This window comes from Pecten maximus, chromosome 19 (genome assembly GCF_902652985.1).
Source record: "Pecten maximus chromosome 19, xPecMax1.1, whole genome shotgun sequence".
In the NCBI taxonomy this organism is placed as follows: domain Eukaryota; kingdom Metazoa; phylum Mollusca; class Bivalvia; order Pectinida; family Pectinidae; genus Pecten; species Pecten maximus.
The window spans coordinates 2,607,134-2,751,312 of NC_047033.1; the positions used below are offsets into that span (position 1 = coordinate 2,607,134).

The following is a 144,179-nucleotide window of genomic DNA, read 5'->3' on the forward strand; positions in this document are numbered from 1 at the left end:
TTTTTTTCTTGAGAAAATGCCTTCTGCTAACACATAAATAATGAAATTTAACACAGGGTTTTTGAAATATACTGCAGGATGCTGAACGTTATGAGAACCTTTAAAAGTCGACTCAAGATATATTTGTGAAGTATTATATTTCCTGTGCGATGTGTATTAACACAGGTTTGTATTGATATGATGAGTTATTACATTGCTTACAAAACATTTTTAATGGAGGGGTTATTAGAGTAAAACAATGGCGAGTTATGCTTAGGTACAAAATGGGAAAAAAAACGAAATGATTCTTTCGATCGGTAGCCACGCGATAAATAACAGATATTTCACATCGGTGTTATCTACAGAAATTCCGAAGATGTTTACATCTCGCTGTATAAATTTCAATTACGCATAAAGATGCAAGGATCGTGTTCACAAAAATGTTGCATCATTATCACTTTTGAGATTAGATATCAGGGGCATCTGCTATCTTTGTCACAATAGTCCGGATGGAAATTACATTTTTGTTCAAAATGGAGTAACAAGGTCCTCAATACATTTACATACCTCACATAACGAGATCTTTGATACAATTAGCGGTATTTCATTACAATATAGATCACAGATTTTTTTATATTATGCAAAACAAAAACAAAAACAAAACAATATATAACGTTCATAACACCACCTAAAACCTAATTATATTTGAACATTAAATGTTGGATGATACATTATCTTCATTGGTACACAACTTCTTTATAGGTTAATATCACAAAATTCAAACCGTCACTCACAGATGAACAGAAACATTTGAAAGTTCTATATAAATATTTGAACTATCACGGGGTGAACTAATTTTCTGGTCGTCAGCAATGACGAGACTTGATCTAGAGTCGGAAGACGGTTGTCGTTGGTTGCTTTCAATGACAACCGGAGGAGTAACCACAATTTCCCTTTGTCTTTTATCCGTGGACTTCCTTTCTTTGCTACAACACCATAACGACAAACAAGCACTTCGGAAGCTTTCACAGAAATAGAAATAGATAATAAAATTCAACATGCCGGTTGAACATATGAGAGTATTGATTATTACAGCAAAAGTGTAAACAAGATTTTCAGGTATAATAACTATTTCCGTCATGAGGGCGATAGAATCGAGTGTAATCACAGTGACAGACGGAAGCTCTGCAATGAAGAACGCGACAATTATCACAAGTGTTGTCATGGTAAGTCTTGACTCACGTTTCTTTGTAGTGTTCATATTTTGTGTAAGTTTCGTTCTTTTTCGGGAAACTTGTTTACATTTCCGTAGAGTAAGCATACAGAAGACGATGGCTGTAATAGATGACAATAGTTTGGTAACTGCACGTGCATATAATCTTACGGAGGTATATTTTTTCACACCAAATTCTGTAATCCATGAGGAAATCCCCACAAAGCACCCAATCATAGTTTCGTTTGCGTTTGACGGCGATGGAACAATGACAGGGACGTATGTAAATTCAAAGAATGAGAAAATCGCTGGCAGCGAAAATATCACCATGACAACGAAGATGCAGACGCACGTGGTTAGACGAGTACAGATGTATCTCATTTTGTACGGAAAAGCAACCACCATGTAACGTTGTATGACGAGAACAACGTTTAGACCGATGACGATTATATGAAAGGTAACAGGCATTGTCTCACCCACGTCATGCCATGTGCGACACCAGTCGAATGGTAAAAAGGTAATGATGACGTAATATCCCAAACATATAAAACCACAAAACGGATGGAATCACTATAGTCAGAATATCGAAGACAGCAATTGTTCCAATCAAAATATTTGTAGGGGACATCAAATTACTGCTGAAAAATACTTTCAACATTGTAACATTCAGGAAAAATATGAGAACTGCTATTATTGGAATAATGTAACCATACATTTCGAATTCAAATCCATGTTTATACCATTCCCGAGGATCAATAGGTCCAAGTAGAGCAGCACGGACTGAAATATTGACAGAGGCTGTAGAAGTCTTCATCTCAAATGGAATACCGGAAGTCGTCGAATACAGTGTGGTTTCATTCATTATTCCGTTATTATCCGACGATGAAATTCCCAAAATCATAAGAAAATAAACTATTTGCTAGTTTTGTAATATGCACTTGGTGAATTATCAAGCAAGATTTATATGATAATGGATATGTATTCTTGCTCGATTTTATGCCTATAATGAACTTGGTGTTACTCCCGATGTGACCTCACATAATTTAGATTTCAATTACTAAATTGTCCTTAGAATAATCATATTTGGATAAATGGTTATCAAGGGAAAGTGTAGCGCTGAAAATTATTCTGCCGCCGAAGGGTGGTAGATAACGGTAGGTGTCCTCACCCCGAATTCATTATGAATATTACAAACAAGAGAGAGAAAACAATGAAATTAAGTCGCATATATATATAAACTGCATTTTCTGTCTTACTGTTTTATTTCATTTTTTTTTTTTTTTTTGCATTCATATACATATATATACATAATACACAAACCAATAGGCACTTTAATTAACCAAAGCACTGTTACCAGTTTACGGTAGCTCCTGTCGTAAAGCGGTTCAGTGTTACTTTGAAACAAGGTGTCGAACTGAAGATCATGTGACATTAATGACTACAAAATCCTGTACATGTATTGACCTGATGGTTGGTTGTAGTGAACAGGAATTGCTTAAACAATACCTGAAAGCAATATTCAAGGGTTTAATGTTCTGCTATAGTAGTATAAATAGTTTGACGGTATGATGAAATTCCTCCTCAGATAATTGCATTAGGAACCGATTGTTTATGCTAAGCACTTATCTACATCCGGGTACACGTATGTTACGAATTTAGATTTTCGTTCGGGATGTTAGCCTTCTTGTCCCTTTTCGCATTTGCATTGGCTAGCTACTTAACTTTTCCCCACATTTTTATCTGCATATTAGATTCACTAAGGTACGAATTGCAAATGAATGACGCGAATTGCAAATGAATGACGCACTTATACTTTCTGAAGCAGAGTTGCTCGTTGTTACTTACTGGCTGTTGGTACTCATACACCATATGTCAACAGAAAGACGTCTCTTCATAGATGAACGACCACGCCTGAAGGATCTACATTTGAGCCACCATCAGAAGAACTAATTGTCGGATTTTCTGATATGGAATTGTTTGATCCGGTTAGAGATGATATATGCTGTTCGGTTCTTCTGATATCTGCTGCATGAGCATTTGGTGTTTGTGTTGATCTTCCGGTCTTGGACTTCTTTAGTCTGTTACAACACCATAATGCCAAACACGCACTTCGGAAGCTTTCACAGAAAGAGAAATAAATAAGAAAGTTCAACATCCCGGTGAAAAGAATAAATGTGTTGTTTACAACAACAAGAGTAAAGGCCAGATTTCCTGGAATAATTACTGTTTCGGTCATGAAGGCAACGGCATCGATTGTAATGATTATGATGGATGGTAATTCTGTTATCACGAACGCGGCAATAATAGCAATTGTTGTAATGTTGAGCCTTGCCTCGGATTTCTGTGAATTGTTGATATTTTGTGTAAGCTGTTTTCTTCGTCGTGAAATGTGTTTGCATTTCCTTAGAGTAAGAATGCAGAAACATGTGGCTATAATAGTAGATAAAAGCGTTGTTACGGCACGGACGTACAGTCTTACGGAGATATACCGGTTCAATCCAAAATGTGTAATCCATGGAGACATCCCAACAAAGCATCCAGTCATGGTTTCGTTTGCGTTTGACGGCGCTGGCAGAAGCACGGGAAAGTATGAATATTCAAATAATGCAAACACCCCTGGCAACGAAAATATCACAATTGCAACTGAGATACAGATACAGGTCGTTAGGCGAGTACAGATGTATCTCATTTTGTATGGAAATGCAACTAACGTGTAACGTTGTATAACAAGAATCACGTTCAGAACGATGACAATGCTGTGAAATACAGAGGGCAAGGTCTCTGCTACGTCATGCCAAACACGACACCATTCGAACGGTAAAAAGTAGCGATGGCGTAAAAATCCAAAAATATAGAACCAGACAATACACGGCATAGTTATTGTTAGAATATCGAAGATGGCGATTGTCCCAATCAAAATATTCGTAGGAGACATTAGATTGTTGCTGAAAAATACTTTCAACATTGTAACATTCAGGAAAAATATTACAATTGACATTATGGGATTGAAGTAGCCATACAATTCGAATTCAAATCCGTGTCTATACCATTCCCGAGGATCAATGGGTCCAAGTAGAGCAGCATGGACTGAAATATTGGCAGAGGTTTCAGATGTAGTGATCTCATGTGGCATGTTGAAAGTCACAGAATCCAAAGTGGTTGTATTCATCCTTACTGTTGTATTCAGGCAGATATATTTTTGCCACGATATTCCAGGCGAAAGCAGTTAAATGATAATGGTTTCTTTTGCAATATGACGATCACTTTTATCCTAAGCAAGTCTTCAATGATCATGCACATGGTTTAAAGCTCATTTATATACTGGAAATGTCATTAATGTAATTTCCACTGTGGTATCAAATAAACCAGATTTCAATTACGAAATTGTTATTAGAATGAACATATTGCAATGGACATCACTAGAAGCTATAGAGCGGATCATTATTCACCCAAAGGGTTATAGATAACAATAAACATCATCACTTTAGAGCTGCCACATACCATTTATCTACAGTGTATCATAAATTTGTTTGAAAATGACATGGAGTCAAGAATTCATTCTTGCATAAATTGTTATTTTATATAAACTGACCACTGTTGTTGATCTGTATCACAATATGAAAGTAACCATGGTCACATTGATCGTTTTAACTACGTGAGGGTGTCAGTGATGTTTTTTCTGTTGTTGTTGTTATTTTTTTATTATTTTTTTATTGTTATTATTATCATTTTTATTTATTCGTTTTTTTTTGTTTTTTTTTTTTACAAATTTTACATATTTCGTTTGTTCGGTGTCCTTCGTTCTAATACCTAACTATAGCCACATTTAGTATGAATCATAGCCACATTAATCCTTTAAAAGTATGTACTTGTGTGCACCATATGGCTATACGTAGTTCATTTATTTGGCGTTTATCGTTTGCTCACCTTTTATCGGCTCGTGTTTGTTTCCTGGTGATAGCGGGAATTGATACCGACTTTATATTGCTACCCCACTGAAGCACACTGCCGAAGACACCAAACAGGACACCCAACACGGTCACATTATACTAGGAGCCGGCGATCCAGTCATCCCACTCACAAGATACTGAGCGCTAAGCAGGAGTATCAACTACCATTTTTATAGACTGGTATGTCTCGGCCATGGGACAAAACCAAAAGCATTCCTTACTGGGACGAACGCTCACTAAAGGAACTAAAAGCAAAAAGGGAGACATGAGGAAAAGAAAGAAAAGAAAAGATCAGATTCCCAATTTAGTTTCATGCATATTTGTGTAAACTGAAATTAAATTTTAAAAATAAAATAGAACTGAAACTGAAGACGTAGAACAGAAAAACCTAACCTCAGAAGAAATGTTTATATTCATTCGAAAGTGTTTCCTTAAACATCAAGTTCAACGAAAGTGAATTATCTGTTGAAAATACCAAAGGTTATATAAGTGATATTTCATACTAATCTGGTTGATATGTAAAGAATGTAAATATATTTAACTGTAAATGGGTGATTATTAAATGTCAGTCCTCGTCTCTTTCCTTGTTTAATTCTGTACATAGTTTTGTAAAAGTATTGACAGTTTAACGAAAACTATCGTTAAAGGTAGCATTTATGTTGCTATGAAGTATCAAAACAATTTCAATGTCTGCATAAAGAAATGCTTAAAAATATTCTTTGGTTAGCAAGAAAATGAATATATGTATTATCTTTGCGTATGTACATGCACTTTCCAATTGCAACATCAACCTGATAACTCCTATTTCTGACTTCTGAAAGGATCAAGTGTTTTCCGTAAAACATTATAAACATCTATATCCATACATCTCTAAATGTCATACATCAGTCCACAAATAACTCGCTTTCACTGTTAATGCATCTATATAAATTTAATCATATCGTAATTATTTACATTAATTAAATAACCTCATGAGGAAATGTATAAAAATATTTTTTGCTTAAGTTATGGTCATTTTCGTTTCCTTTTCATTATTGAAAGATCGTTGAATAATGTGACCTTGAAAATAGGCCAATGTCATTCAGTTGAACAAACTAGACAGCCTTCATCCCAGCACGTTAATTAACCAATATGTATAGGCTTCTTGGTTATTGAAAAGAATTTGTTTAGATTTTAGCACATATATTTGGTAGTGCTTCCCCTCAATCCAGCTTGATTCAGACCAATCATCACGTCCCCGTGTCAGTTGGTTTTTAACATGAAGTCATTTATGGATTTAGGCATATTTGACCCATGTGACCTTGAGTGGTTTGGTTTGGTTTATTTAGTTTAACGTCCTATTAACAGCCAGGGTCATTTAAGGACATGCCAGGTTTTGGAGGTGGAGGAAAGCCGGAGTACCCGGAGAAAAACCACCGGCCCACGGTCAGTACCTGGCAACTGCCCCACGTAGGTTTCGAACTCGCAACCCAGAGGTGGAGGGCTAGTGATAAAGTGTCGGGACCTTGAGTGTATGTCATTGCAACTAATTTGAAACACAAATGTGTAGCTCTTTACCTCAGCATGCTGAAAGCCAAATATCGTTTTATGCCCCCGTCACTTAAAGAAATTCTTTAACTTTAGGAAAAAGAATATTGGATTTAAGGAACATTTTTCTTAAAATCTGTTAAACTGGGCCCTGATCTTAATTAGGGGTATCAATAGAAGAAAGTAATTTACAGAAAGAAGCGTGGATGTGAAAGAAAATATAAGGATTCAAAATGACGTAAACAGATCAGTTTTGTTCTTTAATGTCCTTGAATTAGAAAGCACATAAACAATCAACGATTCTACGCGAGAACTACTTTTTAGTCTCCTTCGCGTTATGTTGGAATATATGGAATTGGGCTGATTTAAACAATTAATATACGACACATTAATTATGAGAGGAAACCATTGATATAACCTACACGATATACGTATCGAGGTTTTGGTTTAGTTTTTTGTTATATCCTATTATTATAATTAGTGCATTTCAGAAATGTGTTTCATGATGGTGAGTTCCCCTTTGCAATACCATCACATTGAAATATAACACCTGGAAACGGAAGCGTGGCATCCCTGTCAGTTCCCATTTCAACGATAACAGGCCAACCCGTTCTTACTGCCTACTTTAAAACTGAACTTAAGACAGAGAACAGCAAGGGGTTAGCTGATGTCATAAACCTTTCAACGGCACATTCAGGACAGATATGACACCAGTTTAACACACACAGTTGACAGGGATACTTAAAAGCAGGTCTGCGTCAACTCGCTTACCTACTGAACGTAGCTCGGAAAGTTCAGCAAGGTCGGTGTACAATCATACAAAATGTGATTTATGAATGATAGTACCAGGGTCGCGCTTCTGACTTGTGTATCATATTATATTAGATGAACATCCCATGTGTACTTAAACATCAAGGTCAGAGCAGAACGAAATGTAAAAGAACGTATTGCGTTAATCCATTAAAATGAAGATATGTAAGTTAAGTATTTGTAGATAAGCCCAAACATTATTGTTTTATCATTGAAACATATTTAACTACATAACCACATCTAAATGATTAGGTAACGACTTTTAACGTTTAAAATGATTAATTTCAAATGCTGAATGATTTAAAAATAAAATTAGTTCATAAGCCTAAGTTAACAATAACCATGATAACACATTGCATGTATGCGAAAAGCCACCGTCGGTAACATGCGGTCCAAACGCTCACGGAGTGAGACCGTCGAAAGATTGGTACGCTCTTACAATGTTATATTTCCTTTTGAGGTATGACGTTTGCGAGTTCGAATCGGCATTTCCCATGATTTATTGCCAGGATATTAAAGATCTGACGTTAAATAAAACGTTAAATTGTAATAGTTATAGTCTTCGATTTGGGTCTCTAACATGCAAACGATTTTATTTGCTGATTTTTTTTACTTTACTTTATAAACTGACTATACAAATTAGTATTATATTATATCATATTATATTAAATTGTTATGTAAAAAATACATTTGACGATTTTGACAAATAATATAAAAGTATATGAAAATTATCATGTATACAAGACGTGAATTGGTAAGGTCAAACTATTATATTATATGTGAAACAAAGTGAACGCAGAGGTCTTATCAACGTCATGTGTTTGACGTGACGGAGGAGTTTATGGATTCATCCGACAGAACGCAATAACAATAAAACACTTTTCTTTATGATGTCCATGTCTTTAGCCTTGACCTCAATGGCCGAACCTTTTAACGTATAAGATACTTCGTTTTACTAATGACTGTGTTTGTTACAGTGTCATGCCACGTGGTTTATCAAAGTTGAATGGAAAAAACTGTGGACATCAGTTCTCGATGCTGACCGTAACCTTCTGTATCTGGTTGGTAATAATTCCCTAAGGTTGTCTGTAGCTTTGAAGCTGATGGATTATCAGTCCTCGTGAGGTTGTCGCAACCTTATAGCTGGTGGGCAATCAATCGCCAAGGTCAAGAGGTTGTCCTATAAGTGAATTGATTATCATACATGCCGTCCCCGAGATTGTCCTTGAAGCTTTGGACTAGAAGTCCCCGTAGTTTGTATTGACCTGAATAGTCTCCAATTTAATTGGCTGTACGATTTTACCTGTTGATCTATCGGTCCTTAATGCTGCTCATATCCTTATGCATGTAGCCGACGGTCTTCAAGTTCATGATAGTTTATTCGTTGTACCTGGTGGATGGAATACAAATGCAAGAGGTCTGAAACATTGTAAATGCTAAATATAATTAGTTAATGAGGTTTTCGGTACCGCTGGAACTTGCGGTTGGATAACAAATCCAAGGGATTTTGACATTGTAGCTTTTGGCTATTAGTACCCATATTGTCCGTATACTGCAACATAATTTTCACATTGGATTTTTTTGTGGCAGCATTTCTATATGATATGGTGTTAAACAAGTTTTTAGACATGAACAATTTGTTTGTTTTGTCCCTAAGTACAACTGAGGATACTCTAATGACCGATGTTACCTATAACTTTTTATTCCAAATGTCTCCCTTTTACACCGACTCACATTTGCCCTTTAGTTGAGTGATCGTCCATGTGAGAAATGCTGTATCTGGGTCTTTAAAACGGAAGTTGCTGCTCTTTATTAGCGCTGAGTAATTTTTGGATTGGTACAACTGAATACGACCAGGTGGGATGTCCTGCTGGGTGTCTTTGACAGTAGCAGCTGTGAGGCAGATGTCTCATTATAAAGTCGGCATCAGTTCCGCGCTATCACTAGGAGAGAAACACAAACATTCTAGTCTCCCAAAACACCACTTCACGTATGCAACACATACAAGGGACGCCATCCTTAAATGTGTATAGCTGTTGATAGAACGTGAAACAAACTAAAAAGACACAGGAAAATTACCATTTTGGATGAGTCATCTGTAGTGTTGTCCTACAATAAACATATACATTTAAGTGCTCGCTGCAAGATAAGTTACTTTGAAAGTAACACCAATGCCATAGTTTGACTTATTTGTTAATCAGAAATATATAATACGATTTAAAGTGTGAAAATTATCAACTTTATAAGACAATAATGCCACGAATACACAGTAGAAAACATAACGGTATTGATAAAAATGTAGTAGAGTATTAAAAGGGAGTATGATTGTATTTAAGAAGGTAACACTTGTAAAATTACCCATTAATAAGAGTCTAACTGTATTAAGATTATTTAAGGATTAACATCAATTATTTTTTCTGTTATACAGTCATAACAGAAAAAACTGGAGTGTACTCTAAATAAACCGCGAAGCGGTTTATGAAGAGAGTACACTCCAGTTTTTTATGTTATGACTGTATAACAGAAAAAAATAATTAATGTTAATTCTTATAATTTAATTTCGTCTTATACACACCAAGATATTTCACTTTCTTTGGCGAACTCTTTTCTGTGATAAATTATTACGCAACGTCATCAGCCAATCAAAAATGACGATACATTTTGCAACGTCAAAAATTTTGTTATGGAGGTATAACAAAAATATTTTAGCCAATGAAAATGCGTGTTTCATACAAAATTAAATTATAACGTTGAAAGAAAGAAATATTAGAAATAGTATTCGTTGGACTATGATTATAGTTATATTAGTAACCTTTTAGGGGAATCATACGACTAGAGTAAATTGTTAGGTTATTAAATCTGTCACGTTTTAAATATATAAGATTAGCGGCACGAATCGGGCGCACATGTGATGGACGTTCTATTGAGTTATGGAATCTAATATGCATTTCACCTTCTAATTAAAATTTTGGCATTTTTTTCAGCGATTTTGAGTTTCGTCCCTTCGACGATGTATTAACATTCTTATAAGGACAATATATCTGTAGTATATACATTGTAGTATACGCAATTGTTTTCTCTATCCAACTTTCAAGTATTGAAAGGTGCGAATATCTCGTGTGCATTTTGCACAGTCCGCAGAAAGAGAATGTCTAGTGTACCAACTATTAGAAACAATATGAATAAACAAAAATACTTCACGTTTTGATAAAAAAGATTCCTAGTTAGATTATCAACAGCAACACCTTGCAGTGTGACCACACACTATATCACCAGAAGACATGATCGGAAAGGATGTTTGTCGTCTGTCAAACAATGCAGATGAAACCGTAACAAAGAAAAGAATTTCTTACGATATTCTCTTCACCAATATACTTTAAGTGTTGTCAAAACAATTTATGCCACTGATTTCTAAATGTTAATAAATCCATCTTTCAAAATAATAAAGTGAAATCAATATACATGTATAAACGTGATGCAAACTCTTCTAGACGCATTAAGCCGCTTCTTAGGGAACAACCAACCAATTGAAAAAATATATTTTTGAAACAGCCCCTGTGTATAGAAAGTTGAGTCAAGGATAAAATGTCGGGCAGCCACTGATTGGCCAGTATGTTATGAAGCGAGAAAATAGATATGTAGCCTAATAGGTAACTATCAATAAGAAATGTTGATATAAATTTCGTAAGTCCGATTGATTTTTTTCCCAAAAGTTCAGGTAATTATAATAAACAGGTAAACATTTAAGATTTTTGAGAATTTTTACTGCGAAATTCACCTATTTTCAAAATGGCTACCCTGGAGAAAATTTGAGCTGAAGGACCCAACTTTTTTTTTTGATTAGGTGTTATATCAGACCCTAAACTTTTGTTATAAACCATAATTGTCATATTGAATTCAAGAATTTGAATGAAATACTCCAAAACGTTAACACTAAAGTCTATGGGAAAACAATTGGTTGGTTGGTCTCTATATTAGTACATATTTCTGATGTCTACCTCCTGTGTCAGTGCGAATGTCGTCGATGAAGCTAAGATTCTTACTTTTTCCAGGAACAAGTGCTTTTATTATCCTGTCCTTTTTAATGCTTTTCATGCAAATCTCTATATTCATATTTTGCTCCCGTTTTTCGACTTTTAGTTACAGGTTCCTTAATATATCGGTATTCTCTGTTTGTTGTTGTTGTTCGATGGTGATGGTGATATTTGGCTGAAGACTTTGTCCTCGTGAGAAGCTACTGCTATTATTGTATTGTTTTACATTGTACTTTAATCAACATATATTTCAGTGCATGAGTATATACATGTGCGATACCGTGTGACTCCAGAAGCCGTAAAAAATGTCCGTTCATTGACCATATGGGAAGTAGAGCATGTCCAGTGTGGCGTTAAAGATAATAAAGCAATTAGAGCGTGTCCAGAGTGACGTCAAAGGAGGTCTTTGTTATATGTATATTTGCCAAGTACGGCTCTGATAGTTTTATGCATTTGCTCACACAAGAAGTATATTTTTCGCATATTTTATCATAAAAAATGGACTCAAGTATGATAAACCACAATGTCGCCAAGAGAGGATAAAAAAATACTGAAAAAGAAATGGATCATGTCACAGAACTCCCGGGGCTGGTGTCAACGTGTTCCGTCTCCAGTCTGAAAAACTCATGAAACCGAAAAGTACTATTACACATCAACGTAAATAATGTTTATTCAAGTACAACAGTAACAAAATAGCTTTAAAAAGTAAAAGTGTAAATTAACAAATATTTCACTGTTTAAATCCAGTTCTATATAAATCATAATTAGCCTGCTATAGTGAATCAGATTTTTGCCGTAATGTTAGTGGTACAGTATTGGCGATTGTCGTGCTATTGCAGCTTTTTCTATGTCTTAATTACCAAAAAAATACATACAATGTATAGAATAGGGAAACGAATGAATTTCTTCGGGATGCAATTAATTATCTCTTCATTTTAAATTGAAAAGAGATGTGCAATATTTTAGAGCGTGACAATAGATTAATACCTGTGGGTATTGTATAGCTAGAAAATGTCTGTAAGAGTTAACTGCCCCCGCTGTCATGTGACTTTGCATTAAATTTGGCCAAAAGCTATGAAAGAATGGAACTCATTTTGTATAGACAGTTAGACTGGACACACAAGGGCCTATATGTTGGGGCATAATAGGCGAAATTTTGCAAATTCTTCAAAATTCTTCTACTGTTTCAATGGCAAAAAGCTTCTGTCCAAATTAGATCTTAACCATCCTTGGGTTAAGGGAAATTAGTGGGTTAAGGGAAATTAGTTCGTATAAACGGTAGGTCTGGGACCCCTGAGGGTTTCGGCTCATTAGGGGGGATTTTTCTAATTCTTTAAAATCTTTTTCAATGTCCACATATCGGAGATACGGATGTAATTACTGTTTGTCTATCCGTCCATCATTCTGTCATCTGTCCATCCAGAAATTTAGTTCCCTGGGTGTATTGACTGTTTTACATGAAATTCGAGAAAGATATCCAGTTTATAAAATAACATACTAGGTTCAATGTCATTAGGCTAAAACGATCAAATTAGTATCCTTTCACTGATTAATATTTCGTATGTCGGAATTAAACAATAAATCAAATTCCAAAAGGTCACTAGGACACAGGTCAAGGTCATTTGGTTCCTAAAGCAAGTGTTTTTCTGTAATCACTAAAATGTCGAGGTGATCAATACAGGCCTCTTGTTATTTTCAATCGATCATAATTACACTTGATGATGCAGGACATTTATTCTACAAAATAGGTAAAGTATGCATAAAAACATATTTACTTAAACTACATAATGACAAAACTAGTTAAAGGCTTCTTGTAGTCGTTCTGTCATTATATAGATAAAATGTGTCTTTATTTGTCAATAATTTATTTGTAAATTAGACATCCCGTATCAACTAAAATAATAACAGTGATTGTGCTCTTGCCGATAGGTACATGACATACATATAATAATAACAGAAAAATACACTATTTCATAAAAATCCGTCGGTTGCAAAAAAGGGATCTATATTTTCAACGATAACGTGAATGCCCTCTATGAATCACCAACACTGAGGTATCAATGGTGTCTTTGTTTTGGTGTCTGTCACTTTTATGAATATTCAGAAGCTAATTTAATTAAGTGGCAGTAATCTAATGTCACTAATTAATTACTGTCGCTAATGCCAATATTACTGGATGCAGAGAAGTCTGGGTAATTCGTACGAATACCCTCTCAAAACCAAACAGTGGAAAGGATTATTAACACATCACACTTATATCTTGCATTTGCGTGCTGGATTTTTCTGCCTCTTCCGGTCTATCTAAAACCTTTATGCAAAAGTTTTCGTAATGTGACGCCATAATTAAAATTACGTCAAATCCAATTGTTTCCCTGACTTTTATCCCCACAAGGAAGTTAATTCAGTAGATTTGCAAATTTGTAATTTTAATATATTTTGTACAAGACAAAGTGCATATCACCTTTTGTACCCCAGATCGATTCACATTTACATTGTATGTCAATGTCAAGCTTACATTTGTGAAATCTCGTCTCGGCTACACTTCGAAAGGGAGTTTGTTGAAGCATATGCGCCCTCGACTGAGATTAATTGACATAAGGTCACAGTTTCTATTTATTCTTGTAAATATATGAGAATGCACTTGTGAAGCGGGGGAGGGTGACTTGTCTTCGCCACTGAGGATTGATAAATGGCTAAGCCCAATAGCTTGACCTTGGATGACCTAATGTATACCATTTATCAATGAATGCATTGTTCAACAACAAGTGTGACTTTAAAAAAGGCAATTACTTTTTTTGCCATTACCCTCTCACGGGCAAGAGACAATGCACTATCCGTATTGTTGATTTATCGTATTGTGTGAGATACATGTAACCGCGTATTGCCATATCGTGTGTGGTACATTTGTAAATGTAATTCACATTGTCATATCGTGCAATTCAGCTCAATGTACTTTTGGCCTACGCTCCCTAATTTTGGTATAAACACAATAAATTTTTAAAATTCTGACGTGGATAATAATTAAAATAATTTTAATGATATCAATCTTTGACGAAAAATACACGCGCGCTTGGGCAGCCCCGTCAAATTACCTTAATTAAAGTAAATAGATATACTATTAAAACCGTGTTATAAAGATGTAAATGGTCAGTTTAACAATTAACAATTAAATGTCATCACTGACTCTTTACTATAGACATAAAGTATATAGTCATAGAAGATGTGAACAGATCACGACGCCAATTATGTACAAAAGGGGTCGTTATGTTCTTGATATCTTGAAGACCACCAACAACCAAATATTCCTCGTTAAGCTAAAGCTGCATACACCCAACGGTGGAATTTAGAATTGCACATTGTCTAACGAAGTTTTTGCCTCATTGGAATGCAAACACGTGAGATGTATTTAAATAGGTCACATAAACCGTGGGTGCAGCACTCCTAGTAACCAGGGATTATTTATTAAACATTTCAAACTTAATATTGAATTGTGGAACTAGTGCGGGAGATATTCCGTCTTAGCGTCTAAAATATCCATTAAATAAAACATCAATCCAAATCAATCAAATTAAGGATTTTAATTTTTAATTTTAATATCTAAGATTTGTTTATATGATATTGAACCAAATGAAAAACGAAATTGATATGAAATTGTCTTATTTTCTCATAGATATTGAATTATGTTATGTTTATGCTCGTATCAATGCAATTCTGTCACTAAACATCATGTCTTGTGACATGTTAAGTAATTGGTCTCCATATTATATCTGTTGAATATACAGCAAATCCGTCAAAATATGAGTTTAATAGAACGTCCCTAGCGAGGTGTAATATTGCAACTATTGTAATCCATACAAAAACAGTCTATATAGTTTATCTGATCTCAGACCAGTACGGGTGATACAAAACTCGTAACAGAGGGGTAGCCAAGACATGCATGTTTCGATTCGACACGTGTGGTGCATAGTCAGACGAAACAAGTTCTTTCGGTAAACACTTCTCCTAACCGCGCCTAATCAATGACCTTGATCAGCTTTAAAATGGCATGGAATTAGCAGACAACCAAGCCACAAAGGCTGTTGAACATGCGGGGATAAAGGTCCATTGTCCTCTAGTGTTTGGTTAATCACAAAACGGAAACGATTGAAGGAGCATACAAAGCTTAGATATCCACCAAACAAACAGCTATATGACTTAACTGCAAAATACTTTATCAAGAGTACATTTTGATCAATGTTTGCCCTTGTGACATTTCCCATCATAGTCCCCCTTGACGCATATTTAATGTCACGAGGTAATCATACAAACAATTGTATATGAGATGTTATCCAGTCGTGTTGACATCGACAGTACAATATGCCTTACTGTTACTTGTCATTTATAAGATTCAATTATGCTGACATGTGTTGGTGGTACTAGTAACGACACTAGTCACGTGATCTTCTCATCCATTGATCATGAAGCAAGTCGTCTCCGTGATATGGACATATGTCACTCTAGATATTGTAATTTGTGACATATGAACATATGATTGAAATTATCGCTTCTATAACGAACGTCAAGTGCAACAAGTTCATTTAGTTTTGAAACGGTTTCGTTTGGTTTATATTTGTTTAACGTCCTATCAACAGCTACGGTCATTCTAGGACGGCCTCCCGTGCATGCAAAATGCAAGCGTGTAGTGAGTGCGTATGTGTGTTTTGGGAGGGTGCGGTATGTTCGTGTTACGTCTCCTTGTGATAGTTTTGAACTTTTGCCGATTTATAGTGCTACCTCACTGAAGCATACTGCTGAAGACCAAGCAGCACACTCAACACGGTCACATTATACTGACAACGAGCGAGTCCTACTCATAAAATGCTGAACGCTAAGCAGGAGTAGCAGCTACCATTTTTAAAGGCATTCATCGGCCAGTGGAAAGAACCCAAAACGCTCTACTAAAGGCCAAAAGTGAGGCACTGTTAAGGGAGATACTATGAAAAAGAAAGTTTTCAAGAAAGAAGGGAAAAGATAAGATCCCAAATTAAGTCGTCTCTAACGATCATACAATGGGGACAGCAGGTACAAACGGGTTGTGGTTTATCTATTACTGCGTCAACAAGTTATGCTCATATTCCAGAGCATCAGTGTTGTTCGCAAAAGGGTTTTGTTGAATACAGATAAAATTACGTTTTAAAGAGACTGTAATTCTAACTCAAATTTTAAAAAACAAAATGAGGACAAACTAACAAACATAGTTTTGCAACGAAATTCGGGTTTTCTGCAAGTCTTCTGCTTCATCCCGTCCCACCTTCCCACGTGCAAATCTAGTTCAAAACCAGATCTCATTTTTAGAATGAGTAAAGTTGAATTAAATTATAATTGCTGTTCACGTACTGGTGAATTATCTAACTTGACCAAAACATCATTTCCTGATGATATCTCGAGAAAATATGTGAACTGACACAAGTTGAACGTCATATTCTAAAGAAAAATAAATAAATCTAGCCACCAGCAGGGCCACATTGGCAACCCTCTTTTATGTGGTGATAAGGTAAAACGAAATAAGATAAAACGAAACGATATTGTAATTAAGACTTTGCATTTTATTTATCCACTTTTATATTAAGCTCGTGGAATCTTATTTATAATCAACACATTCACGTATTTTTCCCGTGTGGCTTTATTTCTATATTGTTGTGCTTCCTTTTTTTCGATCAGTTCCACGCTATCACAAGAAAAACAAACACGAATTCATTACAGTCTCTAAAAGCACATAAACTACACACATGCATCTCACGCACAGCGGATTCTGCCCTTAAATAACCAAAGCCGTTACTTAGACATTAAACACGTACAAATCTAACAAACTTTTACATTCAAACATTTCAAAATCCTGGAGTTCTTTTCCGGCGACTATTTTGTCATTAATTGTCAACTGTCATGGGTGACAACGCCTATAGGTAACTCGGTGTAGAAAGAAAGATTATAAAGAAGCAGAGAGAGATAGGAATTCAGTGTGCCATATGTTATGTTAGACCTGCGTTTGAGAAATGGCAAAGAGGACCAGGGTCAAAAATGAATCATTTTATAACAGCGTCTATATATAATGATATATAGGAGTTTTCATTTCAAATCGGAAAGTTCTGGGTTTGGTTTATAATGAAAGCCTCCAGACAAGTTTCATGAGAAATGAAAGCAAATTTAAGATAGTTTTTATCACACAAGTCTGAAAACTTACGCATATCATTATTGTGACATTTACTGGATAACAGGACGTTTATGTAATACAAATACAATTAGGTCTTCACAAAAGGAACAAGAAAGATTAACAAATATACTGTGTGAACCATCCCTTGGTTCTATAACGGTGCATACGGTCGTTGTTTAAAAGTAGCAAAGTAGGAACAAGTGTATTGTATGAACCATTTCATTTTGTCAGACGTTTGCCCCTTGCATCACTGAATTGCATTCGAAGGACGACAAAGCTGTAAAATGCATTTTGATATTCATATTTTGTGATATACATCTATTACTTTACAGAATCCTCCTCGTATATAGTTGTATGTATAAAACGTTTACGATGTAAGAAAAAAATCGGTACTTGTCTTTAGTGAAATGGGGTTTGTCAATAATAATGTTAACAATCTTCAACTAATCTGGGACCAGTTGTTCTAAAGGTGATTAGGCTAATCACAGTTTAACAACAATTTTAACATCCTGATGAAATTTTTTTTTTGGTAAAACTAACTTATGAAACTATAACCCCCACCAGCCCTTCCAGTCTATTCTAAGGAATACCCACATTTGGGTTTTGATGTTAAGGAGACATTCGATTCTCATCAATCAAGTGAAGCTAGCACAAGTATCCGTAGTTTCCAATGAAAAATACATTATGAATATTTATATATACAAAGTTATACTAATACTCATGATTATAGTCGATATACAATAGTTACTACAATTAAATTCAAGTGGACTTTATGTTTTTGGATTTATATTGTTATTATAATCTTGTTTATCTCAGTAACAAGATAGAAACTAAGTCTCGTATCTCTTTCCATTAAATGTTGTTGTACTGCTTATGGTTTGTACTGACTTATCAATTAAACACACTTTAAAATAACTGAATAGAAATTCAGCGACGACATAAGCCCTATATCCTGAACAATGAATGTATAGAGGATAGCTAACAGTGTCTTCAGTAATACCAAATATATTTCACTCGTGGGGCTAATATTTTGATATTTTTCACGAGTGCTGCGCACTGCGCACTCGTGAAAAATATCAAAATATTAGCCCCACGAGTGAAATATATTTGGTATTACTGAAGACACTGTCAGATATTCTGTTTATTATATTTTTTATCAATGAAAAACCTACCCCGTATGCTAACTAGGCCTACAGCGATAATTTGTAAACAAAAAAAGTAGTTTCCCCTGTCCAGGTGCTGACATATATGTCGGGCTTTCTGATTGGTTAATTATTTTGGTATTTTCTAATCATTAATTTGATTGGTCAAATCAGCAAAAGTGATATTTTTCGCTAGTGAAAAATATCACTGTTATAGAATGAATACTTTTTGATATTTCACTGGTAAAAATGTAATAAAAAATTATATCATACATCTGTTTAGTTCTAAAGGTCTTTTCATTGACTATTTGGACCAAGAATATCAATATATTAATAATATATAAGATCTCGCATATCACTGTTACTCTCAATGTTTCCTTTTTTCTTTCTTTCTCCCTCGCATCTTCTTTTTTCTGCATTTATTTCACAAACATCACCTCCTATATTATTATATTTGCCAAATAGTTATGCTTCGTGTAATTCCTTCTTTCATTCCTTCTTTTTCACTTTCTCTTTCCTTTCTTGTTACGATTTTTCCTTTCTCCTGCCCTTTTCTTTGTTTTCTCTGTTGTCCTTCATGTCATTCTAATGCCCTAGTGTCCTTCAATACTGCCCTTCCCTCTTCTGTGACATAAAGTATAAATCGGACATTTGGCTTGGCCATACATTCTTCACGATATCAGGCAGGTCATACATTTTTATTACAAAATGTCGACAGCTAAAATAACTGTATAAAAAGAATGTCGGTTAGGGAAAGAAGGACACAGCGGGCATTGTACTAAAAGTGACCTGGTGACGCCAGAATCATTATTTTACAGTCTGTCAACCGTTCTCACTGCTGTGAAGTTAATTCATGGATACGGATATATAAGAAGAAACATCACCATCTAAAGCTGTAGTATGTTTTCCAAAATGTGGCGGGATTTCGCAGCCTACATCGTCAGCTAGTCATTCGAACAACAACTGGAATGGGTTTTTTTTCTGTTCTCTGCTTTAACGAAGTGACGTACAGTAACTAACCCTCATCGAATTTATAGGCATGCAGAAGTCAGATCCTCCTGAATATATTTTAATTATATTTTTTTGTTTTGGATCTTGACATAAGTGAATTAAACAAACACAACCCTATATTGCAATGTATTCGTTTTTAACTAGAAAGGAAAGCATATCAATTCACATAAATATATTACAAAAAATCACCAATACGAAATTGCGAAAACGTATTCATTTCGTCTTAATTTATTTTATTTATCTATTATCTATTTATTTATTTATTTTCTTACTTACTTAGTTTGTTTTAAATTTGTTTTGCATCCCATCGACAGTTGGATCGAAGTCATTAAGATCCGATCAGCACTGTAGAATTACTTTTACCAAACTTAAACCTCCAAACAATTACAACACGGTAGGCAGAAGGTATCATTCGTACGCCCTAATCGTAGTGGAGCATTTCCTTTCAAAATATAAGCAGTAGTTTTAAACTTTACATATCTTATGGAGATATGTTAGGATGACAATTGATATGGGTGTAGCCTTGCCCAAATGTTGTAGATCTTTATGTAAATTGAGAGCTACATTAGAAAGTAAGATATGTCCTCCTTCTAGGACTCGTCAGTGACTGTAAGGGCGTCAAGTGCTTATACCGCGAAGGTGGCTACTGGGGAGATTAAAATGGTGCCGGAACAAACACTAAAAGCTGGAGAGGGAGTACAATTCTTCAGTATTTTTCAATTTTCTTCTTCTTCAATATTTTGATTTCAAAACAGCGTCAAGCACATATGTATATACCTTAAGGTTCCAATATTCAAAAATAATTGATCCGTGGCATGCAGATTACAACAATCAACAAAATAGTTTATCAATTGTAACTAATTGTGCAAAGCTTATTTTGTCCATCGTAAACATTTTGTAACCGTTAGTAATATATCAACACTAAGCGTGGAAATCGGTCAGTGTGTTGTTGACAAATTACGGACACTCATTAACTTTTGTCGCCACAATAGTACGTGTCACTGTGCTCATTAACAGTGATGAAATGACATGGGTTAAGGTGTCGAAACGTCACTGTAGATCACTATCAGAAGAAAAACAAGTCACAGAGTGGAACTATTTAGTACGTAAGTGAGTAGGTTCATTTCCCCTCATATCTAAGGTATATATTTTGGATATTGATAGACTATGCTTTCTATGCTAATTTCTACGGTATCGATATTTTTCATATTGGTAGCAGCCGCAAACAATCAATTCTTGGCTAACCGGCTTGATGCGGTAAGTCGTTTATTCGAGACCCGGCCAGGGTACGCCCTTCGCCATATTCACGGGTCAAATATTGTCTTCCTTCTTCATTTGTTTTTCTGTGTTTTTGACAAATTTGACAGTTTGGCCGATTGCTATGATTTTAGATAATGTAGCGGCATCTCTGAAATAATCCAAAAGCACAAGATCATAGGAGAATACGTTAAGATATGATTCTAAGAGTCGAGACCATCGAGCGGTATTGATGATATTGTCATTATCTGTTTGTTAAGACATACATTTGTGAGTGTGTGTGTGTGTGTGTGTGTGTATGTGTCTGCGCGCGTGCGTAGGATGACTGCTATTATTACCGTTAACGTGAGCAAAACATAACTTCATTATCTGTGAAAGACATGCAGTGGAACTCTCATAAATTGGTATGTTATTGACTGATGACTTCCGAGGCGGGCCTCCATAAATTCTTCCATGATATGTCACCAGCTACTACAATAATTATCCGCCTTGAAAAAAACCTTAATAGAAATAACGCGTCATTTTCCCTCGGCTATGGTTGGAGACGCTTGTTCATATGGCATTTTGACAAAGAGAGTGACGTCCCTTTATTTATTGTCTTGGAGTGGCGCTGCTCACTTGTAACCAATGGTTTGTGTGTCATATCACATCTGTTGAAGACAATATAGACTGATAGTATTGTCTCTACAAAAACATCAGACGAATGTGCCTTAAAACAAAAACAAAGCAATGCTACATATAAGTAATATCTGCGAACAAACACTTTACCATGTTAAAATTTAAAGAGCAAGATTTCGCTTCTTTTTATCACAACTTTCCATCTAAATGTATTTTAACGACATAATTCCTATTTATAGCAAGCATTTTTAAAACATGATTCGTATTTGTAACAACGTGTACAGGGAACTTGGCGTTACAACATGACAATCATATTTTGTTTGCAAAAGGGATTGCCAAAATAGGTTTACTGTTAAGCTCAGCACGCGAACCATGTGTGTCAATCACCTACATATTTTTATTCGTTACGTACATTTTAGTGGTTATGAAAAGTGTTCTTATCCTTTAATCATAAAACCTTTTATCAATTTGGACTTTGCTTAAACTAATTTCAGGACATTTATCACCTAAAGGAAATGACTTACTTTGATCAATGACCTAACTCCGGTCTCTGACCTCCATCTGATCATTGAACTTGCTTCTGCGATCAATGACTTTCCGCCATTCTTGAAATTATTCAGGATTGATGTTCATAATGAAGTGATAGATTTTATTGCATCAATGCTGACGATGACGACTGGTTTAGAGGGGCCGCGGTGGCCGAGTGGTTAAGGTGTCCTGGTAAGTTACCTGGTACTGACCGTAGGCCGATGTTTTACTCCGGATACTCCGGTTTTCCTCCACCTCCAAAACCTGGCACGTCCTTAAATGACCCCGGCTGTTAATAGGACGTTAACCCAAATAAATCCAACCAACTAAACCAAACTGGTTTATAGAATAAAAAAATATCCAATCACCTAGACATGTACGTAAGCTAATACATTGGTGGAAGAATGGAGAAAAGTGTGATCATTTATGTATTTTTCAGGTCGGGGTTAACCTCAAGATAGCATATCCAGTTGTAGTGACAGCAGGATGTTTTGTGTTTGACGTAGGGTGCTATAGCAATCGACACACTAACAAACACTATCTATCATCAGCAGCATATACCCATCTACGCACAGACTGAGGGGAGGATTATGAAAAACATTAAATTACTAAAATCTAACATTTTGGGAGAAGAACGACATGCCCTAGCATCGCTCAAGGATTACATGAACAACTTGAAATTTCCAGTAGATAAAGAATGGACGACTGTTATTATTCCTACGACAGTGATCCAAGAATAGATCGAGCGAATCGAGCCACTTGTTTAGTCACACGACACTTCGGTTTGGTTTGACTTTGCGTTGTTTAACGTCCTATTGACACCCGAGGTCTGTGAAGGACGGCCTTTCATGAATTCGAGATGAATTCGTGTGATGTTTATATGTTTTGGAGGCATACTGACTTTACATTTAGACATGACTTCAAGATAATCCACAGTTGTATTGACACCATTTAGACTGTCCCCTGTCAATCGGGCTAAAGAAGCCTGCCAGATTACAGAAATATACCAATGAGTAGAATTTCGGTTGAGCGTACCTGTTGAAAAATACCGCCAGTTTATAGTGTTAAGTATATCAGGGTAAATTCCGTAACCTGGAGTATCTCACTTGCCATGAGTAGAAAATGTGAGAAGACAGGATAGGTCAAATTAACAAAGTATTAAGAAAAACGGAGAGAACGCCGATATGTGAATTTTAAAAGTAATCTAGACTGAACCGATGGCAAAAGACCACGTTAGCAATTTCTGCTCCGTGGCCTGAAACCTTTCAAGTAAATATTATTCAAATCCAGGTTAAATAAGGCGGAGAAAGTGGTGACAACTCATCAATGAGGCGAATCAGAAAGACCAAAAACGTCAAAATTGAACATGGACAAGAAAATAGAGTACTTTCTATCATCTCCCTTATTTTGAAGTTTAGACATCTTTGTCATTATTTGAGTTAGATTTGCATGACTGGGACCGTCGATGTCGTTTACCCTCCATGCACACATTGTACGATGTCAAAATTCTCTTATGTTTGGGTGAAGTCCATCTTTTATCAGTATTTAGTCACTCTCAATGCTGATGTCTGTCATGTCGTCGCTCTAAATATGTCTGCGTTGCCACTAAATCTCCTTTTATGCAAATATCCATAACATATTCCAAACATGATTAACTGACCTGGCATATGACACTTTGTATATTTTTTCATTATTATTTTGGAGTAATTTGGAATGTATTCTTCCTCGAACTTTTTGCGTTAATTTTCTACATTTTGCTTCTGTGTACATGTATCAATGTCCTGGAATCTTACTCGTTTACAACCAGCCTTCTTACAAGTGCGAGTTCGAAACCTACGTGGGGCAGTTGCCAGGTACTGACCGTAGGCCGGTGGTTTTTCTCCGGGTACTCCGGCTTTCCTCCACCTCCAAAACCTGGCACGTCCTTAAATGACCCTGGCTGTTAATAGGACGTTAAACAAAAACAAACCAAACCAATCTTACAAGTGCGTGTTAGGTTTCAATTTTAGTAATAAGCTTGACCCCTATTTGACCCATAAAAAGACATCTGACGTTGCTGAGTGCCGTAACGAAGGATTTGACCTACATTACTATGTCCTCATAAATGTTTATTGTTTTAGATGATACCTTTAGTCTTTAGTACATTTTACACACAAAAAGTAACACTTAGGCCACTGTTATACCTGTAGGAAATCTTGTACTTTTTATGTCCAGCAAAAGGCATAGAAACGAAACGAAGATATTCACGCTTTTTGTGGTATAGATATCACAGATATGTATGCCTGCGTTTGGAGTAGAGGGCACGGTATGGTAGACATGTCCGTGGTAAAGAAGTCATGGTTTTACCGGCTGTACGTAAATACTCAATATAATTGTGGAGTGCATTTTCAATCAATTCCTTCAAAACATCTTCGTACTATGAGATAGGAAACGACAGGCAATTTAAATTCATGTTTCCATAATTCATCATTAAATGTCTTCTCATGTGATTACATGGACGGAGAAATACAACCGGAATTTAGAGTGAATTGTTGGTTGCACTGGCCAATGTAACTACACAAGATACTTTAATCCGTAATAAATAAAACATAGTCATATACCAACACCCCATATTGAGAACGTGACGTTTCAGACTTAAATACATTATCTGACTGGTATCATCGACTTATTCTTAATCTTCCGGAACACCTGGTCTGATCGTCGATATCCATTTTAATGATACATCTAGCATTTTTGCCCCAGTTTTTATCGATTTTGTACTAAAAACAGCAATTTAGCCTACGTGTCGATGATGTTTCTTGATTCCAATACTAATCGGGTGTGAATTCGGTCTAGTCATGCTACGAGTACATATATATTTGTAAAGTATGGTTTATCTAGTGAGATTATAATTTTTACTTATTACTGATGTGAAGCATATATAAATCAAAGAATGAATTTGATTAAGTCAACAAAATATAATCCTGAATAAAAGATAATGCATGTCGCGCAAGCTGTCTTATTGCTTTCCTTTCTAAATAATAATCACACTTAATAGTTACACGCAGGAGAACAAGGAGAGAAATGGTCACACTTACAAACAATAAAGTTAAATCATGCAAGATATTGTGCATTAATCTCGAAAAAATGGTACCGCCACTGGCAAAACAATATACCTCTGCCGTTTCCCATGTACTATTCATTGAAAACGAAGGTAACTGACCTGTCCTTCTAAAAGAAAATTCAAACGTAAACATAAAAATATCATCTGCACTATATTCTTAAGAGGAATTATATATTGGAATATATGAAGAAAAACTCACACTGACCGCTGTTAGATAACCTTACAACGCAGGGTCTCGAATGATGTAGGCTGGTGTGAGCTGTATGTAAGTGATTTATTCAATTTCCCTTCCTTAACGGCAATTAACAGTCGACGCATTAATTTCTGCCTGCCTTCAGTTTGTAATGAGTTTATAGTAGGGACTTAAGTATATTAATACCAAATCCATAGAATGAAATTTCAATGTGATGTAACATTTCAATGGCTGTTGAAAATAACCCTGTCAGTTTTCATGATTCTGCATGGAACGGGTTAAAATAATGCCAAAACATTAGGAAAGTTGGAAAGTTTTCCCTTTGCATGCACACAATGACACCTGATAGAGATATACATATCTACATAGATTTGCGCGAGACCCGATTTTAGTGAACAGCAACTCTCCCAACTAAGGCACAGATTGTGATTATAACATGCTGCTATAGCTAGAACACAATTCTCTCATTTTCTTTTATTAAACAAAATCTATTTTATGTTATGAGGGACACTTTCCACGTAATATTACTAACATAAAATCCAAGTACTGTATACCTGTACACTCTACCTTCCCCTCAGATATAAGAATCGCAAGTTCAATTTAGGTAGTACGGAAAGGACACTAAGAGTTACAAAGGTATATAATATAAGTGTAGAACAAGCTGTGTGGACGTGGACAAAGTAGTTATGGGTCAGTTAAAACGTCTCTGAACCCATCTGACTGGACAATAAAATTACTGCCATAGAAGGGCGTTTTATTATAACATCTCAAGTCATGCCTGACATGAATCGCGGACACTGACATGGACACGAACTTCAGTATCTGAGGGATATCTTAGAACAGCGACGAAAGAAAACTTTTCTACTCGAATAGAACATAAGGCTAATGCTAAGCGCCTCGACGTATATCCCCCAGCTATCGTTGTTCTGTCAGTGTGAAAATAACCCGATGTGGCAACCGTAAGATGTTTTTTCCCGTCACAATATCTCGCAACCCTGACGATGGCCCGTAGTAAATCCATAGAAGTATGTCAAGTCTCAAAAAAAAATAAGATAAAAAAATGTTTGTAAATGAGTTTCATCTGATACATATATAAGAATATACACGTTCTGAAAGTTCTTTTGAAATCTTTTATTGCAAATTTTCAAACTTTTGACGAGATTGTGTTGCCTCCATTGATAACAAATTTTGCCCTTGACTTACTGACGAGTCATAGAAGGACAAAGCAGCTTAATGAATTTAATCTATTTGGCTCTAATCTAACTAAATCTCACTTTGTGTTATAATTTTAATTGTGCGAACACCTCGTTTGTCTTTGGTTTTCCTTGTATGGTATCATTTCAGATGGTATGACTCAAGTTTAGTAAATACATGCGAAAATGTCAAAATATTAATGCTGTATGAGTAATGCTACAAAAAATCAAAATGTAAAACATCTTTTGTAGCTTTGTAATGTTTACATGTACGTACAAACAAGTGTTTCATTACCGTCGGTTGCATTTTTATACTTTAGCAAAAACAAAGATATTTATTCGTAAGTAGATGTACCAAAATGGTTGTAAACATGGCTTGATCGTCAATTACATTAAATGATCTTGTCAACGCTATTATAGGAAGTTAATTATAAAATGAAATAGATGTTGTGTTACAATACATATCTCATTCCAAACTGACATTTACCGTGATTTTTATTGTTGAAATGGTATGATTTATAAATATCAGTCTATCTTGCGGAAGTAAACAAAAAATAAATGACAAAATAACTGACAGGCTGACCTGTTTCACGTCAAATGTCCCTTTTATATAAACACTGAAATATTAATCTATTTACCCTACACCAATAATACTCACATTAGTTTCATACATAGATACTAATAACAGCCATAAACTACAAATCATTTTATTACCACTTAATAAGTTAAAGTATAATAATAAAAACATAACTTCTCCTGGATTAAAACTCTGTTTAGCATAGTCATCAAGTGGTTCAGTCTGTCCTCATTGCATAATAAGTAAGAGGCGCATAAATTTTGAATCTTATCCGCTTACCTCGATCTTTACTAGCAACGTTTCCAAAGGGGACAGCTTACAGCTTAACTGTACGAAACGCGTGATAATGACAATTCTCCCCTTTTCCCGTCGATAATTTCCCATTTCTGGATAGCAACATATCTGTATTACCTACCCAATGTGATTATATGTCCAAGGTGATTCGATTTTCAATGGCTTGTTCAAATTACCACAATAACCTTGACAGATGTCGACTACCGCCAGAAAAATTAACAATACAAGGTGTTGAGAGATGCAGGTTGATGACGACAGTATGAAAGTTTGATGTTAGACCTCGTGATCGTATTTGAAAATATTCAATTTCCTATTCAAGATGGCGATATACGTGTTTGTTGCTTGTTGATATCCCTAGTGTTCCATTGTCACCACCGTAACACTCATTTCACATTGTGATCTAGATTTGTAGTGTGTCTTCGATGAAGCAGAAGTCGCTTATCCTTCCGAAATGCCTGGTCTTGTGACCCTTGAACTTTTCAGGAGTCTCAATTCAAATTATATCTTTGTATATAGTTTACCATCGTTAAATTGATTTTGAGTTTGTATTATGGTTGAATTATGTCGGTATTCTTTGCTTATTCGCAGTTTTTGTTTTCCTTCGAAACAACCTTTTTCATCCTAAATTCTCCCCCGATACAGCGTCACTTTAGTTGACCATTCGCCCGTCACTAATATTGTTCAATTCAAATTGTGCAAATATTTGCTGAAATCTTTTTCCTGCAATGACCACATATATAGTGAAATTATATATGACCAGCTGTACAGTATACGGCCATCAGGTCAATACCACTGGTCATTTCTCGTGTATAATCGTAGGGTGGTCGGGGGACGCAGTGTTAACACTTTCACTTAGATCACATGGATCATCTCCGGTAACTCCGGTTCCACTCACAGTAAGACCCATCGTGCACCTCCATCAGTAATATCATTATAAGTTGATATAACTTGGTTCGGAGTTGATGCAAAATAATGTTTACGTTGAAACAAGTCTGATTGGACACCCGTGAAAGGAGCTCAGTTATATGAAGAACGAAACATAGCGAAGAATTTTAGTCATATATGTACAGGGTGAACAGATTAAATATCTTAAAAGTCTTGAAGTCTTAAACGACAATATTCCAACGCATGCGTTGGTCACTGTTAAAGATAGAAATATGTAAGAAATGACATGTATTTATTTATATGAGAATGGAATGTTACATTTCAATTGTTTTGCTAGAATTGTTTTATAGCCGTCTTAAAAATTGATTCATATTCAATTTGGAATTAATAATTACGACACTAAAAAGGAAAATAGCACGATTGACATTCATCATGAAACGTGATTATAATATATTATAGATATTGATAGGGTCATCACAGGTGAAATATTCAATTATTGTACCTGAACCCCGTTCACGTATTTCAATCTAAGAATGATTTATTGGGCCATCGGGATATTACTCGCGAGAGAGGAATTATACTATTTTAATGTGGGGATAATTGTATTAGGGCTAGTTAGGAAGACAGAGAACTTAATTCTAAAATATGCATTATCCATACGAAATGTATTATATCGTCACTGTTGGTTTCATGAAAATATTCAATTCATCTTGCAGTTTGATTCTTAAACTATCAATTAATGAATTTGTTACATATGTATGACATTTAAATAACAAAAAGCATTGATATTAATTGCATGATGAATTAATTAATAATACAACGTTGTTAGAGAATAAAACTCCTAATTCACGATATACAAATAACTACTATTATGAGAGTGGGGAAAGAATATGTCTGTTGTATACGTATCTCCCTGCATGTGCTAAGATTGAATAGCTGCATTGATGAAGGTGCATATAATATGTTCTACAGACACGGATCTGATACTGCACTGCAGACATTGTGTACTAGTATTTGGACCCATCCTTGTTTGTACAGCGCATCATTCGGCAAGTCTCGCACCCTACAATGATGAATTGAGTAGAGCAAATATTAGCCCACTCCTTAAATTATCCTGATATTTGCCCGGATGCGTGAATCTTAGATATAATAAAACAATAAAAACAAATAATGTGAATACATGTACTTATAACATTTCACACAAAAAACTTGTCGTGCATCAGGTTCGTATCGTGTGATCCCAGCACTTAACCCCGGCCTTATTAGAACTGAAGATCATGGACAGCTATCATAGCCCGTGCACCTATAGGAAAACCTGTCCAGTCTGATGTGTATAAGATGTTAAACAGAACCGCGGTAATAAATACCTGTATGTGACAACACGTCTGGTGTGTGCGCGGCGATAAACTTTTGTCACTTTACATACTGTATAGCTGTTAAATTTCACGGGACTAATATTTCGCGGTTGTCACAGTCGAACCTAGTTAGCGGTTATAAATTTCGCGCAAACGCGCTCTTCGTAACCACTCTTCAGGAAACACTCCAACATAATAATTTTTCAATTATTCGTTGGATATTTATTTTCGCCCTTTATCTAATTACCGCGAATTCCGCGAAATTAAATCCCATCCGATTATAACTACAATGTATATAGTTACGAATGCCAAGCCTATATTATTTGTACATCGGGCTTATTCCTGTGTTCTCGTTCACCCTTGGCTGCCAGACGGCAGACAGTGAACAACTATCATAAATCTCATGCAGGTGAAGGATAATCTGTTTGGTCTGATGTGAATAAGATGTTTAACAGAACCGCTATAATAATTTTACCTGTTTTTACCAACGCAACATGTTTAGTGTGTATGAGGTGACTAACGTGTAGTTGTATATAATTGGTTGTTTCCTTGTATGTTTGCTCGTAAAGGAAGGGGCCGCGGTGGCCGAGTGGTTAAGGTGTCCCGAAACGTTAACACTAGCCCTCCATCTCTGGGTTGCGAGTTCGAAACCTACGTGGGGCAGTTGCCAGGTACTGACCGTAGGCCGGTGGTTTTTCTCCGGATACTCCGGCTTTCCTCCACCTCCAAAACCTGGCACGTCCTTAAATGACCCTGGCTGTTAATAGGACGATAAACAAAAACAAACCAAATCAAATCGTAAAGGAAACGAAGTGATATATAGATTTGTATGGAAATAATTTTTAAAAATACAGGGAAAATAAGGCCACGTGTTTCCGAAAGGGTAAGCTTCTTGTGCTGAAAACTTGTCTTCAGTGTCGGACTCTAATAGGGTAAAGATAGAACTCCGGCGTAGCGGTCCCAAAACCGTGTTGAGAAAGGAGGAGGGCAACACCCACTGACACCAGCCAACAGTCATTCCGGACTCGTGTTCCAACCTAGAGTCGTGAGAAGAGGCTGTTGGCTGAATCGAGAATTTAAACCTGCATCATCAACATCAAGGTAAAGATAGTCTGATATTACATAACTGCAGAATTCTGATTTTCATCTGCGTTTTACATTGGGACCTAAAGTCAAATCGGTAATTATGGTAAGGTTAAAATCACTTCGTAAAAAAGCAAATCGCCATATGATTGTCAGGGGATACGACACGGTCAGGAAATAATGAACCGATTGTCATCGAAATTAACATCCATGATCATTGAGCTTAACTAAAACATGAATATTAAAAACAGAAAAACAACAACAAAACGATTATTTCAAAATATTTTCATTTCCGGTTTGTATTCGTTATATATCCTTTCTAACAAAAACTTCATTCACTTGTTTGTTTGTTTGTTTTGTTTAACGTCCTATTAACAGCCAGGGTCATTTAAGGACGTGCCAGGTTTGGAGGTGGAGGAAAGCCGGAGTAGCAGGAGAAAAACCACCGGCCTACGGTCAGTACCTGGCAACTGCTCCAGGTAGGTTTCGAACTCGCAACCCAGAGGTGAAGGGCTTCATTCACAAGAGTTTCAACATTAAATTTGACGCCCAGGAATACATCGTACACAGGCCGGTCCGGTGCACACATGTACAATTAATGTGAATGCGCATGTTTTTGACTTCTTTTTTCAATTAAATATAAATGGAATATCGTAGAATTAATTAAAATGTAATCATAAAAATAAGATGTTTGTAACATCTTACAGGAATCGAAAAAGCGATGTTACTGTGGAACTATATTTTGTTTATTGCTGTAGTTGACAACCTTTCCCGCCAAATTGGAATCAGATGTCTAGCGATTCCATCAATTGTCCCGCTGTCATGTCTTTTCGCCTACCGCCGAAAAAGGAATGCCGGTTCAATTTTTTAAAAACAATAAAAACAAAAAAAAAACTGAAAACAAAAAACAAAAACGACAAAACTTTAAATGTAAACATAAAAAGTAATTCTTGTTTTTTAATCGTTTACTGGTGTGTAAACTGCATTTCAAATAGCGTACGCTTGTGTGTCATGTGGAAATATCCGGTTTATGCAGTATACACAGCAATTAACGATAAAATGAGACTTATTCCTTAAATAAGGATGGAAAATGTCACAATGCTCTGTATATGTTTACTGGTGACAGGAAGAATCCTATTCAAGTTGAAAAAAAATGACCTACAAGTTAGATTTTTATTTTTGGGGCATTTTCGTTTCACCAAAATATGGGAATTTGAAGTTTTTTTTCTCCAATACAATACTTTATCAATATATCAATACTATTTTGTCATGAAAGAAATCATATGACCTTTCTTGCAGTGATAGATTATGAATATAAGATTAAGGAAGAACAAAAACTTGACTACGAAACTTAAATTAATTAATTATTATAGTTTTTGTTTTTATCACATGTTGGTCCGTCGTGTTTCTGATGTCTCAGCCAAAACATGCCTCTGACTACATTTGATATGTATGATATTAATCAGCGCCGTGTAGGGGGTTAGTGGTAACGCCAAGGTTAATAGTCATTAGATATTTTGGGAGCGGCAATACACGAAGTTTATGGATAGGCAACATCTCTAGTACTAAAGTTATTAACTTAGTTATAGGTGTAGAACAACATACTGACAACATATAACTAGTCAATAAAGTATTGGACTGACGATACACGAAGCACATCAACGTCAAACAATTAATGACGAGAGTCGGGTAAATATTGGAAAATAATATGATTAATGATTATAATTCCTCATCAACATAGTTTTAATTTCATAGGAGATTTCATGAAAGTAGACAAAAGTTTTATAATTTTCTGAGCTTTTGCAAGTTTTGAGAAAATCCAATATGAATAAAAGCGCCAAAAGTTATTTTGGTCACATAATTTTAAAAACTATCTCGATATTGGGAGTTTGGCGAAAAAGAAAGAAAAATGTCAAAATTTTCAATAAAATGTAGTGTAACACGGAAAATCTTGCAGCGATAGATTATGATCAATAAACCTACGACGAACATAAATGTGTGTTTTTTTTATCACATATATATTTTTCATCATATTGCTCTATTGTTTTCTTTGTCACATCCGAACATGGCTCCGAATACATCTAATATGTATCGGCTTTCACAAGGAAGGGCAGGGTAGATGCTACGAACTGTACTCAAACGTAGGTCTGACGTTCGATTGGAAATCTTTTTCTCTGGAGATTTAGCATTTTATGTGTATTACCTATCCCTTTAAAATAGACGTAACGTCAAAACTAACTCGATGGTAAATAGTAAATACATTTGGGAGTGGCGAAATGTATGTATGAATATATGAATAGCCAACGTCACCTGTAGGAGTGTAATATAGGTAGGCATAGAACATAATGCTGACAGCATGTAAATAGTCTATAAACCATTGGACTGTCAATAAACAGCATATTAACGTCAAGCCATCAATGACAATTGTCAGGTTAATATTGGAAAGGAAAATGACAACAATTAAACAATTCTGGGTTGGATTATCATTCTATGTCAACATATATGATCATAAACGAGTTTTTCATTTCATAGCAGATTTTATGAAACTAGACTTTGAAGTTATTATTCCGATGAAACAAAAGCGCCTCAGAGATACTTTTGATCACATAATTCAGAAAAAGAAAACAAAAACATTTTGACAGGGTTTAAACTTAAAATGTAGAGGAAAAATTCAAATTTAGATTGCCGATGTGTTGCGTCATATTGATGTCATCATTATTAACTATATGATACATCACAGCACAGCTAATGAAACGCTTCGTGGGATATTACATAGGTTATCACTGCATAACACCACCATTATGTAGTAAACACGAAAAGCCGTAAAAGAATGTAAAAACAAAACAAACAACGTGATGAAAACAATAACATAGATAATATATGGTGGGCGAGTCGTGGAGTTAATGAACCAGAACCCCAACAAGTAAACAGTCAATAAACACATCAATGTCGAACGACAACTGATGGGGTCAGGTAAGGATAGGAGAGGTATCAACAGTCAATGATGAGACTGTCAATACACGTAAACTTATAAACTGTTGACATTAGGCGAGGACATCAACAATCAATACACGTAAACTTATAAAATGTTGACATTAGGCGAGGAAATCAACAATCAATATACGTAAACTTATAAACTGTTGGCATCAATATTACTGACACCAGACCAGTTTAGGCGAGAAAATCAACAATCAATACACGTAAACTTATAAACTGTTGGCATCAATATTACTGACACCAGACCAGTTTAGGCGAGAAAATCAACAATCAATACACGTAAACTTATAAACAGTTGACGTCAATACTACTGACACCAGTCCAGTTTAGGAACGAAAATCAACAATCAATACACGTAAACATATAAACAGTTGACGTCAATACTACTGACACCAGCCCAGTTTAGGCGAGGAGGAAATCAACAACAACTAATTACACTAATGACGGGATAACATTTAAATAGTACTGTATACGCAAACAAATGGAGACTGCCTCCAGTAATGTTACGTTGTTTATGTACGTAAAACAATCGTGACATACATAACTATGGCTTTGCTCGTCGTGTTTTGGTCTTAGTGATGATTTGCTAATCAAATGACCATATCTTCTACGCCACGGTTGAATGGATGTCGTGTTGAGTAACAAACACCTCCCCCAACCGATGACCGATCGCTGCCCAAGGCAGTGTCCATTGTAACAGGTAAGGGGACATTAGTGATTGGCTTCATGTCACTTCCCCAGTAATTCAATTGTTTATTAATCTTGAGAGTATACATCTCATTAGTAAGCATTACTGCCAGGGGAGTGGAGCATATGACGTCATTGTTATATATTTCAATTTCTACTCATGTTGGACTCAATGAAACTACCAAACTTAATCTGTTTCATTTGCTCATGAATTTGACCAGATTAACACTGACCGGTGCGTATGAATACATGATTAAAATCCTTCCGCGGAACGATTTCACTTTTTCTACATTGTTGTTATAAACATGGAATACTTATCAAATTTATAATGTATTCTTGTATTTTATGAAAGACCAGATATGCTAAATACTTCTATTTTGACAAAATAATGCTGTTTTTAATCCTAAAATTGCGGACTATTTTACTCGACCGACTAGACATGCACAATCCGGAACTCCTCGGGATTTTCCGCATTTGGACTTGCACATGCTTCGAGTTATTAATATCTAGACCGACTTTTTTATTCGAAAAAAACCCAGTTGAAATATAAGGATTGAATCTTGATTTAGTCGATTTCATGGGGTCATGAATTGAGTTGCTCTTGAGACAAATTCAACATGAACTGCTTCGCAGTTCATTAAATTTGTCTCAAGAGCAACTCAAATTCATGACCCCATGAAATCGACCAAATCAAGATTCAATCCTTAAGTGGAAGCTTTATAAACACATTAACACAGGGTGCAGAATACCGGGCAGGACGCTGGGCATTTTGTAAAATAAGAGCAAGGCGCGGCGCCCTGCTAGCTCTGGAACACCCATTTTTGTTTCAATCCATGTGGAATATAAACAACAAACTACACTATTAATGACCCGCCACAAATAAACAGCCAACGCATAATGGGTTTGTTAATCAACACTGGAGGCACTAAACTACACGTGAGTCATGTTTAGTATAAAGCAGAAAAAAAGAAAAAAACAATGAATAATTGCATTGTCAATACACGTACAACCAAAGACAAAATAGAAGACGTCATACAACTGGTGACCCAGTTTAGTATTGAGTAATACTTCAAAAGAAAACAAACATAGATTGTATTGATGTGTAAGTCCTATTGACAGTTAAGGACGGAATCAGCCCACTTACATACTTCGGTTTTTGTCACAATGTCCAATACACATATTACCCGCGTGGTTACATTCTAATTACGTAACTCGGACATTTACACGTGCATTGTCAGACGTCTCGGCCTCCACACAGACACAGGCGTGGGTGTCGTCTTTGTGTATTTCTGAATTACATGGCGATCGTGATTACGCTGTGTTTTCCTCATGTTTGTGTATCACGACTCGTGATCGAGTCATCTATATCACTGCATGTTGACATATGTATAATTACAAGCCTTGCATCACGCCAACTTAGGTATACCTTTGATTGAGGTTAATATACTAACATTGTCTAATCAGAGACATCACTGGTTTAAGTTATAGTTTACTTCAATCCTGCTCATGTTCATTTTCATTGAACCTAATATACTTCAAAGGTTTACTTCGTTATTACATGTAAATTAACACAGTAGGCAGTTATATACATAGATGTATTAGGATTGGAATTAGAATATACTTCAAATCAATTAGTGTTACCATTGAACCTGAATTGCAGTCAGGTATTGAATACTTGATGGAAATGTTTTCTTTAATGGGAATAGTTTGTATCACGGATTGTGTTTTTTTTTCCAAATGAAATAATAAAAAAGCAGAAAGAGCATTGATGTGTTTTTTTACTATAAACAATTTAACGTATGTAGTAGTGAAGTATACGTCAGGAGTATTTGGCATCAATGAAGGTATATTTCTAAAGGATGGATTACACCGAACTAATTACAATATAAGTACATGTATTAAATTTGAAGCACATGTAAATAAGAATCAGGCATTAAAATGTTGGCATATTTGACATTCAAACCTCATTTGATACCCGGGGATGCATATTTATGAATTTATATAATAAATTATATATGCATATGCATTATGTCCATTACACATGATATAAGATAATTAGTTCTGAATTCTTAACGGCCATCAACACGATCAAGATCATTAGGACCAAAATATTATTATTGTGAGTGAAAATGGGGGAAAACCGAAACAAAATCAAACAAAAGAAACATTTATATATGTATATATTGGTACACTAAGGTATAGTATATAAAACAATGGCTATGGTTACTCAAATCTTGTGACACGGACCAACAGATTTTAGATAGTCCAAAATTCTGCATATGATATCAGTTTTGAAAAAGAAGTTTAAGACTTGCTGTGCTGCTGGAAAAACTTTCTTTTGTATGTTGTAGATCACTACATTCCAATTAAAAGTGATTCGGTGCGATATATGTTTGGGTTGCTGTACCAAGGAAGGGCTGAGTAGGAGTCGAACCCGTAACCGTAGCTAGTAGTCTTCAGTTCACGTTTGGACTGCGTTGACGATCCCTACGAATACATGATCTAATTGATAATCTTGAAATGATATTCGATAGCATCAACAAATGTACGTTTGTATCTCTAATTGTCTGCTCTTATCATATTCATAATAGTGGATTTTTATTTCCATTGTGTCTTTAAAAATAAGCTGTACTGATCAAATGCATAACTATGTTCAACGGAAAATTACCACTCCATAAATAGTTGAAATACGAAATTCAACGCTGATTTGTCTCAAAAAGTACGTAATTTATAATTCATTTTCAACATTTAGTATTCTAGTATTAAAAGGTAATTTACATAATATGAATACTGCTGTACAGACAAATACCAAATTAATTATCGCTCGTGATTAAGTTATAAACTATAATTATACAGTTTATCAGTTTCATTAAAAACTTTTTCGAGATTTTTTCATCTGAAACAACATGGTTAGACAGGCTTCAAGCACGTTGGTTTGATCGACGCTTCGAGACCGTAAATCATGTCAAATGACTTTTATGCGTAGTTCTAATGTGTTCATTTGCTATAATTAAAACTAATTAAATTATAAATTATTATCAACACGAATTTTACTAATGAATCACTTAAGATATGTTAAAAAAATATGGGAGATATCTCTACATAACACTACTGTAAGTGTTTTTATACCATTGCAACTCAGAATTGATGTTGAACTATGATGTATGTCATTCTTCAAAGAGAATGACCATTTAATCTGAAGGCAGAAGGGAGAAAACAATTCAAGTCTGAAGGTAAGGTTATATTTCAAACGAAAAATGTTGACAGGTACTGACACTCTGTACCAATTTATCATAAAAGTACATCTTAACCTTTGCTAAGCTGAAATGATGTTTTTTGAAAACAAACATACCTATTATTATTATAAATAGAAAATGATTGACAATAATCATCAATTTTGTCACTGAGATAATGTGTTAGTGAAAAACATTAATTACGGAAGTTCATCAAATATATACATTTATAGTGTAAGGATTATCATCAGTAAATAAGAAGGTAGAATCGGCAATATTTACCGAGGAAAGATATCGTCGGTAAAGTGGTATTCTCCGTTTTTCTTGACAAAAGAAATTTAAATAAATGTCATCTTTTAAAAATATGAAGTAAGTGTTTGATACAAAACATATCGATTAATGAAAACAACATCATGTTACTCTATAGTATGGTGGCTGATTATGGCCATCTGGTGTTGTCTACTTGTCTTGTTGTCGCTTCGTCGCCCTCAGAAACTGCGACAACCCGAGATTAAGTAGATAAAATGTCTTGTTGCGTTCTGACAACACGACAAGTCGACAACACGAGATAACCGTCATCAGCCACCATACTGTAGGTTTAAGAAATGTCCATGATGCTACGGAGCAATAGTATAGAATTCCTGAAGGCAATTAGGTAAAATCTACCTTGGTAAATAATCGATTTGAAGGTATCAATCAATAATATGTCTTTCTTTTCGCTGATTATTCCTGCGTTGTAAATGTTGAATTGTCTTAACGCTTACTGCGAAACATGGGACTACTATTTGGTTAAAATACAGTATGGTTGTCACCAGCCCGATAACTTAAGTTTTCTCCGGGTGTACTACCGTTTCCTCCTACGAGTCTTATTTGGTTTGGTTTGTATTGTTTAACGCCCTATCAACAGCTACTATCACGACTAAAATTATATGCATATTAACGACACTATTTTATAGATATTGCTGTTGATGATAATGTTTTATGTAAAGCTCGACTTTCTTTCTTGACTTGGAACATTAGTGTACCTTGTGGTAAATAGGAAATATAACACATTACCATGATGAACCAGAACGTCTTAGAGAACGTATTGCATTTTCATTGGTATTAACTGTATATATGGTGGATGGTGGTGATGATTGGTTTGGCTTATTTTATTTAACGTCCTATTAACAGCTAAGGTCATTTAAGGACGGCCTCCCGTGCGTGCGACATGCATGCGTGTGGTGAGTGTGTTTTGGGAGGCTGCGGTATGTTCGTGTTCAGTCTCCTTGTGATAGGCCGGAACTTTTGCCGATTTATAGTGCTACCTCACTGAAGCATACTGCCGAAGACACCCAGCAGCACATGGTGGTGATGAATATATAAAGATATCTACCAGAATGTATGCAATGTGAATCCAAATGTGTTTAAGTTACCATTTTTCTCCACATTTCATCCAAGCTTCTCCAACTTGGAATTTAAGCGAAAATTTTCGGTCTATCTATTTGTCGTTATTTTTTATTAATTGATCAGTTTTGCCCACAAATGCACCAGTAAAGAAGGTCGTGGGTTCAGTCCCCTAGACGAGACATAACCAGTATCCAAACATGGTAGCGGTTACTCCTGCTGAACGCTCAGCATTGGGACGCATGGTTCGCTGTATGCTCCAGTAATGTAGCACTACGAGAGCTCGTGCATCGTAGGCATCGGTTCTGCGGAGACAGATAAACATGAACTTACCGGAGTCTTCCAAAACACATACTCACCAGACGCATCCAGTTAGTAAACAGGGGAGACCGTCCTTAAATGACCATAAGTGTTGAATCTTGTAAAACATAACCAAATGCCAACATTAACCCTCTCACCAATGCATTTGATATATCTTAATTGAATACAACAGAAGTCGTCGTCACAGTCAGCTTGGTGTCTTTGATGGTATTTTGAAAGATATGTACAAGAGGCATTCATAATATATAACGTTTATGACGACTACCGAACGAAACGCAATCATATAGCTGTTTCGTCCTTCTAGAACTCTTCGGGGATTAAAAGGGTAAAATGGAAGTTAATGTTTTCAAATAAGAGGGAGAATATAGAAGGGTGCCATAATTCAGAAATTATAGTTAATGTTTTATACTGATGTTTTAACCATCTAGTCTTTTGGCCTTGACGTTCTCATGAAATGTTATTCAGAGACAGACAGACGGATATATATCAAAACTTTGAGGAGGGGGAAGAAGGTGCTAGTTGACATGTCCATGATATCTCCATAATCAAAGCGGTAGTTTTGTTTTAAAATTGCGAGATGATGTCCCTAATCATGATTTATGCATGACATGTAAATACACCAGCAGAGCTTATAATTACTAGTGTACCGAACAGCAACCTCGAAGGACACACAAGTGACAATTTTAGTAATAAATAACGTATACGCTGCACAACAAGTGAAAGCACACCTGACAGGTGCGGCGTTCTTCATTGACGCTAAGATTAAGATGTGTTGTCACAAAACATAAACGTCCTGTTCTATCATTTAATGAAAAACAGTTCTATATTTTAAAAAAAGATGTATCCTTGTTCCAGCTTATTGTGAGATTTTTCTTTTCTTTATGAAAACTTATTAGTTGATTACACAAGCACTGGAAGTACATTAAGGTGAAAGAGTACGAACATTACCGTTTCTAAAGTAACTTTTTTCTGCTGAAATCCGGGTTTGGCGTTTCCATAAATTACTTCTGGCTGATGACACGCATCAATAAGACCAGGTGAATTCATTACCTGTACTGGTCGTCCACAGGTATGTGTGGGAGTGACACTAATTGAGCGATCATGAACAAAACAAACTGACGACATTGAGACGATACCTATGTCCGAAATAGGGTAGTGATGATAAGTCGTCATGATCTGTACTAAATATAACTTCATAACACTTAGTTTAGTTTCATTGATTAAACATAAAAATAAGAATATAACACTGTCTATTGGAGAAAAAAACTGATAACTTATTATGCAAAATAATGCATTAAAATGAAAAAAAAAAAAAAAAAACATTATTATCTTAGGTTTAAAAAATTCATATACATGAGATGAGCGCTGACCATAAATTGATTTTTGATAGAGGTGCTGTCATTTCGTAATTATTTGCATATTTAAGTCATTATTAAGATAAAGTGGTTGTGTTATACACATCTGTTTTGTCTGTACATTATTCCTGTTTTATCAGAAATGTTGATAGATAATATGGTCTCGTCTATTGTCATTCAATGATTATTAACATCACCAGGTGGGAGTGTAACCAGACAGATGTGGTTGGTGATGGATGAATGGATGGTATTGCGTATTACCCAACACGCGTATATGTATTCAGCGTAAACAAGCCGTAGAAATGACGTACGGAGCACAAGCTGTAAACAGGCAACATTGCCGACAAACATGGTTTTTTTTCTCGTACCTGCGGCTGCAACAAACTCATGTTTTCTGTGATTTCATTGCATAACTAGCCATGTAATGGAGCTTCGCGATTTGATTATGACGTCACAATGAAAAAATTAACATAACACAATTGCCGTTTTCTTGAACGTGATTTTCTTTCTGGGGAGTATCCTCCTCGAGAGAGCCAGGGTCATATCAGGACGGGTGTCGATAGGAGAGCCAGATTAAGAAAACAAGGTGCAAAAAACCCCAAAGCAATGAGGAAATAAAGGAAAGGTGTAAGATCATGGGTATTGCAGTTCTTTAACACAGGGCCGGTTTTCATAAAAGGACATAAACAGCGTTTAAGCTTCGATTTTCTGTGTAATATTAGGTTACTTTTTTCGGGTAGGATAATTAATTTCTAGGGGGACACCAACAGCCAGGTCATATTAGGACGAGCGTTAATGAGACATCTATACAGTAAAAGAAAGCACAGAAAGATAAAGTGACCAGGAAAGAAAGATTGGAGATCCCAAGTGTTGTAATCGGGGCAGAAGATCTATTATCAGAATATCCATGTCCTTCATCTGATATGATAACCGCATATGAAAGAGTGTTATGATAATAGTAGACATGGTTGGTGCTTTTGAAAAAGTGAAATATCAACCAAAAGAATAACAGGATAAACCCACATAATTGAAGCTGTACCAAAAATGCTTGCCAGCTCAATCCACCCAGCGCTTTAATTGAATTTACGTACGAGAAGCAAAGTATAATCTACAATGATTTTTTTACAACAGCAGTTCGACGTCCATCTTGGAAAATAATTCGTATGATGTCAGAAGTCTATTTTTTTTTTTTTTTTTTAGAGTTTTGCAAATTTTATCCGCTATTGTAATTTTGTTGTGTTCATACTATAAACCACGTGGTACGATTTACTGCGGTAATGGTCATAATAACCTTGCTGCAGTCCTTTATATATAATTTATATATAATTATCACAAATGCATGATTTTCAATTGTTACATAACAAGTATTTTCTTTCACCAGACTGCTGCCCATTTTGTTTACTCAACTCCTATAAATATATTTCTATGATATGAACATGATAAGGAAACTCCACTTTGTTCATAGATTTGGCACTATCAGTTATCAAATGTAATATGTTATCTTTGCACTTTTCACTCCCCGCCATTGTCTTATGCAAATGATGGGTAGCGGTGTATTATCTAACCACTGGCTTACAAATATTCGGGAACATGGACAAATGATAATACTTCGCTAATTCTAAACTGCACACACCATTCAGAGTAATCCTTTATATTAAATTTAGTAATCAAGAAATTACGTACAAGCAGAGATTCTATTGCGTAGATATGCAAAATTGAAAGAAAACAATGATATTACCTATAGGAGTAATTTATCATCAATGATTTATATTTCCAATTTCATATATTCAGTCAAACATTTTGCAAAGCTTTCCTACCACTTAAATAAAGTGTACCAATTCATTTGTGAATGAGGTAGACCTCATTCTAATAACTCATGTTGACAATTGCGTAATTATGACAGAATATAAACTGCACCTATAATTTGATGAATTATGTATACTCATCAACCTACGATACATCAAAGACATTTGTCATCTTTAACCGACTATCTGTTTATGAAAAGAGTAATGACATATGGATATAACAGCTGGACGCCACAGAAGCGCTGGAGTAATATCGTTTGAGGTATTTCGCTTTGCCATGAAACATAATCTTTCTTAACAGAACTTTTAAGTAAAATCAACATAATATAAATATCCCTACATCAAAGAGACATATCTTGGTAATTAAAACGCTATCAAAGCAAGTAAAAACATCAAACAAAGCACTTAGACCATACTTTTTATGGTCTAGACAAGTTATAGACGATATTTCAACAGACATGTTGACATACAAACACGACGTGTAAGCATGTAGTTTGCGGTTTTTAGAACGAGTATTGTTTTTACGTTAATTCTTAGTGAACTTGACTTAACAAACCTCTCCCTTTACCCAAATGAAACCTTAATTCAAAATATAGATAAAACAAGGATAAACTGTGGACTTTGATGAAGATCATTGTCAATAGATTCAAAAACAAAACAAGAATACCAACGATCATAACGAAACGAAACGAAGCGAACTAAAAATCGATTTCGCGAACATGGTGTTACTACTCTACTTAGTGTTAGCGGAACGAAAATTGATATACATCTAAATTTATTCCATTTGTTCTGCAAAAACAGACGTCAAAACCGATTTCAAAATTAGACCATCCGGTACTGTACTGAGATATCGACACCTGTCAATCTAATCAGAAAACTTCTCTGACGTCACAAGTTCACCAACAAAAGCCGGTATGGTAGAGAGGAATAGCTGTAAGATGTCAAATTACTATTTAACACGGATTTTAAGGAACTGGATTATAGTGAAGACGATTGAAATCTAAGTCCTAGAAAGTATTACAATTGTAGCTTCATTCATATATAATGTCATGTTCGTGTACTCGTACATTTACGTTAGATTTTTAATATAGTCTTTTATATACGCACGTCAATTACGGTTCGCCTTTTATACAAATATAGTATTTTATATACGCGTGTCAATTACGGTTCGCCTTTTATACAAATATAGTATTTTATATACGCGTGTCAATTACGGTTCGCCTTTTATACAAATATAGTATTTTATATACGCACGTCAATTACGGTTCGCCTTTTATACAAATATAGTATTTTATATACGCGTGTCAATTACGGTTCGCCTTTTATACAAATATAGTATTTTATATACGCGTGTCAATTACGGTTCGCCTTTTATACAAATATAGTATTTTATATACGCGTGTCAATTACGGTTCGCCTTTTATACAAATATAGTATTTTATATACGCGTGTCAATTACGGTTCGCCTTTTATACAAGTCGTTAGATTATTTATATAACAACACAAAATACAGTGCTAAATTATTTTGGTTGTGCGTTGTAAGGAGTGGTAAAACAACATGTGTAATATTGAATTGTCTGATCAGGATTTATGAAAAATCATATTATAAATATTCCCCGAATCTGGGTCCGTTTTTAGCAAATGAATTGCCCATATAGTATTTTGAACACAACAGAAACATTACGTAGGTCTTTCTATATTCTATAAACTTTACCAAATGTTTCGAAAAATTGACAAGTTTAATGGAAACGCATGGAAAAGAAGCGTTATCTCCTTGTGTGTTCTGACAATCATACACAACATGTTTTAGCCCCTAGATACGAGCTCCTTACACAACATCTCAGCGTTAAAATAAACGTCGATTGGCAAATCAATTAATCTTTTTAAACATCATTACTTATATCACAATGAAAAGCAAATGGAAACTTTATTTCATCACATGATAGGCCGCATATATGTCGACCGTGATGAACTTGTGACTTTTTGTTTAATGTAATGGTGTCTTTTCATAGTTAATATTGTAAATAATTTCGGGAACATTTTAACGCTCAGCCTTATGGGAGTTTGGTGGCCTGTGTGCCTTTTGTCAGAGTGGTGTGATCAAATGAAGTGTCCTACTGGGTGTCTTCGGCAATATGCTTCAGTGGGGTAGCACTAGATAGTCGCGCCGTCACAAACCAGAGGACATACACGAATATACTGCAGTCTCCCAAAACACACACACTTATAACACGCATCCGACTCGCACAAGGGGAATGAAGGCCGTCCTTAAATTAACATACCTGTTGATAGGACGTTAAAAATACAATACCAAACAACACCTATCTAATACAATTGGATTATGATTAAGTAGGTATTTAAGTCTGTTTTAATGTAAAGGTATTAGTTATTTTGATAACGCCTAACTTGTATAACCATGTGACTAATATACTGCATGGCGGCTCATATTAATACTCGATTACTAACTGTTTAATTCTATCATGCTACGAACATATTCGTGTATAGAAATAGTGAGAATACTTTTCTGAAAAAATACGGAACAAAGACAAACTATCTCTAGCCAAGTGATAATTTTAATTCATTAACGTTAAAAGCTTACATATCGAATACTAAATTAACTGAATACGTTTAAACTTTGACCTTTCCCTTTGTATAAACGTCTTTTGTCTATTCAAAAAATTAACATTATTAAAATTATTTTTGTTAATTTATCCATAAATAACCCAGTATAAAATACATCATTTTGATGTATCAGTTGTTCATTCTGGTACGTTATTGTTGTACTATTGGGTTTCTATCTACTAGGAAATTAAGAGGAGATTGAACAATAGACATCAAACAATAACACCTATATAATTTTCTATTGTGCATCTTTTGTATGAAAAAAAGATAAAAATATCAACGTTAAACTAAATTGGGTACTCAGATTTTACTCATTTAATACTTATAGTATTATAATGAATTTTTCTTTGTTTTCATGGTAAATACTCAAATGTGATTGGTCGAAAAATTCTTTTCATTCTTCTATGAAAGAAATTCCGAGAATGGCGCGAAAAATGTAACGTCACAATACGACAATTGACGTTGCGTATTGATTTGAGAAAAAGAATCCCATTTAAAACCAGTATAATTGTACATAAAACATGTTTTAAATTAGAAAATCATTTTCAAAAATTAATTATAAGCGTTGATGTCAATTATTTTTTAGTTTCATCGGGGTATGAAACAAATTTTGTTTGCAAACTTCTGTAAGAATCCGCGTTGTGGATTCATACAGTTTGCAAACAAAATTTGTTTCATACCCCGATGAAACTAAAAAAAAAATGACATCAATGCTTAAATAGTTCTAATATCATTCTCTTTCATATTCTGATAAACACTGTCCTAGAAAATTACGTAAGGGACGAAATGAACCTGTCAATGACAGTGATAGATATAAGGTTTCTCCGAATGTATACCTTTCAAAACAATTTGAAACTCATACCACAATCCATCATTTTTTAAACATAACGCACGTACTGGTATATAGTACTATCCCACCGCTGGCACCAATTGATCACACGTCATTTAACCAACCTCGTTCATCGAGTGCTTCAATAATTTCATAAGAAAACATTCACCCAATAACCTTTGTCTCAAGAGAGGACTTTTCATGTTGCCAAAATACCTGATCAATAAACTACATGCATTCTGAAATGAAACCTGTAAGTCAGGTTTAATGCCATTCAATGTTCAATTATTCAAAATCAATTGCAACATAAAAATATCAATGACACATTTATTGATACTTCAAGTTTATATTTTATTACCTAATTACATAAAACTTATTCCGGAAAGAAACAGTGACAACTAATGTACGATACGTGATTTGTTGATACGTGGTAAAGCACGATAAGGATTATATATGTTCATGAGTCATACATTCCTAGTAATCAATACACATAACCATGTTCATTGTCATATGAATACACCTAGTAATGAATTGACAGGTCATGGACCTGATAAACTTCAATTATCCTCACATTTTATATTTTGTTATTCATAACTATTTTACTCCCGGAGATTTATTGATCTCCTTTGACACTTGACTTCTAAAGTATAAGTACGATTTGATACCATTCATCTCATATATATGTAATATATATCCACTCTTACTTACCTGGATTGCGGAAATGATCATATTTATTTAGAAAAAATATATATAAGCGGTATCACGTTATGAATAATGAAAAAAAAACGTTAAACAAACAACAAAATATTACAAACTACACCCCTAAATCGTAATTTGTAACTGACAATTCATTAACGACGGTTACCTATGGGCAAAGGAAAATATGTATTGATATCATTTTTGAAAGTTAAATATAGTAGTATATTTTAGGGATGGTAATTATATTCAGACCTGTTTCAATTCCTTCTTCGATTTATTGACAATGTAACATCTATTCAGAACGCCAAATAATGAAATTAATTGGATTGTTGCTATGCTTTTAGTTTTTTTATATAGATTTATTTTTGTATGATACATGTGTAATATCATGCCACACTCTCTTAGAACTACTCATATTCATACCCTATTTGGTATATACACAATGTTATAACATCGAAATTCCAATGATTAGAAATCAGTGCCAGAGGGAAATGCATATTCTATATATTGACGGCAACTTCTAACCATAAATATAACAAATCAAACAAATAAACCAATAGCATGAAGACATTATAAAATGTCCAGTAGTCCAATGAGATGACAATTTGCGCTAACGACTCTTTAGTGCCTTACTGCCCTACAAGATTTTCCACTTTCGTCGTCTTCTACCAACACTGTGTCCCCAAAAGACAAAACAGCAGAATACTAAAATTTATTCGGCATTTACTTTTCTATTACTTATCTATTTATGTCGTATTGAAAGTTTTAATTCACTTTTTTCACATACTTACAAACTTAATCACGTATTCACCGGTGTATATAGTTTTAAATTCAAACCTTTTTGATACTTGTCATTATTCTGCTAGCACATGCTGCATTAGTGTGTAATCCTGGACGTTGCTGATCAATAGCATAATCTGCGCATAAGAGGAGTCAAATGATGTGTATACAGTGACCAAATTACTAAGAGCAACATATTCTCAGCAAAACAGAACATTATAGGATGAGCAATTATCTGAAACTGAACTTTTCAAATGACTATTACTATATACATTAAATCGCTAATAACGTCTTTTCTCTACATGTTCAAAAGTCCTGCTGTAGATGGTGAAACAACGCTGCAGAACTGATGGTCGCCAGATCGAGCGCAACCATAAGGAAGACGCAAGGGCAAGAGCGATGGAAGGAAGAGGTTGTCAGGTCGTCTAGGGCGCCCCATTGGTCCACCAAACTACGGGATAAATGAAGAAGTGAAGAAAGTGGAAACGGCATAGAGTGCATGGTTCATAACATCTTTTTTTTCCGACATTAATGTTAAACACTATTTGCACTAAGCGTCCCTCCTGATAAATAATTAATGAATAAAAAATACTATATATTTATAAATAGGCTGTGTGGGATTTAATATTAGTAACGTACACGCCTTAGCAAGACCTAAGCATGACCATTTGTATACAAGGTTAATGAACATTATTCTAATTACTCGACTAAATTAATAGTGTTAAGTTGGCTTTCATTAATTCTGAAATGTCCTTATACATGTCCATCATCTACCGGTGAGTTTAGTAAAGGGACCAGTCACTGGATTATACCATTAACTCTAGGACACGACCTGTCAGATAATGACGTCATCTCAGGTAGCACGCGGTAGGTACACAGTATTAGCAGCTTTAATTCTGAAAATAACACTAGTGAAAAATATTAATATATGTAGTTAATATTAGTTTTATAGTTTATATCATTTCATATCAATACGGAGTATATTTCATATATGTATATATATATAAAAAACAGATCAACATCGTCATTAGGTTTGACCCGGATGCTAAATAAGTTGTACTGTATATCTTGTTCCCTAAAAAAACACAATGACTTAAACAATGTGTTTTACTAGCCAATATGCTACTACGTTTACTTTAATAATGTATTATACAAATTTGTAGTAATTAAATGTACTTTTTTTTCGCAAATATACTTCTCTAATGTAAGTGGTTTTTTTTTGGGGGGGGGGGGGGGGGCGCTATCAAAAGAGCTGTATTGTTTTGTTTATTAAAATTGCTACTATTTACCTCAAAATGATAAGATAATATTTTATTTGCTTATCATTTGTTTTTTCGTGAATAAATATGCAATGAAGATGCATATGCCTATGGAGTCATAATTGATGGTTCTGAAAAATATTTTAAAATGCACTCTTATACGTCTGAACCAGTTTGCCAAATTTAGATTCAAACCAAATACTGCTATGGTAGTGAATCGTAATCAGGACAGAACACGTAGATACCTAATATTAGTTAGATAAACCATTTAGCTTCTGGGAATACAAATAGACAACCGATTTAAATTATATAAAAATTCATAGACAAGAATATGTAATCGCATGTACACATATGGTCTAAGTAAGATAGATAAAATAACTGTGAAAAACAATATTAGCGAAAGTAGAACATTCATTGATTAATAAATCAAACCCAAACGACAACACGCTAAAATCGTGGATCATATACTCTTCAAATTGTATGTTGTTTGTGATGACGTAAACTCCATTCTAATCTATGGAAAGGAACATGTAAAAAAAGCGAATATAATAAGAAAAAGAAACAGAAAGCAGATCAGTGCTTTTATTAAAAGGTTGAACAAAAAAAGGGCAATTCATTTGATAACGACATTCCAGAGAAAAGAGATGAACTATTCAATCTTGCAAAGTGCATAGAAAATATCTATATGTATATACTAAAACAAATAAATAATCAAAGAGATGTCTAAATTTATAATATATTAATTACAAATAGTAAAGTTAATAAATTTCAGACAGAGTGGCCAAGGGAGCTAGTTCTCAGAAAAGGTGCCAAAAGGAAGAAGGATGTTCATAATGTTTCTTTCAGAGCAACATTATTGAATTGTTGAATAAAATGGTTCCACCACAGAGAAACATGGACCTTGATACGTTTAACAATAAATGGGCACTTATAATATGATATATATTGATTAAAATTTATTTCAAAAAGGGAATACATATTATGTATGATTGTGTGGCCGAATAATCGTTGTTTTGAATTATAGTTTCCTAGTTACAAAATGGAAGCTTCACCCTTACGTCCGACGCCATGCTGCTGGAGTCGCGTTCGCGGAGTTCCGAGTGCTGAGGAGAAAGGATAATAAGAACCAACGTTAAAAAGTCTGAGTCGTAAACAAAACATTGCAACTGTAAACACGAATACATCCAAAGAAGATAGACATTATGTGTTTAACATATAGCCTCTTCAGTTTCATCAACTACGTATATAACGCATTCCTACTTATTTAAGAGCGAGGACCAACCTAAGTGTATCGCATACAATGAGCCATTTAACGTTAAACACTTTTTGTTGGATTGCGTTTATCTATAACCTATATGGGAATGTTTTACAACAACATAGCAAGTCTATCAACTCTCTTTTAAACTATTAGCACACACATGTTTAAATTATCTAAAAGCTGTTGTTCTGTATCAGAAGATTTGTGTAGCTTTAGCAACTTTGTTTTCATTTTAAACTAAACGTGAATGTACTTATATAAAAGTACATTTTTACATTTTTCATTTATTTGGGGTTTTTATGTCCTTTTTCTCTCTCACAATTTTTGCGATGATGTGTTGATAGGCCGTTAAGCATCCATAACTAACTAACTCATCAACGACGCCTGCCATATATTCGCAGTGCTCATCAATGTTCTGTTTATCTAGTTCAGTTAGTTTCACGTTCTGAAAATAAAAATCAGTGTTGGAAAGACAAAATCCTTCTGTCTGCTCTAAAACAAAAGATAGCAATAGCTTATAAATTAATGTATAAATCGTGAATGTCTTCATGCTTTAAACAATCGATAATCAGCAATCGCAAAAAAAAATAAAAAATTTGCATAGCTGGAATTCCGTCTGCTCTTCAAATACTGTCACATTAAATTTTTGCACGCCAATATATATGTTTCTATTTTTTGTTAAGTGAACATTAACATGCCGTCACACATACTTTTTTTTCTAAAAGGCACTACTGTTAATAAAGCAATATCTGTCAAAATGGGTGTGGGTGTATATATGACAGACCACAAATGGCAGCGAATATGTGCGACAGTTGTATTGCATCATGTTATGAAAAGCAAAGCTGTCATCTATACGACATCAGATTGGTGTCAGTAATTTAACCACTCAAATTGAATATGTCACTTATGTTGTAACCGAAACAATTGGCGTTCCTATATATCCAACTAAAATCATGATTAGCATGTAAACAACAGTTTAGGTTTTGACAGGTCGTGCAAATTAGATGTAAAAGAGTAAAGAATAAATGAACCAGTATTCTTTTGAAGACCATAACTGTTGAAAAATATATATAAATGAATATTAATAGAAAACAAAAAGAGATTTTTGTCACCTAAACTAGGGCACATATTACATGATCATTTCAATATGTGCTAGGGTAATGTAAACACTAAATTTAAAATTGAAGGGCAAACAGTTTAGTCTTCGATACTTTTGAGTAGTCCAATGGCTTTCAGAAATCGTGGATGAAGCTACAGACCAGGTTCTTCCTTAACACGTGATATTATCATTCATGTACGTTTAAATCTAGTTACTCTCGGATATGTTTTCCGCGCGATTAACTAACTCACTGGTTTCGTCCATCGGTATACAACTCGTCTCCAATGTCTACTGCTTGTGTATTTTGTATATCGATTATGCTGCAATCAACTCGTTTACAATATGTTTCACTGATATGTACTAGTTAACATAAAATATTTTGAATTGCTTTATTGTTTTTACGCATCATTGTGATGGCCAAGAAAGCTTTACTAATCAGAGCGTCCGTCTAAAATTTTAAGGTCCCAGATTTAAGTGTCGGTCTGGTCGCTGCATATGTCCTCTTCAATTAATTCTAGTGGCCTTCTAAATAGACCTACAGTGTGCTTCGTTTTGGCCCAGCTAACTCCGAATTTATTTTGAATGACTCCAATTCCTTGCACTACCCTACAGATAGAGCGTAAGAATTGTACCTACTGTCCCATTGCATTATCGTAAAAGGCGGCTTTTGGGATATTATCTTTTTTTTACTTTTTTTTCTAAACAACTTACTTCTTCTTAATGTCTCCTCAGGTGAAAGTTCGCTCCTGTGAAGAAGGCTTTGGGTTCTTTCCTACTAAAGCCTCTAAAAATAATAACTCTTGCTAAACGTTCACCATATTAGGAATGGGACGACTGATTCGCCCGTTGTCATTAAACGGTGACCGGATGGAGTATCCTGTTAGGTGTCTTCGACAATATGCTTCAGTAAGGTAGCACTATAAAGAGTTTTGCGCCATCATAAGGCGGCAAACATGGCCAGAACAGATGTCCAAAATGATCTTTTTTGGTATTTGGTATATGTATGTCTTTTATATGTACAACGTATTAGCACAATATATCGTATGTACGAATACGGGGGTATGTTTCTGAAATGCCGTGGTTACCAAGTGTAAACATAAGATTTGCTTTTTTTCTCATTATATTCTGTACCTGCATTAAAATATCATTACATTTCGGTAACTAAATTATCAATCTAATTAAAATTAGACTTGTAATTTTCGCTCCCCTATGATACACTGCAATACATATATTGCAGTGTAACGTAGAGTATCGTAGAGGAGTGGAAATCACAAGTCTAATTTCAATTAGATTGATAAATTATCATCGTAGGTTGTTACTTTAATGTAAATATACTTTGATGCAGATACGGAAAATAATAATGATAAAAACACTTCAATGCGAAATAAATACACAATCATATTATTCATTATAAAAGAAATACAGCAATCCGATTTGAATGTCTTATCATTGAAACTGGTTTGGCCATGTTAGTTGTTCATTAAGAATACTTATTATAAAGGAAATTGAGGATTATCAATGTTAAATGTATTGGATCATCACATATCATTGACGGTCTCCGTGGAGATAAAATTTGCACTTGTTTGATAGATTTTGAGTTAATTACTGTTTTGATTTAATGAAGGTATTCTCTGTTGTATTTGATATTGTTGGTAATGTTACAGTGCATGAAATTATATGTATCTACCCTCGTTATATCGCCACATTTCGTCCGTGTCAATTATGGCGGTATAACGAGGGTGGCGTTAGGATCGAATCATGAAAAATACACAATGTACATTGTAGGTTAAATGTTTCGATGCAATGAATTTTAATAAAAGAATATTAAAACAGTTTATGAATAAATGACCAAGGAAATGAAATAATACAAAGACTGGTAAACATCTTATATATGGAAACCAGGAATTAAATATATACATATCTGATTTAATACCATTATGCACATTAAGAAAGCCTTGATGAAATGTAAAGAACATTCATTTTATTTCCTCCAGAGAAGATAACAGGTTCAATGCTTGTTGACCTATGTCTATATCAGAATCTCCTGTTGCATAAAATTATATAGTGAAACATTTTGATATTCTATACAAGACATCATAAGACATACAAATGTACATAACTGACACCTATTTCGTGTTTCATTGTATTTCATTTTAAATGCCATCTAGACACGACACTGGGTCAATCTTTACGTAATTAGTAAATTGTAAATCATAACTAATTAGCAAACCATCAAATTAGTACTTTTTTTTTTAATCTTCAAATACCGTTATATTATAAAAATGGGTTAGCTCGCTATCATAACATTTATCATATTCTGAAGATGGTCATTTCAGAATATATCAGAATACAAAATATCACCATTTAAATACAGATGTTTAACAGGGTTATAGATGTCCCCTCATCGTGATAAATCTCCAATATTACCATAACGTTTTAAGAGAGAAACATTATGTAATCATGCTCATTAGAGGTGCCATATCCTAAAAAAAGAAGGAAGTCATTATAAAAAAATGTTCAACAAGTTAAGAATAGCCCTGCATGTATTTACGAAACTATTAACATTTACATTTATGCTTCTGGTATGAAATTAAGATAAAAAGGAGATTTATTGTATCTTATTCTTTTTAAGGCGGCTACTGCAAAAATCGGTCGAAAAGGCCCAACAAGGTGTGTGTTTAACTGGATAACTCCTGACAAGCGGTTGAAATTAAAACATGTTACAGCTCAAAGAATGGTAAAAAACACAAGATATTAAAATCGTTTGATACAAATTGGGAGCACGATACAACGAAAACAAATTTGAATTTGACTGCATTATACATGCAGGTGTTCTGTCCTACTGGGACTCGTCAGTGATGTACGGGGCCTAAAGTGGTGATACCAAATGCGACGACAAAAGGAACTGAAATAGGCCAAATGAAATGTCATAATCAGTATAACAAAACACTATCACTGGTTATTGGGCACTATAGATAGTAGATACTGAACATTGAGCAAGAAGATAGCAAATAAATAACTTTTCTTTTACGACCGAAAACATGAATACAAAAATCAAGTATCCTAGAATCAAACTGGTATCTAAGTAATTGCACACTTCTAGCTAAATATTTGTAAATACATATGATTTATTAGTATTACTAGAATCATGACTTTGTATAGATTTGTTTTAAAATCTGCGAAACAGTATTGATTCATTATTGAAGAATTTAATATCAGGATACCATATATTATTCAGTAAGCTCAGATCTCATTGGGATTTTATTTAGTTCCTTGTACGATATGAAGTTAAACGTGTTCAATGTGAGAAGATGCTTGATAATTTGGCAAAATGGTTCACACATTGAAAACATGACATCATCTTACCTAGATGAACTTAGAAGGTGACGTCGATGACGCTTGTGATTTCGGAACGCATGGTTTAATTTCGTTTGCATTTTTCATGAATCGCCATGAAAAGCTATCTATTTAATAATTCTAACTCATTTTATCTTTTTTTTTCACCTTGCCATATTTACTCCTCCACAAACATCAAAGAGATAGGATTTTTCACCTTGCCATATTTACTCCTCCACAAACATAAAAGAGATAAAATCAATCAAATCGTAGAAGGAAACTAGATTTTCTCAATGAGATCCTGGTGTCAACAATAAATAGTTACAAGGTTTTTATCTACCAGAATAATCTATTACCAGTATTCGTAGTTCTGTAAGCAATCGACATTTATTATCTATCCTTTCAGATCATTAAAAACTTCTTTGATGCAGTAAACCTCTGAAGCAAACATAACCAATGTGACTTTGATTCTAATAAACACACTCTACATACTCTAGTGACAAACAAGTTATCAAATATATATATTTAACATAAGGCATGATAACATGGATGTATATAATCAATTGTAAAGCAAGTTTTATTCTATTTCGTAAAAATATGTTAATCTGATATTGCAAAACGTGCGACGTTAAAGATGGATTCTGGCACATTTCCATTTCCAGATCTTGCTTATAATTTATGGATAGGAAACTCTTGCGAATTATATCAGGGGGGGGGGGGGGGGGGGGGGGGGGACATGTTAACGAAAAAACATTATAAGAACTATGGCTCTAATCATGACTTAAGAGACGTCACTCTATTCGAAGGCCATTTCAAGGTCACCAAAAAAGGTATAGAAATTTAACATTTGCTATTTTAGTTGATGTTATAGCAAGCGTATAGTTATAAAGCTATGGAAATTATACTAATTACCTCAATAGAAGAGGTTGGCAGTGGTGAGGTTGATTAATGCGATCAATTTTATTAAGACAAGTTTACGCTCAAGTTCGGAATAGAGATAAATGTTATAAAATCTCAGGACACAAAACTAGAATATCACAAACGACAAATTATTTGTCAAATCCCAGGTCCCAGTTATTCCTGTGTTTTTGTCAAATGTATTGTAACTCACCATAGCCTATATATTTTAATCAATTGGCAGAATTTGGTTCCATTGCCATTTAAATGACAGGTCACGGAACTACAAACCCCGTGCTTCACAAATAAATAGACGTTACGGCTGTATCAGTGTTACAACTTGTTGCAACAGGACCCTGGAATTTCCTTTCGATTGACTGAAGCTGAGGAACCGGAACCATATCAGAAAGAGAAACATCTTTATTTCAAATTGAGAATCAGCTCCTGGATTTTAGGAAGGTATTACGGCGGCCAGAGTTCCTGGTGACTAACAAAGTATGCATGTTATTGTGAAGTCTGTGTCCTGTTGTCTACACAGGGATTTACACCTATAGAATGTACGTCAACATCCTGTTTACTGTTTAACCACCACGGGAGGGCTCAAGGGGTTGTTTGGGGATTTTTACTAACATGCAATCAGTCAAAAATCACAAAACTAAAAATCCAGTATAGATACATATTCTGAAACTTTATAAACCGATAGCTAAGTTCATGTTTATACACCATACACAAAATGTCATGTTTTATAATTTTTTGGAAGTCACTGGATTTGTTTAGTGTTGCGACTACCTGGTATAATACATTACGAATAATGCTAAATCCGAGCCTCTGTGGGCAAAGCTGCTCTCTGAAAACTCCGGTTGAGATTAATAGCAACACCTGCAAATTCCAGCAGTACGGGACAATACAGAATTAGCAATATATGTTGTGGCTGCGTTGGAGATTTGGCCTAATTCCGAACGACAACACGTCGTTCAATAAGAATTATTCATTGTATGTTGTCGACACATACTGAATGTGCCTATCTGACGACAGACAATACATTTTGTGACAGTTTTATCATGTTTAACATTGGGTGTACAAAACAACCATCGACAGAAAAGACTCAATTGAATACACATTATGTAAATATTTCTTTTTACATGCAGCTGTGACATTTAACTTCAAAGATAAATGTATATCTAGTCATATTAGATTTGCATTCGTTGCCACACACAGTCTGTAATTAATCTTAACATCTAAATTCATGCCTGTTTGTAAAAAGATAAAGCTTATTCATACAGGCTGATCATTCCTAACATATCATACATATTTCTATAAAAATGGCACCTATGTAGACACTGAATTATGGAATACGAGCATACCAAACCCCTCCTAAAACATCAACCGTGGCAGAAAGTAGGCGGTCGAGATCCGGTTTCATAGCGTCAGGAAATTATTCAACTAAAAATTTTCCATCTGACCAAAAAAGCACAACACAGTTTATGGAAATTTCCTCAAGGATTTTCTTTTAAATCCCAATATTGCTTTCCGGTTGAAAATTTTAAGTTAATGAAGTTCCTCAAGTTAAGGAACGTTGAGAAAAGACGGGACAGGAATCGTTTTAACGTGCATACGAAATAGCTCTCTCTGTTATCGTTGTTTTTATGAATGAGAAATTCTTCGTATTCTTTGAAGCCCCTTTGTTTTCATATTTTTGTATTGAATAAGCTAGATTCATTGGCATTCTTTTGAGCTTCTTGAAAATGGCCTTCTGGTTAATGACATCTTTTAAAATAGGCGTCACACTCTAGTATATCATGGTCGAAAAGTCCAGGAAGCAAAATAGTTTGGTTTGTTTTGTATTATTTACCGCTATGTTAACAAGTCATGGTCATTTACACGTCATGGTCATTTACAGGTCATGGCCATTTACAGGTCATGGTCATTTACAGGTCATGGCCATTTACAGGTCATGGTCATTTACAGGTCATGGCCATTTAAAGGTCATGGTCATTTACAGGTCATGGCCATTTACAGGTCATGGTCATTTACAGGTCATGGTCATTTACAGGTCATGGCCATTTACAGGTCATGGCCATTTAAAGGTCATGGTCATTTACAGGTCATGGCCATTTACAGACGGTCTCTTGTTTGAACCGAGCTGCATGCGTGAGGTGTGTGTTTTGAGAGACTGTCGTACATGTATGTCGATATTTGTGATAGCGCGCAACGAAGGAATAGACTCTTTATATGACTTAGTGAAGGCAGCATGAAGCAATTGTTCTTAAATAACTGAACAAGTCTTGATCAAAAGATACCAAATAATACTGCAACTTTTGTATTATGTATCCCATAACGCATGTCTATGTAGAAAATTTGTTTCTGACTTAAGCATTTAGTCATGCATTAATCATGGCTATTTATGAAACTGCTAGGAAAATATCCTCAGATTGACTTTGAATGTTTTGCGGTTTTTTCTCAAGTCAAGGAAAACAATTAGACAGAGAAATGATATGTAGGCTTTGTTTTAATGACTACTGCAATGATGCACAAAAATATGAAATGACATTTTTTAATTTCTGATTGTTGACGTACTAATAATTGCAGTAACATTGTGTCATTTCCTGCTTAACACTCACCTCCTTCTCGTGAAAATATGGGTTATAACGAAACAATATCAACACCATAACTACACACATCAACCCCAAAATAAACACCATTTCTATACGCAAAATGGCTTCATATTCATGAGATTTTTATTCATGCATTTTTTTTTCAGATTCAGCAACATATTTCTTTTCAAAATTACCAAAGTACGTAAATTAATGATCAACATCTGACTTGCCTTTTCAGTCTGATAATCTAGCGTCTCATTTATTCTTCAGCACTTAACGTTTTGTATATCAAATGATAAAAAGACAATATTTTTTGCCTTAAATATTGCTAATATTTTCATAAAACCCAAAGACCTAACTAAATATAAAGTACCGAAAGTGAAAGTAGGATTAATGTTGAGAAATTAATTACTCTACTGATAATTACTGATAAAGATAACTTTACCCAGACACCACAAAAATATATGTTCGGTTGATAACATCCCAATATTACTACAACAGGCTTGGGGAAATATCTTCCAATTTAAACAATATGAATGAGACAATGATGATTGATTTTCAGACCTATTGTCCAGACAATCTATTGTTGAATGTTGAACCAAATGACATTTTTGTATTCATGAATAATACTGTCGAACCTGTTATCTCAAAGTCAGCTGGATAGGGAAAAACTTATCCGGTGTTTTTGAGTATATTTTATATTTCACTGCTGGAACTTAAATTTTTATTTCGAGTTAAGCAGGGTCGATGAGTTTAAATAGTTTGAGATAACAAAATTTAACAAACTAAAAATTATGATGATATTAGCAGCATTCTTCATAATTCCCATTTCCAAAGCAATAACCAGAAAAAAAGTAAGTTCAATAGATAATTCCAAAAAAATTATCGTTTAAAAAAAAATAAACATATTTTTTGGGTGTCAATATATATTGTCTTCAATTAAGAAGCTTTCAGACGACAAAGCAATGATAGAGCATAAAGATTTGGATGAATTATACAGACTATAATACTAATAGGCTACACCAGAGTAACATAAAAACAAACAAGTAGCATTAGCACTTAACCAATCTCTAAACATTTACTTGTTTCGGTTACAGACTTGGCACTGGTTTCGTAAATGTTAAGATTTGTATTGTATCATATTAGCAATGCTATTATCTTTATCGTTGTGACATTTGAAGATGAGGCAGTCTAATGGGAATCTAAGAAGCATCAACGCTTGAAAGCACGGCTAAACAAGCGTGCTTTCAAATGTTATGGGATCCCCTTTTCTTTGCATAGAAGCCAGGTACAAAATGCAAATCCTGTTTTCACCGATTTTTAAATTAGATGTTAAATGTATTCCAAAATTCTGCTATCACGAACTGATTCTAACCAAGTTTATTCAGTTGTGTGGTGTGGTGTGGAGACAATCCACTAAAAACCCGCTATTTAATTCCACTATATGATACATTCCAGACTTTGACTGAACAGAGATCATTCCACTCTTAAGCTCTACATTCTAGCATTTTGTGGTGACACTTGTGCACAACATGGAGTGCTTTTCTAACGAGTTGTAAGCGAGTGATTCTGTGGCGTGTAGTGCGTGAGTGATTTTATGACGAATTGTGAGGGATTAATTTGTGACGAGTTGTAAGTGATTTTGGAATCGATTTGCTTCATCAGTTTCATCATTTGAATATAATATTCTATTTCTATCTAAAAAAGCACTTTTTGCTGCATGACTTTGGAAGTAATCTCTATACATCTGTGAGAAGCAGCATATATATGTAAATCTAAGAGATCAATGACAAATACCCCAAAATGTTCTATATAGCCTCAGAATAAACTATAACTAATAAAGTATAAGCCAAGACAAGACACATTAGAATAACTGTAGCCTAATCTTCCTCTTTTATAGTGTAGTAGGACGAGTCGGAGCTCCGTGGTGACGTAGTGTATCTACATGTGTGTTCTGGTGTATTTGCCATTGTTTTATTTCCAAAATGACCTGGCTTTCATGCAAAGGAAACACAGCCTTGAACAAATATATACATAACATAACTCGGCTTTATGTTGCTATTATAATGAAAATCACAGCTCTTTAATGCATAGGCGCCCTTTATGTATATAATATTCTAAATGTAGTATATGATGAAATGTCTATGAGTATAAATTATATGGACATCAAAGTTTAGCTTAGTAAGCTCGTAACTGAAAGAGGTGGCAAGATGTTCTTTGAATCAATTCTAATGGAACGTCCAAAGAATTTTGTCATTGATAATTCTTCATGAAACAAACAAGACTGCTCGTGACAAATCTTTCCACAGGGGCCTCTTATCTTCAACCTGATTTCTGAAACTAGGTACATATTACTGTATATCACTAAATTTTCACGAGAACATATTTCCATGGTGACTCTCGAATTCAAATATGTAAGAATTACTAACCAATGAAATCACCTCATTGTTACAAAGACATCTTAAACCACCTTCCTCCATGAAAATATCAACACATACAATAATGAGAAAACCAGGAACCACTTGTATCATAACACAACAAATCGAACACAAATTCAATTAAATCATATCATTAAGGATGATATTATAGACATACACTGCAGCTATGACATATTGGTCCTCATATGAAGTTAAGTGTATCAAATGATGGGAGAAATTTAAATATAACATATAAGCAATAACAAATAACGAAAACCGTGACACCAATAATAATAGCATGCATGGTATTTAAGTACACAATTCCATTCAGAATCTCAATTCTAATAATCACTCATTGTCAAATATCCAGTATGCCTAAAATGACCCGATACAACCTCAGACTGTCTTGCATAGAACATTTTATGAAAAAGGGAAATTAATTAGCCATCATATGATCAAACTTACTTAGGATATGCAGATCCTTGAGGCTAATGTTTTCTTTTGAATTTTTTTTTTTTTTTTTTTTTCTCAAAATTTGCTTTCAAAACTATATACAGTCAAACCTGCTCTAACGGCCACCTTGAATAAGCGGCCACCTCTATTAAGCGGCCAGGCTGTGGTCCGCCCGATGGAAAACACTATATAATGAACCTTAAATAAGCGGCCACCTGTCTTACGGGGCCAACGGCCACAGAAATCTGGCCCGAGTCGTTGCAACGCCCTGTATTAAGCAGCCATTTTGTCCAGAAGTTGACATCCATGATAATCACATGACCAGTTATTTTTATCAAATTCATCAAAACTTTTATCTTTAGTTTTCATTTTAAAATACACTGTACATGGTATATTGTTATCAATATCAATAAGTGCATTATAATATGATAAATTCAAGAAACTGTTGAAAAGAGAATTGGGTAACAGGCCGTTTCTGGCCAACCTGGTTTACGCAGCCACCTGTCTTAAACAGCCAATATCTGTCGGTCCTTTGGGTGGCCGCTTAATACAGGTTTGACTGTATATATCAACGAATATTTCACTTAGAAGAAACTAGATAAAATATATAATTTACATCAGGAAACTTAAGTTACAGGGGAAAGACACTACAAAGTAGGAATCTGAAACCTCTACCAGGATGCAAGGGATTTTTCCCACATAACAACTTCATAATCAAACAATCTCTTTGGACAAATGATATCCTTCTGGTTCTAACGCTTCAAACTGTTGTCAATCTTATTAATTTTTTTCTCATTTGCCAAACATTGTTCTGATGTAGTTTCTTATTGGTATTAACAAGTTGTGCTACATATATACTGAGCAATATAACGTATTTTAAACATATTTGAGGACTAGGGGTATCATTGGCGGAGGAAAAGTGGTCGGTAATATATATAGAAATATTTACATGCAATAATATCTTCATCATAATACAATCAGTAACAATTGATTTGTGGAACAACTTATTAAAAATTCAGTCGACTAGATTTGTGGTTAAACAAGCGTTCATTCTTACCATTCAATAAACACGCGTATCCATATACATTAATAGTAAATATGAACTATATCCTAAACATACTTATCTTATAGAAAACGTCACACAATATAAACTAAAGACTTAATACAACTCAATGTGCTTATTAATAGACAATGGCTTACTACCATTTTATTCACAATAAACTGTTGTTGAAATATTTAGGGTTATTCAAGTAAAATATCTACTCCATCCTAGGACTCTTGTTGTTGCTAGGGGTACCTACTATAGAATTTCATTGGATAATTTCTTTTATCTATAGAATTTAATTGGATAATTTCTTTTATCTATAGAATTTCATTGGATAATTTCTTTTATCTATAGAATTTCATTGAATAATTTCTTTTTTTTCTATAGAATTTCATTGGATAATTTCTTTTATCTATAGAATTTCATTGGATAATTTCTTTTATCTATAGAATTTCATTGGATAATTTCTTTTACAAGTAAAACAAGTAAGAGGTAGGAAACCCAACTAGCTATGGACAGAAGCGATTCATTCTGGAGTCCTGGGGTCATGTAGATCTTTTAATGGAACAGCCCTTATATATATAAGCTCAAATATCCCCGTTATTCAGCTTGGCAACAAAATGTATATTTCAAAATACTTTACACTTCAACCTGTCTCTTTACAAGTAAACTAAGTTTCTATTTTTCAATTAATTACAATTTTTATCCTAAGCATCATTTAAAAAAAAAAGTAATTCTGTTATAGACACAAGTGAAAACAAGAGGAATACGATATATCTATAGAAGAGAATGTGTTCTTCCAATGCAGTGATTAATTTGTGTCCACACTCTTACATTTACGCATTGCCTATACCTATATCACAGCTACTTCTTACAAAAATTCTATCTTCCTTTTTGTAAAGCCTCCAATCAACTTTTTACTATCAGACAATTTATCATTGAATGCTCAAACTTTTAATGGACTGCTTATCATTTTCAACATTCCGTCTAATAATTTATTTGATACAATTTTTTCTACCATTTCACTGGTAATATTTGTCAATATTGAGGTTTGCATTCAATAACAATAACTGAAACATATTTCGGTACATATGTGTGAAGAGGAAAACAAATTTTCAGTAATAAGTCCAAGATAAAACTTCCAATGTTGGAGCTAAACAGATTTATTCATGTGTGTGAAATAGGTGTCGTTCATCCCTTCATTCTATGGGACGAAGGGTGAATGCTTAATCTGTTCCTGGTAAAATGATTGTCAAGTTACTTGAAAATTAAAATGTATACTTAGGAACACATACATATATACATGTAGATAATTAATGTAAGTAGTACATTCTAATTCTGAATTTACACCAAGAGGCCTAATGGGCCTGTACCATTCACCCAATCTGCAATTTATGAATTTAATGTGAATTTCAAAGCTGATTTAGATATTTCCTTTGGGCAAGTGAATTTTTTTTTAAAGTGACAAAAAGATCAGCCTTCAGTGGTATCAATCTCTACATCAAATCCAGAAATGAAAAAAATGCCACAATTTAACTCGTTATAAAATATCACTGTATACAGTCCTGCATGGTTTAAAATCTGCTTTAATTAATTCAACAACATTCCAAAAACGAATGTTTGTAGGTTTTTTTTTTTAAGAAAGTCTAGAACACTATATCTAGTTCTATTATGAATCACAATATACTACATTAATCTAAGATATTAACAGTGGGAACCCAAAACGTGAATGATTTCTACAGGAAAAGCATGAGCCTAGAACACAAATATCCCAAGTCCCAAAAATCACTGGTACTGTCTTAAAACTGAAACATTACCAGATAATATAAGCACTATTATAGTATATCATTTAAAACAGCAACATCTTTTTAACTTCATTTCATTTGAACCCTAGTAAAAAAGCTGTATGTTCATATAGCACTATCTAACTGGATTCAAGTTAAAAAAAAAACACCAATTTACATACCCCTTGACTAGATTCTCTGAGCTTGATATTTGAAAAATAGCATAATAGGACGCAAATGAAATTTTTTATCATCTATAGACTATAAGTCAAATATTTTTTTTGTTTTTCATCAAACAGCAGTTTAAGTCACATATAATGTACAAATCAATATTAACCCTCAACTAACGCAGTAAAGAGCAAAGCAAATTATCCAACTTCAGACACATGTACTGATTTAAGATGTAAAATATAACTGTCAGGTTTTAAATATAACTGTCAGGTATTGTACCATAATAAGGTCCTAGATATATAAACTGTGAACTCCTATAATGCAGTTGTTTAACAATGTTACAATATTTCAAACAATGATAATGCTAAGTCCAACGTAAAAAACACCCCAAAATTAAGATTCAGCAATGAGGAAACTTATCACTTACGCTTACAGTTTTCTCGTATTTATTGAGTCTTGAAATAATCTTTGATTATAGGGTTAATAAATAATGTAATGAAGGTCTCTCACAGAAAAACTTAAAAATATGAACAAATTAGTAATAGTTTTTAGAAATATTAATATTGTATAAAGTATCTCAAAGCACTATCAATTGATAAATTTGGATTACAATCACTTTTTCCTCAAGAATTGTTTTGTTTCACCATTACAACAATTACAACTTAAGTACTTGCCTGTCAATAAACTTCAAATTTTGACAAAACTATTCTCCAAAATTCATGTGAAATGAAAAAATAAAATTATTTCTTTGTTGTAATAAATAAATGATTTTTCCAAGAGTTACAACAAAAAAAACAAAAAAAATACTTCTTTCCTATAATTTTAAATTCTTTAATACTAGAACATGTGTTGCTCATGGCAGTGAAGAGTGTATTAAGTAGTTGTAGTTTTTCTCAATAATGTAGTTATATTAAAAGTATGTATATATGTATATGTAAGTATATATATATTATCTGCAAAACAACAATATAATTATGAAAAAGAGATGCAAATTTAAATCCATTCCACCTTATATACATGTACAGTGCATATATAGTGTTTTCCATGTAACATCATCCACTAATTGAAACAATCATGTTAATATTGATATTTTAAAAACATATTTTTCAAATTATCTCCTAATGTAACAATCGATTTGTATTATTGTTCATTCCATACAGTGCTATCTCACAAAAAATAAAGAAATGCCCTCTCTACCATGAATGTAAGGTGACTTTGCAGTTACTTTACATCAGATTGTTTTTGTTATTGCGCCATAACATGCAAACAAAGACTTCAAATTTTATTTATAATTTACTATATCTTGTATACAACAAACATTTCACACTGACTTCGAAAAATTTCCTTCAGGAATCATTACGTAGCTCTTATAATTATAAGCCAATCAAAAACGTAACGTAACAAACAAGGACACAATTAAGGTAAGTTAGCAGGAAAAAACATAATTATACAACTGATTGTTATAACAGGACATGGCTCCTCATAATATCATGTTCAATTGGCAGGTGCCCATGTACTGCCCCACATATCACATGCTACATGTCTGAAATTTTTCTTACAAGTTGAACAGTGGTGAATTTTCTCATTACATACACAAAGCTCTCCCTTTTTTACAAGTTAATCTGAAGCCTGAAGTTTCCCTTATCATCAGTCTGATTTTTTTCTTTTTTTTTACATTTTAAAAGTAAGATATTAGTGATTTTGTCATGTAATGTTTGTCTGGTTTCATTTTCCTGGAATTTTCTTGCAATAGGTGAAAATTTTACATTTTTCATACAAGTAAGTTTCTCCTCTTAAAAAATTAGATTGCTATAAAATATTTGATTATATTTGAATATACACCTTCACACTCATATTTTGTAGTAGACAGAAACGTTATTGTCTTGTAGTGATACAAACCATTTCTTTAACCAATGTTTTCTGACAACTCTCTTGTGTATATAAGATTATGTAGGTTTGTATAATTTCAGTTAACTGCATGGACCGTAACAATAATAAACTAATTTCAAAAGTTTTGAACAGCAGATTGCACCAATATAACCGTGTTTTGCAGATAGAAAACTAGGAGGTAGGTTATGCACTGTATGTAACTGCAATAATGCATTATCAGAACATGGTTAAGAAATAAAAATTTACTTTTAATAGGTCACCCATGCAGTGTACGTTACTGCAACAATGCATTATCAGAACATGGTTAAGAAATAAAAATTTACTTTTAATAGGTCACCCATGCAGTGTACGTTACTGCAACAATGCATTATCAGAACATGGTAAAGAAATAAAAACTAAATTTTAACAGGTCATCTTTAACATTATAACACTGAAAATTGGAGGGCAGATGCACTAACTTCATAAAATAAAACTCAATGGGAGAGACTTAGAACAATTTAACCCGTATATAAATTAAACTAAGTGAAACTAAACATAACAACGGTGCAAGGGAGGCTACTCTCTAAATATATAAGAAGACTTTGTCAAACCTGCCTTTTAATTAGTGACCACTTGAATTAAGCGACTACCTCTCATATGTGACCTTAATTTTCCCTTCCAATGCTATTTACTATATTTGTAATCTGATCCTGGATTAAGAGACCACCTGTCACATGCGACATTTTTATTACCTCCCTGTCCAGTCACATACGACCGGTTTGACTGTACTTTCAAACGCTAGGTCTAATAGTAAGGAAAAGTGCTTAATATGGCTGGATTATTTTGTTAAAGAATAACTACAGTAATATTTATGTCTTATTTTCCAAGTAAACATCAATATTAGAGACTTCGAAAAACAGTAATTTGAAGTCTTCAACACAAATAATTACTTTAATTTAACCGGATACATTTTTTTCTCATTCATAGTACATACTATTGTAGAATTAAGAGAGATGGATTTTAAAGGTGAAATACATATATCTGCTTTGATTTCTCATAAACAAATGAAATGATACTATATCGATTTTGAAAAACATTCTTCAAAACATTATAAAACCTCAACATTTACAGATTTTTTTGAGAAACTAAAAGTCAGATTATATTTCAAAGATATTCTAAATGTTGAAACAGCAGGCAATTCACAATTGCTATTGGTCACCTTGCATATAAGCCTTCTTACACTGGAACTATGAGTATTCTATGGCAATTTTCATAACAACAGACATTTCAACCTGTTACCCCTGGATAATAGTAATGGACTATATCACAGGTGATCTACCCTTGGATAAAAGTAATGGACCCTGCCATGGACGATACAGAAGTTAAGTCACAGTCACCTACAAGGGTCAGAGAAAAAGGTGACAGACATTACATGGACAGCAAAAAGTGTCCTTCCTAAGAGACTCCTAAAAGACAATGGCAAAATCTTTTGAAAAATAAGCAATATAATCTTTTGAAAATGTGGTACTCAAATAACTCTTAAGTATCAAGCCATAATTAGCCTTGGTCAGATTATCAGTTAGTGTGATCATTTAAATTCTAGCATCCACAGGTTCAGTATTTTCGTAAAGTATATTCAACTAAATTAGCATCAAAGAAACCAAACTAATAAACAAACAAAAAAATAAAACATTTGTGACTCTCTTCTACATTGCAACCATATCATTGTGCACAAAATCTTAGTAAGTAATTAATACATAAACGAAGATGAACAACAAACAAAAATTATCCATTTAAAGTGATGAAAATATGGATGATGAATTGACAAAAAATGTTCATCAAACAGTTAACAGATAATACCATCTCCTTAAATCACAAAAAAAACTTTTAATGACTTTCAGCAAAAATATATATTTTTATTTTTATCGAGAAATAAAATATATAATATATAACAATCACATAATAAATCGACATCCGTATTAAGTACTTGTATCAACTTATAATCCCTACACAGAACACACCATGAAAAATGACAGGGTGAGGCCAAAATTGCTCCGAATCTAATGACAATCGTGAAAGGTCATGCTGATAAAGCTTCGACCCAAATGAAAATAATGAAAAATATTCATTCAAAATTAGATACACATCTCATCCAGTTAAACTTTCCATTAATGGGCTATGGAACATTTTTTAAAAAAATTAGTGGAATGTTTCAGAAACATTCATTCAGTTTTCACGAAAAAAAGAAAAAAATACATTAATTATTTTATTAAAAATTCATGTGATTAATATCCAAGTTTTGGAATAATTAGTATCAGTTCAGTTATTTTATAAAAACATCCAATATTTTTTTTTTTAAGGAAATGAAAATGGGCTTTTCCTTTTACATATATGAAACATATTCATTCTTGAAGTCAAAGAAACAAACAATTTTCAGTAAGAGTTGTATATAACCTTATCTTTTATGTCATGTGATTCACTTAACAGAACACTGGTTATCTTATCCCAGTGTCTGAATTAATACTAAGGTACTCTCTCCCTGTCACACTATACCACAGAGGACTCCGGTTTGCTTTGCGTAGGTGATCTGGTACTACTAGATTCTTGTTGACTGCTGTTTCTCTGGTTGCCATCTCTTTGACTCCCAGGGGAGTTCCTAGGCCCCGCTGGGCCATCTTTACGCGGACTCCTAGGCCTCCCTGAACCACGACCTCTAGGACTACCTCTGCTGCCACGCCCCCCTGAATACAACTGACGACCTATAGTGACCGTGTTGTCTCCTCCTTTTTGACCCCTATTACTGTTGTAATATTCATTTGGTCGACGACCTCCTTCTCCGTTATAGCCCCCTCTGGAGCCTCCCTCATTATAGTAACCCCCTCGGGAGCCTCCTTCACCGCTGTAACCACCTCTTTGTCCATCACGACGAGGCCGAGACCGACGATTCCTGCGTTGGTCATCTGCATAATACCAATTTACAAAATTCCTCTCAAAAATAACAAAGTATGTATTTTCTTTCTTGCTATTAATATTTGAAAATTTCAACTATATGGAAATAAAAGAAAAAGGGCAAAGAAATGTGTGTGTTGCAAAACTTTCATAAATTTTGTCTCATTCCACCTTTCGTCTGTTTTAATCAATAACTAGGGAATTGCTAATGAGACTACAGATCTGGAAATAGTTATCTATACAAACTATATTTTCCGAAGTTAAAATCATGTGACCAGAAGGCTGCTTATTTTTGGAGCAAAAGTTCAAAATCAATAGAGAAAATGGAGAACAAAGATTCCTTAATTTCAAGTCCTCATAATAAATTGTTTTGATTTAAAAGATATTGTGAAATTTAATGACTTTAGGAAAATCAACATATACCAGAGTTCCGAATGAATTTATTCTAGCGAAATTTGGCGATGACCGCTTAAGGTTGCTGTTTCATAGCACCTAAAAAGTTGATAATTGGATCTTAATTTCCATACAGACGTCATCAGATTGTGCAGATATCATTCATACCGTATATATACCTAGAGACCCAATAAAGTATAATTACTTACATGCACCACGGGTTGAGGATGTTTCGCCAGACTGGGAGGAATTGTTACCCACAGGAGCTGTAGCTGACCTGGAGCTCTCATTTGTCTTGGTACTCTCTAAGCCCTAAACATGAGAAACAACTCAAACTTTAATTCAGTTCTGAAAATCTGTTTGCAGCATCTCAACCCTTCCTAACCTAAAATTTCGACTGCCCATCTTTTGATCGGTTTCAAACTATTTTCGGAATGCCTTGAATTATCAACAGATACCGTACTAGACACATGGATGTCATGGCTTCTACAGTAACTTACTTATGATAGAACAAGAGCTCCGCAATCGGGACCATTATACGCCCGTCATTAGAAAATCTACCACAGAAAAATGTAGCGTCGTTGATGGGAGTATAAAAACCCCTGTTTGTTGAACATGTTTGCTTCTTGTTGTACTGAACAAAATCTTTGAGGAATTCAATAAGAAATAGAAAACTTCTTGCTTTCTTTGCAATGCCCATATTTTGCAATAAAAGGGGCATAACTTTCGTAAAAATAATCAGGAAATTCCGTAACACAAACTCGTTCGAGTTATTGTGGTATAGAATATTTGTAGCAAGTTTCATATAAATCTGTTGATAAACAAAGATAAGAAAGTGCTAACAAAGAATTGGTAATGAATGAGCTTTACCTTAGCAAATATACAATGTTTTTATGCCAATAGACGAAACACGAGCTAAAAACCCTTAATATATGCTAAACATAATTGCTTCAAGTAGTTATGTGCAAGATCTAAGAGAAATTAAATTAAAAAAAAGGAAAATTTCTTGCATTTTCTACACAATGCCCATATTTGGCAATAAAAGGGGAATAACTCTGCTAAAAACTCGAACTCACTTGAACTATTGTGCCATCAAATATTTGTAGCAATCGTTGTTGACGGGCATATAACAAAAGCACCATCACAACTATTCTCGTCTTAAAGTGTACCCTGAACGAAAAACGATAATCAAATATGTTACTCTTTGTAACCACCAAAGAAGAATGTCGCAAACCGCATCAAAATCGGTTGGCCGAGTGCCGAGATATCGCACATCGAAGTACGCGATTTCCACCTGTCGGTCGACTGCTAATCAGCGTATCGGTCAGTCACACTGATTTGGAACTCTTCAGTCTATGACGTCACAGGTTGAACGGAGTGACTGTTATGGTGGTCAGTAAGCATAGAGGACAGTGTGAACAGTAGCAACACAAACATGTCTGAATACGATCTGGACATGAGATTTGATGTTGTTGAATTTGGCGAATATATATAAGTCGGAATCCAACAATATAAGTTTGAGTTTAAAAAAAAAAAAAAAATAGTGAAATTGACTCTGAAAATGACCACTTGGTTAACACAGACTGGTGTAATAATCGGTCAATCACCAATAAATGTATATTAGTTATGTGTTTACCATTTCTTACTCATTACTCAAAGAAAGGAACACAGCATCAACATTTTTAAATAAAATAATATGCCATTTCATTCGCAAATTAATATTCAAATAAACATACCAACAATACAACAGTTCTGGATACTCTGGTTTGTGAGAAAAGACGAACACACGTACAGTAAATTCATGCGTTATATTCTATACAAAACCCGCTTCTAGTCATGAAGGACACTTAATTTAGAAAGTAATATATTATAATCATCATGATCTACAATAGACTAAATCTCTCTCCCGTATGAATACCAGTGTTGAAGTCTACAACAAACTTCTACATATACAGATTTTATCCCTTATTTTACATGCCATGGTCTCAGGGATTAAGGACGATTAAATGCTCGAGAAAGATATAATTTATATACGATCGTTGTCAGTGAAATTATATAGAAGTGATTCGCAACAATTATAATATAATTGATACTTTCTGTACAGGTATAAAGCATAGGTACTTATTAAAACCATCATTTTAGCTCCGTTTTTTATGATAAAAAACATACAATTTATTTCATCGTGACTAATCATAATTAATACTAAAACTTATAAACTCGCAATGATTTTCGTGTATGATTTTTTTTCAAATTTTATGTATTTTTTGCTATTATTTTTTTAATTGTGTCATTATTATGAAGTGATCGAGATCCTTGTGATTTTGCTTTCCATTCGTGTCGCAAGTAAAATCTTCATTTAAAAAGAGACTTTTAAAAGATGTATAAACATGTTCGGAGAATTACGAATTCTCAAGTTTGAATGGGTTAGTATACCGCTAAACAATTACCAGGTGTGAAATTACGGTCCACAAGCTCGTCACACCTGTCACTGCACCACAGGTGTCTGTGATTTCTGGTGTTCTAATCGGCACACGCCGATAATTGCTTGTGAGTTCACGCGTTTGGTTTCTGTGCACTTCAAAAAAGTTCCGAAGACATGCTTTTACAGGTTGTACGTAAATTGAGCTTGAATTTTATTAAGAATTGCGTTTATACTATAGGGAATACATTTTCAAGTTGTTGAAATCAAACACATTATTTTTGGATTCAGTGAGTTTCATTTTCCTTACAAACGAAAAAATTCGTATCTCAAAGGTTTGTCTATAGAATAATTAACCTAAGTTACCTCATTCATATATATATACCCATGATGTTGAAAAAGTACTCTATGAATCTTGTCTGGGAGTTACTGATCTTTCATGGACACGTTTTATCAATTGCGGACAATTACCCAAAAATCAAAAATAATGGTATCATTGCTGTTTTGGCTAATAAAAAATTCAAAATGATTAGCATTTATTTCACATCTTGTATGAATTGCATTTTAAACTTGTATTACTAGAAGTATTATAACTGAAATCAATACTGGTACATTTGTATGTAACAAACCGGTCATGCCCTCATAATAAAGGCTATATGATGTAAGTCGTTATAAACGGCCCGTTATTCACATGCCATACATGTTACAACGACCCGTTAAACTAATAAAAACAAAAATTATTTAAATATACATGTTATATACGACCTGTTATAATAGAAAATAAATAAGATGATACACGTTGTATTTGGCCTGTTATAATAGAAAATTAGTAAGATGTTACATGTTGTATATGGCTCGTTATGAGAGAAAATTAGTGAGATGCTACATGTTATATATGGCCCGTTTAAAAAGAAAATTATATGTCCCTGGTTTCGGTAGCACTTGTTATTAACTAATTCACAAATATAACTCAGAGAGTTTATTCAGAACTTTCATTTTTGTTGTCTTATTCGCATTAATTACAGGCACGTGTTCACGTTTGTTTCTATATATTTCCAATATGGCGGCTCCGATCGTGTTCAACCTGTGACGTCACAGGTCAGAGGTCACCAAATCGAGGTATTCGGCTTTGGGCTTCAGGTGTGTTTTCGAGAAAAATCGCAATTACTCGGTAATGGGTCGGCCGATTTTGATGCGGTTTTCTGCATTCTTCTTTATTAATCAATACCAATAACATATTTAAATATAATTTTTCGTTCAGGGTACACTTTAAGGTTGGTAAGCATTTCTACAACAATTCCAATCAAATCTAATCAGCATCTGTACCTGTATTTCTTACCTGTAATTTTAATGATCCTTTCAATCTCTTTTGTAACTCAGCCATATCATGTGCACCTTCAGAAGTGAGCATATCTTCATGACTAACATGCTTTGATACTACAAAAGAATGACAGTGAAAAGTTATCTAACGAGTAATCTACCTTACACCAATATTCCAACCACAGCATTAAATACATTTATATTTGAGAAAAAATTAAGAATTTTAGTTATAACAAATAACTACACATAATGTACTGCTTAACACCTACCCTGAGCTGGATGTGAATCTACAGGCTCCAACCTGGGGGTTTCCACACGTGGGGGCTCTGGAGGAGGTGTCTGGACAACCACATATGAGGGGTGTGAGGTGTACACTGTCTTCACTGGAACCACTACAAAAAAAAACAAACAAGTGCAATCAATTATTGCGAAAGCTCACCGGCGGCAGCAATCACACTATGCATTCATTTTTAGCTCACCGGTTACGAGTAACCGAGAGGAAATGCTGTCACCCCAGCGTCCGCGTCGGCGTCAGGCATACCACCCCAAAACTTTAAAGTTTTTGGAGTAAGTTTTTGGAAAGCTTGTACTTCTAAGTTGGTTTATACATTCATTAGAGGTCTAGAAGTGATGTTATGGCAAGATAATGCAGAAAAAAATTGTGATTTTTTCGCATTTTACCATTTTGTGGACTTAACTTTTTTGGGCTTGTTTTGCTATGGCTGTATGTATCTTTAATGTGATCCCAGTTAAAGGGAGGTAACTTTAAATCATACACGTGTATTTGAAATATACATTTACATGGTGTTGATTTCATTTCTAAATTTATTTTAACTTCAAACTTCAGGTCAAGATTCAGAAGAATCATTTGATGAAGCACTGTTTTATCATGCATTCCACAACTTACCTTCACCAAAACGCCCAACTTCCTGCAGAAGAGAAAATGAAAAACATTAAATTTGTATAACGACTCCAGGATCAAGACATTGAAAGATTTTTTTTTTTAATCAATTAATACCTTTCTCAACTTAAAATTATATGAATGTAGCATAATCAGAACAGATGCTTCAGAGATTCTTTGTTTAAGCAAACTAATTTCTGCTTTCCCCAGCTACGATCTGCTTTCATAAGGCTCAAAACCCAACATCCATGACATATGGCAAGACAGCATTTCACTTAAGGATTGAATCTTGATTTGGTCTATTTCATGGGGTCATGAATTGAGTTGCTCTTGAGACAAATTTAATGAACTGCGAAGCAGTTCATGTTGAATTTGTCTCAAGAGCAACTCAATTCATGACCCCATGAAATCGACCAAATCAAGATTCAATCCTTATATTTCAATTGTTTTTTTTTTTCGAATAAAAAAGTCGGTCTAGATATTAATGTCCCGAAGCTTGTGCAAGTCCACATGAGGAAAAGCCCGAGGAGTTCCGGATTTTGCATGTCTAGTCGGTCGAGCTAAATAGTCCACAATTTTAGGATTAAAAACAGTATTACATTGTAAAAATAGAAGTATTTAGCATATCTGGTCTTTCATAAAATACAAGAATACATTATAAATTTGATAATTTTGATAATTATTCCATGTTTATAAACACAGTGTAGAAAAAGTGAAATCGTTCCGCGGAAGGATTTTAACCATGTATCCATACGCACTGATCAGTGTTAATCTGGTCAAATTCATGAGCAAATGAAACAGATTAATTTTGGTAGTTTCATTGAGTCCAACTTGAGTAGAAATTGAAATATTATGATTTGGGATATTTCTTATTATCAATTGTACTATTTTATACAGATGATATCACTGGATAGTAAAAACAATAAAAATAGGAACCTACCAGTTTTAGAAAATCTGAGTCATACAGAAAGCGAGTCGTCCGACTGAGTTCTTCATCAATTTTCCTGTCACCAATGAAATGCTACAAGAAACAAAACATATATCACAGTGTACTAAAAATTATTACAGAAGTGAAAGTCAACTTTGAATCTGATGTAATGTATGATATTAATCAATATTAAATTCAGATGTTTCATAAACAACATTGGCTACTACTTCATTAGACATAATAAAATTGAAAATAATAATAATTAAAAATCAAAATAGTTCTTAAATTCCCCTCTCCACCAAAACACATTTTCTTCATGGAACTTAAATGTTCAGACGTCTACTAAACATTATAAGTCTTTTTTTTTTTCAATTTGTGAACAATAATCAAATAAAAAAACAGAAATACATATAACTATAGACTAACATTAAAAAATAAGAGTTGTCAGAAGACAACATCAATCAGTGATTGGATTGAAAATCATAACTAGCTTTTTAACAGCACTTCAAAGGTCACAATCAACTTCAGCAGGTCTGAACTAGTAGAATGAAAAGTTCTTGTTAGAAGGAACAACCATGTCAAATATGAAAGCCCACTCTAAGTAGGTCAAAGGTCAACGTAAAGGTCAGCAGGTCTGAAATGTAATACCAATGGAAAGGTAATGTCACAAGGAAAATACATGTCAAATATAAGAAAGTCCTATCTTGCTAACAACATTCTAAATACACGAGAGCCTATCAAAGAAATATACTTTAATATCTGTGCGAAGTTTGGCTAGCTCCTCGTCACTCATTGTTTCGGATCTATCCACCATAACTTTCAAGTCGGCTGCTGTTTTTTGACGAGATGCAAACGTATTATCTACAAGAAATGAAATATGATACATGAAAATAAAACAGCTCAAATTCATATTTGTGAAAACGACTTCAATCAGTCAGCAAAATAAACAGCCTTCATTTTTGTTCCACTATGCCATTCATTTTTGTTCCACTATAATCAACAAAGTTTTTGACACACATGATAATATTTATGAAAACAAGCTTATATTAAGGGACATAACTCTTCCTGTAAAACATCTATGTGTTGGTTTCTTGGAGGTTAATTCCCTGGAAAGTCATTGAAATTAAGAATAACACTTTTTTTACCAATATATTGATGGAGAGATTGATGAATAAAACAAATATTATTTAACATTTACAATGTCAGTGATATATGCACTGTTGAAGGAGATCAATATTTCATGCCTTGTACTATTAAAATTATAACAGTTGCACAGATGGATAGGAAAACTTAAGTTTCAGTCTGAGCCTTCATCCCTTATTTTTCTGGTATAAAGGGAGTGAAAACAAGATAGAGGACATCAAGTATTTAAGAGGCTGTTTCTTTTTACACCACATGCACAAATACAAGTGATAATTGCACATATTCTATGTCTCGTAAATATATACATGTATATTCATGGAAAATAATAGAAAATTCAAAATGGCCACCTGAGCTGTTAGATGTTTTGTTTTCTGTTATGGACTAAGGGGAAACCATACATGTACCAGATTTTATTTTTTTAAATGTCCTTCTGGTAGTTCCCAAGAAATACTGACAACCAGGACTGTTTACAGACATCTAACAGAAAGATGTGAAGGCAGTCTAGATAATTTGAACACCTCACCATCTGATGACGGCTAGGTTAGAATTATGCTACATCTAAATATCTTCTTGATTCATAGAATTCACTAAAATTGGAAATCAAAACATATGTATTTCATATAAATTGTTATGCAATGTACTAGAAAAAGAATTAGTTATCAGTACATATTTGAGATATAAATTCATCTCCATAAGTGGCTAATATTTCAAACAAATCTCGTTCGAGGTGAACCAGTGACTGAGATTAATAGAACATTTCACCCCCTTGGGGGCGAGACAGGGGAATCTCAACCGGAGGGGATTCTTAAGTTGCCAAACACTTGGCTTGAAGAGTGTCAGATCAGAAGCTTAATTACCTTCCCTCGAGGGTTGAGATTCCCCTGTCTCACTTCCATGGGGGTGAATGATTATTTTTCTCTTACCCTGTTTACCCTCTTATGTATCTAATATTGTTGTGACATCCATGCAAGACAATGTTGACGTTACGTTATTGGATTGTCGACATGACGACATTGTATTGCTGCCGTGATGTCATTATATTGTTGCCGTGACGTCATAAATTGATGTGAACGTGCAAAGAACGTGTAGCTTGTCTTTTCCTATAGGGTGTGATCAGAAAATCTCACTCCGGTAAAACTGCGGATATCTCTGTCTAGGGTAAGAGAAAAGCTGATCTTAACATATCTAGGAAAAAGATTAAATGATTTACTACTCACTAGCTACAGCCTTTACTCCTTCCATCTCCACCAGTAGGTCGGCCTCCCTCTTATTGAGACTGAAGAAAATAAAACAAGTGTAGTTATAGGGCTACTGGAGTATGATACACATCCTAGAGGACTCCAGGAAAAATTTCTATGTATGCATGCTGAGTGCTGGAAAAAATGTACAACACCTAGCAGAAGGTTTCTGACTAATTATTTGCTAAGACACCAACCAAAATAGGGCAGGAGTTTCTCGCCGTTTAATCCTCTATCATGGTTAGAGTAGAGAAAATGTAGCTGATGGTATTTTTTTTTTATGGTCCTAGGCCTGTTAGACAAACCTGAAGTCCTCCCATAGGGTACCAGTAGATATTTTACTGAAATAGCACTAACTTATTTATCTTACATCAAATATACTGGAACCTTGCTCATGTATTCCCAATCAAAAGTAGACAGGAATCCCAACCATTGAGAAAAATTATTTAATTTGTTGTTGCAGGGTATTGTAGACTTTTTGACTGGAGTAGCAAAACTTATTAGATTTTGATTGAATTTTTAGTTATATAAGTAGAAGATTGAGCAAAACTTATTAGATTTTGATTGAATTTTTAGTTATATAAGTAGAAGATTGTTGCAGAAATGTAATCTTATAATAGAACTGACAGTTAAACTTTAGTTGAGACTGGAAGTTTGGTTGATGAAGCAGTATCGCACTTGCCCTTCCATATTAAGACAACCAAAACCATGATTCAGTTCCCTGATCGGACGTGATATGGTAATTAAGAAAATCGACTCTCTCTCCTCCCACTGACAAACCCCTTACATACTTCCATCCCGGCCAACAAGTTGCTAGTGCAAGCAACAATAATCTATATCACAATTGTTGTAAAATAAACGATGATTGGATTCTATTCTGTTAAGACAAAGATTTTTCCGATCATATGGTTAAGCCTACCATGTCCTGACTTCCTCAAACACTGCCTTGATCCTTTTAAAGTTCTTGTCTACCTCTTCATTCATCACCAACCTCAGTCGCTCAAGTGACACTGTTTGTCTGTGTAAGTCCTTCATCGACTTCTCCATACCTGTAATTTTAATCCATAACTTGGTTACATAATCGTTATTTTCAAAATTCAAACCATTTGCATTTCTGGTGGAGACTGCATAATGGATATAGGTCAAATAAGTTTGCTATGAAAGTTGATTAATTATGCAAACTTCTAGTAAATATGTTATGCACATTAAAATTGAGTAAATGTTATGTTATGTTATGTTATATTTTGTTATACAGCTGAATTTTTTTATAGGATTTTAAAATAAATATGGCTGACCCAACTAAGGGATTTCACTTTACTTCATTATGAATAAAGTTCATAGCATGAATTCTCATCTGAAGAAAGTTTGGCTGTTTATAGCATAAATGTTTAAAGGAAAACCAAAAGCTGAGGCAATGAATGTCCACTACAAGAACTGGTAGTTCAAAGGGCCATAACTCTTGTCAAAAAGGTGATGATAAAATGATTATCTGGTTAATTGGTAACATTTTAAGTAAAGCCTGATACCAAATTATTTCATTTCAATTTTTATAGTGTTTGTGATGAAAACAAACCCTGAAAACACCTAAGGTGAGACATACTAACAGAAGGACGGATGACTGACAGACTGCAGACTAGCTGATATGATTAATAAAAGTAAAACACTGACACTGATTGGGCCACTGATGAAACTACATTATCGTCATTCTGGATGTTCTGTCAACATACAATTTGAAGAGTAAAATGTTTTAAAAATTTTATATTTAGACCAAAAGAACCACAGATTTGGTCACCTGACACCTTGTTTGATTCTGACCAGCTGTAATTTGGGTCATAATGTCATAACAAAATGTTAACCAGTAAAGAAATTAAAAATTTGCAATCAGCCCAAAACTTTATCAAACAGAAATAGGTGCATGGAAAATCATCGTGAAATTCTAACAAGGGAAACATATATACATTTATATGTGAAGTTTGAGAAATATCCCTGTAGTACTTTTCAAGAAATAACAAGGATTGTTTCCATATGGACTGACGACGAATGGACCACGGATGCTATCGATATTGTGCAAAAGAAAAAAAAGACAAACTGACAGACGGACACCCAGATCACTATAGGGCATCTGCATCTTCGATGCGGGGCCCTTATTACTTTCTTTAGTCTGTCATACCTCCATGAACTTTACGCTTGACTGGTCTGGCATCGGATGACTGATTTGATGACGTACTTCTCTCACTAGCTGACCTTTGTCTGTTTGAACTTGAATGAGATCCTATAATGAAGAAACCAAAAAAAGAATGTAGTTCGCCCAATCAGAATTTAGCACACGGCTTCAAGTGCTAAAGTGCTGAAATAAGACTTCTAATAAAATATGTACACAGCTTCCAGTGCTAAAGTGCTTAAATATGTATGTTAACAGTATATATATATATATATATATATATATATGTATGCCCATACATGTGTCGCTCCAAGGAAAATGGAACAAAACAGACAATGTTACAAGTAGAAATCATGTTTGAATTTAATTTGGAGAAGATCTTTTTCCCAAATTTGACTGCATAGCGAAAAATATCAGCATTTTGGCATTATCCATGAGTGAATGGCCATCTCCGCAAAACTTCTCAGCCAAATTTGTCAAAGTTGACAGACAGATGAACAAGATCAGTAACAATATTTATCTTCTGACCACTTTACAGATATGATATATGGGCCATGTGGGATGTGGGAAGGCGTACAAACCTACCATAAGTTAGTGACAACCAACCTGAATGTAGGCGCTGCCTGTGATGATTCTGATGAGCTTGTCGCTGTGGTAAAGAGGGAGCACTTTGTGACGAGTCTGCTCCTTGGTCATGTGACTTGGGCGTGACTTCTGTTGTCTCTGCCTCGTGTGATGGAACCGTTGAAGATACTACTCCATTAACTATACTAGCTGGTGCAGGGAGATCTGGAGAGCTAATACGATCACCACCTCCTCCCGTTGTTTCTGCTTCTATCCCTAACTTGATTGCACATGTGCCTGAAAAGTCGAACACCTGCTGATTATTTCTACTGAATGTCAAAATGGTACAACAAAAAGTATTCATTCAACTTTTTCAACGAATACAAAATTGAAGATCTTGTCACAGATGGTTGGTTTGGTTTGGTTTGTTTTTGTTTAACGCCCTATTAACAGCCAGGGTCATTTAAGGATGTGCCAGGTTTTGGAGGTGGAGGAAAGCCGGAATACCCGGAGAGAAACCACCGGCCTACGGTCAGTACCTGGCAACTGCCCCACGTAGGTTTCAAACTCGCAACCCAGAGGTGGAGGGCTAGTGATAAAGTGTCGGGACACCTTAACCACTCGGCCACCGTGGCCCCTTGTCACAGAATAGAAGTTGATAATTACATTACACAACAGACACAAAATGTACAATTATTATATTATAAATGAACTTGTCATATATAATGAGCAGGAATAAAATCGGGTGGGAGAGACAGAAAAATCTATCAGACATGGGAGAGACTCTAATTGCAGAGAATATATGACGCAATATCAATATGGCATGTAATATATGACATGTAATAGTCATATTTTCACACTGGGACACAACATAATCCAATACGGTAAACATTGTATGTGATCAATCTCTTCCATGCAGATTCCAAGGATTTGGCAATGATATGAAAAAGTATTTCTTAAGTAGTTCTGTTCGTACCATTTTCAAGAACCCCATTGGATAAAGCTTCTGCCGTATGATCTGAAACATTGCCATTCTGGGTCGGTGACATGTCATCCCCATTTGTAGTTTTCCCAGATTTCTTCTTGTTTTTCTTCTTTTTACTGGCAACCTAAGAAAGGCAATGTGTAATTATCTATGGCCATAACCAGAATTGTTAAGATCACATACAATTATCCAATTACTTAAATAGGAAAAGAAATAATAATAAACAATACATGTAATACATTGTAGTGTAGCTTATAGGTAAATAATAGAAAAGGTATTACTGAAGTAATACATGTCACCTACAGGCCCTGCAAAATATATATCACATGTACTGTAGGTTCAAAGGGCCATGAATCCGTTATAAAGGATAACAAAAGGCCCAATAGGCCTTACTTGCTTCTACTGTGACTTCAAAGATGATCTACAGTAGTTCATTTATGCAGATACTCAGCTGATAATCACTTTACTCAAATATATACAGCAGGCTAGTTTTATTCATTAAAATGAATTTTTAACTCTTTATTCCGACATAATACTGGCCAAATATCAGGTCTCTATGTTTTGGGCCTAATTAGTTTTCTATATATCGTGTACAGATACCACAAATGATCTTATATAATAGTCTGCAAATCACAAGGTAATTGAGGGAATGATTAATCATTTTGTTTGTACAAACATCGTAGATGGGACGGCTCCAATTTGCAAGCTGACTAGACCTGTCGCATTTTAATGTAAAAACCTGCACGCTATATGCGAATATTTATGGTACTTATGAATTGAATGTAATTACCTTGGGGCCAGAGAAATGCCACTCCGTCAAAGCTGATTTAGCACCATCTATGAAATACAGAAATGATAAATTCATACAGCCTGTCATCAGAAAGGTAGTAATATATAATACTGTATAACAATCAATTATCTCTATATGCAAATCCCTTTCTTATCTTTAACATCTAATAGTATCTTTTCCTATAACAGATTATCTTATTACTTATTATACAAATATATCATGGGTGTCTGTGAAATAGTCCAGAATTGTTGACACGAGGTACTGGTAAATGATCGGTCGATTACCATGCAGTACTGATCATGAGGGTCAAGTATTCTTGACTATTGCACAGACACCCATGATATACATGTGTACCTGTTTTATTACATAACAGGGGTTGGAAAGGACAGGGGCCATGGGCCATAGGGGCATACAAATTCTTTAAGGCCCATAGATATTTGAAAGTCTAACATAAACTTTAAGTCTAACACAGACAAAGAGAAAAAGGCTCATAAGAATTTGTAAAACAGTGGTAAATGGCCCATACCTAGATCTAGACTTGGCCTTTCCTATCCCTGTATAATCACTAAAACACACTTAGAATCACTGAAATCCCAACCTTCCTGTAGGCCTATAAGTTGCCTGACAGTGTTGACATCTGAGTGACTTATATAGACGCTTGAAAGGGTAGGACCAAATTCCGAAACGTCACATGTACAGGTGTTCAATAGTTTGCCCGTGACTATGCAATAGTCATTTTAGCTGTGCAATAGTTCAAAATATAGCTTATGCTTATAGTTAAGGAAATTCAAAAGCATTATGTTATAAAATATTTTATTTTATACATCTCCTATCACTTAGAATATCATAAAGCTGAGACCCCATATACATGTATCCCTTTTATATCATTAAGCTGCATGCATGAGATCCTTTTTGAAACAGAGCGACACAGAGAATTATAACAACGTTACAACTATAGAATAAGAGATATTCTGTAGAGGCTATACAGTAAGTGGTGTAATTACGATATCTAAAATACCTAAGGTGTCAAATTACGGTATAAATTCTTTAATCTATTTCCAATTTTAAGTTTAAAACTTACTACCTTGCTGACATTTTTCATGTTTTTTTTTTGACAAATCAAACACTTTTTATATTGCATAGTAATGAATTGAAAACACCTTGAATAATTTATTGAATGAAGAGTACATATATATATACTCAATCATTGTAAAGCTGTACGCTATATATAATATGGCTTGATGCTTTGTGCTGACAAGTACATTGTAATGTATGTAAATATATATATATAGCCTTTCCAAGAGTGATATATATATATATACCAGACAGTGAGTCTAGAAATTGATTATTCAGACACAGTACTTCAACCCAGTTATATTTAAGTCCTTACAGGAATGGCAAAATACTTCAAATCAACCGATTTTTTTTTTGCAGGTGCCAACATGAGAAAGCTTTTATAATTTCAATTCATCTAAAAGCCTTTCATTTCAGTTATTTTGTGTTTCTAGTACATAGAAAATGTGCACCATCCATTACCCTCTAAATAGCTGACATACATGCATGTAATTCATATAATTTGATTTTTCTTCTGACATCATTCCTATTTACATGAAGGCAGATCCAGTTGTAAACTTCAACATATACAGTTAGCAACATATTAGCAACAAAAATTGCTTGACATATTGATCCATGGTAATTATAAATGATCATTTGTCTAACTGCATATCTTAGTTCAAATTGCTGTCATACAAACATGCATACATCTATAATCTAGCTATATATTTAGCTATATAGTACCATTACCTTCGAGATAGGCTTGTATGGCTTTTTCTACGTTGTAATCATAATACTGCAGAACAAGTATGATTTCGTTGTTACTTTTCCCTGGGACAACTTCACGAACAGCATTTACCTGTTGAAATAAATTCAAAATCTCATGAGTGTATACACGTGAATGTGTACACCTTTAAACCTTATGAAGATAACTGGTAAATGTGAAAAAAAAATATTATCAATATCAACAGTATTTATACAGTAAGTTTTTTTTCTGAGCAATCTTTTGGGGGTGGGGTACGTGGCACAGTGGTAACACACTTGCCTTTCAACTAGCTGCCAGGGTACAATTCCCCGATTCAACGTGAAAAGGTCAGGGGTCATGTTCATGATCACCTGCCCGCGGGGTACTCCAGTTTCCACAGTTAAGACCCCACGCACGCTTCGAAGCAGGCCAACAAGGGTGATTAATATAGGTTGATATAACTTGTTTTGCAATTGTTGTAAAATAAATAAAGTTTACATGTACTTCTTTGGGGTTAATTGATGATATGCCCCCTACAGATGGGACCAAAAAAGGGGTCTTAATTTAATTAATAGACCTAGGCTAGATAAAGAAGTGAAAAATATCATTTTTCGGTCCTGTAATTTCTGGGACATTCAAAAGTATTACGTATATAGCTAGGAAATCAGTCTTGTACAATGTAAGGTCATCAAAGGTGATCAAAAAATTAACGCTGCTTATATATATGCACGCCACTGGCCACGGAAATGCTATAATACCAGATGTAATTTTATACCCCAATGCATGTCAAAGATATGACAATCAATACTTAAAAATATACAACTATCATCAATAAAGTTTATTTTAACTTGCATGTTTAACAATGTATTTATATGCCAATATACATATATATATGTATAGGTGACATCATTTCTCATGAAGGTGAGATCTAGAGATGTAATGGTCAGGATTTGGGAACTAACTTGTGATAAAAGAATACAACATTTCCATTATCAATATGATGATACTGATTTAGAACAGTATATTTTATAGTTTTAAATTATATATCAAACCAAAAATATGCAAGGGGTTGATATATACTTAGAAATATAAGCCAGCCTAATACTATACCACTTCAGGATAAGACATGCATTGGCAATGGAAAACTATATCATGTCAAGGTTAAACAGCTCATGCCATCAATATCAATAATTTATGGGACAAACAGATCAAAACAGTAGGAACGATGATACATCCGTAATGAGATTAGTGGAGAACTGTAGCACATAATGTCAAATAAACAAATTATTGATAATGATGATCATGAGATTGTCAGACAATTGTGAACAATAAAATCTCTGGTACGTTTTCCATATCTAATAAATCAATATATATATACAGCAATGATGGCATTTCCGGAAAACTGTATCTGAAACTCTTGTTGTGCACATTATATACCACATCAATATATATTATTGATAATGATGATAGAGAACTGAAAATGTTTACTCTCTTGTTTTTCTGGAAATGCTCCAAATATTAATACATTTAAGAATTGAATAGATAAACTTTGACAGCATGAACAATTTATTATAATTAAAGGACAAACTTAATTATGTGTCTTACTAATCTGATTATCAGAGCACAAACTTAATTTTTGGCACTTCCTAATTAATTATAGATACGTACAATGACCAGAACATACTAAAGCTCTGTATATACCGTATTTGACCTAATAAGGGCGCCCCTACCTTTTTTCAAGGAAATACATCTTTGACTGAGTGTCAAAATGGTGTTCAAAAGTAGTAATTCATGTGAAATGTTTTGCTACTTTATAATCAAATGTGTTCAATTTTCTTCAACAAATTAAGTAACTGGAACACAAGTTTTTGCCACATTTTGTCTATTCCTACAGATGACATGTCAGTGCAAAGAGCACCCAAAACTAAACACACATACAAATAATAACTTACCATCTTTATTTGAAGATAAAGTAAAAGATTTCATTCTTGTTGATAAATAACATATATACAGATATAATAGATATCTTCATCTGGAATATTTTTATGACTGAATATTTTACCGTTTCCACAGCCTTGGGTATTCTAGATCTGCTATAAGGTATAGTCTGTTTCATAAAACTTCAGAATAACTAATCTTAATAAGGGCGCCCCCACTGTCAATTACCCGTGTCCTGCGCCCTTATTAGGTCAAATACGGTATATATATATTTTTAACCTCAATTTGCAGCTTTTTAACTTTAAATGCCAGCTTTAACTTTTGTATATATATCACATCAACATATATTATTGATAATGATGAGATAACCACAGAATTGTATACAAAACATATTGGTGATAATCAAAAGATGGATTTCTCAAATGTAAACTTTATTTATTTTACACCAATTAGGAAACAAGTTATATCAACTTATATTAACCTACACTCACTACTGCCCAGCAAAGTCATTACAAATCTATTACAAACCCATTACAAAACCATTAAAAACACTGATTCCATTAAAATTGGCCATTATTTCTCGTTTCCATTTTTGGGACAAACCTGGAGTTAAGTAATGTAATGGGCATTATTTTTCTAAATTTCAATTACTTTCCTATTAATATTTTCTTTGTAATGGTCATTAACAAAATAATGGCCATTACTTCATGTTTTGTATTTTTTTTAATGGCCTTTATTCTGTTTGTAATGGCCATTAGAGTGGAGTCATCATAATGTTATGGCCATTACTAACTGTGGATTTTATGTACTCCCATAACATTTTCCATTTAATGGCCACAACAAATTATGATCACAATGTAATGGCAATTATTTATTGGTAACTTCATGTAATGCCCATTACATTTTCCATTTAATGGCCATAACAAATTATGATCACAATGCAATGGCCATTACTTATTGGTACCTTCATGTAATGCCCATTACATTTTCCATTTAATGACCATAACAAATTATGGTCATAATGCAATAGCCATTACTTAATGGTACCTTTATGTAATGCCATTACATTTGTTATTCCTCATAAGTGACATTTTTTTTCTTGAAATGGCCATTACAAATATTACAAATATCATCACATCATATTGTAATATATATGACAATGTTTAATATACTACCATGAATTGTTGACCTTAAATTAATGTATTATTTCAGTATCTTCTTTTTAATTATATTGTTATTGTTGAATTCCATGTCTATATTACAATTTTGTTGTTGGCTTAAAGAAGAATAAGGAAACTGTACAGGCTTACTAAACCCCTTCACAATAAAAAAACCTTCAAATTTCCCGCCAAATTTTCCCGCCAAATTTTTCCCGCCCAATAACTTCAAGCAGGAGAGTTCCAATACATGGCAGCCATGAGGCTTTTCTCACACATATGAACAACATGTTATTTTACAAATGAAGGGAATTATTTATCTTTAATACCTGGTTCATGATTAATACAAGACTACCAGGAAATGAAATATTCAACTCTGGAAGTATGTCAACCTGTTTATAGGTAAGAATTAACTTAAAACCAATCACCATGCATGTGACCTAAATTTACATAGTGTACATTATATTCAAACAGCTTTGGCATTTCTTAAATTGTATTGCCTATTCAACCAAATTGTACAAACACACATCATATGTACATTGAGAATTAATGCAATAATGAACATAAATCACTCTTACATGTATCTGAAGAATATTAAAAGGATTTTGGGTCCACATGATTGTGTACTGTGAATATCCATTTTTGAAGCAGTTATCAATTTGAAACAAATGATGGATCACTTTGAATGCAATTTTTAATGGAAGGACTACATGTACAACGATATTGTCAAACATGCATAGTGATACAGTTCATGATGAACTTTGATGAAATTAAGTGGTAAAATGCATTTTCTAAATTTTCTGAATGCGTCTTATGTAATAGTCACATGTAGGTCCGTTAATTTTGTATACCTGTATATATATAATGGCCATTACACTTTTGTTTGTAAAAACGTAAAGGCCATTACCATTGTGTTGATCTTTAAACAGTTTTTGTACTTTAAAAGTAATGGTCATTATATTTGTAAAAATTATGGCCATTAAAGTGTATTTTCTTGTAATGGTCTTTTAGTTTTGTACACCTTTAATGGCCATTACACCTTTTCTGACGAAATGTAATGGCCATTACAGAGTACACTTCAGAAAGTAATGACACCGTTAATGGGCATTACAAAAATGGTTTTGCTCCAAACCTAATGGCCATTACATTACACCAAAAAATGTTTAATGCCCATAACACCATAAGGTTTGATGCCCATTACATTGAAAACTAATTATTGATGGCCCCATTACATTGTAATGGCAATTACTTAGTGAAAACTTTAATGGGTTTGTAATGGGCAATTTGACAAACCATTAAAATCCTTAAAATGCATTTAAATTTTATTGGGTTTTTTTCAGACCCATTAATTTTGTACCTTTAATAGTCATTAATGTTAAATTAAAAGCCATTATTAAAATAATTAATGATCATTATAAATGTTTTGTTAATAGCCATTAAAATGTATTAATTAAGTACCATGAACTAATTGATTTGTTTCAACCCTTTGATGATCATTAAAATTGAAAACTGTCACATTTAAAGACTATCAAACTTGTATTAAAATTTTTCAATTAATAGCAATTAAAGGTACAAAATTAATAGCATGATTGATGGTTTTATGATGGGAAATTTTAATGGGGTTTTTAATGGCCGTTTTAAGGGCTTGGGTATGCAGTAGTGACTGTTGCCCAGATGAAAGCACATGAAAGGTCTTTAATGTGAGAGGAAACCTGAATACCTGCAGAAAATCCTAGTGGTCTGGCAGGTATACATAGCCCCCTAATCTTTGAAGGACTGATCAAGGAATTGAACCCAGCCGCCTAGATGAAATGCAAGTGTGTTACCAGTGTGCAACCCAACCACCCACTGTGCCACCCAACCACCCACTGTGCCACCCGACCATACACTGTTCCACCCAAACAATCAGTGCCACCCGACCATACACTGTGCCACCTGACCACATACTGTGCCACCCGACCACCCGCTGTACCACATGACCACCCACTGTGCCACCTGACCACATACTGTGCCACCCGACCTACCATTGTGCCACCCGACCATCCACCGTGCCACTCAACCACCCACTGTGCCACCTGACCACTCACTGTGCCACCTGACCACCCACTGTGCCACCTGACCACCCACTCTGCCACCTGACCACCCACTCTTCCACCCAACCATAAACTGTGCCACCTGACCATCCACTGTGTCACCTGACCATACACTGTGCCAACTGACCATACACTGTGCCACCTGACCATACACTGTGCCACCTGACCACTCACTGTGCCATGCGACCATTCACTGTGCCACCTGACCACCCACTGTGCCACCTGACCACCCACTGGGCCACCTCACCACCCACTGTGCCACCAAACCATCCACTGTGCCACTTGACCATCCACTGTGCCACCTGACCATACACTGTGCCAACTGACCATACACTGTGCCACCTGACCACTCACTGTGCCACGCGACCATTCACTGTGCCACCTGACCACCCACTGTGCCACCTCGCCACCCACTGTGCCACCTCGCCACCCACTGTGCCACCTCACCTTTACTGTGCCACCTCACCACCCACTGTGCCACCTCACCACCCACTGTGCCACCTCACCACCCACTGTGCCACCTCACCACCAACTGTGCCACCTCATCACCCACTCACTGTGCCACCTCATCACCCACTCACTGTGCCACCTGACCACCCACTCACTGTGCCACCTGACCGTCCACTGTGCCACCTGACCGTCCACTGTGCCACCTGACCGTACACTGTGCCACCTGACCGTACATACACTGTGCCACCTGACCGTACACTGTGCCACCTGACCTTACACTGTGCCACCTGACCACCCACTGTGCCACCTGACCACCCACTGTGCCACCTGACCGTACACTGTGCCACCTGACCATACACTGTGCCACCTGACCACCCACTGTGCCACCTGACCACCCACTCACTGTGCCACCTGACCGTACACTGTGCCACCTGACCACTCACTGTGCCACCTGACCACCCACTCAGTGCAGTGTTCCCACCCATATTTCTTTCTGGGGGTTTTGGCACCCCCATGGTTTGAAAATTGGGGGTACAGCAAGATTTTTGAGGGTACAGGTAAGTATTTGAGGACCAGTTGAAAAATGTGTTGCTTCAAATTTCAAATGAAATTTTAATCATACTCTGTCAGAGTTGTATTGTGTTTCACTTTTCATTTTCAATAAAAACAAATGCACAGCTCAAATGCAATTACTATTCTTTATTTGTATAGTAAACTTTATGGAGTTCGATCGATACACGTAATTAGACGTGATGCACAATGTCAATGTTGAAAGTTCTATGATAAGTAACAAACTGTAAAACAGACAAAATCAAACAGAATTTAAAGGGCTAATCTGGGGATTTAAATATAGCAGCCACTTCCTTTTGTTTTATGTTATTAAAACTAATTCCTGAAACCTCACCTTAATTTAATGCATTCTGGATTATATAATTAATACTTATTGATTTAAGGAAAACTAAGACAGATTGCATCTCATTCTTTTCAACAACACTCACATTAACCATAAATGAACCTGGATTATATATTACATGTTTATTGGAAATACATTAAATAATACGGGCTTTTTTCCTGGACATTTATTTTAGCAGCGGTCATGTAATTGATTTGTTTTGCATTTTGTTTAACAATCACGTGTTCTTGTGTGTCTTGTTGCCGTAATAGTGCTGATCTTGGAAAGTTTGACATTCCATTTATAAAGGGGAGATTTTGAGTCATGATTAGGCCTATGTCTTTTACAAACATTGCAATACATGTATGAAATGTTTTTGTTGTCGCCGTCATCCTCAGTAACCTCGAGCTCGCCGGTCCAAAGCCAATCAAACTCCCCCAGCCGTTTCGTCTGAGAACGTTTGATCTTCTTTGGCTTGGGGAATACGGGACAATTTTGCCGTTGATGTTGCCATCACTGTCACTGACTGCAAGTCGTAATCGCTTGCCATGCGAGTGCTGCGGTTTAAAAAACCCTTGTTCACCATAGCAGCCATTTTGGTTTAGTCTTGATCATTTACGCGCTTTACATCGCGAGTGATGCACAGATAACGAATTCAAACGCTTGAAAGATCGAGCTGTTTACGGAGAAAACCCTGAAGTTTTACTAGTTTTAAAATCATTCGGAGCAGCGGTTTTTACCGTGCCTATAGTCTTAAATAATATCAAGATTTGAAGAAGTTCTTAATACAAATTTAACCAATATTTCCTACGATATTTGCACATTTTAGCGCGTGCAAGTCACGCATGGAGACAAAAATATGTACGTGATTTTTGTAGAATGAGCGTGAATCACGCACGTTTCTACGTGAATGGGAACACTGCAGTGCCACCTGACCATAAACTGTGCCACCTGACCATCCACTGTGCCACCTGACCGTACACTGTGCCACCTGACCGTACACTGTGCCACCTGACTGTACACTGTGCCACCTGACTGTACACTGTGCCACCTGACCGTACACTGTGCCACATGACCACCCACTGTGCCACATGACCACCCACTGTGCCACATGACCACCCACTCACTGTGCCACCTGACCACCCACTCACTGTGCCATCCGACCACCCACTGTGCCACCTGACCGTACACTGTGCCACCTGACCACCCACTGTGCCACCCAACCATACATTGTGCCACTTAACCATACACTGTGCCACCTGACCATCCACTGTGCCAACTGACCATACACTGTGCCAACTGACCATACACTGTGCCACCTGACCATACACTGTGCCACCTGACCACTCACTGTGCCATGCGACCATTCACTGTGCCACCTGACCATACACTGTGCCACCTGACCATACACTGTGCCACCTGACCACCCACTGTTCCACCTGACCACCCACTCACTGTGCCACCTGACCACCCACTCACTGTGCCACCTGACCATAAACTGTGCCACCTGACCATCCACTGTGCCACCTGACCGTACACTGTGCCACCTGACCACCCACTGTGCCACCTGACCACCCACTCACTGTGCCACCTGACCACCCACTCACTGTGCCACCTGACCATAAAATGTGCCACCTGACCATCCACTGTGCCACCTGACCGTACACTGTGCCACCTGACCACCCACTGTGCCACCTGACCACCCACTCACTGTGCCACCCGACCACCCACTGTGCCACCTGACCATAAACTGTGCCACCTGACCGTACACTGTGCCACCTGACCACTCACTGTGCCACCTGACCATAAACTGTGCCACCTGACCATCCACTGTGCCACCTGACCGTACACTGTGCCACCTGACCACCCACTCACTGTGCCACCTGACCATAAACTGTGCCACCTGACCACCCACTGTGCCACCTGACCGTACACTGTGCCACCTGACCATCCACTGTGCCACCTGACCACTCACTGTGCCACCTGACCATAAACTGTGCCACCTGACCATCCACTGTGCCACCTGACCGTACACTGTGCCACCTGACCACCCACTCACTGTGCCACCTGACCATAAACTGTGCCACCTGACCACCCACTGTGCCACCTGACCGTACACTGTACCACCTGACCATCCGCTGTGCCACCTGACCACCCACTCACTGTGCCACCTGACCATAAACTGTGCCACCTGACCATCCACTGTGCCACCTGACCGTACACTGTGCCACCTGACCACCCACTGTGCCACCTGACCACCCACTGTGCCACCTGACCATCCACTGTGCCACCTGACCACCCACTGTGCCACATCTCCCATGGAGGTCACATAGTACCTAATTAGTAAACATTACAGACATAGAGACAGACATGCTGATCAGATCAAACTTATCATGAAGGGGAGATAATTGGAGACTTTGCAAAATACTGAATATTGTATATATGTTTAAGTCAACAAATTCAGCTAATATTGACTTAAATGTGCTGAAGAAACCAGATAGAGTACCTTGAGAAAAAACATGATTAAGTACGTATACAAATGTACATGGTGAGAAAGACGAACCCCCATTATATTCACACCTGATTGGGGTATTAAAGCAATATATGTAGTTGAAAGGAGAGTGGGTGACCACGTTGACAATTGACCAACCAATTAATCATAATGTTATTGACTCGCTTGCTGATTATATTAATATTACAATGAAAACAAATACACGCCAAAGATGACAGATTATAAATCATGGAAAAGTACATTGTTGTTATAAAGCGAGAGATTTTGTGTACAAATTGCAAATATACATTGAAACAAAACTCATGTGAGGTGATTTAGTCTTATTATTACTTCAAGTGTAATTAGTTAAAACAAATAGAATTAACATAATCATCTAAGAAAAACAAATTTATACACAGATATTTTAAAATGTCTTACCTTTTCCTTTATGTTTTCATGAGACTGTGAGACTTCGGCCATCACTGCTTTGGTAGTGGAGTCGAAATGGATTACACCAGAGTTATCTGTTAATCATAGAGAAGTTGAAAATTATATTATACATCATATACCAGCATCACATGCATACACGTCATATATTTTAGCTCGCCAGAATGATAAATTCTGTTGAGCCATAATCTATTGCTTGAAGGTCAGATAAAAGATAAAAACCTAGCTTATACAGAAGTTCCCAAACCCTATCAAGAATTTGGCTACATTGAATCCTGTTCCTGTAAACTTGAAGACTAGCTGTCAGAAAATATATGGGAGAGTTATTTAACGGCAAACAACAATGTTGTTCTTAAATCAAGTGATGATAAGTTTGTTGCCATTTAGTTTGATGATAATCAGATATTTGTGGGAGTTATTACATGCATGGGAACCGCAGAAAACATATTTTTGTTAATCAAAGGGCCATAACTCTGCCAAATATTGTCCATCAAGAGTGGCAGTTGATCTTGGCCAGGCCCCTAAGGCATTTATCTTTGTTATCATCATATTAGAAGAAAACCTGCTAACAATTAACAGTAACTGTTCCAGTTTTTTTTTCCAGAGAAATGACAGAAAATGACGTTTTAATTTAATCAAGGGGCCATCCCATTAAGTCAAATTAAGTCAGGTAAAACTTGCAGAGCCCCTTTAATTCTTTAAACCTTATTATACCAAGTTTGGAGAAAATATGTTGCTGTTATCTATAACAAGGAAACAAAGCATGACTTCAAACATTCTTTTTTTTTAATTTTAGCATTGTGTGCAGAAATGAAACGTGATCATCATGATTAACCGGACATTGAGTGAATGTCTGTTTACTTAATTATAATTGGTCCGAGACATGAGGTAATGGTTCACTTCATCACTGACAGTAGAACAGGCTGTGATAATAGGTAATAATCAAAAAGCTGTCAACTAATTCAGATAAATCTATACTAAAATTATAAAATTGTTTTAAAAGCTGCAAAATTTCCCAATTTTGGATCTAGGGCCAATTTTGAACTCCTAAAAAGCCTTAAAGGCAGCTGCGTTTATGTATATATAAAGTCCCTGCATGCAGTATATAATATATTGCACTTATGTGCACTTGAAACAATTTTCTAGATATTTGTAAACACATCACTTCGTAAATAATCAAATATTTTAAGTCCCTGGAGGACAATATATGTGCACTTGAAACAATTTTCTACTTATGTTTCAGAACATGTATCATGATTAAATTTAATGAAAAGAATGTAGGTCTAATTATAATCGACATTCCTGTCAATCAAGTGCCCTAACAGGAATCAAACCAGTGGCATTCTGGTATGATAATCAATGACTCTGCCAGACTATTAGCTAAAAAGCATACGCTGCGTCAGCTGAGTAACACAGACTGCATTTAACACTATGTACAAATCTGAATGACTGGTTCCTTTTACAGAAATATCTATATATTGGGTAATATAAAGTTGACATTAAACAGATCTTGTTTATATTCTTTCTGCTATGTAATCAAATATTAGGTGGAAAATTGTCTGTCATATTTACAGTTAAATGAAGATGCAATGGGAAGGAAAATTAAACAGAACTTCATTCGACTACTTCCAATCAATTTGAACAATCGACCAATTACTTAAAAATGTTTGCCAACATCTCCCTATTTGAGAACAAGAAGAAAATTTATTTGATTGTTACGTACATACCTGGTAATCAATTTTTATGTTTAAATTTTCCAGCAGAGAGAGCTAGTCTTATCTATTTTTAAATGCTTTTTCAATTAGTTACAATGCAAGAGACAATCTGTACAAGATCTGTTTTTTTCTAATCAAGGCTTGAAATTTTAGCCCAAAGTAACTTCCAAACGTTGCCATCGCTTGGGTGAAAGTGTCAAGATTCTTCAAATACTGAAATTTGCCAAAATTTAACATTAACTTAAAATATTTCCAAAATACTGAATTTAGAATTAAAATATGGAAAGCATGACATTGCCAGGATTGAATATAACTGCACACATTAAAAACATTGACTCCTTTAAAAAGAAATTACCTTAAAATATAAATTTTGTTCTTCTGGTGAACTAATTGATTTTTCAGAATAGTGTGAATAAAGGATTTTTACTGATGATTTGTTTCCAAAACTCAAGAAGTTTATATAATTATTTCAAATAAGGAATGCATGGTTGACAAGTTTCTTATAAATGCCGATTGATATATATGGTTCTGAGCTGTAAAATTTTGATAAACATTGATTTTTCAAAATACAGGTCTGAAGAAAATATGGATCAAAATGAATAGGAAAAATTGAACTCAATTCATCACTTCACAAAGTCATCAGAAGCAAAATTCAACAATTTGAAGACAATATATATATGGCACTGGTTGACCAACAATGATTATATATAATAGACAACGCTTGTTATGGTGTGAATAATTGATTTGTTTCTCAAATACTTGTACCAGCCACTGTACGGAGCTGTGTAACAGTATATAAGACTCCAGGATAAATAAATCATGATCAATGATGTGTTTGAACTCAATCCGACCTGATACTGTGTCAATGCACCTAGGCATAGTGGTAATTTAATGTTTGGGTTTTTCATGCATGCACTGTATTGACAAATTAGGACGGAAAATACAGAGCCAGACAATTAAGTTTTGTTAGTTATACGTATACAGAGTCTGTATTTTACACAACCATATCTTAGGATTCTTTTTTGTCTCATAATTTCTTATCAAACATCTGTGACAATTTTTTTTTGTCTCATAATTCCTTATCAAACATCTGTGACAATTCTTTTTTGTCTCATAATTTCTTAGAAAATCATAAATATCTGTGACTAAATTTAAGTTCTAAACAGTAAGTAACATATGTAACTGAAATCACATTTCTTCTTTTTTTTCAATGTAGACATCTATTATAGATCATGCTAATGGATTTTATCCATATTTTGAACTCACTTCAACAAACTATGAGATGAAATATTTAAGGAGGCATCATCAGCGATCGATACGAATTGGCAGAGCAAGGACAATGGAAATAGTAATCAAGGAGTTCGAATTGCAAATTCATTCAAGAAAGCATAGATGTTTAGTGCATGCCAAAGTATCAGGACAATCAAGTGAGGATAAAAATTTATTACAGTAACAATTATGCCCTCAATTTTGACCCCAGGAGGTTGAAACACAAACTCATACATGAGATTGGTTGTAAATATGTGTTTATGGAGTTCTGGGGCTATAAGAAAATTAATGGAAATCTATTATCGCACATCAAAATTCTGTTTATATATACAAATGTGATCTCACTTTTTACACATACCCCACCCCCAACCCAATTAAACAATTTTTCTCATCATGATTTAAGATAAAATGGTTTTGGTTTCTGAATTTTTACAAAAATAAACGAAATATCCTTAAAACTATTAAGCGTTACCCGATTAAGTGGAAGGTACTGTACATACTCGTTAACCCAGTCCTAACATTAACGCTCGATCAGCTCTATCAATAGCAACCAATCAAATACCACCATACATATACTATTTCGGGGATCCTGTCATGGGGGCTAATATAAACACCAAAAGATGCAATATATGTGTTACTAATTGTCAATAAATTTAACGGACAAATACACATCTTGAATAGTCTGCACATATTAATGCAGGTGTCTGATTTTAGAAAGTCCTTCAAATTATATATGTGAAACAGTTCTTTCACTATCAATGACTGTCAGGACTGTGGGTTACCGACAATCATGCATTATATAATATATATATACATGTATAACTATACATGTACACTTCAAGCAAATCCTATAAATATATCCCCTCTCCAACTATATCTCCTTGCTGACTCAATACGAAGGCTAAATTAGAGCCATCAACAACGTTTAATTTGATATACGTAATAAATATTTTAATAGCTAAAAGTTACCTTCTCTTCTCACTGCACCTTAATCTTGCAGTAAACTGTTTTGTGGGACTGAATGTATATACATAATTAGTAGATTAATAATTAACATCTAAATGACACTGTAGTCATTAATAGTTTGTTATTGTTTTGTTTGGTGTCCAATGAACAGCTATATGATATAACGACATTTAAGGATGGTGTAGTCATTTGATCATCATGCATGTAAAAAAAATACATGTCTATTGATTTTCTCCATCTAGCTAAATATGCATGTGTATATATATCAGTCTAATCTGTCCAAACGACCATCTCTATTAAGCGACCATCTCTATTAAGCGGCTTGAGTCTCTGTTCTAAGCGACCATTTCAATTCCACCCGAGCGTTTTCGCTATATATTTTAACTGTATTAAACGACTCTCTGTTTACGCAAAACAAAAAAATTCAACATGACAAACGACTGCAATCAATATGGCTTTATCTTTTCGAACTATACACGTGTTGATTATATTTGTACATTTTTACAGTCTGAATTGTCTACCTCACTAGGTTTGCTTCTGAAAAACAATGATTTCAGAAGCTGTGAGTGAAAGTAAAAAAAAATGATAGCTGTTTAAACAAAATTTAGAAGTTGTTTATAAAGATAAATAAGAAAGAAGAACCAGATATCAACTGAATATCAATAGTTTGTTGTTTTATATATATATATGGCACACTCAATCTCCAAATTAACTACATTTAAATCTCCTTAACATGCCAACAGGAGCTTCCAACATTTCAATATATTTAATTAATAACAGAAGACATTTAATATCCGAGTTTAAATATTTGAATTCAATATCAAAGGTTTGTACATATACACACCAATTTACAGTATGTTTTACATATCAAAGGTTTGTACATATACACACCAATGTACAGTATGTTTTACATACATATATTTTGCAATCAAAAATACATTTCATGTTTATATTTGAGGTCAATATAGAGATTCCTTGCTGTATATAAACTGACCCTGATTATATTTCTGTACTTAAAATAGATTACTGAGTGCCAAACAAAACGGATATATTCCTTGTTTAAATCAATAACTGTTAAGGTGTTTTGCAGCAGACAAATCGGTGAAATGTCAAGTAAATGGATTTAATTGGTATAATGCTTCATAAAGGATTAGGCACTATACCTGGTATTGATTGGAATACCTGACATTCCTTTCCTTAATTATAAGCTAACAATGCTTAACAACTGGCACATCTGGGCCCAGATGTTCAAAAGGTGATAGGCTAATTACAGTTTAACAACAATATTAAAATCCCGATAAAATAATTTCTAGTAAAACTTATTTGACAAAATGTTCTTAAACTATATACAGTAAAACCTGTTGTAACGGCCACCTTAAATAAGCGGTCACCTCCATTAAGCGGCCAGTCTGTGGTCCGCCCGATGGAAAACACTAAGCTGTCACCTGCTCTAACGGCCACCTTAAATAAGTGGTCACCTCCGTTAAGCGGCCAGTCTGTGGTCCGCCCGATGGAAAACACTATATATATATATAACGAACCTTAAATAAGCGGACACCAGTCTAACGTGGCCAACGGCCACAAAAATCTTCCCCGAGTTGTTGTATCATCCTGTATTAAGCGACCATTTTGTCCGGAAGTAGACATCCGCGATGATCACATGACCAGGTATTTTTATCAAATTCATCAAAACTTTTATCTTTGTTGGTTTTCATTTTAAAATACACTGTACATGGTATATTGTTATCAATATCAATAATATATAAGTGCATTATAAAATGATAAATTTAATAAACTGTTGATAAAAAGAATTGGGCAACAGGCCATTCCTGGCCAACCTGGTTTAAGCAGCCACCTGTCTTAAGCAGCCAATATCTGTCGGTCCCTTGGGTGGCCGCTTAATACAGGTTTGACTGTATATAACACCTACCAGTCTCTTCATACCTGCTTATTCTGAAGGATATACACACATATGTGAAGGAGAAATGACATTTTGTCACTAATCAAGTGATTAAGCTAATAAACTTTTGAACAACTGGGCCCTGGTGTATATATATATATACAGTTACAGTAGAAATAATGAGATCAACACGGCATTTTCGCTAACGTTTTCAGGCCTTGCTGGCCTATAGTTATATATATAGTTATATATAACACAGTATGATATGTGGTCAGTATTTAAATGACAACCTGAGCTGTAGGTTCAATGTTATCAATTACAGAAGCTTTTTTAAAGGCCATTAATATATATAATGACTTGGAAATGGAACATTATCCATTTTTAGCCTTCATCACACAGGTTTTAATTAATGAAAGAATGTGTATACATACCGTATTCTGAACTCTTCAAACATATATAAGATAGCAAGGATGCTGAACAAAACTGAACTGATCATGATGACAGACCTCACTGATCATATTGCAAGTGGGAATGATTCTCAAATTCCTCAGCTCACTATAAACTATGCATGCTCATCTAAATAACATGAATCTTATATCATGATGATCAACCTATCTTTGAGGCCTTTCCTCATTAGCATTATTTAAAATAGCTATCTTATTGGTATTGTTCTCGATCAAGCGATTGTTATTTACAATTTATTATTATTTCAATTTCTATGTTAAATTACTGATTTGAATTTCATGTCACCTAGCTGGTTGATTAATTAAAGTTTTGACCAATAAACACCTGATTATTCTTAATAGCCCAGGTAATTAACACCATCACTGATCAAGTGTATACATGTAGGTATATATGTATATGGTGGCATAAACATTATACCAAATTAGGGCCATAAGTAATTATATATGATGGATATATCCAGGCCTAATTACATATTATATCAAATAATTGGGAGATATATATATATGTGTCATCATGGTCATCTGGTTATAATTTATGTTCTTACATCATTCAAGAATATGCTCGAATTTGAAATTAACCTTATACTAATAATATAACTAAAGTATTATACTGATATAATTTAAATTAGCTTCCAAAACACCAGTTGTACATGATAAACAACATACAAAATACTGTTTACTCAGCATGAAAAAAAATCAAACTCTATATATATAGTACTGTAAAAATGGCCTAGAACATCAAAATAACCAAACTTCATTGTACAATCTTCCTTTTTGTGATAAATAATAAGACTACAATACCTTATATATATAATTAACTAGGTCTACATATCAATTATTTTCCTATCAATTTTTAATAATCCAGGGTAATTGCTTATAAATTAAACTCAGACCTAGCTAGCTTATCTCTTTAATTTAGGGGTCATGAAATTTTTTTAGAAATCCTGAGTATTTGAGCCTTGATCAGGTGAGCATATTTTGTATAGATTTTTTTCAATTACTGATGGGACTGGATTTTTACTTTGAGTTGAGACGAGACTGAGTTATTCAGCAGTGATTTTATACACTACACACATAAATAATTTATATTTTGTTACTTTCATGTGTTTTCTGTTACAATGTGTGATATTGGAGGAAATGAGGTTTGACCATGCTTTATGCCAATAAGTGGGTTCTCATCACCTAACAATTGTACCACAGATACAACATAACAATGTGTATAGCTGACGAATTTGTAAACTCAGCATATAATGTCAACAAGATTTAATGGACGAATGTTATTGTTCAGTTGTTACACAATTGATGTCATATAGATCGCAGGCAATCGCGATAACAAGCAGTACACACACAGTACTGCAGTGTATCTTATCGTATGGTCAAGGTCCACTTAAGTGACAGCTATATAGGATTTTGACAGTCGACTCATGATATGCACAATTATTCAATACATTGTAACATATTTTTTTAGAATACAGTACAGTATCAATTTTATACCAACAAGGTAACATTTAATCGAGATATTGATAAGGCCTGTCGTCATATTTTGGAGGGGAAATTTTTAAAGAAACAATATCAAATCGAAAGTTTTTACTGGCAAACTAACATGAATGCTCCAAATTAAACCATGAAAGAAAGTATAAATGAACATTTCATGTTACACATTATTCTTAAATAAAAAGACTAGAAATATTGAATATTAATGAGGGATATACAACACTGCAGGTTATCACAATGTCTGACTAGGTGAGTTATTATTTGGCTTTTGGGGTTATTATAATAGAAGAAAATGGATGGGATGTTCTTATAATAATCAATACAGCACACATATATTCTGAATATTCGATAAGATTTTAAGCATAAATATGGATATAAAAATCCCGAAATCTCATCCCAGACGATCCCTCAAAAATTACATGTATATATATAATTAGGCCTGAAAACGTTAGCGAAAATGCTGTGTTGATTTCATTATTTCTAATATTTACACAATGCACAACGTCCTTTAAAGTTTTCACTTATAATTATATATACACTAATTAAATGATCTTGAATACTACAGCCATTTTTTCCACAAAAATACAGAACATCTATGGATTTAGAGATAGAAAATTGAAAATGTGTCATCAAAATTAACCTCTTCAATTTTAATATCAATTCAAACAAGCGGAAACTGTGGGACTCGGGGAGAACATCCAGACTAGGTCAATTAGAGATAGAAAATTGAAAATGTGTCATCAAAATTAACCTCTTCAATTTTAATATCAATTCAAACAAGCGGAAACTGTGGGACTGACAGGGCGTAGATCCAGACTAGGTCAGTGAACTATATAAATCCAGATAGCTCAATATTACTTCTTAATGTGTATTGTAGTTAATGTTCAATAGAGGATTTAAACCTCTTACAATAGTACTCCCAAGATTTATACAGAAAGGTGAATAATATTTCAAGCTAATGCTATAAGTATCATCCATTGTACAATGTACTAAATCTAAGTTGGATGTTGGATTATATATATAGTCATTACAAGTCAGTATACGGTATACGTAGTGGTCACAGATCAGAATAGGTCAAAAAGCAATGTCATTTAAAACCTCAAAAACTATTAGGGCATTTAGGTTCAATTAGGACAGGTACATTTTTTTTATAAGTAAACATTATTTTACAATTAAATATCTAAACAGAAAATGTGTTTCAGGTTTTAACAGTATTTAAATCATGATGATTTAGCGATTATATAATATACAGGCGTAGGCCCACTTCAGATGTGAAATTATGTGCCAAGAATGCAGAGTTCAATCTAATGATGACTTTGGACAGGAACTAATTCTATAGTGCTTGACAGACAAATCACATATAGCATCTTATAATTCACAACTGATGGTACTAACATTGGGGAGTAACGTGAATAAAGTCAGAAATATCATGAAGTTAATATACTGAAACGAAAAAGAAACGCAACATGGAAAATTGTGATTAATTTTGTATTTGTATTCAAGACCGGGTTCTTAGGTTGGCACACCTGCGTAACAGGAGATTAACGGCCGCTGAAACGGCAAGGAATACGATTGGTAATCATAACCGTCGAATTCATCCCCAAACAGTGATCAACAGACTGCGTGAGGCTAATTTGCGTGCAAGGCGACAGTACGTTGGTTTACCACTAACACCGCAACGTCGAGCACGTCGTATGCAATGGGCAACGGCACATATGCCCAGACGTTTTCCTATGAGACGTTGGAGGTCTATGCTCTTCACCGATGAATCTCGATTCACGTTATTTCGAGCAGATGGCCGTCAACGTGTGTACCGGCGTCGAGGCGAACGTTTTGCTGACGCCTGTGTTTTGGAACACGACCGATTTGGGGGTGGATCAGTTATGGTTTGGGCGGGAATCTCCCATGGTTTGAAGACGCCTTTGGTGATAGTCAATGGGAATTTAACGGCCGTACGCTATCGGGATGAGATCCTTAGGCCCCATGTTGTGCCGTTTGTTAGGCAGCATCATCTAACCTTTCAGCAAGATAACGCGAGACCACACGTTGCAAGAGTCTGTAGAGACTTTCTTGCGACACAGAACATTGTTCCTATAGATTGGCCTCCATATAGCCCCGACCTGTCCCCAATCGAGCATTTGTGGGATGAATTAGACAGAAGAATTCGAAATCGCCGTAACCCCCCAAATACCCTCCCTCAGTTAGCAAATGCACTCGTCCAAGAATGGAATAACATTCCAATACGGAAAGTCAATGCCCTGATGAACTCAATGCAACAAAGAATTAGAGATGTGATAACTGTTCGAGGAGGACACACACGATATTAGGGCACGGTTTCAAAACTGCTGCCATTTCAACTTGGATTCACGTAGGGTACTACCAATCATGACCTTCTAGCAAAGTGACCTGTTCTTAAAAATCTCTAAACATTTAAAGGATGTTACATCAATATTCAATATTAACTATTACATATGAAATTTAAACATAATGCTCACAAGTATTATTTTATTAAACCTACAATTTGAAGTTGCGTTTCTTTTTCGTTTCAGTATATATATATGAACAATATAAAAAACAAACCCAAAAGTATGAAGTTCTATAGTGATAAGCATGTATTAAAGAGATATGCCATAACCCAGACAAACTTTTTTCTTTATGTATATATACGGTAGGTCAATTAAGGTCAAAACGTAGGTCACTTGACCTACTTCCATTACATGACACACCAATGCCAAGGTAACTCATGATCACCTAAATATGAGTGAACTGTTTGATTGTTTGTTTGGTTTATCGCCTGTGAACAGTCAGGGTCATTTGTGGTGGGGTCTCCATGTATAGTAACTGGCTATGGTACGATGGCCGCAAGAGCCTGGCAAAATGAAATGAAAAAACTGTAACACTTTTTTTCATGGTACATTTTTTTCACATCTTTTTGTACCATTGTATGGTACAGAAAGATGTGAAAGCGAAGTTGAAATGAGTCAGTCTCTTTTGTATCTTTTTGTACCAAAAAGCGGCCGAAAACAGCCATGGTACAGAAACATATGAAACGGCCAGTCATAAGGGTTACTGAGTTTGACAAATGACTCCCAGATAAAACTGTCATCACATAGATATAGCCTGCCAATTAGTATCCGGAATGTCTGGCTACTAAGTGATCCAATCATCATTTATATTGATGGGGGGCCTGCAAAATGGTCAATTGTCTATTTTAACTTTTAAATGACTTTTCATTTTAAAAATAACGTGTTTAATATTTTTTTCCAGTGAGGAATTATCTGTACTTACATTGTCAATGTATCCAATCTGCCTCAACTTCTCGAGTACAAGAAACTATAAACACCGATGGGGTCCGTTTTGGGGAAATGGGACCATCAATTTTATTACGTAATAAAAACTTCTCGAGTAAAAGAAACTATAGACACCGATGGGTTTCGTTATTACGCTTTTAGCAATGAAATATCGAAAATTAATCATGCTATAAAAGTGGAATGAGGTTTAAGCAGCCACCTGTCTTAAGCAGCCAATATCTGTCAGTCCCTTGGGTGGCCGCTTAATACAGGCTTGACTGTATATATATATAACACCTACCAGTCTCTTCATACCTGCTTATTTTGAAGGATTATATACACACAAATGATTTGAAGTGAAGGAGAAATGACATTTTGTCACTAATCAAGTGATTAAGCTAATAAACTTTTGAACAACTGGGCCCTGGTGTATATATATTTATAGTTATAGTAGAAATAATGAAATATCGACGCGATCAACACGGCATTTTCGCTAACGTTTTCAGGCCTTGCTGGCCTATAGTTATATTATATAGTTATACATGTATTATACAGTATGATGTGTGGTCAGTATTTAAATGACAATCTCATAACAGAAGACCATTAATATATATATATAATGACTTAGAAATGGAACATTATCCATTTTTAGCCTTCATTACACAGGTTTTAATTAATGAAAGAATGTGTATATATATATATATACATACCGTATTCTGAACTCTTCAAACATATAAGATAACAAGGATGCTGAATAAAACTGAACTGGACATGATGACAGACCTCACTGATCATATTGCAAGTGGGAATGATTCTCAAATTCCTCAGCTCACTATAAACTGTATGCATGCTCATCTAAATAACATGAATCTTATCATGATGATCAACCTATCTTTGAGGCCTTTCCTCATTAGCATTATCTAAAATAATTATTTCATTGGTATTGTTCTCGACCAAGCGATTGTTATTTACAATTTATTATTATTTCAATTTCTATGTTAAATCACTGATTTGAATTTCATGTTACCTAGCTGGTTGATTAATAAAAGTTTTGACCAATAAACACCTGATTATTCTTAATAGCCCAGGTAATTAACACCATCACTGATCAAGTGTATACATGTAGGTATATATGTATATGGTGGCATAAACATTATACCAAATTAGGGCCATAAGTAATTATATATGATGGATATATCCAGGCCTAATTACATATTATATCAAATAATTGGGAGATATATATACACTACTGTATATGTGCCATCATGGTCATCTGGTTATAATTTATGTTCTTACATCATTCAAGAATATGCGTGAATTTGAAATTAACCTTATACTAATAATATAACTAAAGTATTATACTGATATAATTTAAATTAGCTTCCAAAACACCAGTTGTACATGATAAACAACATACAAAATACTGTTTACTCAGCATGAAAAAAAATCAAACTCTATATATATAGTACTGTAAAAATGGCCTAGAACATCAAAATAACCAAACTTCATTGTACAATCTTCCTTTTTGTGATAAATAATAAGACTACAATACCTTATATATATATATAATTAACTAGGTCTACATATCAATTATTTTCCTATCAATTTTTAATAATCCAGGGTAATTGCTTATAAATTAAACTCAGACCTAGCTAGCTTATCTCTTTAATTTAGGGGTCATGAAAATTTTTTAGAAATCCTGAGTATTTGAGCCTTGATCAGGTGAGCATATTTTGTATAGATTTTTTTCAATTACTGATGGGACTGGATTTTTACTTTGAGTTGAGACGAGACTGAGTTATTCAGCAGTGATTTTATACACTACACACATAAATAATTTATATTTTGTTACTTTCATGTGTTTTCTGTTACAATGTGTGATATTGGAGGAAATGAGGTTTGACCATGCTTTATGCCAATAAGTGGGTTCTCATCACCTAACAATTGTACCACAGATACAATATAACAATGTGTATAGCTGACGAATTTGTAAACTCAGCATATAATGTCAACAAGATTTAATGGATGAATGTTATTGTTCAGTTGTTACACAATTGATGTCATATAGATCGCAGGCAATCGCGATAACAAGCAGTACACACACAGTACTGCAGTGTATCTTATTGTATGGTCAAGGTCCACTTAAGTGACAGCTATAGGATTTTGACAGTCGACTGATATGCACAATTATTCAATACATTGTAACATATATTTTTAAAATACAGTACAGTATCAATTTTATACCAACTAGATATATAGGTAACATTCAATCGAGATATAAGGCCTGTTGTCATATTTTGGAGGGGAAATTTTTAAAGAAACAATATTAAATGGAAAGTTTTTACTGGCAAACTAATATGAATGCTCCAAATTAAACCATGAAAGAAAGTATATATGAACATTTCATGTTACACAGTATTCTTAAATAAAAAGACTAGAAATATTGAATATTAATGAGGGATATACAACACTGCAGGTTATCAATGTTTGACTAGGTGAGTTATTATTTGGCTTTTGGGGTTATTATAATAGAAGAAAATGGATGGGATGTTCTTATAATAATCAATACAGCATACATATATTCTGAATATTCAATAAGATTTTCAGCAAAAATATGGATATAAAAATCCCGAAATCTCATCCCAGACGATCCCTCAAAAATTACATGTATATATATATAATTAGGCCTGAAAACGTTAGTGAAAATGCCGTGTTGATTTCATTTGCCGTGTTGATTTCATTATTTCTAGTATTTACACAATGCACAACGTCCTTTAAAGTTTTCATTTATAATTATATATACACTAATTAAATGATCTTGAATACTACAGCCATTTTTTTCCACAAAACTACAAAACATATATGGATTTAGAGAGAGAAAATTGAAAATGTGTCATCAAAATTAACCTCTTCAATATTAAATCAAACAAGCGGAAACTGTGGGACTCAGGGCGTAGATCCAGACTAGGTCAGTGAACTATATAACTCCAGATAGCTCAATATTACTCCTTAATGTGTATTGTAGTTTATGTTCAATAGAGGATTTATAAACCTCTTAATAATTACAATAGTACTCCAAGATTTATACATAAAGGTGAATAATATTTCAAGCTAATGCTACAAGAATCATCCATTGTACAATGTACTAAATCTAAGTTGGATGTTGGATTATATATACATGTAGTCATTACAAGTCAGTAGTGGTCACAGATCAGAATAGGTCAAAAAGCAATGTCATGTTCCCATTTAAAACCTCAAAAACTATTAGGGCATTTAGGTTCAATTTAAGGACAGGTAAATTTTTTTTATAAGTAAACATTATTTTACAATTGAATATCTAAACATAAAATGTGTTTCAGGATTTAACAGTATTTAAATCAAAGATGATCTAGCGAATTATATTATACAGGCGTAGGCCCACTTCAGATGTGAAATTATGTGCCAAGAATGCAGAATTCAATCTAATGATGACTTTGGACAGGAACTAATTCTATAGTGCTTGACAGACAAATCATATATAGCATCCAATAATTACAACTGATGGTACTAACGAGTAACGTGAATAAAGTCAGAAATATCATGAAGTTAATATATATAGTATACGTATATATATGAGACACCAGGAGTTCAATGAAAGTTAACCCATGCTACAAGTAAGATTTAAGTTCCAGTGAGATGTAGTGCAGGAGATCATGATCAGATTCGAAACAATTTAGTAATTTGAATAATGTACTACCGCGGTATGTCAAAGGTCAAAATGTAGATCAAATTGACCTACTTTTGATATATGACACAACTGATCCCCTATTGGCTATAGCTATATATATATGAACAATATAAAAAACAAACCCAAAAGTATGAAGTTCTAGTGATAAGCATGTATTATCTAGTGATAAGCATGTATTATCTAGTGAAAAGCATGTATTATCTAGTGATAAGCATATATGTATTATCTAGTGATAAGCATGTATTATCTAGTGATAAGCATGTATTAAAGAGATATGCCATAACCCAGACAAACTTTTTTCTTTATGTATATATAGGTCAATTAAGGTCAAAACGTAGGTCACTTGACCTACTTCCAGTACATGACACACCAATGCCAAGGTAACTCATGATCACCTAAATTTAAATGACTGTTTGTTTGTTTGGTTTATCGCCTGTGAACAGTTAGGGTCATTTGTGGTGGGGTCTCCACATATAGTAACTGGCCATGGTGAATACTTAACAGAACAACATACTGGAGGCCCGTTGCATGCCATCTAGAGAATTTAGTAGGGTAAAGTGTCTTTCCAAAGACACAACCATGACAGCACAGACTGGAACCTTTTAAATTTCTCAGCTTCCTGATAAACACAAACCGACACACCTCAAATCTTTACCCGAGATTACGTAGCCGATGCCCTAACCGACTGAGCTATCCCAGTCCCTGCTACGTTTTTTAACTCTGCATGCCCAAAGTATGACACTCCAGTTATATGCAGTACAAACAAAAGGCCTAATGCATATGGCACAATTTATTAAGAATGGAAATAACTTTAAGCACAAGTTGTAAAGCTTACACAAGTATTTACAGATGTACAGTATAACATGATTAAGCATTATAATTGTCGCTATTGATCCCAATATGATATACTTCTGTTAAACTCACAAAGTATATGTCTGAAGCAGTTTAATTCCGGGTTCATGTTTTAGACCCATCCTTTGGTTGGTCTTAAAGGAGGTTGTCAGAAATAACCCAATTCATAAATACCTAGCCCATTACATGCCATATTTTCAGGAGACCTATAAGGGAGATTAATGATTGTTTTAAGGGAGTTTTGCCTAAAATATAAGGGAGATTTGTGAGCAACATGATATCGAATATCAACATTTTTTTACTCAACTTTAAAGCAATAAACTAATTCAGCAGTCGTAGTGAAAAAAACCACATTGACGGCACATATATCGAAGGCGAAAGCAGACGTAAAGCTGCATTTTGGTAAACTGAAATTCTATTGTTTTTCAGTGGCCAATCGACAATTTGAGTCAACATCAGAATTATAAGGACATTCAAATGAAACACATTAAACTAAGTAAAATTTTAAAAGGAAAAAAAATAATCTAAAAATCACCAATTAACGAAATGGTTGTATACATAAAACACATAAAAATTTATGGTAGAGCTCTATTGCACATTATAACCTTAGAATTTAAAGACAAAGTTCTTTTGTCTCATCAAAATAAGACATTTTAACAGCAATTGGATAATTAGCGTATAAATTATGCAGCCTGTCCCAATTTCAAGCCTCTTAAATAGATGTATTTTATCAATTTATCAATGACAAATTAAAACAAACAAAAATTTGGTTTCCTTCCTGATTCCTGAAACCAGTTTTTTTTTTTTGCTATATATTTCCTAGAATTGAATTGAAGTGCATTTTTACCTCTGATGAGTTACATCTTAGTAACGAAATCAGTCATTACGTATATCATACTAAGTGGACGATATGGTTCTACACAACACGGACAGCACATTAGTGTTTCTTTCCCAGTCAGTTTTATTAAAGTACATGAAATTTTCAATGCTAGGAAATAAATTCAGCTTGTTTTCATTTTAAGCAAATGCAAAACTAACTATAATAGCCACTAAATTTTTTTTAATCAGTTGCACAGATCTATGCTATGATATTATACGGTAAAATCTGTTGGGGGGGGGGGTTCCCAAGATACAATGTTTCTTCATTACTCATGATCATTACACGATTTGGTCGCATAGATGCTTTAATAGCAGCCTTAAGACATATATAACATTCAAGCATCACACTGACCCAAATTGTACAAACGGTAACATGGACGATTTGCACAATCATCCTAATGCAAATTCTTCGAAAGTTTGGAATTACAGTTTCCACGAAATTTACCATTGGGTAGCCAAATCCAATTATTATCGATAATTGATCGGAAGAAGTAATCAAATTGTTACAAATAATCGATTAAAAAAAAATCTCACCCAACAAGGATGTCAAAGGATGACGGGTATAGACACAACTTTAACACAAACCTATAATAGTCTCCTCTCAGGTTCCATTAGGGGATTAATTATTACATTCAGTACAATTCTCAATATTTTATAATTTTAGATAGCAATTCAATTCATTCATTTATGGAAAATAATAATAAAGTTGCGACCTATTCACCCATTCAGGTATGTAGACCAAGACTATACACAATACGTAAACATTCTATAAGATCTGAACAATAAAATACTTGTATATGGAAAAAAAAAATTCTTCAATAATCTGGCATTCGTCAATTTATTGCCTTTTGTATTAATTGAAGCTAACATGTACAATTTGTTTTCATTGAAAATATTTTATTGTTTCAGAATTCAACAGCCAATAAATATAATGTAGCAATATAATCATATCTATTTATATGAAATTAAATAGCATTTAAAGATTTTAAACCGTTTGAAAGAAATAGCTTAAGTCTAAGGCTTGGTTTGGTTTCTTTTAATTGTTTAACGTCCTATGAATTGTTACTGTTTGTACAATTTGGGTCAGTGTGATGCTTGAATGTTATATACTCTTAAGGCTGCTATTAAAGCATCTATATATGGGACCAAATTGTGCAATGAGTAATGAAGAAACATTGTATTATTATGTATTTAAGGACATGTCATGTTTTTGAGGTGGAGGAAAATCGGGAATACCCGAACAAACGAGGACTGCGAACGGTACAAAATACGCCCGCCATGAAAATCGACGCATTTTATTTGAAGGAAAGAATTAACTATGAGTATGCACAATTGGGTGTGAAAAAGTAATATTAGTGGAGCAAGCTTTAAGGTTGGTACGTGATGATAATATAATATGAAGGTATAAGAGTATACATGCAGATGTGCAATGAAATGATTGTTTGTGCAAGCTGAAATGGAATGAAATCAATTGTTGTTGGATACAGTGTGGTTACCTTTTTTTACCGAGAGATATCCAAATGGCTTTGTGTGGGGAGTAGTAAACTTCAAGAATTCCACAGTTATGATCCTCTACACAAGCTTAAGGAAATTTTTAAGTTATAGAAAATTTCTAAAAATAGTAACAGTAACCTAGATTCGCAAACCACGACCTTGAAATTTGACATGTCTCAAGAACTTGTTGCAAGGAACAACTGTATGAAGTTTCATTGAAATCCATTCAGTACCGTGACAGGAAACCTCAGGACAATGTAAATGATGACGTACGAACGGACAGGGTGACGCCAATATACTGAAGTGACGTATTCGCGGAGGGCGTATAAAAAAGGCCTACGGGCAGTACCAGGCAATTGTTCCACGTGTGTTTCGAACTCGCAACCCAGTGATGGAGGGCTAGTGATAAAGTGCCTAGACACCTGAAACACTCAGCTACTGTTGCTCCTCTGTTATGGAACTGTGCATATATATACAAGTACATGGTCTGTCCTATAAGAAGTTTGTGTATAAATTCAAAAGATGATCTCCGGACCTCAGGTTCCTATCCAATTTTCAACTTAATATGTGACTTCACATCATCCCATCATTGTAACCCAATGCAGCAAGGAGCAGGGGAAGGGTGTGACTGAATTTGGTTTAAACTATAATTTAAATCCCCATAAAACTTTCCTAATAAATAGCCCCTAGGGCTCTAAGAATTGAAAATATATCCCTTACCACCGCTCTGGTATTATCGCAGATAACCCTATAGCTTTGCACATCCTATCAGGGAATTGAACCCTGCATGATCCCTAAATGAACGGCAGGTGTTACCACTGTGCCACCTGTCAATCCAATTAACCACAAAACAGAGCAGGATACATAGATTAAAGTTTTTAGAAAATAAATCTGTCACTGTACAACCAATTATGTCAACTGCAAAGAAACAAACATCTAAGTCAAAACATGAAAGTTAGAATAGTGTTTCTGCACCAGGTAACCCCTGCTCTCCTGCTTCCAAAATCATGAAACCAAAGGGAAATAACTTGTGTGTGAAGCTAGAAGGCAGTCACTCAGTTAAAGAACTGTTGATGTTAGCGTAACTTACTTAATTAGCTTATTTATTAGCTTCCTAATTAGAAGAGCATGTCAAGGTCCATGGCTGTGATCGATAGACATTGAAAATAATACTGTTACATGGATAATAGAAGGGTAGTTCACTTCATGCAGTTGAAGTTGACAAAGTCAAATTATTGTTCATTCTACTGCTATAATTAGCTAGATCGATATCAGCATAATTAAGTTATTTAAGAGTTTGTGAACATTTTTAACATTTAATTAAAACAAAATAAGAAATTCTGTAAACATGAACCAGATCTGTTAGGTTACGATTCGGAAGGGGACTTATTTGACAGGACGCGGTAGACATTCATGGGTAAAACGTAAGTATATGCCAGCTCCTGTGGGGCACCCCCATAACATGACAAGTTCAATAAAATATAGCATGCATATATATGCAACAACAATTTTGCAATAACTGTGCAGCTCAATACCAAGAAATTCTTCACTTGATCCTGTTTATAATGTCTGTGGGTCATCATGCACTCTACAATAGTGCTTTCTGACTTTTAGTATATATATATATATATATAGTATGCCTCTGTATATAATTGTAATAGATAATATGAAACATTTTCTTCGGGTTAATTGATATATTTAAAGCAACTAAAGCATTCCATATCACAACCAGTATATAATTTTATGCCGAAACTTCAAGCGTAGAATTCAACAGAGGATTTACAAACATACATTAGCCTTTAATTCAGGACTCCACTTTTGGTGAAACAACACAATAAATCCAATGCTATATTAGTGGTAAAGTCTCAATTTATAATCATATCAACAGATTATGTTTGATGGTCCACTGTCTGCATGATCATCGCTCGGCTATAAAGTCCCACAGCTACATCATATCCAAATAATCTATCCTGATACACTGATGTTTATCACAGGATGTGGGTTAAATTTAAACGAATAGCCTACGTATTGGTTAAATAACATGGTTACACAACTTATGTGTAAGAAAATGTATTTCAGCAGGCTATCCTATCTATAACCTTATAGGGATTCAAATCCCAAAGCATAAATGGATATATTCAGACAAATACAACTCTCACTTGCTTGTTAAAATAATAAACACATTTACAAAGAACAATAACCGATTGAAGCCTAATTTAACTACTGGCACCGCCTACTCGGCTACTACCTCTCGAGATTGTGTATTCAAATTATAGCTATACGTCAGTGAAATATCACGCTGCACGCGTATTCACTGGATGAAAACGCACACAAATTTCAGTCGAACATGTGTGGAAAAGATAAAAGTGAAACTCGAGCCAGTTTCCATCTTAAACGGGGTCAAGCATGTCGAGTTTCTTGAAATTTCGGTGCCAAATTCACAGAATGTTCACGCATGTGCTGTCTGAGCCTTTTGCCTCGAACTCTCTTGCAAATGAGAAACGTATGAATAAGAAACATTCTTTTATCCATATTACCTGTTTTTACGTTGTTTTTACGTGCCATTGTCTAACTTGTGAAGTGCTACAATCCTACTGTATGACACTGCCTTGCTTGAAACTGCTGCCACTGTCAACCGGAAATGCTGCCTGTGCTGTTTATATCGGAACTTCACGGAAACAGCCGAGTGTTTCCGAATGTTGTTTAATACGTGTAAAACGGGTAGGCTATTTTGCAATCATTATGCTGATTCAAGCCAACGCCTATTTTGTATTATGTTTCAAGTCCATAACACCGATTCAAATCTTGTTGCTTTCATGGTCGAATAGTTTACAACAGAAATCGTGCGTGAAAGCAGCACAACAACTATTTATAGTCTAGGATACAAGATTATATAAAGATTTATTTTGCTATAAAAAATCTACATCACGTAGGTCGCCTTACTCGATCCAAGCAATTGTTCATAATAATCGAATGATTTGAAATGAAATGTTTAAAATTTAAAATAAGAAATCTGAAACATTTTCTCATTGATTGATTCATTCATTCATACATTCAGAGACATATATCTATATATATATCTTTGATACATTCATTCATTTACACATAGATCTAACAGTTATACATGTATTATATATACATTTCTTATTTACATTATTAACGTCCCTAATTGATTCAACTCAGTGACAGCATAAAAATAAACTAACACTAGACTAGAAGGAAACAAAAAGACACGACAATATATATTTTCAAGAAGAAGAAGAAGAATATATTAATCGATATTGAAAATCAATTTATTGATATCAATGGATGAAAACTTATTAATGCAGTAGTTGTTAATATTTATAAATTGATTATAAATTTATTGATAAATGAGTGATGACTGTAACTTTATACATTATGTATGTCAGAGACCTATATAGGTCTCTGTGTATGTTAATGAGTACGTACGAGTTAGGATCGGGGACCGAGTGTGTTTATACAAAAGATATGATGATAAAGTGTGAGATTTAGTATGTGTGTGGGTAATTGTGTGTGGGAATGTATGTGGGTAATTGTGTGTGGGAATGTATGTGGGTAATTGTGTGTGGGAATGTATGTGGGTAAGTGTGTGTGGGAATGTATGTGGGTAATTGTGTGTGGGAATGTATGTGGGTAATTGTGTGTGGGAATGTATGTGGGTAATTGTGTGTGGGAATGTAAGTGGGTAATTGTGTGTGGGAATGTAAGTGGGTAATTGTGTGTGGGAATGTATGTGGGTAATTGTGTGTGGGAATGTATGTGGGTAAGTGTGTGTGGGAATGTATGTGGGTAATTGTGTGTGGGAATGTATGTGGGTAATTGTGTGTGGGAATGTATGTGGGTAATTGTGTGTGGGAATGTATGTGGGTAATTGTGTGTGGGAATGTAAGTGGGTAAGTGTGTGTGGGAATGTATGTGGGTAAGTGTGTGTGGGAATGTAAGTGTGTGTGGGAATGTATGTGGGTAAGTGTGTGTGGGAATGTAAGTGTGTGTGGGAATGTAAGTGGGTAAGTGTGTGTGGGAATGTAAGTGGGTAAGTGGTTGTGGGAATGTATGGGGTAAGTGTGTGTGGGAATGTATGTGGGTAAGTGTGTGTGGGAATGTATGTGGGTAATTGTGTATGGGAATGTATGTGGGTAAGTGTGTGTGGGAATGTATGTGGGTAAGTGTGTGTGGGAATGTATGTGGGTAATTGTGTGTGGGAATGTATGTGGGTAAGTGCGTGTGGGAATGTATGTGGGTAAGTGTGTGTGTGGGAATGTATGTGGGTAAGTGTGTGTGTGGGAATGTATGTGGGTAAGTGTGTGTGGGAATGTATGTGGGTAAGTGTGTGTGGGAATGTAAGTGGGTAAGTGTGTGTGGGAATGTATGTGGGTAAGTGTGTGTGGGAATGTATGTGGGTAATTGTGTGTGGGAATGTATGTGGGTAATTGTGTGTGGGAATGTATGTGGGTAAGTGTATGGGAATGTATGTGGGTAAGTGTGTGTGGGAATGTATGTGGGTAAGTGTGTGTGGGAATGTATGTGGGTAAGTGTGTGTGGGAATGTATGTGGGTAAGTGTGTGTGGGAATGTATGTGGGTAAGTGTGTGTGGGAATGTATGTGGGTAAGTGTGTGGGAAGAAAAAAATATTCATAAATATCAATAAATTAATTATCAATATATTGATACAGAAACCATATTTTGAAATATTCGTTTAAACATTTTATTCGATATGCTTCAATTATAGTTAAACTATCATTAATATCTAATTGATTATTAATATCTCAAAAACGACAGCATTAATTATTCAATCATTAATATTCAAAATAAATTCTTTTCCGCAACGGCGTGACAAACTGCACCTCTCTTTTCACTCTGATAAGATATCCTATCAAACAGCATTAATAAGCCGGCCCTTGACCAGTCCTTGTAGCACGTGCATCCCACCTACTTTCTATCATAAAACAAACCGCATTTTGTAAGGGACGTGTATTCTATATATAGATTATAAATATACGTCCATGACTTTGTCAACACATCTTTTTTTCTTTCCTCGGTTAACAGACACCAGCTGGCAGTGGATCAGACATGACAGCCAGGCTGTCTGGGAGAGAAAAACTCAGAAAATGTTCTACAAGAAAATGTTCATTTCATATCTACAAGAAAGTGTTTATCGTATACATTTTGATGGTAATGTGTCAACATATATATATACAAAATATCTTCTGATTCCTAGTTAAAGAGGTCAGGCAGTCGTACAATGACCACTATCGATATAATGTTGATATTTAGGCCTATATATCGCTCTCCTTTCATTTCCGCCATTTTGGAATAGTAAGACATTAAAAAAGTTTCGAATCACGTGAACTTGGCACGAATTTACAACCGACGGTTCGTACAAATTTTAAGTCAATGGTCCATTATACGCAACAGTTTGAAAGACTTTTCTTTCATTCTCTTTACATACATAGGGATTCAACATCGCAATACATATGTATATATATATATATATAATTGTCATGTAGTAATAACGACAGTACAGACAAGTAAATTGTCGAAACAATACAATAATGGTGCTTACAGTTGATGTTATAAGATAATTTATCAACTTATTTATGGAGGACAAAGAGTGAGCATTAATATTATATATCGACCGTGGAATAAGGTTTCATGCCAAGTCCCTATGCTTCGTATTTTAGCTCAATCGGTAGTGTGTTAGACCTGGTCTAGTGCACCAAGTGTCCCGGATTGGATCCATATCACAGAAATAAAAAAAAAATGGGATAAAAAAAAATGCAAAGCATTTGAATGTGTATGCTAGAAATGAAAATAACCAAAACATCTTACTGCGATGTGTGTATTATAGAAAACGTTAAATGAAGTTACATTATGTAAACATGACTCCTAAAATCCATATAACCTGCGGTCTAGGAATAATCTGGAATTTTATTTCAAAATAGTTCTTCATAGTTCACAAAAGTGAAACTGTTAACTATTTAATGCATTGTACATAGTTATATATATTTTTTTCCATTTTTATTTTTCTAAAACCGGTTCAGACGTATGAATACAACACAAATAAATAATTTAAAAAAAAAACTTCCTTGTCGACAATCTAAATAAAGTGTAGTTTACGTGACATCACTAGATGTATGCTGACAATGCTGGAATTTACCCCTGTTTATACTGAGGAGGAGGAGGAGGAGGAGGAGGAGGAGGAGGAGGAGGAGGAGGAGGGAGAGGAGGGGGGGGGGGGGGGAGGAGGAGAAGGGGAGGAGAAGAAGGGGGAGGAGCAGCAGCAGCAGCAGGAGGGGGAGGAGGAGGAGGAGGAGGGGGGAGAGGAGGAGGAGGAGGAGGAGGAGGAGGAGGAGGAGGAGGAGGAGGAGGAGGAGGAGGAGGAGGAGGAGGAGGAGGGGGAGAGGAGGAGGAGGGGGAGAGGAGGAGGAGGAGCAGCAGCAGCAGCAGGGGAGAGGAGGCGGAGTATAGGGGGTTTCAGTATAGTACGCTATAGTGACATGATACCAATAGTCAGCCTTAGCTTGATCACGGCAATGTATGTATACAAACAATGATCACGCTATGCGTATTACTTAGTGCGTGATATTGAACAAAATACGTTACCTGAACAAGGATGTCAATAACTGGGACTCAATCTCTTCCCTTACAAAAGGTGGGTGACTACTCAAGTCCGAAGAGTTTTAGTCCAAGGATTTTTTTTATTTTCCTAATCCAAAGAATCTAGTACAGTACCATGACGGTACCCGATGTTTCAGTTCGGATGCCCTCGGTACAGACTACACAAGTGATCGTGAGGAGTCTACCCGGTATACATCTGCAGTGTAAAGTTCAGTAGGATACAGTACACATGTGATCAGTTTTAACATTCAACTCGTACTAAACAAACTCTAAATGTTAGGACGAGTTTATTACTGATAACACAGCATTTTGTAGATAGTGCTTGTTATAAATAGATGCATGCAACTTTAAAAAAAAAGAAGTCTGTCACAGGGACTTGACACAAGTCAATCCAATCCCATATGTTTATATTACAATATATACACTATATAGTACATTGTACTTACGGAATGCACACAGGGACTTCACACCCATTTCCAATCCAATCCCATATGTTTATATTATACTAAATACACTGTATATTATTTACGTAATGCACACAGGGACTTCACACCCATTTCCAATCCGGCGCCATTAGCTTATAGTACATTATATACGTAATGCACAAAGCGACTTGGCACAAATTTCCAATTCAAAGCCACATGCTTACGTTATGCTATTGTGATCAATGGGACTTGAAGATTTCGTTTACAAAACTGTTGTCAAATGAGTATTTCAGCGTTTCCTGCTGATACCTGGTATGCTTCGATGTCGAACGAGTCTTCGAATCAAACTGCGATTTGAAATGCAGACGTGCAAAAATTATCTTTCGTATATTTACACTCGTTTCATCATTTCATTGCAGTGAATAAAAAACATCGTTCTGATTTGCCAAAATTAATTATCATTATCAATATGAGTAAATTATCTCGACATGACATCATGAATTTGGTTAAAATCACGATTGTAAAACGTAAAACATGTAATACAAATTGTCACATGATCTTTAAAGGAAATGTATATGTCACATAAAACGCGAACTAAGAAAACACAGCCGCTTCTCCATGGTACAATTTAAAACTAAAAGCTATTTCATCAATAAGCAGTTATTATATATTGTCTTACCAAGTTGATAATTTCAGAAAAAAAAAATCGCTGGTAAAATGTAATAAAGTGATAAAAATGACGCCCTGCATGATGTACATACCTACAGGAATGTCATTGTAATGAATATATAATAGCGTAAAACTGTTACAAATTAATCAGGTCCCTGTGCCCAATGGACCGCGATGGTTGAGTGATTTCCCGAGACTTTATCACTAGCCTTCCACCTCTGGGTTGCGAGTTTGAAACCCACGCGGGACAGTTGCCAGGTACCGACCGTAGGCCGGTGGTTTTTCTCCTGGTACCCCAGCTTTCCTCCGCCTACAAAACCTGACACGTCCTTAAATGACCCTGGCTGTTAATAGGACGTTAAACAAATTAAAATGAACCACACCAAACTAAACTAAACCACGTGCCCATGTTACCCAATTAAGAATTCAATACGCCCATCTGTTACGTGCACGTAATATTGACGGGGTGGACAATCGAAGTTGTGAATGTACATTTATGTATATATATTTACTCAATACGTCCGCTGATGCGTACACGCTTATCATTTTTTTGGCCGATCGAATGTTGAAATCGGGAAGGCCAAAATTCAGTTGAAAAAAATAACACTTATACCATTAAGATCGCCTGCTCCCCTCCATATCACAAAATTAGTTTAGGATGTGAATAGATGGATAAGGATGTGCGTCACAATAAGACAGTTCATTCTTTGTACATACACCCTTAACACAAACGACAACTGTCCAGAAGTTCGCGCGTCACGATATAGTATACACCCTTAACACAAACGACAACTGTCCAGAAGCTCGTGTGTCACGATGAGGCAGTTCATGTATAGTATACACCCTTAACTCAAACGACAACTGTTCAGTAACTCGCGCGTCACGATATAGTATACACCCTTAACTCAAACGACAACTGTCCAGTAGTTCGCGATTCACGATAAGGCAGTTCATGTATAGTATACACCCTTAACTCAAACGACAACTGTCCAGAAGCTCGCGCGTCACACTTTCGTTTCACGACATCCGTGTGTTTTACAGTAAGACAGCATATCTTGACATCCGGTATTGCACATGTCATAATAAGATGGCATATTCCCTTAACTCATTCGGTAAGATTAAGGCTATACATACCGTGAATCTTACATACGGAACAGCTGTTCCCGCTCCTCTGTCTGAGTTAGCAATGACTGACGAACTAACATAGACAGATATGCTTACTATGCTTATTTTTACCTGGATTACACGAGACAAGACAATCATACTCACCTCTTGATTTTTCCAGCGGAGACGTCTAATTAACTAACAACACAATCATACTCACCTGGTGATTTTTCTTAATGGCGACGTCTAATTAGCTGATACGACAATCATAGATCTATACACACACCTGTTGATTTTTCCAATCGAGACGTCAGCTCAGATTATTTGACTTGGTTTGTAATGCTGGTTTACGTAAGTGTTGTTTCACTTTCACTATTAATTTCTTGGAATATTCAGCACAGGTAATTTTTCAGAAAATGGAGTTACAAAGTTCTCCTGTGCATGTACATGTACTAGTATATCAGGGTATATGATATATATTTACCTGTCACAAAACCAATAGTGAGTTGTAAATATGACCCACTCTAAACGTAAGAGACACTATCTACAGCGTATGTACATTACAATTTATCAGAACAGGTACGTATATTCTCAACACAGTATACTATTTCATGAGATAATTTACCTTCGGATTACCAACACATAGTTCATATGATACATCGTGTTAATGATTAGATATATAATAAAATAACACAGATAAACGAAGGATTGCGATTTTAGGATTGACTGACCTCGAACTCAAGGTCTATTGACCTAATAGCCAAGTCAAAAACACCTGCAGGTTAAACCACTTAACCACATCCACGTTTTAAAAAATGTACATTCGATCGTGCAGGGATGGTCGACCCGATACCCTGACATGATATTTGACGATATTAATATCTGGATCACAATGTACATGTATATATATATAGATTACTTATAATCAACATGGCATCACTACGACAGTAAACTCAAATATGAAACCTTCGGATCAACACTACATATAATATGATATATTGCGTTTATAATTATATTAGGTACACATGTGTGATTGTATATAAGAGACTTCTACAATATACTTATTTAAAAATAGTTTTAAAACAATACTGTAACGCCTCACACTTATCAAGGGTCAGTTACTCATCGTTCTTCCAGTCACAGTTCCGGATGTACCAAAGAAGCACGTTTTCAGCGAGTTCCTTTACAGGACTGACCGTCTACATGCCTTCCATCACATGGAAATTGCACAATCTATAGTAATGTCGCATGTGTTGTTTGTCGATAGAGACTGTCGTGGTATAGATATGAATATTGTGGACAGCTGCGCGCACTGTCAATGCCGTTAGCGCCTACCGTAGTCTCTCTTTTCATTAATAGACCTCCCACGAAATCAATTTTCTAATCCTTTCGTTATTTTCTTTGTTGTCGTGATTGATGCATTTTGTGTGGCTATCTTCAGTATCTTAAGATCTGTGCCTGTCTGTCCATCCTTTCGTTTGTACTTTTTAGCTAGGAATTCGTAATCACCTTTCTCACCCCATAATTTCATGGACAAAAGACTACATGTATATTCCATAAGTCGATTTGGTCGTTCGCCCGTCCGTCTGTCCATCCTACCTTAAACGTAAAACCAGTGTTATGTTCTGCAGGTCATGATAAGCTTACGATATCCCCAAAATTCCGGTAGGTTTCTGTGTAAGCATACTCAGATGGCCAAGCGTACATGCGCAAGTTTGGTGGTTTGGGGACTGGTCATTGCAGTAACAGAACGGAATAACAAAAATCGTCGTTTCAATCCATCCGGTATAATTTGCCTCTCCAATTATTGCTATTTCGCCGTTTTTGTGCTATCTCCTCGCTGAGCGAAACGATGAATGCTATGGCTATTTCGAATCGAAATACTGTTGGTTAGCAGGGTGAATTCAAGATGGTTAGCTGGGCGTAAAATGTCGTGTGCCTAAACTTTGACTTAATGTTTTCATTGTTTCGCGCAACTTTTTATTTTTCATTATTTTGCTTTTCGAGAGGTAGAACGAACAGCGGAACGATACATTTAAATGACATATGCATGTATGTTTTCAGTTGGATGTGTACCCATTTTCGACGATCCCTATCATTGGTAAAACATTTACAACTAAATAATTTGTAGATGTTTCAGTTCTTTGCTGGCGCTGTAGCTCTTCGCATAGCGCATTGCCATTCTTCGCTTGCGCTGTAGCTCTAGGCATGGTGCATTGCAGCCTCTTCGTTGCCGTTTTAGCTACACTCGGAACACCTCGGCCGATTCTCTACGGTCATCTAACGTATCTAGATGACCGTAGAGAATCGGCCGAGGTGTTCCGAGTGGTTTTAGCTATTCGCATTGTGAATTGTCGCTCTTTGCTTTGCTACTGTTGTAGATCCTGGACATCAACACGAAGAATTATATGGTGTAGGAACACATGTCGCCACCTTATGGAGCATAACCAAATCATAATCAAATTAACGTTATCAACTGACACACATTCCAAGGTATTTCGACAACAGCGCAGTGTAAATCATGTACAGGCTACACCCAACAAAGTCAGATTTTAAAACATCTTATCCTGAGTGAATTATCTCTTTTTACATTAAACGTGTGAAATATAATCTTATACAAGTCTAAAACTGAATATAACGTCTAACAGCAAAAATGTGTTCTTTGTTGGTTCTACGGTAATAAACTTTATACGTGTCTGGTTGGAATCGCAGTAGACGAGTTTTTGACTTTTGTTGTAGGTAAATGTAGGTCTTCATTGGAGTTTGAGGTCATCCCTATGTGTATTATCCCTGTTTGTTTCGCGTCTCACTCTGTACCATGGTTACATTTTTTTCTAATTTTTTTTTTTTTCAAATTTGCATTTGATTTCCACTATTCGGGAAAATCTTATACAGAATTTTTTATATCTCGAGAAATTCATAAGCTCCTAACTACTCATTCAATATATCAAATCCGACAGTTTCAAATGCCTTTACGAATTCAAGATAAATCATCCGAATAGACTAGATGCAATATTTACTGTCCAGTTTTTGATGGATTCAGAAGTGAAAAAAGGGCAGTTACAAAAACTACAATGAACAACTCATATGCTCATGATTGGCCTCTCTCATCTACAAGTTCATTTTTCTAAAAAAAAAAGTTATCCTATTGGCCACCTTCCCGCCACTGCTTTCCCCAGACTACTTAAATAACTCCTGACGGAAGATGCAGTTTAAGTTAATGAAGACCATTGGTAAGTATTATGGTCGATAACACGTTCTCATTCTGTATGTCTAATGGTTCCATTGTCACATCCCTAGTACTCATTTCATAAAAGTCTCTAGACCTCGATTCGATTTAAATTTCCATGGCGGGTGTCATCGAAGAAGAAAACGCTCACCTTTCCGGAACACCTGGGCCCGTATTCATGAAAACGCATTCATGCTAAACGACACATTTTGTGTTCATGCTCAAATACATTTGGTAATCAATCTGATATTTGATTTTAGATGTTATCATTGGTTTAAGGAATTTCAGAAATTATTTTTGAGTGTTAATTTTTTCCTTCAAACTGCTGTTTCATGATTTAAGCGAGTTTTAAGAAAGTTGGGTTTAGCACAGGATTCATGTTTAAGCATGGGAATAGTTTCGTGAATACAGAGCCTGGTCTTTTTCTCCTGGTTCATTTCTCCATTCAAATCCATACCTTTCGCTCCACATTTCTCCCTCGTTTTCCCGAGTAAGAATTTCAGTTCGTTAATATGGTGGTATTCTAACCTATTTTATCCTACACGATGAGACAAAACACTACATTGCTCTAAGAAATATAGATTTTTTCATTACAGATTCGTCCTTTTTTACTTTCCATCTTTCGTAAACGTAATGACGAAGAAATTTCCTCTACCACGTAGGTTTCGAAATCGCGACCCAGAGGTGGAGGGCTAGTGATAAAGTGTCGGGACACCTTAACACTTAGCCATCGTGGCCCCCTATTATAATCTTGAAGAATTAATGCCTACACGGTTACCTTTATGAGAATGTCTTTCACTTTTTCTTTGTCCTCATTATGACCTCCAGTGGCGTTTTGTTTTAAAATCTTGATACATGTAATTTAAATGTAAACAACAACAATGAGTTACTGCTGCTCGAAAATCTGCCCAAGGATGCAAACATGACTTCTTAAAACCGGCAATAAATTTTAAATTACTTTACCAAATATATTGTCAACATCTGGATCTTAGTTTCAGAGGGGCCGCGGTGGCCGAGTGGTTAAGGTGTCCCGACACTTTAACACTAGCCCTCCACCTCTGGGTTGCGAGTTCGAAACCTACGTGGGGCAGTTGCCAGGTACTGACCGTAGGCCGGTGTTTTTTCTCCGGGTACTCCGGCTTTCCTCCACCTCCAAAACCTGGCACGTCCTTAAATGACCCTGGCTGTTAATAGGACGTTAAACAAAAACAAACCAAACCAAACAACCATCTGTGACAAGATCTTCAATTTTGTATGCGTTGAAAAAGTTGAATGAATATTTTTTGTTGTACCATTTTGACATTCAGTAGTCTTAGTTTCAGGGAACAGTATTTCCACATCTATATCTATTTTGTTTGCTTGTATTTTACTTATAGTATTCTTTTGCAAAATATCTTAATGTTGACCACGTGGTTTACATTGCATTTGTGTAGATACTTCGTCTTTTGCATCGCTTGGTTTTAATTTGAAAGGCGACGAAAAGCTGGTTGTAGCCATAGTTGTTTAATTAACCATGTTCATTAAGTTTATGTACTGGATGTTACCAATGTTTACAGATGTCACGCCGAATCCGCTGTCGTTTTTGCTCATGTTGAGAAGAAGATTGCATTTTTTGGTGCCGTTTTTTCGATCCAGCAAATGCGACATAGGGTATATCAACTATTTAAGATTTAAAAACTACAATTATTTATAACTATAAACATACACATTTATCTTTTCTACACATGATACTTTGTTTACTCTCCAACTTTTCAGTCTCATGCCCCCATCGGCTGTCAAACATAAAAATCGTTAAAGTGAAATAAAGGGGAAGTAACTCTGAATGACTGCATTCAAAAATAACAAAGTTTGATGTCGGTTCACATGCACATAGAGTATGTGTTTACATGGACGACTTCTAGGTATTTCATAGTAGCATATAAAACTGATTTGATAGTTTTAACATATTTTATTGACATAAAATGACAAAGTGATTAGTCAGTAAGTTTTACTAACTTATAAATATGAAACTGTGTGTGATCATTACTCATTAGAATTGATATTGACGTTTCTTTAATTAAACTCTTTAGTATTCTTTAATTATCTTACACAAAATATCCCTCTTTTGGTTCAAAATGTATTGTCTATTCACTCAGTACATGGTATACGTCAAGATTCCTTGTAATAAGACATTTTTATGCATATTTCATTATTCATAGCGATAATTACGGTACTTGGAGATTCTGCTGACTTTCATTTTAGTTCTATTAATAGATTGTCGGGGTATCTCTTTAGGTAATATAGATACCACATTATTCGTCATACATACATATTTATCTTTTTAGACACCTACCTATGTACAAAGTACTTATGGATTTTAACCTTACAAATAATCTCAGTTCGAGGTTACATGCGCTCGAGACGTTCCAGAAAGATTGGTTAACATGGCGGTGTGATTAACAATCTAAAACACGACTTTGAAATGAAACTTGATTTATATGAAAGATTTAAACTTTATGATGTTTCAGAGCGTGTATGCGATAGACACGCGCTGATTGTATATATATTTTCTTACTTATACGTGTTTGCATTTAAACTAATTAAGTAGTTGTAATACCATCCCATTCATTAACCAAGAAACATACATGTAGTATACATGTAAACAATGTCGTCTGTGTCACATTAATTAAAAAAAAAGTTTCCTTGTAAAAATCGTTGATGCTATATTTCTCATTTTATTAAATGATGACGCCGAATTTAAAACGACTCAGCACTCAGTCGTGTATTCTAACATATTAAACTAACACTCTTTATATTACGCACTTTCGAAGCCAACCAATCTTTTTAACACACACTTCTTTATCACATACCATTGTTGAATTGGGATGGGGGATGAATGGTAGTTTTGTGGTTGATTATCATAGTTTGAATGAAGTGTTCGTTGGCTGGTTAGCAACCCATCAATTTACCATAAAAGCGAAAAGATATTTAATTAAAACTGACATTTTTCTTTTCAAACTTCTTGCATAAACACCCATTTATAGTAAATGTAGACTGTGGTATAACTTTAAGTAATGAAAATGGACACAAAATGGCTTGTCACTTAACTCTCGTAATAATGATAAAGTTAGATTGTTTCGTAATCAATATCGTCGGAGAGAGCATGGAGCTGTCAGAACGTCTCGCATTTGGACACATCAATTCGCTTTGGTGCATGAATTAAAAAAGAAACAAAAAACAAAAAACAAAAAAACAAGTTGACCGCCCACTGGAACCCCAAAAATTATTTCATTGATTCAACGTAAGAACCAGGGCTGGTGACAACGGAACCATTAGGTATATCAAAATATTGGGAACATGTCTTTAAATATCTGTCAAATGGGACATAATTAATAACCATTAGGTTGGGAAACCATGAATGTAACTATCTGGAAACAGAAAGTTAAAAAAACAAAAAAAACAAAAAACCGGGAAATTGTATTATCACGCCTAGCGTCTTCTGACGAGTCCGAATGGAAAATTTTACCAATTTAATTTTTTAAAGATTGTATGTAATAATAATGTCTATATATGTACATTGTATCAACTTTTTTGTTTCATTTTTTTTTTTACGTTATTAGAAGTATGTATGTATACCGTAGATCTGTGATCTCCGTCACTGATCATGTCGTCAACGGTTTAAGACGAAGCGTTATACAAATATTTTCCTTTGTGCCCACACATTCCAATGTCCTTCTAACCCAGTCACCTTGACATTTGACCTCTACATGTCTCTGATAAGAATTCGTACCTGAATGTACTGTTGTTTCATTCGACGTGTGTTTTGATAACAATAGTTTACAAATATATTTATACCTTATTATCTACATTTCTTTCTCCGTGTCACCAGGGTAAAGGAGGATGGGAGCTATATTGTGGGGCGGGGTGTTGGTTGTGGCCCGGATGTTACTGATTTATCTAAAGAGATGTGATGTTTCATCAATATATATATATATATATATGGGTCAAAGAAGTAATATAAACAGTATAATCCAGATAACACTGGATCCTCACATAAATGTATGGAGGATACGAATTACTTGTAATGATTATATGGGGCAAAGGAGTAATTCACACACTGTTTGAATTACTTCTTTGTCCCATATATATATATGACGAAGGCAGACAACTTTTTTATTCGTGTCCTGACCGGGCCTCGAATTCACGATCTACGGCACCCAATCGCCTAGTCAGAAATACCCGCAGCTTATACCACTGCGCCACATCGGCGTTCTTAAAAAAGAACGTTTCAATGACGCAGTGATAGTCGGCCCGATACCCTGACATGATCATTGTGGAAGTCGTCTATTTAATTAGATGATATGAATACCTGGATCGCAATGTATTTACATACATGGATACGAATTATACATTGTACATATATTATAAATATTTCTCTCGGTACAACTACGACAGGATATTATATACAGACAATTTGTCTCTTTTTTGCCGTGAATTTGCATGGGTATTGTATACATTGTAAAATGAACGAGGCGGTGTGTGTTGTACATGGTGATAACAACATGTTTTTTTGGCTCAGTTGGTAGAGTCGGGAGTTTGTTTGGTTTTAGTTTGGTATTGTTTAAGGGTCATCTAAATACTTCTATTTAGATACAGTAAGAAACACAATTTTTTTAACGTCATATTAACAGCCAGGGTCATTTAATGACGTGTGAGGTTTTGGAGGTGGAGGAAAGCCGGAGAAAAACCACCAGCCTACGGCCAGTACCAGGTAACTACCCCACGTAGGATTCGAACTCTCGACCCAGTGGTGGAGGGCTAGTGATAATGTGTCGGGATACTTGAACTACTCGGCCACCGCGGCCGCGGTTAAAAACTATATAGGCTTATTATCACTACTCTGACAAAATTTAGCAAAAACAACACAATCAATTTCTAGAATCTATTATGTTTAATCGTGACCTTGCTTTTTAAGTGCAATTTTCTAAACCGATTGGCAGTTTTGCCAAAATGTACGAAAACATGCAAATACAATCATCTCATTATATTATACCTGTAATAGAGGTATTTGAATTGTATACATTTACATCGTTTGGAACTTGAAGTGCAACTGTGAATAGTATTACACAAATATAAAATATAGGGAGGTATTTCAGTAAATCAAAATGCTCGAAATAGTAAGAATATTACTTTCAAGACAAAATTGGCACCTCTCTCTCTCTCTCTCTACTATTCGATAATCTGAGCTCTCTCTCTTTCTGTCTAGTCATCTCTCTCGTCTCTCCAATCTCTCTCTCCTCCCCCCTCCCTCCATCTACTCCCTCTCTCACTAGATCTCTCTCTCTCTCTCTCTAGCTCTCTCTCCTCTCTCTCTCTTCTCTCCTCCCATGACCCTCCCTCCCTCATCCCTCCAATACTCCCGTCTCTCTCTCTTCTCTCTCTCTCTCTCTCTCTCTCTCTCCAGAAATCTGCACTTTTTACCTCATCGGGTCGGACTGCGTCAGAGTCTCTCATAAGGTACATATACATTATATAAGTCGAGCGCTAGTTAAAATTAGTTATAAAGTTCAGTGTTTTTCAGCACACCAGCAAATCAGGTACAAATTATATCATAGATGATATGCAGTGCCAGGACCTATCAAAGGACATTTATCCGGGGTCCTGATTAAGGAAGACCTCAAATATGTATTTTAGGCAAATGTGTAACTCACACAAATGTGTACTTCAGAAAAAATTGTGTACTTTAAACAAATGTGAACTTTAGACAAATGTGAACTTTAGACAAATGTGTATTTCAGACAAATGTGTATTTCAGACAAATGTGAACTTTAGACAAATGTGTTGTCTATGTGTAATTTAGACAAATGTGTACTTTAGACAAATGTGTATTTCAGACAAATGTGAACTTTACACAAGTATGCAGTTTATACAAATGTGTATTTCAGACAAATGTGTATTTCAGACAAATGTGTATTTCAGACAAATGTGAACTTTACACAAGTATACAGTTTATACAAATGTGTATTTCAGACAAATGTGTATTTAAGACAAATGTGAACTTTACACAAGTATGCAGTTTATACAAATGTGTATTTCAGACAAATGTGTATTTCAGACAAATGTGAACTTTACACAAGTATGCAGTTGATACAAATGTGTATTTCAGACAAATGTGTATTTCAGACAATGTGTATTTCAGACAAATGTGTACTTTAAACAAATGTGTATTTTAAGCAAATGTGTATTTTAAACAAAGATGTATTTTAAGCAAATGTTTACTTTAAACAAATGTTTACTTTAAACAAATGTGTACATTAAACAAATGTTTACTTTATACAAATGTGTATTTCAGACAAATGTGTATTTTAGACAAATGTGTATTTCAGACAAATGTGAACTTTACACAAGTATGCAGTTTATACAAATGTGTATTTCAGACAAATGTGAACTTTACACCGGTATGCAGTTTATACAAATGTGTCTTTCAGACAAATGTGTATTTCGGACAAATGTGTATTTCAAACAAATGTGAACTTTACACAGGTATGCAGTTTATACAAATGTGTATTTCAGACAAATGTGTATTGCAGACAAATGTGTATTTCAGACAAATGTGAACTTTACACAAGTATGCAGTTTATACAAATGTGTATTTCAGACAAATGTGTATTTCAGACAAATGTGTATTGTAGACAAATATGTATTTCAGACAAATGTGTATTTCAGACAAATGTGAACTTTACACAGGTATGCAGTTTATACAAATGTGTATTTCAGACAAATGTGTATTTCAGACAAATGTGAACTTTACACAAGTATGCAGTTGATACAAATGTGTATTTCAGACAAATGTGTATTTAAGACAAATGTGAACTTTACACAAGTATGCAGTTTATACAAATGTGTATTTCAGACAAATGTGTATTTCAGACAAATGTGAACTTTACACAAGTATGCAGTTGATACAAATGTGTATTTCAGACAAATGTGTATTTCAGACAATGTGTATTTCAGACAAATGTGTACTTTAAACAAATGTGTATTTTAAGCAAATGTGTATTTTAAACAAAGATGTATTTTAAGCAAATGTTTACTTTAAACAAATGTTTACTTTAAACAAATGTGTACATTAAACAAATGTTTACTTTATACAAATGTGTATTTCAGACAAATGTGTATTTCAGACAAATGTGAACTTTACACAAGTATGCAGTTTATACAAATGTGTATTTCAGACAAATGTGAACTTTACACAGGTATGCAGTTTATACAAATGTGTCTTTCAGACAAATGTGTATTTCGGACAAATGTGTATTTCAAACAAATGTGAACTTTACACAGGTATGCAGTTTATACAAATGTGTATTTCAGACAAATGTGTATTTCAGACAAATGTGTATTTCAGACAAATGTGAACTTTACACAAGTATGCAGTTTATACAAATGTGTATTTCAGACAAATGTTTATTTCAGACAAATGTGTATTTCAGACAAATGTGAACTTTACACAAGTATACAGTTTATACAAATGTGTATTTCAGACAAATGTGTATTTAAGACAAATGTGAACTTTACACAAGTATGCAGTTTATACAAATGTGTATTTCAGACAAATGTGTATTTCAGACAAATGTGAACTTTACACAAGTATGCAGTTGATACAAATGTGTATTTCAGACAAATGTGTATTTCAGACAATGTGTATTTCAGACAAATGTGTACTTTAAACAAATGTGTATTTTAAGCAAATGTGTATTTTAAACAAAGATGTATTTTAAGCAAATGTTTACTTTAAACAAATGTTTACTTTAAACAAATGTGTACATTAAACAAATGTTTACTTTATACAAATGTGTATTTCAGACAAATGTGTATTTTAGACAAATGTGTATTTCAGACAAATGTGAACTTTACACAAGTATGCAGTTTATACAAATGTGTATTTCAGACAAATGTGAACTTTACACAGGTATGCAGTTTATACAAATGTGTCTTTCAGACAAATGTGTATTTCGGACAAATGTGTATTTCAAACAAATGTGAACTTTACACAGGTATGCAGTTTATACAAATGTGTATTTCAGACAAATGTGTATTTCAGACAAATGTGTATTTCAGACAAATGTGAACTTTACACAAGTATGCAGTTTATACAAATGTGTATTTCAGACAAATGTGTATTTCAGACAAATGTGTATTGTAGACAAATATGTATTTCAGACAAATGTGTATTTCAGACAAATGTGAACTTTACACAGGTATGCAGTTTATACAAATGTGTATTTCAGACAAATGTGTATTTCAGACAAATGTGAACTTTACACAGGTATGCAGTTTATACAAATGTGTATTTCAGACAAATGTGAACTTTACACAAGTATGGTTTATACAAATGTGTATTTCAGACAAATGTGTATTTCAGACAAATGTGAACTTTACACAAGTATGCAGTTGATACAAATGTGTATTTCAGACAAATGTGTATTTCAGACAAATGTGTATTTAAGACAAATGTGTATTTCAGACAAATGTGTATTTAAGACAACTGTGAACTTTACACAAGTATGCAGTTGATGCAAATGTGTATTTCAGACAAATGTGTATTTCAGACAAATGTGTAATTCAGACAAATGTGAAATTTGCACGAGTATGCAGTTTATACAAATGTGTATTTCAAACAAATGTGTACTTTAGACAAATGTGTATTTAGACAAAGATGTATTTTAAGCAAATGTGTATTTTAAACAAAGATGTATTTTAAGCAAATGTGTATTTTAGACAAATGTGAACTTTACACAAATATGCGGTTAAGACTAATGTGTATTTTAGACAAATGCGTACTTTAGACAAATGTTTACTCTATAAATGTGTACCGAAACAAATGTGTACAGAAGACAAATGTGTACCGAAGACAAATGTGTGTACTTGAGACAAATGTGTACATTTGGTTTATCTTGTACGTAAGTATCAAATTGGATTTAAAGACAATATGCAATCAAAAGAAGAAATATACATATAGTTTCTTTAAATACTTGAAATATATACTGATTTCGACGTCATTTTGTTTCTAAACTGCGTTCTTATTTAAAGACATAGGGTCACGTGAAAAATACATGTCCAGTTTTCAGGAATACAACTCAAGTTGAATAAATAAACTAAAACAATATCTTACCTTTTTGTTTTCAATTCGTGTTTAAAGAGATATTGACGACTATTTTTGGCTAAATCATTATTGTCGTACCAATAATGATTACCTGTCAATTTTTAGCATACAAAATGATTGCATTTCTTGTCTAATATCATGGGAATGGACCGTGTTTTTGTTAATATACATCTTTGATCAAATGAATATAGGATTATCCAATATCAATCTTTTTAATTAGATCATCAATTAACAAATGGTTGATTAACTCAACATCCAATCTGCAATTTATGAAACAGAGGCTACAAATTAATTTAAAAGATAATTGTCCCATGCACATGACGTAATAAGAAAAGATCACCTGCCCGTCTCTCAAACAGGCCAAGGGAGCCAACTCCGTAAGGACGGAGCACGAGTGATGTCCTCTACTTGAACGTGAACCCGTTAGGGTTGATCGTTTTAGTTGGCGGGTCATTATGATCTCAGAAGATACATGTAGTAGTACACTTTCAACTACAAAATCACTTATTTATAAGAGAAACCTGACTGAGAAAAGTACAAAGTCTAACTCAGATGAATACAGTAGTCAAAATTTACTTTAAATATTGATCAAATGCACCACTGTGAATCCCCTTCGTTTAGCGAACTGTAACGCTCGCCGTCGATGTGTGATTCGTCGTGAGTTTTTGCTCATATCAAGTGATCATAACAGCGTAACGGTTATCTTTATTATCAGATAGACTCCCTGACGGCATTCGCTTTAAAGCACGATTATGCATGCGTGGTCCCAAATAATGACTGCAAATGATGTATTCACAGTTGTTTATTAACTAAACAGCATTCGATAATTGTTGTAATTTGAAGTTTAACTATTTTAACTGTTTCTGAGTAAGACTTTGCACATGTCTCAGTCAGATTGTTCTTACAGATAAGTGATTTTGTAGCTAATAGTGCACTTCTATCTTCTGTGATCTTGATGGCCCGCCATCTTACCATTCCCTAACGGGTACACGACACTGAAACTATCTGGTATACTGAAGTGTAATTGCCGTGTCTAGAAAACGTCACCAAGGCTCAAGCTTCGTGATTTATTCAGTATTTGTATCCATTTCCAGTTGCCAAACAAAGCGATGGAAATGTATTCTACTTACAACTGGATGGTTCAATAGTGCATTATTTAGGTGTTTTCCCAATACATTCAATCATTGATTCGAACTCTCAACATAACATTTCAGTCAGGTACGTTATAAACACTCTACGATGGAGACAAGGACGCTGCTACTTCATCTATTGGCCTTCCTAACTGGGGTACTCATAGCATCCTGTAGAGCACAGGCGGATTTTAGACAATTCATTTTCGGGAGGACGATATGTTGCGTTACTCCTGTGAATGTGATATTTGGAATTTCTCCTCTAGACTGTGTCAGCCGATGTTTATCTCAACCAGACTGTACTGTCATAAGCTACCAGAGAAATACTTTACAGTGTAGACTTTTCCACATCGAACCGAACGACTCCACTTTTGAGGAATATGACGCAAGTTTTGTTATGGCCTTCATGAACCGGTGGTCTCAGGTAGATATGTTTATTTACAAGGTCACGAGGAAATGTAACATCAATTATAAATTTTCTCATATCAATGCACCATGTATTTTCATACCGTTCGCTATTTTTTGTTCTCTAGAGTGGTTTGCGCAGGTTAAACTATTGTAAAACCTACGGAAAACATCCAAACGCCAAAAAATATCAAAATTAAGGTCAATTTTTTTGTTGATATTTTCGATATTTGTCGCTATTTTTTGTTCTCTAGATTGGTGTTCGCTGGTTTAAACTCTTACAAAACCTACGGAAAACATCCAAACACCATAAACAATCAAAATTAAGGTCAATTTTTTTGTTTTTTTTTGTTTGTTTGTTTGTTTTTGTTTTTGTTTTTTTTTCGATATTTGTCGCTATTTTTTGTTCTCTAGATTGGTGTTCGCTTGTTTAAACTATTACAAAACCTACGGAAAACATCCTAACACCAAAACTAATCAAAATTAACGACAATTTTAGTGTGTTTTTTTATGTTTACTTTACCGTGTTTTTTAATACCATGACTTTTCAATGAAGATATATTAATTAGTCATTAAACGACAATAATCTATCATGCTTTTGTCTTCACTAGAATCTGATATCTCCCTGTAGCCGAAATCTGTGTTCGGGGCTGTCAAGGTGCGCTGTCCGTGCTGACGGAACCCCACATTGTATCGCATCTGGTAGGTCTATTAAAGCCACCATAACATACTCACAAAACGGTGATTTCTTCTGATAAATATTGAAATGGTTTTCAGGACCCAAACAACTCAATATTTACTATCAATTTTTGATAGTGACTCCATCCATTCAATGCTCATTTTCAAGATGAAATGATGAGAATTTACGTCAAATTAACGTTTGAAGTTTTTGCTACCTGAAAAATTATGTTTTTTTTATACAAATGATTTATGATGTTATTGTATAGGTTTAATGGCATATAAGAGCACACGTGTAGTCAAAAGATGGACGGGGAAACCCCCATTTTGGGAACTCCCGACCTTTTTACCTCTAGTTCTACGTCATTCTATATACATGTACATGTACAGTACGAGGAGGGTGATTTGGTACTCAAACGCTCACAGAGCGTTGATCCGCGCAGCCATCCGCTCAGAATACGAGCGGGTTTGCAGCGGGATTGCAGCGGGATTCGGGCGGGCTTCGAGCGGGCTTGAGCGAGTTCGGGCGCGGGCTCGAGCGGGCTTTAAGCGGGCTTCCAGTGGGTCCGCTACATGTCATTTTACATAAAGAATATCTAGATAAAAATATAGAGTCGAACCCACTTAATTTGAAATCGGATATATTGAAATATCGTTTAATTTGAAGTGAAATAAAATCCCCGTCCAAATGCCTTCTTTGTCTTGTTTCATCGGTTATTTTGAAATCGGTTTATTTGAAATATCGCTTTATTTGAAAGGAAATTATTGCCCCTGGCAATGCTAAACCATTGTTTATGTACCGCTTAAATTGAAAGTCGCCACAACTAGCTTAGATAGGTCTCTGGATTATATAATTACCGGCCGTTACGGTACGTGCGTCCGATCAATAGATAGGTAAATATGAAATTCTAATTTACACAATACAAATATATTATTTTAATCATTAAATGCGTTCGTTATGAGCATGAATCTGTATTTGTTTATGAATATACCTCGAGGGACACAGCTTATTTTGGCTTCTGCTACATATATACATCTAAATCGACTCTCATTTAACTACACGCGAGACAATTACAAACGACGAGGCCATTCTTAGGGATTCGGCAGAAAATGAAAACAACGTTACCAGACCAGTGATTTTGACAACGACCCTCAAACAATTCATGAAAATCCATATATCATCGACGCATATGTCTGATTTCAGACGGTAGTTTCATGGGTATATATATGAATGAGGTAACTTAGGTTAATTATTCTATAGACAAACCTAAGGAAAACGAAACTCACTGAATTCCAAAAATAATGTGTTTGATTTCAACAACTTGAAAATGTATTCCCTATAGTATAAACGCAATTCTTAATAAAATTCAAGCTCAATTTATGTACAACCTGTAAAAGCATGTCTTCGGAACTTTTTTGAAGCGCACAGAAACCAAACACGTGAACTCACAAGCAATTATCGGCGTGTGCCGATTAGAACACCAGAAATCACAGACACCTGTGGTGCAGTGACAGGTGTGACGAGCTTGTGGACTGTAATTTCACACCTGGTAATTATTTAGCGGTATACTAACCCATTCAAACTTTAGAATTCGTAATTCTCCGAACATGTTATACATCTTTTAAAAGTCCCTTTTTAATTGAAGATATGACTTGCGACACGAATGGAAAGCAAAACCACAAGGTTCTCGATCACTTCATAATAATGACACAATTAAAAAAATAATAGCAAAAAATGAAAAAAAAATGAAAAAAAATCATACACGAAAATCATTGCGAGTTTATAAGTTTTAGTATTAATTATGATTAGTCACGATGAAATAAATTGTAGGCTTTTATCATAAAAAACGGAGCTAAAATGATGATTTTAATAAGTACCTATGCTTTATACCTGTACAGAAAGTATCAATTATATTATAATTGTTGCGAATCACTTTTATATAATTTCACTGACAACGATCATATATAAATTATATCTTTCTCAAGCATTTAATCGTCCTTGATCCCTGAGACCATGACATGTAAAATAAGGGATAAAATCTGTATATGTAGAAGTTTGTTGTAGGCTTCACCACTGGTATTCATACGTGATGATTATAATATTTTACTTTCTGAATTAAGTCTCCTTCATTACTAGAAGCGGGTTTTGTATAGAATATAACGCATGCATTTACTGTACGTGTGTATCGTCTTTTCTCACAAACCACAATATCCAGAACTGTTGTATTGTTGGTATGTTTATTTGAATATTAATTTGCGAATGAAATGGCACATAATTTTATTTTAAAATGTTGATGCTGTGTTCCTTTCTTTGGTAATGAGTAAGAAATGGTAAACACATAACTAATATACATTTATTGGTGATTGACCGATTATTACACCAGTCTGTGTTAACCAAGCGGTCATTTTCAGAGTCAATTTCACTATTTTTTTTTTTAAACTCAAACTTATATTGTTGGATTCCGACTTCTTTTCGGCAATATTCGCCAAATTCAACAACCTCAAATCTCATGTTCAGATCGTATTCAGACATGTTTGTGCTGCTACTGTTCACACTGTTAATGTGGTGACATACAGCTTGAGGTGGCCAAGTAACGTACATACACGGGTGACACAGAACGCAACATTTTCATTTGGATACAACAACGAAAAAGAGTGAAATTATAACCATTACAAGTAAAATGTAAAAGAACTGCAGCGTTGACAACAGGCATATATGGATTAATAGTGTAAACAATCCTATTTAACATGTCAATTTAACTTTATTTCATATGGTATTGTTTAACTACATAATCAGTTCACAACACATAGCGCGCCAATGGACCATAACGATCTATTTTGGTACGGTGGGAATCACTGGGGTCACATGATATTTCACCTGTACTATCGCTGTACGTGGCCTAGGTCATGATAAGCGGAAAAGGACCATACCTCTTTCCCTCTCATAATATCAAACTATACACAGTTTTGTTAAATTATACCAAACCAGAAATCAAACGTGTGACTTGCGTTTAATTTCTGTCTATTTCGCCACAAAATAGGCTTTTAATCCCAGTGTATGGAACGCCATACATGTGGCTGCCTAAAGACTTAGGTTTTATATCACCATTTTATAGCATCACGTTATAGTATTATGTCGCCATGATGATATAACATAGTGACATGATGATATAAGACCTTTGGTCTTAAGGTAGCTATGGCGTTCTATACCAGTGTATTTCGAAACGCTACGAGGCATTGCATCAAATATGGCGTCGAATTATGTGTCATCTGGGTATAAGAACGAGGCACCCCGATACTTCTTGGCGTGCGTGATATTTTGTAAGATATAGACTGTTTCAAGTCTCTGTGATATACACGTCTAGTACACGTATACAATTCATTCATATTTTGCTAGTTGACATCGTTGTATGCTTCATGCTTGTAGATATACAGTATACATGTATGAATAGTGTACAATTGTACACGTGTTACTCATTTTCCTTCGCCATGCGCTACATCATGTACCTTACTCTCGTAACAAACATACATACATTTCCTGCTTTACTGCGAATCGCAGGAAATTTCCAGTAAGATGTATCGCAGTGTCACAGGAGAGCTTTTACATGTACATAATTATGCGCTTATTACAGTGGCTCCGATTACCGCTCAGCCTTCTCATTCGACCAGCACGGCACCACTGCAATGCGCTATCGTTCAAATTAAATCGTTTGTTAGATTTTTATAGTTTTCTCAGACCGGAGATGTATATATATATATATGCAAGTCTCTGCTCAGACGTATATAATTATGTGTGTTACAACGTGTAAGTTTATGCAATGTTGTTGTCTTCATATGTTATTCTCTTGTTGTATCATGTAGTACAAAACCGATTGGCTGTCAAGCCGAAAGTAATAAGAAAATGTTCCATGACTTTCAGGCGAAAACGATAACCAATGGACCAAAATTTACGAGACAGACAAGGATGGGATTGTGATTTCTGGAAAACTGGATGACCTGAAAGCTGCCTTTCGATCCGCTCCCGATGTACGGATATATGTTCCATCCTGGAATCGGACCTTCAACATTGATTCGACAAATATGGACAACATGGAAGAAAACGCGACCTTTTGTTCACAGTCTTTGTTCCACGTCGTCAAGACAGCTTGGGACACATTCTCAGAGACAGCAATACGTATGTTTTATCTATTCTGTTCAACGGGATTTTACCAGAAGAAAGAGTATCATATTGGAGATAATTTCCATTCTAACGATTCAGATGACATTGGCTTTGTTGGCATGGCATGGTTTACAAGGTAGGAATTATATTTCCTTTCAGCTCAATGTTCTTCATTTTAGCCGGTTTACCTAATTTTATTGTATCGTTACGTGATAATAACAGAAAGATAAAAACAAGCAGCTAAATTCACAACATAAACTAATGCTAAATACAAAACTAAGCAAGTTACAGAGATAATTCACAATTACAATTAAATGGTGTATAAGGTTGTGTATCAAATCAACAATGTCAATTACTTATCTTATAACAGCTGTTCTTACGTAATCCCTCCTATCCGTTTCTCAGAATTAAAAATGTTTATTAATCCACAGTTCACGGCTCCAGGCAATTAACAATCTAATATCATTCATGTACAACATGTAACTCTCCTTGACAATTGTAATCCAGTTATGAAAAACAATTTGTCTCTCGTAGTATTTATACTATATTACCAAATCTTACAAATACATTCTCCAACTTTCTCTTTTCTGGAATTCTCTAGACGCTTCTTGTAAACAACCATTTGTCAATAAACACTAAAACTTGTAAACAAAACATTATATCTTCCAGAATGTTCTAAATAGGTCTAGGTCCTTTTAAGAGTTATTTTCCTTGAGTAAACCACAAACATACATCTTACATTTCTGTCGTTTAAGCACTGGTAAATATATAACAATATTGTTTTTAAGTATGAGTTTGATTGTCGTTAAACTTTCTTAAATCATTCAAGGTCGGGTGACTGATTTATAAATCGTCAATTTTGATTTTTCTGATCATTGCACGACGAGAAAAATGCGATTACTCTCAACGCCTCACATTAGTCGCCTCTAAAGGAAAAGAGTTCTAGCCCCTTTTCTAGTTTTCGAATGATCCAAGAGAAAAAGGAAAAAGAGCTACACAATGGTCACATTATTTGATAATGTAGCGTGATTATACTCAATCATATTGAAGTTATTAACAGGAAGTTACCAAATACGAATACTTACCCAAAACATGATTGTGCAGGTTTGAATATTTAATAAAAACTGTTAAACAAAACACGTTTAAAAATCTTGTTTTTGTTTGTTTCAGACATTTTTGTAAACCCACGGGAAAATATCCAATATTTTCCAGCAACGACCAAGCTCAACAGTTCTGTAGTTCTTTATCAAAACTGTTATCAGCTATCCACCATGGCTCTGAAATTCGTCTCGGGACTGCGGGACTAGTTTTGCCGGTAGACCAGATGACTTTCAATCCTAGCTTGGCCGTTGCTCACTCCGATCGCCGATTGAAAACTGCGATATATCATCAATCTGACGGTATCGAAGTTCGCAAATTGTATGAGAGTTGGATCTACTATAACTACGGTTCTGATGGCACACGGGAAAACCATATCTGGTCCGTAGGAACGCATTTTCTGGTTAGGATCAACCCCAGAAAGCAGAAATTCGCAGATTTTTATTCAGACGCTTGTTGGTCTCTTGTATACTCGCATGCCAACAGCGGTGATGTTCTTCAGGGTACAGTCAAAAGGCTGCGTGCTAGCGTTCTTTCCGGAAGAAGAATCCGAATGATTGTAAATGGCAATATATCGGGGGAACCGGATAGCCTCTTTATGGAGTCAAATGGACACGTGACCAATATATCGGGGGAACCGGATAGCCTCTTTATGGAGTCAAATGGACACGTGACCGCACAGCTTCTCAGCCAGCTATCCGTTTCAAATCAGAGTCGATTTCAATTCGATCCCTACACGTTTTGGCAGATGATTTCTTCATCAGGATTTGCAAATGTTATGAAAATGTACATTGAGTCAAATAGGACGGAAAGTAGCGAGACATTTAAGTTCAACGTCAACTGGTTTGCTGATACGCGGGCATGGAGAAAACTCTTAGCGGTATCAAACACGGGCCATGTTACAAAGGGGTCTAAGAACGAGCTGAGCAGATCACTGAAATCAGGCGGCATGTTACGATTATTGGTAACATTTCCGAACGGTACAATTAACGCCTTTTCTCCGGACAGCGTAGAGTTTTATCAAGAGGAGGTGGCCGCACAATTCATTAGACATGTCGGGCACGTAAAGAAATCGGCATCAAACGAGAGGATCTTTCCTGCGGTGCCATTTTGGAATTACCTAATGGTTACCACTGAAGGAAGACTAGTTTCTTCGTTGTGGATTGTTGGAGAAAACGCCAAGGTGTCAGACACGTCCATCATGGTTAAAACTGTTTGGTTTGTAAACTAGCACTTTTTACGCACCGGGGCTGCATTTATTTATCAAACATAGCGTAAAATTTTATGGTGAGACTTAACTTTGCGTTAAGCACATTAAGCAAGTACATTGTATACCCAGGTAATGTTGGTTATATTCAGGGTCGGTTCTTTTGGTCTTGCGATTCTATTAAGGATTACAGTGTCCTACTGGTGATTTTACCAACGACAAAGTTCAGTATGGTGTCAATATTTGGAAAAGACCACTAACTGGTCCACGAAACAAAAATCCCTATCATACCGAAATTTAACCTTTGATAAAATTATCAGAAAGACAATTACTGTGCATACTTTTAATTTGACACTTAAACGTCGCGCGATTTAAGATTAGATTAGTCACAAAATCTATAGAGAATCAAATACCGTTAGGTTTTGACAGGTTCTTAGAACAGCTGGCAAAGGTTGATTTACGAAGAAACCTTTCTCACACTTTCTATACAAAACTTGCATCACTTTAAAACTGTATAGCTTTTCATTGTACATAATCCCCACACAAAATTCCTCCACATATAATTAAAGGCGGTCGATTGATGTGTGATATAAAGGTAGACATAAACTGTGCTTACAGGAGGGGAACACAGGGATACAATATGTTGGTGTCAGTTATGATGTCATAGACTGTTAATCTATCTAGTTAGTCTATATCGTTGCTTTGCCATCAAAATGTAAATATTGTTTATTCAACCGCGAATTTCTAGTTAGTTTATATCGTCGCTTTGCCATCCAAATGTAAATATCGTAGCATTGCCATTTAAATATAAATATTGTTTATTCAACCGTGAATCTCTAGGTAGTGTAAATCGTGGCATTGCCATCCAAATGTAAATATTGTTTATTCAACCGCGAATCTCTAGTTAGTTTATATCCAAAAGTAAATATTGTCTGTTTAATTACAAATTTCTCTGGCTAATTTATCATGTGAGAGTGGGATGCGGAAGAGGTCAGAGTTCATACAACCTCGGATTTCTTAATCCGAAATAATTCCAAAGGAAATCAGATTCAAAGAAGGGTTTAAATGAATACGTGTGTAACAGTACTGGTCGCCATCCTCTTTGCGACAGAGAGATAATGTTATCCGTTTTACATCATTGGTTCCTTTTCACCAAGACTACTCCTCCAGGTGCGATAAAACTGTCACTCCTTCTTAAGAAGAAAATAAAGGATTTGGACACCTATTGGGTTCCATATTTTGTTCATAGAGTGTGATCCATTGGATCTCTCAACTTTCATCTTGACTCACCCATTCATTCCGATTTGAACGGAAGAAAATGGCGCCGCTTTATTGTGCATGTATTTGTATAGCGTGCATCTGAACCAGGTAGACTGAGAAGCTTAAACTGAATTAAATCATATTTTTATGTACACATATAAAATGCAGATTTGCGAAGAGCTTTTATTTTGTTGCGCATATCATTATTTTGTTACATGTGGTGATAAGTATACGCATTTCCCGCAAAGTCATACGTCACATGTCAAATTCATATCTCTATTGGCATCGACAACAAAAAGAAACAAATGAATTAATAAACAAACAAAAAATATTGACTAATAAACAGGGTTATTGAGGTGTGGTGTTCATGTTAATTAGAAAAGAAATTTATAAAAATGGACCATAACTTGAAAGATTTTTGGGAATTCATAAAACCGCACTATAACTGGTATGATCTAATGGAATCCATCGAAGCGGAACATCAATTGAAATACAGTTTTTTTTGTATTCTGCGCTTTAACTATCAAACGTTCCTTATCAGGAAATATAGATAAATTATATATTTATACAATCGAAGTGTGTTTGATTAGTACTACTACTCCACTTTGAATCCGACACATTATCGTTTGTGAATATCAAATTAGTTCTGAAATAGACAACCCGCAGACAGGTTACCAGGCAAATGCTTACAATGGACAAACTGGTATAATTGTACGCTTATTTATATCTACCAAGTCGTAAATGCGCCAGACTTCGTTGCTTTATCCGTTAGAATTGTATGATATACACAAGATGCACATATAAAACAGCCTGGGCTAGCTACAGTAGATATATCATTGGATGTTCGATTGAGCATTATATGATGAATTTATCAGTTATTATTAAAAAACGAAATGTACATTTTTGTTGTTCTTCTTCTTCCGTGTATAGATCTGCTCGTTACAAACATCAGAACAGTACAAGCTCTTTATCAGATCGTAAAACGTCGTATTTAAATATTTTATTGTAACTTTGTGCCTATTTTACATCATAATGGACTGTATTTGTGATCTGCCATATATAACTTCAAAGTCAGAAAAAACCATTTAACATTTCATAGCGGTTTTAACAGGCACACAGTAGATGCTTAATAGTTAATACACAGGGAGATCAATGTCAAAACAGAACAACATAGTTACGGGTATATTTCAAAGAATAAGACAGCTTGATGATCTCCGCCTTTAGAATAGTCCCCCGTTAGAAATGAAATACACAATTTGACATCGTCGATACTCAATGGATAACGGCCACTTTCGCTCTCTGCACCTCTGGAAGATGTCATGGCAAATTCAAAGGCACACGACTAGCTATTTGATTGGTGTCAGAAAATAAACCAACCTAACCAATCACCACTTTAAAAGAAGTTAATACTTTTTACTGAAAAAACTGGCGCTAACCACAAACTGATTGCATCAGAACTTTCAATATGATAATACGAAAAATATCTCCTTAAAGCAAACATCAGAAAGCATATTTTGGTTTCCTAAAAGACAAAAAAAAAAAAAAAAATAAGGAAAATTACATATCTTTCGTGAAGGGGATATAAGTTCATATTTAGCTTCTTAAAACATTTTTTTATCTATCTTTATATATGAAAAACGGTACATTTACACACGAAAAATATTAACCATCTGATTTGACCAAATGTGCCGATTTAGTGTGATTTTATACTGCTACGTGATAATAACAGAAAGATTAAACCCAGCAGCTAAGTTACAGAGACAGTTCACAATTACGTTTTTAAAAGTAGTGTACAATGTGGTGTATTAAATCAACACTGTTAATTTCTTATCTTATAATGGCTGTCCCTGGGTTATCCTTACTTTTCGGTTTCTTCAGAATTAAGAATGTTTATTAATCCAACCATTCACAGTTCCAGGCAATTAATAATCCAACAGAACTCACATAGATATTTCAAGTACATTCGACAACTTTTTCTTTTCTAGAATTCTCTTACACACTTCCTGTAAACAACCACTTGTCAATAAATAATTATAAACAAAATATTATGACGCATCTCTCTTCCAGAATAAGGTTGCAAGAGTTA

The 144,179-nt window shown here is 34.8% G+C and overlaps 1 protein-coding gene across 1 annotated transcript; it reads right to left on the reverse strand.

Moving 5' to 3' along the window:
* Positions 1–61,025: 61,025 nt before the first annotated feature.
* On the reverse strand, positions 61,026–113,594 carry LOC117318171 (spermatogenesis-associated serine-rich protein 2-like). Its single transcript, XM_033873192.1, has 16 exons — positions 113,486–113,594; positions 92,890–92,975; positions 83,436–83,544; positions 81,633–81,679; positions 80,834–80,966; positions 79,900–80,154; positions 79,303–79,404; positions 78,052–78,181; positions 77,112–77,170; positions 75,503–75,612; positions 74,764–74,844; positions 73,830–73,851; positions 73,192–73,314; positions 72,942–73,039; positions 69,393–69,495; positions 61,026–68,801 (listed from the first exon to the last, which is right to left on the reverse strand). The coding sequence occupies exons 1-16, from the start codon at positions 113,511–113,513 to the stop codon at positions 68,389–68,391; spliced, it is 1,899 nt and encodes a 632-aa protein (XP_033729083.1). The 5' UTR covers positions 113,514–113,594; the 3' UTR covers positions 61,026–68,388.
* Between the last annotated feature and the right edge of the window lie 30,585 nt (positions 113,595–144,179).

What these genes read in the sequence shown, in the direction of transcription:
- LOC117318171 (XM_033873192.1), bottom strand. Translation starts at nt 113,513, where the DNA reads ATGGCACGTAAAAACAACGTAAAAACAG. An exon ending in TAAAAACAACGTAAAAACAG is followed by an intron (nt 92,976 to 113,485) that starts GTAATATGGATA and finishes TATGATTAACAG; the next exon opens with ATAACTCTGGTGTAATCCAT. An exon ending in ACTCAGATTTTCTAAAACTG is followed by an intron (nt 73,852 to 74,763) that starts GTAGGTTCCTAT and finishes TCTCTTCTGCAG; the next exon opens with GAAGTTGGGCGTTTTGGTGA.